Source organism: Ylistrum balloti, unplaced genomic scaffold, assembly GCF_031769215.1.
Source record: "Ylistrum balloti isolate Yb309-2 unplaced genomic scaffold, AGI_CSIRO_Ybal_v1 Utg369832, whole genome shotgun sequence".
Taxonomy (NCBI): Eukaryota; Metazoa; Mollusca; class Bivalvia; order Pectinida; family Pectinidae; genus Ylistrum; species Ylistrum balloti.
Window position 1 is genome coordinate 44449 of NW_026781994.1, and position 130942 is coordinate 175390.

At 34.5% G+C, this 130942-nt stretch overlaps 1 protein-coding gene across 1 annotated transcript; it reads left to right on the forward strand.

Moving 5' to 3' along the window:
* Nucleotides 1-9528: 9528 nt before the first annotated feature.
* LOC132545242 (metabotropic glutamate receptor 8-like) lies at nucleotides 9529-110034 on the forward strand. Its single transcript, XM_060208918.1, has 8 exons — nucleotides 9529-10014; nucleotides 79975-80191; nucleotides 91964-92251; nucleotides 92584-92712; nucleotides 93415-93606; nucleotides 96550-96676; nucleotides 101331-102255; nucleotides 109660-110034. The coding sequence occupies exons 1-8, from the start codon at nucleotides 9529-9531 to the stop codon at nucleotides 110032-110034; spliced, it is 2739 nt and encodes a 912-aa protein (XP_060064901.1).
* Nucleotides 110035-130942: the final 20908 nt, after the last annotated feature.

Consider the following 130942-nt stretch of genomic DNA (forward strand, 5'->3'; position numbering starts at 1 on the left):
TAACCGTGGCATTCAGTCAGATCGAACAAGCTGGTCATGATATGAGCAATTGGGTTTATAATTAAGTCAAAATTTGAAAAAACAGGGGTAACTAGTAATAGGCGAAGTAGGTGAATACCTAGGTTTCGCAAGACTAAAGCCAGTAATTTGAAAGTTATAATTTGTCCTAGGGTTGTACAAAAAGCACAATAGTGAATATTCTTTTTAATGCAACTTTGTAGTCAGATTAAGATGTACAGTAGAACCAAACAATAGATTAAGCTGCATTATACAGCTGTTACGTCCTTCTTTGACTCGTCATTGATGCTAAGGGCCTTAATTCTGAAGCTTAGAAGGTAACAGAGGAAAGTGATCGAAAACATTTCAAAATCTAGATTGCATGGAGAGGTGATGGGGTGGGCTTTCGTAGTGGGAAACATCGGTGACTAAAAGTCCACTAGCAGTGTCTACCATCTGTAAAATTGAAGATTTTACAATACACCCAATCATATTTCATTAGGAAAAGGTTCACAGAATCACATAATCATTACTTGGTAACAAATCCATGGATCCGATTATCTTGCAAATGAAGGTATTCGTTTCAGTGCACCGTTCCAAGAATATCTACGAAAACTATAAACAGCTCCTAGATTAGTTGCTGAAGAAGTCTGTGGTGAGAATCTCAAAATGCTCTCCGAAAAACCATTATGTTTCTTATGTGTTAGAGAGGGAGTTAACAATTAAAGAAAATTCATCACAGAAAGAAATTTCGTAGATGAACCTACCAACAGAAATGCGTACGTGATCTCCTCTCCGTGATTGGTTCACGTAATGGTATTAGCAGGTTCTTCTGAAGTACAGTTATAAAGAATCAGTATACCATCTGATATGTCATAAGAATATGAAATTTTCTTTCTTACACCACTTGCAGATAAATTTCTACCATAGAGTAACACTATGTTAATAACGATATCGTAATTCGAACTCAAATTTGACTAAATTAGTGTAAAATATCAAGAAAGATTTACACGGAGACTATTCCTGCTGTCAGTGGAAAACTTGTACACCTAGATATCTATATTTCTGTCAATGATAACACAACCAGTTTCTTCATCCGTAACCCAATAGTCACTAGGAGCTTAATGCTTTGTCAGAAACCTATTGGAAATTGTGGTATTCTCGAAGCAGTACAGATAGGGACACCATTTCACTGATACTTTCCTCCAAGACCACTAACAGAATACAGATCCATCCTCCCCTATCCTAGATTTCAGCTTGGGGAATATTGTACATTTGCATAGTTCGGCACTTAATGAAAATTGGTCAGCTTTAACATTAGCTGACACTTGCGGTCAATCATTTAAAGTTATTTTATCGAGTTATTGGAGAAATATGCCATTTTCTCACTGGACTTGTTTAATCGCGGACTACAGTTTTGTGCATTCTTAATTCCTACAAATAATCATGTCATCAGCCAACAACAAGATATTGATTTATCGATTCTACAAGTTCAAAGGAACCCATGTCATAATGGTGATGGGCCCGGCATTCATTAAGTAATTATGTAGAAACTTAATAGATCTTATAATGTTGTCCTAACTAAAATGTTCCCAAACACACCCGATATTCCAGGTATCTAAATGCTAATTTCATTGCTATATATGTAAGTGATAACATAATGTTTATAACAAAGACATACCATTCGGTTTTGTTTTATTCTTTTTAATGTTCGAAAACGAGAATAATACAAAATGTAAACTTTTTTTTATTTTCTCATGTGAATCTAATATGAAACAATCGTTCTTTTTCGAAACCATAATTTCAAGGTTGTCCAAAGGAGAAATTTTTCAATTCCTTTTATTATAATTTGGTTAATTTAGAACATTCAAACAGTAGTAACTTAATTTTGTATAAAAGCCGGGCTATTGATTGATATATATATAACATATACATTGGACTAAGCTCCGTGGCTTAGTGACCCCTGACATATTATCTAGGTCTGTGTCGTTCTCAACATATAAAAGACAATATAGATCTAGAGTCCGCGCTAATCCCAGGGACCCATTATCTACAGCTTGCAATATGGCTGAAGTGACAACACGGCTCATCTTCACGCGATCCTTGCCCAGCCTATCAATATTGTTTTAACCACATAATACCCCTTTTCTATACATGTAACAGCTTGCTGGATCAGGCTGGCAAGTATGTTGTGTTTCATTCTTGTAGTCCTTCAGCTAATGTCAAACTTCTCGCAGTTGGGATCCCTAATAAAAAATCAGAAATTAACATCTATCATCAATGAAAAAGGGTATTCGAGAGGTAAGTGGTAAAGCACCGACCTTTCGTCTAGGCTCTTGAGGTTAAGCTTCCGATCGGGTGCCTGGTGGTATAATTGCGTCATGTCAGATTCAATTTAACAATTGTCGGTGGGTTCCCGTTGGCATTCCTGTGTAATGTCCTAATCGACGATAATATTGTGTGGTGGGTACCCGTTGGTACCCCTGTTTTATGTCTTAATTGACGTCGATATTATTTGGTGGATGCCCTTTGGTATCATCGTGTGATGTCAAATTCGATGTTTTGATTTATTTGATGGAAGCCCGGTGGTATCATTGTGTGATGTCTAATTCGATGTTTTGATTTATTTGATGGAAGCCCGGTGGTATCATTGTGTGATGTCTAATTCGATGTTATGATTGTTTTGATGGAAGCCTGGTGGTATCATTGTGCGATGTCAAATTCGATGTTATGATTGTTTTGATGGAAGCCTGGTGGTATCATTGTGTGATGTCTAATTCGATGTTATTATTGTTTTGGTGGAAGCCTGTAGGTACCATCGTGTGAAGTCTAAATCGATGTTATTATTGTTTTGGTTGAAGCCCGGTGGTATCATCGTGTGATGTCTAATTCGATGTTATTATTGTTTTGGTGGGAAGCCCGGTGGTATCATTGTGTGATGTCTAATTCGATGTTATGATTGTTTTGATGGAAGCCTGGTGGTATCATTGTGTGATGTCGTGATGTCAAATTCGATGTTATGATTGTTTTGATGGAAGCCTGGTGGTATCATTGTGTGATGTCTAATTCGATGTTATTATTGATTTGAAGGAAGTCCGGTGGTATCATTGTATGATGTCTAATTCGATGCTATTATTGCTTCAATGCAAGCCTGATGGTATCATTGTGTGATGTCTAATTCGATGTTACTATTGTTTTGGTGGAAGCCCGGTGGTATCATTGTATGATGTCTAATTCGATGTTACTATTGTTTTGGTGGAAGCCCGGTGGTATCATTGTATGATGTCTAATTCGATGTTACTATTGTTTTGGTGGAAGCCCGGTGGTATCATTGTGTGATGTCTAATTCGATGTTTTGATTTATTTGATGGAAGCCCGGTGGTATCATTGTGTGATGTCTAATTCGATTTTATTATTGTTTTGGTTGAAGCCCGGTGGTATCATTGTGTGATATCTAATTCGATGTTATGATTGTTTTGGTGGAAGCCTGTAGGTACCATCGTGTGATGTCTAATTCGATGTTATTATTGTTTTGGTTGAAGCCCGGTGGTATCATTGTGTGATATCTTATTCGATGTTACTATTGTTTTGGTGGAAGCCCGGTGGTATCATTGTGTGATGTCTAATTCGATGTTATGATTGTTTTGATGGAAGCCCGGTGGTATCATTGTATGATGTCTAATTCGATGTTTTTATTGTTTTGGTGGAAGCCCGGTAGTATAATTGTATGATGTCTGATCCGATGTCATTACTTTTTTGATGGAAGCCTGTAGATACCATCGTGTGATGTCTAATTCGATGTTATTATTGTTTTGATGGAAGCCCGGTGGTATCATTGTATGATGTCTAATTCGATGTTTTGATTTATTTGATGGAAGCCCGGTGGTATCATTGTGTGATGTCTAATTCGATGTTACTATTGTTTTGGTGGAAGCCCGGTGGTATCATTGTATGATGTCTAATTCGATGTTAATATTGTTTTGGTGGAAGCCCGGTGGTATCATTGTATGATGTCTAATTCGATGTTACTATTGTTTTGGTGGGAAGCCCGGTGGTATCATTGTGTGATGTCTAATTCGATGTTATGATTGTTTTGATGGAAGCCTGGTGGTATCATTGTGTGATGTCTAATTCGATGTTATGATTGTTTTGATGGAAGCCTGGTGGTATCATTGTGTGATGTCTAATTCGATGTTATTATTGTTTTGGTGGAAGCCCGGTGGTATCATTGTATGATGTCTAATTCGATGTTTTTATTGTTTTGGTGGAAGCCCGGTAGTATAATTGTATGATGTCTGATCCGATGTCATTACTTTTTTGATGGAAGCCTGTAGGTACCATCGTGTGATGTCTAATTCGATGTTATTATTGTTTTGATGGAAGCCCGGTGGTATCATTTGTATGATGTCTAATTCGATGTTTTTATTGTTTTGGTGGAAGCCCGGTGGTATCATTGTGTGAAGTCTAATTCGATGTTACTATTGTTTTGGTGGAAGCCCGGTGGTATCATTGTATGATGTCTAATTCGATGTTACTATTGTTTTGGTGGAAGCCCGGTGGTATCATTGTGTGATGTCTAATTCGATGTTATTGCTGGTTTGATGGAAGCCCGATTGTATGATGTCTAATTCGATGTTACTATTGTTTTGGTGGAAGCCCGTTGGTATCATTGTATGATGTCTAATTCGATGTTACTATTGTTTTGGTGGACGCCCGGTGGTATCATTGTATGATGTCTAATTCGATGTTACTATTGTTTTGATGGAAGCCCGGTGGTATCATTGTATGATGTCTAATTCGATGTTTTTATTGTTTTGGTTGAAGCCCGGTAGTATAATTGTATGATGTCTAATTCAATGTTACTATTGTTTTGGTGGAAGCCCGGTGGTATCATTGTATGATGTCTGATTCGATGTTATTGCTGGTTTGATGGAAGCCCGATTGTATCATTGTGTGATGTCTAATTCGATGTTATTATTTTTTCACTGGAAGCCCGGTGGTATCATTGTATGATGTCTAATTCGATGTTTTTATTGTTTTGTTGGAAGCCCGGTAGTATAATTGTATGATGTCTGATCCGATGTTATTACTTTTTTGATGGAAGCCCGGTGGTAGCATTGTGCAATATCTAAATTGGTTTTATTACTGTTTGTTGAAAGTCCTGCCGTCTTATTCATAACACACTCAGTTTGACGATGTGCCATTAATTTGACTTTACATACATAAAGTAGAGTGGGCGTCGCTGGTTAATCTGAAAACTTCCCCAGAAATATCCGGTCTTATACTAATTTCCTCTTTTTATGGATCTACGTATACATTTTGCCTTTGTCAATTCATGTTTTGCCATTGTCACATACGCTTTGCTTTCTTGTGATATATAATCAACAGTTTCAAATACAACATTACAAAGATATGATGTTGTTTGTTACATGAATTAATTACTTATTGCAAAATAACAAAAATTAAAAAAAGAAAAAAGAAATAAATTTAACATTACAGTTTTCACGATACATATACAGGATCTAACATCCGATTCCACATCAAACGGCATTTTTTATCATAAGGAGCCTTTTGATTGTTTTTTTTTTTCAAAAAAGGAAACGAAATATCTACAGTGTATGTGTAAGACCACTGCTCCCACTTGTAACATCAGGGTGAAATCTACCAGTTTGTAACCTAACATTAAATTTAAGTTCTTACACATTCACTATTGTAAGTCTCAAAGTCTTTGTTGTTATACAAATGGTCCTGCTGTTTTATTATTTTTCAGCCAATGTTTTACAAACTTCATCACTTTAAACAGTGAACGTTTTTATTCGCTTTGACGTCAGTGCTTTCTGCGTTCGAGTAAGAATCGATCGGGCACTCTATCGCCGCGACAGATTAATAACGCTCATTAAGCCTTATTTAGAACCATTAATTGATTTCACTTGCGTTTTCTTGTTAGCATACATTTCAAAGATTAAATAAAGTTGCATTTTCAGAATTATTTATTTATCATTGCTTGGTAACCACTTAAGATAACACTTTAAATTCACCTCGGCTATTGTCGTCTTAAAGCTTGTCATTGCATCAGATTCGAAATGGTTTCAAAAGGTGCTTTTAATTTGTATGTCATTTGTTCAATCTCGGATAAGTAAAATCATGTTATTAGAAGGGTTTTTTGGAGTTTCTTTTAGAGCCACGGGAAATAGAGATGGTCAAATACACTCCCCTATCTAACCTAAACAGTCGTGACTTTTCATTTCTTCAGCATCCGGGAAGCTCTACAATTCATACGCGAGTTAGAGGAAATATTTTTCATAGATTCTGGATACGCTAAAAATAGTTTTGGATTGATTTCCACGAAATGACACGAGCTTCCGATACACGTGCATGCTATTGTATGTGATATTATGTATAAACAATGAACTAGATATCATACAATGCAAAACGTATCAAGGGTAACTAATTTAAGGACAAGCCGTACTTCCCTATCATACACATTCAGAGCAATAACAACTACAGTTGGGACAAACGCATTTGGTGAGCTTTCTCAACAACTCATCCTCTTCAAGAGACAAATAAATACAAAACTGCATTATTCGTAACTTTTTCATCACTATAAATTCATTGAAAAAAACTGAAAGACGTGTTTTATGAATTTAAGAGAGAATTTTTCACCTGAGCGGAAATGAAACAAGCAAAATTTCCATCGTATACAGTGTATGGAGCATACAAATGAAAGAAACTGAACTACTCGTCCCCTAATTTACATTCATGTACAAGATAAGGTCAAAAGATAGTACTTCACCTAATGCTGAATACACTTACATCCAATAAATCCCTTGTTAGCGTAAAGTAATTTAGAACACTAATAAACATGAAATGTGTGTATAGAGGAGCTGGCAGGAATTTTTAGTTGATACAAGATTGTGTAAATCATTCTTGGCGTGGTTCGCTAATTTGATACGAAAAGGATTTAAAATTCTGTTTTACTTCGATATAAAAACAAGTATTCGTAAAAAGATTTAAATTGTTAAATGAAATTTAATTTAAAATGTTGTCACTCTGTGTAAAAGCTGTCTCAATGCATATGACGCCATGAAATTATTTCTCGACTGAAAAAATAGAAAACTTCAATCGGACATCCTGATGATATAAGATGTGTTCATACAATGTAACCAAAGCGATGTTTTGTTTGTTATTACACTGATAACAAGGTAATTACGTGATAGAAATGTATCGTTACAATTATTTTTCAATCGCGAGCATTGTCTATCAAGACAAATAATTTTTTAAGTAAAAACCGATTTTGTATTTGTTACATAAGCTCTCTGATGTATCCTTAGCTTCCCGTCTATTACAAATCACCCTTCGTCTGACAGGAATAGGTTTTCTTTTAGAATATCAACTAGTAACTAAATGATATTTGTTGTATTGATATACTCTGTTTTTTTTCTTTGGTTAGGATTTTTGTTCAACTTAAGTTAGACCAAAGAAACAAGGGAAGAGTGATTTTGAGATATCTCGTTCGTGGATTAATTGCCAAATGGTTGGGTTATGCTATCCAGGTTCTACATACACAATGTATAAGAAATTAATCTGTCTATTTGTATAGTTTCAAACTATTTCATATCATCCGGTTACATGCTTGTGGTTTTTGTCCTATAAATGCATGAATGATTATTGAAGTTCAGATATAATAATCAAATCAGAATTTCGTTGAAGATATGAACATCTATAAATGACATTTGGAAATTCTGATCTATTGGGTAGAAGTTGAAACATTGGACTATGAATTGGCTTTTAAAAAACGTGGGTCGGTATATCCTTGTCTTACTGTGTAAAACAGATGGATAATCTATCGAGGTTTTCTTTTACATAACCAAATAACATCAAGAAAATACCAACATGGCAACATAATCATAATTCAAACTAGTGTTTAATATGAACAAAATAAAGATTTACACGGAGATTCCAGAACAATTATAAGGAGAATAAGACCAGGTGTTCCAACTTTGTGTTTATCAAGTTGTTACTGTGCATAAACAGGTGTCATTATTTGGAGTTTAAAGTCAATATAGATTTAATACGTTGTATTAAGGTTTTATCGAGGTGTATAAACATGACACATCATTTCTATTCTACAATGTATATATAATAGTATGTATATTGATGTTTTATAGTCAGTACGAATCCATTCATGATAAATAGATTCTTAGACATGTAGTATAATACAATTTGTTGTAAATTTACTTATTTTAGCACAATAACAATTTAGCCCAGCATCAATTTTGTTCAAAAGAGCGTCATGATGAATTTGTACATACGCCATGTTTTGCTATGTTAACGACATACAGAAAGTGGAATACATTTAACTTTTAAAAAATGCTAAGAATAGAATCCATCTGATCACATTTACATAAAATTAAAACATAACAAAGCTTCTCTCTATAAGTATGAATAATGTGTTTCCGCATCAGTATCTACGCTCCCCTCCCCCCTCCATCAACAACTTATCATGATAGAGTACGGCTCTTGGAAAATGAAAAAAAAAAAACTTGCATAATTGTATGATGTAGATACCGGATGGTGGAATTTGCCGATGATAAATATCTGATAGTCAGTGTGCTTAAAGTTGTCAAGTGCTCCAGATTGTACACGCCACACCGTTTACGTTAGCTGAAGCAAATTTTCAAACTTAAATGTGCAGTGTAACGCAAGGTTTATACAAATTTGTATCAGGTTTTCTGGGCTCGATTGCATTATCTGTGTACAATAGATGTATAGATAGAATAAGCAACCGAAACCAAAAAAGTTATCACGTGCATACTACGTGTATAAGGTTAAGTAAGGACTCGCAGTAAATAAAGTAGGTTACTGTGTAAACAAAATTGTTAGTTTTAATTACATATAACGTATCTGTGTTTAAAAATTAAAAAAACCCAACAACAACAACATGATACCCTTAGTTGCCATATGTTCCGCTTTTTTTGTTTTATCAAAATGTAACAGACGAAATTGAATACTTCGAACGCGAGACTCTCGCTTATATTCTGTTTTAAATGGAATGGATTTACTGACACTGTGTTTTAAGGTTTAAATGACCGTATGTTTATTCGAGAATGTATGCTTGCTCAGGGTTTCCCAATTACTGATAGTACGCCTCTCGCCAGATTCCAAGTGGTGTAATTTGTAAATCAAAACTCCACCTTGAGATAGGCTATCGTGTGCAGTGATACACACCACACATGCTGATGTGAGTATTCTGTGATCAGGTCCTTCTTTATACCCGGCACCTCAGCGATCGATCCTTCAGCAAACACACTGATCACTTCTCTTCATTATGTACCACACAGGAAAAAACCCACTCGACTATGCGCATGCGCATAACGTAAGTTTACTCGCCTCTTTCCTCGAAACGATATATCGCCAGTCTGTACCTCAGTGGTATGGATGGAACACTAGCCTAAGCGTTGCATAGCATGGGAAAACGTGTCGAAAGCTATATCACAGCTCTCAATACCTATCTCCAACTAAATGTTCACAATGGAAAATGCCAAAATCAACTGTGCTATTGTTTTGTTACTTTGTTTTTCTGTTATTCATCAACACGTGAGTGCTTTAGACAAAGGTAAACTTCAAGTCGACGGGGATATAATTTTCGGAGGACTTTTTCCAATGCATGAGAAAGGTCAACAAGGCAATAGCTGTGGAAAAATTAAAAAAGAAAAGGGTATACAACGTTTAGAAGCTATGTTGTTTGCAGTTGATAAGATTAATAAGGACGATGAGTTGTTACCTGGTTTAAATCTCGGCTTGCACGTACTGGATACCTGTAGCTCGGACACGTACGCGCTCGAGCAGTGCATGGATTTCATCAAGGCTCAATTGACCACCATAGACATTACGGACTACCATTGTGATAATGGAAGTACCCCGAAATATACCCCGGTCAAACCTGTGGCGGGAGTGATAGGTGCGGCTTCAAGTACTGTGTCCATCATGGTCGCTAACATTCTGAGGTTGTTTAAGGTAAGCCTAATTAATTCACCCTATATATTCATCATACCTATCGCTTAAAATCTTAAAAACTTTAAATTTTTTAAAATTTGTAGTTATGTCTCAACATGGGTAAAATTGATGGCTGTTTTAATACGGACCATGCACGAATGTACATGTATATAATGTTTGTAATTAGATGACCTGAAATGTAATATGTTCTCGTGGAGGACAAATGTGTCTTAAAACAAGACACATAGCTATTGTTTCGTGTTATAAGCAAGATATATATGTCTTGGGTATCGTGGAATGCAGACAATTTTAGAATGGAAAAAACACTATCTGGAAATGGAATGGTCGTTAACAAAATTTCTTGTGAAATCAAAATAATTTACAAATACACAAAATTCAGCTCTTTGATAGCGCTTCTGTGCAACAAACAACCTCAAGCGAATGGTAATGGGCATTATCTTAGATTTCGAAAACATTCTGTCTCTAGCAATATTATATTAATGAGGTGCTCATTCTCGGTATCGGTGTTTCTTGCGTAAATCAATTATCTATTTCATGTATAAACTATAACCTACTCCTGTAAATCAATTAACGATTTTGAGTCGCAACCGCTTGCATACGTACCTGCATTCTTAAGCATACATATTTTACTTCACTAAAATATGTATTACATATTTGATGAGAAAATAGTCTTCAGTCATCAGAATTCGTGTTTAAGATATAAATTGTGATGGGCGTAGAAGAAATGCAGTCTTGACCAACTTTTCTAATATTCTGTTGGTCAAAAAGGCTAGTATGTACCATAATCTTTTTGCAACATCAGAAGTAAAATTATATATATGGCCAGTGAATTTCATAATTTAAAACTGATTGATTGGCTATGAATACGACAATAAAACATAATTGTCCCTTGTTGGTTTTGAAAATAACAGGGTGAATATGCACACGTAGATTTGTCTTATGTTAAGGTCGGCAGTGACTTTGAACGCGATTCAATTAGTAAAAACTTTCATACCAAAGGGTTGTGGTGTCTTTTTTTGGGAAATAGTCTCGCATTTTATACAAGAATAACTTACAATTCAAACCGGACTTCAGAGGTCGTTCTGGACGATTGTTTTATCAAATGCATTACTATTCTGAATGTTACTTTGATATCAAAATTATTGGAAACAATTACGGTGTTTCATTTTTACATTACATGATACAATACAAAAACACATATTCCAATACCGGTATCAAATTCAATCAAATTCTCACTTTAATGGGGAAAAACGACACTAGTCTATGCTTCTTTCTCAATTAATTTCGCACTTTCCAAAATTGAATTCAGAAACGACTTTGTCCGTTTTGGAATCTTCCTGAAGTGATTATTTTGCTGAAAGGTTCAAAACTAATTGACAAGACCTAGTCTGTCATTTAATTGCTTACATCCTGAACTGTCAAGGGTTAAGTTTTCGAGTCCGATTTAATGTTCATTTTTAACGCTGATTGGTGTAATTGATAATAGTTTAGAGTTAGAGGTAGTGTGTCTTCAAATATTTTTCATTTCACGAAATTATTCTAAATCTGTGTATAATTATGTATAATTATAATATAATATAATATGATACTTTGATATCTAAAATATGAAGTACATAGCGTTGGAAAGAGAGGAGCGCAACTTGACTACTTTTAAAATATGTTTCTTGTAATCAAACATATTTACAATTCTGTTGTATTGTCTCCGTTGTCGGGATTGATAAGAATGCCCTACGCTGCTTTAAGATAATCCGGTTTTATACGCAACTAATCTAGAAATAAATTATTGTTTCTGCATTGATACTATTGTGTCTTCGAATAAAACATTTATTTCATTTCCTCAATTGTCAAGAATGTCCGATGTTTGAAATCATGTGTGCTTTTCCTGATCCTATGCGGTTTGTTTTGTTTTCAGACTAGGGTTTATAAGAGCTTTGGATTTGGTGTTTTTGACGGACATTTATTCATAGACCATAGAGTCTTTATTTTTACATAAATTATGAAGATTCCTTATCTTAAAAAATATTAAGTGTTTTTCGTCTTTGATATACTGTCTATATAAAGTAAAGTGATACTTGTAGACAGTCTCATCTGACAAACAATATCTTACCATCCATAAATAAGTGAAACAGAATTGATTTTGTCCTTCCATAGTGATCCGTGAAACAATCCATTAAATAAGATCTATATGATACATCCATGAATAAACGATGAAAGAATCATTATTGTATCCATCCATTAATAGTACATAAATATCATTCAACAATTAAAAGTCAATGAAATGATGATTAATCATATTTATATGGTTCAATGGTTAATAAAATTTTATATTTCATCGATGCATGTCAAAGCTAGATCACCACCTGTCATAGAATAGCGAAACCGGATTTAAAGAAATATTTCCTGTTTAATTAAAGTTTTGTTTTATATATATTTAAATAGTTCACACATAAACAATTATAAAAACACCAAAAACCGATGAAACAAACCATATGAAACACCAAGAAAGTTTGTTCTTTATTGACAAAACGCATATTATAAGTTCAGGTTGTTCCAGAATTTCAAAGGATTATATAAATTTCGTTATTTTCCATGCTTGAATGGTGTCGGTGTTCTCTCATGTCAGTAACTGCTAAGGAGGAACGGTGTTCAAAGGTCATTCTTTTTTATCATCCTGAATTCCAATCTGAATTACGACATTTACGTGTGTTGTAATTCAAGAAATCAAAGATAATAATATAGAGTATGTGGTCTCGTTCAGATCCTGTGGGGCAAAGCAATCTATTTTATAGGTGCCGGAGGAATTATATTTAATATGTCTTCAACAGATTTACGACTGTTAAATGATAATTGTAAGTAGAATATAACCAACAGCTATTTGTTATCGTAATGGAATATTGAATTTTGTATTTTGAACAAACTAGAGGCATGTATTATTATTGATTTGTCTTTTCTGAAGATTACGGGAAGAAATATAAATCACATTGATCTTCTCTTAAAATCTGTTCGCTATGAATTAATTTCCTTAATATATGAACGTCCTTTTCCAGCATGGAATGGCTTTTGATGGTACAGCAACCCGTCCGTATTCACTTTTACGGATAATGAGTAAAACGGACGCTACAATATGACGTTTATTGATAGAAAGAAATCAATTTAGGTTCTATATTGTAACATGTAAATATATTGTTGAAAATGGAACAGTTTTTAACCATAGAAATTCTTTGAAGGATTTAGTTGGTTCGTCCTGTACATTTTTCTGTGTCATTTCACGCCCTCAGAACAACATATTATGCCATAATGAAGCTATACAGCAGATCAATTTACACTGTATGTTTCGGAGCGCTGTACATCAAGACGAACACAACAGACAACGGGACAGACCAATGGAGTACTTGTATTCATATGTACATAAACTTGGTGATCCATGCGCCGTAGACTTCTGATTAAGAATCGTTGATCTTAATTTCTTACGATTTCTTGGCAGCTTGTACTCGTGCACTAGTGTCTCATTACAGTACTATAATTAGTTCGGCAGATCTAAACCTTTATTTATACATTATTCATCACAGTCTTCATAGAATTGCCGACTATGGATCTTAGTCATAGTAGCCAATAGCAATATCACAGGTTTATGTATTTCTGAAGAAGAATTCTTTCGTTATATTTACTGAAAAAATAACCATGCTCTTGGGTTAAAGCCATTTTATGAACATAAGTAGATATGATAAAAATACGATTGCTTTGTCCATGACATCGGGAGTCTTTTGAACAATTTTGTACCTCAACACTACAAACAACATCTGATGTGGATGTATCGGAACCGATGCTATACAGCAACATAACCGGTGTACATAGAAATAAAACCCACAAATATATGATCCGGGATTTATGTTTTCATAACATATATGGTTACCAGTGGTCGAAAACCTCAGTATATTGTTATTTGAATTGGATTAGAAGATACGTGTCATGTCTGGTTCGGTAAAAATGGATCTTAAAAATAAACTGAATTGAAAGCTCGCAAATGCCTCAAAGTCGTAGCTTTATTAATAATAAGAACGGTTTAGTGAAACCAACATACATAGAGAGGTCTAAAATTGATGGGTAAAGGTGGAGCCCAGTTGCTTGGGTTTCATAGGCATTTGATATTCCTAATTGTCTATAAATTCCAAGTAATTGTGGGTGGGGCTCTAAACACGATATGATGATGATTTATGAAACCACAGAAAACATTGACTAGAATGTCAATGACGCCTATGGACATGTCAATTGATTGTTCAAACAGACAGACATTTAATTCGTTTTGAAGTATTAGATACTTTCTTGAAGTATATATAGTATATATCACAAAGGATATAAACACTTATACATGTAATCCATTATATGTGTCCTTTGTCTATATTTGCTAACGAGGAAGTTGGCTTGTGTTTCTGGTGTATACCGATAAACTATATAAAAAGCACGGTTTTCCTATTCCACTTAACTGTGTGAAAACCTCTGAATTTCCAGGCAAGCTGGTACCATCTGTGAGAGGTGATACATGGTACATGGAATTCAGTGCACGGATTTCATAACTTAACCGGATTCCAGAATCCAAACAGGATGAAACTTGTATATGTTTCCTTGTTATTCCGGAACCTGACACTTATCGAAACTTAAGGTACAATACATTTATATCTTTCTAATCTGAAATCCGACAGAGATGAAGAGATCTTCTGTAATTAAGGCCCTGGTGGCAAGGTCAGTATTTTACCATTTTGATACCCCGCCCAATATCCGGCTGATGACCTGATATCCGCCCAAAGGCCGAAGGCCAGAGGCATAATATCAGGCTGAGGACCTGATGTCCACCCAAATGCCGAAGGCCAGAGGCATAATATCAGGCTGAGGACCTGATGTCCACCCAAATGCCGAATGCCTGTTTTCGTTAGGTTCCTCCTTCTACATATTTCATTACAACAGATGTTTCTCGTTTCTTTTTCGTCGATGTCTTTAAACATTTTTTTCGATGCATGACATTAACTGACCACAGGATAACTAGTCGTTTCTGCTATCTCAGTTATGCGGGACGTCAAGTTAAAGGCAGTGAAGAGAATAAGGGCACGACACCTGCCAAATAATCCTTGGTCAATCTAAGTAAGTAATGTCATCTTCACAAAAAAAGAACAATGTCTACGACAACAGAGCCCTTAATGCGGTTTTAAAAAGAAAATAGATACCGATATTTAGGTCACCTCTAACGATTTAAAGTTCATTGACATAACATGATAAAGATGCTAATGAATGAAATACAATACATCACTATCAGTGATATCGAATAATGTCTACATGCGGCTTAATCAGAAGTAGTTTAGTGGCAGGTGTGGAAAAATGGTGTTATGGAAATGAAGTGCATCCCTAAGGAAGGAATAAGATCGGAAGGGAGTGGCTTGTAATCGTAAACTGTGGTTTATTGGATAAATATAAGAATGATTTTGTATACTACGGAGCTAGGAGTGGCATTTTCTTACTAACAGAAGATTTAAGGTACGTAAGGGAATTGAGAAGAAAAAACAACAGGATAGTAAATGCATGATTATGTATCCTCGGGACTGAATGAGGTAAAATGGCTAGGTAAGGTTGACAGTCGGAGACGGTCAATATTCTCTAAAACAATTTTAAAATACATCATCTGCCAGTCTAGCAAATCTGCATTCTGACACAAGTCAAGATCTATTCTTCTTCTTAAAATATTGTAATTTTGTTTGTCATAGCATTCCCTTTTTCTCTTTTGGGAACGAGATTTAGCAAGACTCAAATGTTGGGTGTCATCGATGAAGATGTAGACGTTTACTCTCCCGGAACACCTGGTCTTATTCTTCTAATACCTTTTCAGAGTCTCAGTTGTATTTAATTCGAATTTGGACTATGATTCTGTTGTCATGTTTTCTTCGTTGTTTATATATTGTATGTATATCTAAATACTATCTGATTTGATCTGTTATTTCAATTGTTTATATCATATTATGTTTTCAAATCTTAATAAATGTACCAGTGTGTGATTCATTAGCTGATTCTGAAGAAAGAGTTCTGTCTATATTAGATTAAGAAAGTATTGTATTACTTGGTAACTAATGTGTAATAAAATATTAAAGAAATCTTGGAGTTCTAGTTTCATAAATCACAGGAAGATGCATTAGAGGCGCTCCAAGCTTCAACTGGGACGGACATTAAACATTTATTGCTGTATCTTTTTTACCAGTAGTAAATGTTCTCTTGCCATTGCCATGCTTGTCAAACTCACCATGGGACAACCATGCCTACTACATCATCTGAGACGTATCGAAATGCCTACTAAATCATTAGAGACATCCCAAACATGTGAAGACTTGGGCGAGAAACTCATCTATATGTCTAAGGAGAGTCCGCTGTGTGTCAATGTAATATATGTACTGTCAGAGATATGTTGATGTCAAACTTTACCGTTTATCATAAAATTTAGACACATTTTTTTGGAGGAATAGACGGAGAAGATGATTATTTTCCATCGGAGTTTAATCAAATGCATGAACCATGGTTTTTTTGTTTTATTTTGGAAATTTGTTAATGTTCTATGAACAAGAACACTCGGGAATATAGGCATTGGAAGCATGCTTGGACTCAAAGGCATTTATGGTCTGGCCAACAAACCGGACCTGTCCAAATGATTATGGGCTAGACTGAAATTCCTATAACCCATTCGTATCTTTCCTCTGCTCTATGTCCTCCACGTGTGATTTTTGTCTGTGAGAAGATGGAGATACACATTTTACTGCAATTGATCTTAAACACTAAAATCAAACACATGTTATAATATATTGTCAACACAAATTGCACGCAGGTCATCACAAAAGGGACATAGAAAAAATCCAATCCTCCCAGACGGTTTCACGTAGTTTCATAGATGACTAGACGTACATTAAGAATGGGGTGAGACTTTTGAACTCCACCACAAAGGACATTTTTTTCATGATTAAATGAATTTTGAACAGGCGAATGATATTCGAGAAAGGCTTTCATTGTATTATCCGGCTTTCAAAAAAACAAGAAAATAGAATTATAATCCAAATTAGAATTTAATAAAACGATTGTATAAAAAAGAAAGACTTACAAGGAGACTCCTGAAAAAGTACAGGGTGAATAAGACCAGGGGCTCCGGAAGAGTAAGCGTCTTCTGTTTTATCCTCGATATCCGCTATGTAAACCTAGGTCAGTTCATGTAAGTCATGTTAAGTTTTTTATGGCGAAATATAGCTCTTTTAAGGTATCACCATTTTCTTTCTCTTTTTTTATGTATATAAGAACATAGCAGATCATAATTAGATTTAGATCTAATTCTAAATAAACATTTAAACATAATCATAATTCAAACTCGAATTCAATACAACTAAGGTAAAATGTGAATTAAAAAAAGATTCATGAAAAAGTACAAGAAGAATAAAACCATGTGTTCCGGAAGAGTAAGCGTTTATCCTGGTCTCGATAAAAAGGACTTTTTTGCTCCTTGTTCTCATCCACTTTTGTTATAATCATTACCCTCCCATCTGTCTTCGATGTAGAGGGGATGTTATCTTCAATATAGATACGTATATACAAGTTTGGCATTCCTTCAAAGCAATGTATAGATTTCAATGAATATCGAGTAAATATTATATAACACCGAATTCTATCGTAACTTTCACACGTTTCTAGGCTGACGAAAAACTTGGCGAACGAAATTAAGCGTACAGAAAAAAAAAATCTCGGCAATAGATATGAAACAATCTGTAGGAGTAGTGTATCGGTTTGGCTACCGTCTCAGAATTACGATAGTGGTGTATATAATCCAGGCAGCAATAATAAATGTTCTGATATCTACGTGAATAATTTACGTGACAACACTGGAATCCAGTTACTGTTGTGACTTTGGTATTACACAAAATGTCAGTAACACTAGCTACTGACAAAAGATCTCGTTACCATGTGTTGGTCAATCATTTTAGGGCGGACAGCATTTTTTTTTATTATTTATTTTTTGTATTTTATCTTACGAGCTTCTGCAATGTAACACATATCGATATGTAGCCAAGACCGTTTTTATTGCTTTACAGACACAAATAGTATCCACACACTATGTAAATACATTGAAAACTTAAGCCATGTGTATTGTGATATAAACAGGAAAGAACAAATAAATGATGAAATGAAAGAATAAAATATTTAAAAATGATGAATACTATATTTCACTCGAAGGACGTTGACTAAATTGGTGATAAATCGATAACCACAACTACAGCAAGTTCGCAAATACTTCATTCCTGCATGAATATTTGTATACAAGTTCAGTCTATATCCATATACTTTTACATGCACAATTTTCAGAGGAAAAAACCCAAAGAACAACAGGGATTGTCATCAAAAAACAAAAAACAAAAACAAACAAACGAAAAAAAAAAAAAAAAAACCAAATCCCCCCAAAAAACTCCAATAAACAAATCTTAGTTAATCCTGGTTATACACATTGCAGATAAGCATATCTGAACAACCGCCCCCCTCCCCCTCTTTTTTTTTGCCATAGTAACATTTTATTCCACATAAATATGTATATGTTATTTCAAAGATTGATTAATGTTACTGTCGAATTCACCAACTCCTTTTACACGAATAGAACTCATACTTTTCAAGTCAGCTAGGTTTGAAGTAGGAGAAAATTTATCGTTTTGAATTTACTTTCGCTGTACGACCCGGTTTGCTAATCTAAAGCCCATCAGTTGTTCTTTTGCATTCTATGTAACATGGTGTCTAGTTATCGCCTTTTTGATTAAACCGTTTTATTATCATCAAAGAACATGATATCTTACACCTGTCACTGCACGAAATTAGAATTCTAACACTTCAGTAGCTTTCGGTTTCATCTCAGTGCCTCGATTTTTTTCTACAGGTTTATTCGCAGCACACACGCGATTTTATGCATTCCCTATGTAATACAGACAAACTGTCATCACAGTAGGGAATGATACAGGAAAACGACAGGTGCGAATAATATTGGAAATCCTTACCTCTACTACTGACCTGTATTTTGTTTCATAGCATCAAATTTAACAAATTTAATATTGCCCTTTGCATTGATGGAACGGTTCTAGCTTTATCTTACCTCGGTTTGGCGTCATATCACCTTTTCGTCTTTTGTGAATATTCGTCTGTAGAGGGTATTCGTCTTTTCGTTATGTCGATTGATCAAATGTCATATACAATCTACAATGAAATAAAAACCATCTACCATGATATAAAAGACACCACATTCCAATTCAGTTCGATAATCTTTGTCCGTATTACTGTATGTGACCGAAGGGCTTCCATACTTTGATGTCCCGGTCAATTTCCGAGAGATGCTGAATTGAAATTACTTTGGAGTGACCCTTATCTCTATTTACGTTGTGTACCAACTTTCCCAAATACCATTACCTGTGATGGTTTTGTTGTATAACACATATGTAATAGCCTTGCTGGATCTAATGTCCAAACAACTAGAAAACCACTACTTCCACATACTTTACATATAATGTACTGTAGTTACGTGTATTAGAGTGGACGAATCGTCCTTACTGAGCCGTCGTCGATAAAATTCTGTGGTATATACTGTTCGTTCCTTTCAGTGACATTTGTATACATGATTTGTTGCCCATATAGATACAATCGGTGTAGGTGCCATTACACAATATCACACGAGCCATATTCCTGATAAACGCCATCAAACCATTACCACGTCACTCAAGCGAAGAAACGCCGATGCTATCAGAAACGTCATGTAGGATGTTCCAATATCTACAGTGATTAGACCGATGGCCGATAGTAACCTGAGTTATGAGGCTAGCTTTTCGGGGCTAAGTGGGGATATTGTTTTAAGTCTGTTCGTCTGTTTCTGAAAGATCCTGGTCACTTTACAAGATATGACTAACACCTCAATAGACGTCGGTTAATCGATTTACGATACAATTTTCGATTTTTGCCTTTGTAAACCTGAGGTAGACGGTAGCATTTTTTTTTTATCAAACTGGTGTAGCTATACGTTATGCATATGCTTATGGTTGCATGTGTTTAGCCGTATGGAACTTACATAAAGTACAGGTTTGGTTTATAATGCTCAACGTCCTATCAACACCCTGGGTCATTTTGAGGACGATCTCCCGATGTATGCGAGATGAGTGCATGTGTTTCGTGAACCCGGAGGCTGCGAAATGTTCGTGTAAGACTTCTTGTGATAGTGCGGAATTGAAGCCGACTATATAGTGCTACCTCACTGAAGTATACTGCTGAATGTCCATAGCAGGACACACTAATCCGATTCATTATACTGATAACGGATAAACTTGACCGTAATAATGCTGATTATTTAGTAGGGAGAAGTGACTTTTAATAATTACTTAATTTTAACATCACATGAAACGAAAAAACAAAAAAGCAAAAATAGTACTTTTCACAAAGTTGCAATGTATATTGTCGGTGAAATCGTGACACGATTGCAGGAATAACAATATGGGCGCTGATTGGATGGTAAACGAGACATAGCAAAATAGAATAATACCGAATAGAATCAGACAATCGGGGGAAATGTTGGATTGTTACTCCATCCAAAATAAGATTAGATGGTGTAATAGTGTTGTTGTACCTAAACTTATTCTTGCTTGTGAGTTGGTTTTGTATTTTCATGTGTGTATATAGGGATCGAACATCATTTATAACCATTATGGCACTATTGGGGTTCACAAACGGACTTTCAATCCATATATTTTCATTTACATTTTCCAGTCCACTTTATTCTTACATGGATGGTAATTCTCTGAGAGAGCTTTTCCATGTTTAATCTAATTTTTTTTTTTTTAAAATCAGGAAATATTCTACAGGACAACAACCATCAAGTTTGTTGATCGTACAATTGTATCACAATGTCTTTAGGTGAATCACTCTTTTCTTACTCTATAGTAGAAAAAAAAACAACAACAAACAAAAACAAAAAAAAACAAAACCCAGATAAATTGTTTTTATCGATATAAACAGAACAGATGTATAACCGGAAACCAAATCAATTCTAGGCCTAAATTATTATTCAGTGATCACGGAGATCCCAACGGGGTTTGGTTTCCGTTGTTCGTTTAACTATGATTAACAATATACTATACATAACTCATGTAAATAATCAAATAGAAGTTGATTTCCTGGTATAATGACTAATTATGTAAATTGTACGTACTTTTTCAGACCATTTACTGCAGATCGTAGTTGGTACTAAAAATAAACGTCTGGTAATTTTGATAAAGAACAGCTGACTAATAATTAGATGTTCTACACAGCTGAAGTATGGTAGTTTGCAATAACTGTCTCATAGCACGAGATGTGGACACGTGGTCAATTGAATTGAAGTAACGGTCGGCTTGTATCAGTAAAAAGAGGCAAAATCATCCGCGAGAGGACATGAACTTTAATTTTTACGTCATACAAGATGGTCCGTCAACTAAAAAATGCGACAAAAGACTGATACAATGCACATGCACTGACAATGTGTTTTATTTTTAAGAATTTAATAACCAAATATTATAAAGAAACTTTGTTATTACGAAGCAGGAGTACACTATGAAACAGCCATTTAAACACTATTCCCCTGTACTGTGACGTGATCTCAGCGAACTAGTGCATCTTATAGCAACAAAGCTGTTGTGTTTCTTTCCTGAACTTTTTTTTTATGCTGAGGTATAGTTCTTTGTTCCCATGATTAATATAACTAATAGCTTTGATGAAAATTGTAAATTTATAAAACGAGGTATGGATGCCGTATGTATGAATCAATATAAGCTGCGTAGAGCATGCCTTGAGGGGATATCGGATCTATGCCAATTACACATTGATTTGGTAGTAGTTGATTGTGGCCAAACATTAAATCAGCATACTTTGACATTAAAAAAGAAAACAAAATCCACAATGAAAACGTTCATGCAAGACACATTATTACATTATCCGACTATGATATTATCGAGCCATGGTATCAACCGACTATATTATCCATGATATTATCAAGCTGTAATATCGTCCTACGGCATAATATCACAATACATATAAATATATATCACTATGACATTATCCTGTTGTGGTATTATCCATATAAGCACACTTGATGATATTATCCGACTATGATATTATCGAGTCATTATATTATCCTATTTTATTATCCATGTCCACAACCATGATATTATCCATCTGTAATATCGTCCTACGGCATAATATCACAATACACACATATATATATCACTATGACATTATCCTGTTGTGGTATTATCCATATAAGCACACTTGATGATATTATCCGACTATGATATTATCGAGTCATTATATTATCCGATTTTATTATCCATGTCCACAACCATGATATTATCCATCTGTAATATCGTCTTATGGCATAATATTACAATATGTATATATATATATCACTATGACATTATCCTGTTGTGGTATTATCCATATAAACACACTGGATGATATTATTCGGCTGTGACATTATCCATTTGAACATTATGACATTTCCAAAAATATTCAGAAGATAATTCTATATAAGGTACAATAACATGATTTGAGTTTCGGTACAAATATTCTTACGTAATCGTGATATTTAATAAAAGTTCACTCTACAATACAACTATGTAAGTTTTTGATTTCTGAATGCGGTATATATATTAGGTACTCTTAACTCCCCTGACACACGCCAATAGACAGTTATTAGACAATAGTCGTCTTTGTTTCTACTCGTCTAAAATCTGTTTTTGTTTAGGTGACATACCTTGTAGGATTTACCAGATGTATTGTTGTAAACGTTCTTATTGTCATTGAATTTGATTTTGTCGCTTTCTCTTAAAGGATTAGGTATAACAGTAGAAAAGAAAAATACCCGCATAATAAAATGGATGGAGAATGTTATAGGTCGTTATGACATTAGTGGAAAAAAACGAGAAATTTTGCATCAGAAAAACGAAATAATGATAATAACAAAAAACATCTTTAATTACCTGATTATCTTTAATTACCTGATTCACAGTGAGATTAAACGAACGAAGCATATTGAAACTGCGATTCTCTGTACTAATTTTAAGAAATGAGATACAGTTGAAACAAATATTGAATTAAACTGCACCACAAAGCTGTTTCATCCTTGAAGGACTCGTCTTTGATGCTACAAGACATTAATAATTATATATTTTTTATATGAATTTCGAAAATTAGATATACCTGGTAATTTCAAATATATATGTATATTCTGAACCGTGCCACTATTCGAATGAATTAGAATTCAGCATGCAATGTCAAGGTAAACTGTAGCAACTGAAAGTCTACCAGTAGTGTCTATCATCTGTAATTACTTAAAGACTGTGCAACACATACACAGGTAGATTGCAACTTTCTATACGAAGTTGAAATCAGATCCAGGTAAATTAAAAAAGTGAATTAAGCTGCAACAGACAGCTGTTTTGGGCGATAGACAGGGAATTTGTATAACCACAGGTTTAGATTTTTATGCAGACAAGCGAATACCAAATCGTATATTTTTAGAACAATTATGAACCAAAATACTAATTCTGTAATGATCTTCTGTGCTGGTCCGGATGGAAGTGCCTAGGGTAGGAGGAAGCCGGAATACTCGGAGGAGAACCACGTTGTCGGTTGGTGACGCAATATGCATAACACAATATTTTTTTAATTGCGAGTGGGAAATCGGCCCCATTTGCCTACGTTAAAGGCGAGTCACCCAATCAACCTTCCTATAAATATGTTACTTTGATAGAGTACAGAATAAAATCGTTGTGTTTTAACATCATCACAATAGCTACAGAATGCAGATGATGAAGCTGACAGTAAAAACAAGACAATAGTGTATTATAATTCTTAAAAAAGGATGGAATTCTCGTTTGCAGAGATATTTATGGAAAGCCTAAGGTGATTTACTATCGTCCTGTTATTGTATGTAATGAAAAGATAGCTTTCAGCATGAAATTACGTAGGTAGAGTGTTATTATTTTTAAAGAAAACTAAGTATTGAAAAATATCTTATCATTTAATTGACAGAAAATTCTGCAAGACTATAAAATATTTTATTTTCATTCTATTTCCATCTTTCTGTCGTGTGCTGATTTTTTTCTTGATTTTAACCATAATTCGTTCTACAGTATGATTTCCCGATTGAAACAGTTTTGATGACGTCACCATCCCGATGCTCGCATATTCTTTCGCGTATCACACTTCTTGCTGGTTCGTTAAGTGGTAGTGCTACCATTAACATTGTGCCTAACACGATCAATCTTTATCGATAATTTATTTACAATATAAATTCTTGAATTGTTAATATATTGAAGATTGTTGGGACGATTCAATATGGCATGTGTGCTTCTGAATTACTTTAAACAGTATCTAATAACAAGCACGTTTACAAAAAAGACAATTTGTATTTCGTTGCTAAAGATAAGTGTCAAAGATGTTGTGATTGCATTTTCACCTCAACGTAGGTTTGCGTTCATGACGTCATAACACAACCCGCATTGTCACTCAGTGCTAGTACGTGTTTGTGCAGTGATGATAAGAGTCACTTAACATCTTTCTGTTTCAAAACACTGTGAAACTTCCAATCTGTCATCAAAACGTCCCTACAATATATTTCTTTATGTCACATTTAAATACGTTAACTGCCAGAATGTGTTCTTAAGTGAAACCTGTATGGATTTCCTTTTGTTAAAGGACAATGTTTTACAAATTACGGACCAAATGATAAATACAGTCAGAAACACTTATTTTGGATTTAGGTATGCGTGTACATGATTCGTTGCATATTGACTTAACTGATTTTGAATTAATTACTGCTGTTTTAGTAATACTTACAGGAAGAATATTTCGTATTAGTTGCCCCCACCCAACTTTATTGTTCGTTTAGTTTGAAGATTTTAAAAAAGTGCAACACAGTTTTCTCTTTGGATCTTGTGTAGAGGTGTTAAGAAAACAAACTACATGTTTACATGTACATAAATTCCAATTTGAGTAGAAATTTATCCAAGACCGTTTTACTTCATAGTAGCTGGAGTTACTGTACAGTAGCTGTCAGAAATATGTAAACACAGAAAAAACACATTTTCATTAAACCAATAATTCTACCAATATTTGGTAGGTAATGATTAAAAACGTTGCTCTTGTTCAATAAAATTCGTCGTTTAAGACTGCAGTTTCAAACGCACCATATAGTTACTAAACCAATAACGATAGCGCTAGAATGAGGAAGTGGCGATGAAATTGTTCATAAAGATGAAATTTTGGACATTATTACCATTCAGGAAATTTGCTCGGAGATTTTAAGGATTTTTTTTCATTTTTTATGCAAACTGACGATATTGAAAGGTTTCCGAAGTGTCAATAAAGATTAAGATATCTAGAATCTGCCAACATATAAATATCTGATTGGGAAAATGAATAAAAAAGAACGGAACGCAAAAATATAAAACAGTTTCGGAACGACGATAAAAAAGATAATTATTAATCATCACAGTAGTAACTGATTTCTACATAAATTTTCGATCCTAGCACTATCTGTCTCTAATCCAAAGTCTTTACGTGTCCATGTCATGCCACTTTTCTGTAATGCCTTTTGACAGGAGGCGTCATATGGCGATCACCCGATCCACGTAGATTGACATTCCGAGTAAATAAATCTGTGAGAAAATCAGATGTAATTGATCATAACTAATAAATCTCTTAAAAAATACGTAGATAATAGCGAATGATATTGACTGTTTCAGCACGTGTGTGCTAGACACTGTATTGATATGAAACGTTCTTAATTACAGTTTTCATAAAGTCATGTCGCCTGTTTTTAGTCACACTCGGAAGATCGGCCATTGATTTTTACCAAGATAATGACTTATTACAATCTGACAACACGAGACCTTTTACTGGGTCAATTATCCTGATAAAATGAGGTATTTAACTAGGTGAATCAAAAAAATGAAATTAAGGAATGAACAGGGTAACATTTCATTAAAAGAAACCCTAAACTTGGTACAAGAAACGTATGTAACCTTGCGTTCGACACGCACAGCTGATGTTAAATTACAACCAAAATATACTCAAGGTTAGACCACCTTATCAGCTGTTACTTCAGAAGGAAGACATACTATATTTCATTTTACAATGGTGTGGAGACAAACTATACCAACATCCCTACTGCACGACGTATATATTTTGTTGGTCGTTTTGAAAGAGATTGTGGATGTTCCAAGGAAAACGTATGTGGCCGCATCCATACTTCTCGCGTGCAGTCGGGGAATAGAACCTTGCTAGACTACATTCGAGCCTATTTCTCCTACGTAGAATTATCGTTTATGAAACTTAGAATTAAAAAAAAATATCATGTAATATTTATAAGCACGGAGACCACAACGCATTTATGAAAAGGAATCGAACTGCGATCTCCTTCGTATGCCACAGGAGACCTGCTTGTCAGAATCACGAGAACAGTTTAAGCCCCCCGTTACTTGTGAGACGAAACACACGTTAAATGTTACCATGTCACTTCAGATCGGAGCCTCGATTAAATGTATGGGCTTTAGGAATCGGTTAACATAGTGGCTACTTTACTCCTGTCAGGACGAATTTATTGGGCAATCTTATCTGAGCTTCACGCACGGTTTCCCTACCGTCTGATAAACCATTCTCATACGATTACAGAAGCCGGATACCCCGAGGCAGCAGCACCAGACGCCGTATCAGAATTATATTGGACAAATTCGGGCGATTACAAGGACGGACATGTATTTTGGAGTTGAATTTCCATAGTGAAACCTTCGAAGTGGTTGGTCTTATTATGCAGAAGTAGCTTTCCAGTATAATATAAAACCTTTTTTTTCCCGTTTTAATAGTGCCTTATTTGTTTCTATGTGTTGATGTGAATATCCTTTCCTGTCCTAGTATTAGTAAACAGCATATGTAGAAGGACTTTCTTCTGTTCTGAGTTAGGCCGTTTCGCAGGCCGTGGTACAGAAGCGAACTTCTTACCATTATTTTGTAGTGAAGTAAGCTGAAATTTGCGCCTAGTTACGATGCCCTACTGTTCGGCACATGATATACATTAGAACCAAACAGTGAATTAAACTGCATCATACAACTGCTTGTTTCGTCCTTCTAGGATTCGTCAGTGATGCTAAGGGCCTAAAATTTGAAGCCTAACAGGCGACTAAGGAAAACCAAAGTGATCGTCAAAAGTCAAAATAATGAAATCTGTTATTATCTAAACGTAGACTTTCGAACAAGTATATTGCATTGTTTACTGTTAATTCTTGTTTAAGACAAATTTTCGGCACATGCAGCAAAACCAATATCATCATGAAACTAAGAAACTTAGGGGAACTCGACTACAAGAAATGATAAGAATGTTTGTATACTATATATGTATATCATATATACATTTGTACACTGTATCAGTATCAATAATAGGCTTCATTTACCTCTGCACGGCAACGCCACTATATAGACTATCAAGCAAGATGTGATCTAGAACACAGTAAGTTCATGTCTTCCAGTGACGTCGGTATTGAGGGTACTGAAGCGGCGTGTGGGTTCCATTTTACATATTACACTGTCGACAGTGAATGATCTAATTTAGTTTGAATCAAGTTGTAATCGGCATAACATAGCAAAATGAGAAGGGAATGCTGATATAAGCAATGGCATGTCTTGTTATGGCATTTACGGTTGTTATAAATGACATGGATTTTCGTGCGTACATACATGTACCATATTGTGCAGTAACGTAAGCATCGATGGCGGCGGTTAGACTGCGAGGAATACAAGAAAGAAAGTGAAGCAATGTAGAAGATACAGTTTATTTATTGTAAGTAGTTAGGACAACAAATAGACAAGATTTCGGCAATATAGAACTAGACTATTCTTTTATAAAATGTGTATGAACTTCGGACGGAGACTCAGAATCAAAGATTCAGGCTATTCCATTAAGGATTAGTCAATAAAAGTGTAGGCAGCATTGATTTTGGTTGAAAAAAAAGAAAACCTTTTGACATGTTGTTATTTACCAAAATAGGGTAATGCAAAGGGACAATCTGGGCGCTATCCAGGCAAAGGGAATGTGTTCAAGACACACACTTGTATGACAAGTTAAAACATACTACATAACTAGAAACATTTGCATCTGCCCTCAGGAATAACGTTATAAGCTGACGATTTCACGAAACTCTACACTTATTAGATATACGACTTCCTAGAAACAGAAACATCCACGTGAGTCAATATACATCGGAAAACAGTTGATATAATGGTGAAATTTGTCCCCTGTCCACGTAGCCAAAGGCTCCGGGCAAGATTATCGACTGAAACATTACCGCTGTGACATAATCTCACTACCTAAAGCGACGAACTAAGGTACATGTTTTTCATAAATAGTTCCTTAATAAAGCTTGCAAGAAATTGTTTCTTTGCTTGACAAAAATATACCTCGTTATTTAGACGTCTAGTGTTTCTCTGGTAAATTTGAATCCCAAATCGTTGCCACGTATTCCATTAAGGTGAAAAATTGTCGTATTTTTTTTATCATGAATTATTTAATTACAAAGGACATCAACCGGCTTGACCTAGTAAGAGATTTGTCATTTCATAATTCATAACGTTGTCCATTGCATCCATGCGCATGCATATAACATTTACGAATGCCAGCTCTGACGTCACTTTCTTGACATTATTTTTACTAAAATCATTGTTTTTCAAATTTCACCTGCTTTTGACAATGGAAGACACATTGGATTTATTTTTAAAAAACACACACGCACATTTTAAAATCATTTCTATGAATTATTAAAATGCAGATCTGTTTATTTCTGTAATGTGACAGGTTGCAAAATGCGGAAGAGAAAATATTTGTAACACTCACGCTTTACAAATAACAAATCTCAGTTAAGTGCTGCATTTCAATAGATCATAGTGTACACATCTGAAGACTCCAAGTCAATAACCTACATCTATTACAGCTAATTGGATTTTACGTTAATTGTATAATTATGCTAATTATGTTGATTTCCGGAGACATATTGACTTTATGTATGTTTGATGTCTGTAGCACATGCGCTCTTCATACCGAATGGTCGTGAAAAGTCGATACACAATTATCAGTAACAAAAGCATTTAAATAATTGTTCACCTCGGATCTGGTCCTACACTGTTCACATCCACCAGGTGCAAAGAATTGAAATAATTGTTCAAAAAAGTAAACTGTATCGAGATCCTGTCATTTTTCTTTCTATACACAAACTATTGGTACCCGTAAAATTGTAGAGTGTTATTGCATTTGTTAATATACGTAAACATTATACATTCAAAGAAATATTTCTGGTCCATTTGTTACACTCGCCTTTGATTTTGTAACCTTTCTTTCACAAGTATCCACACTTCGTTTGTAGGCATTAGCTCTTCGAGACACGCGTTTTTACATGGAACTGACTGATTCTTTTAATTGCCGATAGAAAAGTTCAAACAAAAATCTACAATATCTCCCGCTTCAAAGACACGTGTCAGAAAGTGGGAAAATCTGAATTCTCCAACAGATTCATGTACTGGTCCTGTAAAAGTTTTTCTTCTGAAAAAAAGGTAGTTCATTTCCAATAGATAAATAGAATACTACTTCTGGATAAGTTTTCTCTTCTCCAATGTTGCAAATTACTTTTATATCTCCTTATTCTTAAAAAAAAAATTTTTGTTTGTTGAGTCTCTTTCCATAATGTCTCTCAAATATGTTTTCTTCTATTGACGTGAATACACAGGAATAAAGATAGAAAAGGCTCGGACTTGTATTGCATTGTACGTGTAAGTATTACGGACAATTCGTTGTAAGACATCCGTGTGGGGGTGTCGGATAACCCTAGCTGGTATTGATCTCGTTGTCTCACTAAATCTGCTTCCCGTTAGAAACGAATATGTCAATACACGCGAGACTTCAGCGAGACCTTTGAGATACATTTCTAACTGATTGGGCCGGTATCTACATCCGCATGCTCCAACTTGATTCGTGCCATGATTAGCGATACCCTATTTTTTTTATAGTTTAAAGCCTTAATTAGGAGAAACCCTAACACGTACTATTGAGAGTTGACTAGATTGGAATGTCATGGCGTTTGCAACAACCAACACTCGATTTAATGATCGTGAAATACAGCAATCGGTATTACATATAGCAAAGACACGTAGTATAGATCTAGATAATTAATATTTCTGATAAAGATGTCCGAAATAATCTCTCTCGTTGTTTAAACAACAAATTACAACTCAAGGAGGATAATGACGTTGAAGTTTACTGGTGTGGATGAAATTTAACTGCGATGCCATCACAAACACTGTTGAGATATTTTAGTGTTGCTTTTTTTAATTCGGGACATCTTAATTGAACAAACCATAAGCTTTTGCACTTCATATTAAACGGTTTAACGTCTCCAAGAAGTCATATTAATTATGGCGGCACTATCTATTTATGAAATTCCAAGCGCATTTATGCTCATAAAAATATCATTATAACCAAGTAGTTGCATATCATTTTATTATCGTAAGAGGGCTGATTGATAAGTTGTGAGCCTTGTATTGAAGAGGTTGGAATTTCACTTAAAAGAGTTTATTCCATTCTTACGGAAGATCTTCCAATGAGAAAGCTCTCAACCTGTTGGGCACCAAGACTTCTGAGAGTTGATCAGAAGCACACCAGGCAGACTTGTCACGTGCTAACATGAACCTTTTAGAGGCAGTATCTGCCTCTAAAAGGTTTCTGCAGAGGTTTGTGACTACAGATGTGTTCATCATTTTACCCAAGAAGCCACACAACAGTCTAAACAATGGAAGTACCCTAGTTTACCACGCCAAAGAAAACAAAGACTATTCCAATAGCTGGAAAGGATATGGGCAATCTGGGATGTTGATATTATTCTGTAGGTAGAATATCTTCAAGAAGGACAAATAATCAATGGCACATATTATACATCACTGTTTAGGCAGTTAAGGGAAAAAAGGTGTGTTGTTCCTCAAGAACAATGTCCCTGTTCACAAGTCTGTCATTGTCATTGCTGCCATTAATGATTGTGGCTTTGAATTGATTGAGCATCCGCCTTATTTGCCTAATCATTCTCAATCAGATTTTCATCTTTTTCCAAAATTGAAAAACGCCATTTCTGGTTCCCATTTTCGGGCAGATGATGACGTTATACATGCAGTGGAGGACTTTCTGAATGGTCAAGAAAAGGACTTCTTTAAAAGTGGCAGCGAGGCCCTTAAACATTGCTGACAAATGTATATAAATACTAAAGAGGATCATGTTGAGAAATAATGCAATATGTCCGCCAAATGTCAAACCCTTTAATGTGAGTCTCATATCATGACCAGCTTAGACATAAAGAGATGTTAAGGTATTTGAATACATACAAACCAGAGACTGCTGCTGGCACTGTAGTTCTCTGAGGAACTTGTGGAACTGACGTATACTAACGCGCCAAACCATATAAAGAGCTGCCTTTGTATATCACGGTGCTCAGGTGGTGTTGACTTAACCCGAAAATAAAATAAGATTGATGTCGCCGTGCATATATGCTAATAGGTGCGTCGTGAGCTCTGATGTAGAGTTATTCAGTTCAGACTGCGAGTCTATCACTGACAATGGCTCATGTCAATTGTAATTAACAACCTTTTCCGTTGAAGTAGATGTAAGAGTATATCGAGGTTCTTGTATCTTTAATATATAAGTTTCCTTGCCAGAGTCGATATGATAGAAGTAGAACTTTCATAAAGGACGTTTTGTTATAAATGTATTGCATTCACTACCGAAGGTCTGTACCGATCACTTTGCAATGTGTGTAAATTGTAATCAGACATTGCTACTAATCATCCCAACCCGACAAACCTTTTTACATGCACGTAACGAAATATGCTAAAGTAACAACAAATTATTAAACTACATGTATATTACATTTTGCTATCTAAAAATATATAGACTTATCAATTTATGGTGAAACGTACAATTTTACATCATCACCAGTGATGACGTAACTTTTGTACTGTAGAACCGACCAATCAGTTCAGAGCAGTGTTTTCAAGTAATTGTATTGAAATTCGTTAATTTCCACGTTCGGGCAGAATTTGATTTAACATATTTTTTTCACGAGTACATTTCGAATTTCCTCTAATTGGGTATTCAAAAACAGTTTTGTAAAAAAAAAAAAAAAAAAAGGTTACTCCATTCAATTTAATACATATTTCACACGCACGACATAAAATATTGATGTTTTCTACTCTTTCTTTGCAGTCGTGAAAATAGATATTATGTCATACTTGTCATATATAAAACACTTAAACCGGAAAAACCATTAAAGCTGTCATCTTTGCAAGCAATTAATTCATAAATAACAGAATAACTCGGAATAAAAGGGAGTGGCGGACGGTTTGAGTTTTATTGCTTTATTGTAAAAACAGATGAGAAATGCTGCCTCTTTATTTGAAATAAAGTCCCCACATAACATGCGTACTCAGTTTCTCCTAATTTGACGGCAGGGGACATTTTTTTTCGTGGTGCGTCCGTTGTAACTACTTTTGACATGCTTTCTATAGTAGCCATTAACTATTGATCACGTGACCACATGTAAATTTAGGAGTGGCGTCACACCTGTCAAGAAACATTCGTAGATACGCCAACTCCTCTGATAGTTTTGGTCTGAACTGTCAAACATACTCCTAAAATGTAATCAAAAGGAACGCAAAGAACGTGCTCTACTAATACGGTTTTCTAAGATCCCTCAATATCTCTGGAGAACTCCACTTTGGTAACTTTAATAACCAACGAGCAGCGACATCTCAATCATTACAAGAAGTCGGCTAAACTACCTCATTTAATTCTTTCCCATGAAACCAAGATGCGAGCTAAATATAAAGATGATAGGCTATACTATAAATGTAAGAAACGGTAATTAAGTTTATGAAGAACATGTAGCAGTGAAGGAACTAGAAGGAATATTTTCTTATTTCCATCATTGCAATGTTTTATGATGTTTTCCTTATACAAGAAAAAAAAAGGTTTGTTTCACCATATATGGGAAATTCATGGTCGGGGCTGCAGTAATATCAAATTGACATATAGATATATACATACATTATCGAATTATTTACAAACATAATTTTTTTAATTCTTAAGTTTTTTATAAGCAAGTTAGCAAGAGAAAGTTGGCTGATAAGGATTTTAATCGATATTGTACGATATGAAGCTGCACGTGTTTGATGCTTATTAGTTTGCCTGCTGCTTCCCATGTTGTACTCCATATTCACGTTTGAAAACGTGATATTACTTACTTGGATTAACCAAGGTTTACATGGCGGGTGTCATCGATGAAGCAGAAGACGCTTACTCTTCCGGAACACTGGTCCGAATTATTCTGACGTTCTATTGACTTTCTAATATCGGTTTTGAGTCGATAAACGTCAAACTCTGGTCCTTTATGAGGTGAGAGAAATAAACGACCGGCTGCTGGGTGTCGGCATTTAAACGATAATTGTGGAAAGATTTCGTTCTTTTTACATGCATATCGCACATGGATCGAAAGGTCTTCTCTTAATACACAATTTATTCAAACAGGACAAGAAAAGAAAAACGAGACAAACACATACATATACCACTGTCTCAATCTATTTGACGCCATACGCCATGCTGAAGAATACATGCATCTGAATTCAGTTTTATGAGAATTCAAGCAAGTATTTGCATATTTGTGAATAGTTATTAGGCAGATATTCTAACAAGTGATAGAAATACGTTTGATGTTGTCTCCATTGGATTCATTTTGTATTACACTGACAGACAGTATATTTGTATGTACAAGAATCACCACCACCCGATTCATCTAAATCGGTGATATTTTGAACATTTTCAAACTCGCATCATCCTTGAAAGTGATCCATATCACAACAGCATTCATCGATCGAGAGCATTCTTCCCCACAAAACCTATGTATGCACGCTTTATTTAGTGTGTGATTTCCTTGTCTCACCCTTGGGGTATTCTTTTTTTTATAATCCGTCGTCTGCGCTTAACCAAACGTTGAACTTACGGTAGATAGCACATGCCCATACATGCCTCATGAAAATGTCGGCTTGACGTTACAGAAGCTTGTTATCATTTCCAGGCAGACTTAATTCCTGAATAACAGAAGAAAAAAGAGCTAAATCATGCTCAGGAATTGCTTGTCTCCATTATATATATATATTTCTAACATGAAAGGTGTTATCATTATTAGTCTTATATTTATGACATTCTAGGATGACAGACATGCAGCATCATATTTCTGAAGAGTAAACAGTTGTAATTGTACAGTTGTATATGTTGTGGGGATTGTATAACTACACTAGGTAATATTGCTCCGTATTTATGATGGTTCGTTATATTGCAATTGCCCCGGCTCTCATTTTGAGTTTGACGTCAGCTGAATATATATTTACATAGCAGGTCTCACCGATAGATAAAACAGGTGACATTTGACAGTTCACACCGTTTGATGTTTATGGGTCTCTGTGTAAGTCTTCACTTTGCTCGTAATCTGCAGTTTTCTGTTTTTAGTTTGAATTACGATTGTCGTTATTGTAGGCCGCCATTTTGCTACCTTGTAAAACAATGTTCACGTGTCCCTGTCTAGATTCTCCAAAATCTTTTGGTCCCCTCGCAATTTACAGCTTACAATTTAACTGATAGAACCGAAAGATAAAGGAGGTCTTCGCTCTGATTGATGATTTTGTAAGCTTTGAGATATGACGCCTTGAGAGCTGTCTTTTTAATATTCTGTTAGTTTATTATCTGTTTGAGATGAAGATTATCCTACCGTATTCGACAACAGGTAATCATGTGACGAAAGGTGCCTTATATAAAATAGAAAAAAATAAGGGATAGGTGGGAAAAAGACGTGGTGTGATAGGCAAACTGTGATATTTGTTTTAAGCAGACAAAACTACAGGGGCTAGGTAATTGTAACTATGTTATGTTGCAGAATTACTGTAGAAGGATGCTTCTCATGACCCATCAATCTATACGTTTGCCAATCAATAGACAATTCAAACTGTTGTCATTGATTGATTTTCTAGAATACTAATTCTCTTCGAAATCAAGTGCCTGCGAAATAGCGATGATTCTTGTTTCAATAAATATCACTTTATAATGCATGAAGATGTGTTAATTAAAAGTGCAATAAAGTTATTGCCGGGGTCAACTGGATATAGAGGAGACCCCAGCAATCCAAACGATTAAAGGTGGCATTTAAAAACAAACCCTTCCATCATCGCCTTTGTAATAGAAACAGAGCACCTGCTATTATCGAATTGGGAGTCTTAATTGATTACGTTAGGCCTTCATAAGACGCAGTTAGACCCAAGCTCCTGTTTACACTCTGTGACCTGTTTGGGTTTTATTACAAACGTGATGTTCTTATCGTCAACAATGTGTACATGTGCTGTTCAACTTCACCAGAATTCTTTCTGACTTTTCTTTTCCTGTTAATATATAAAAAAAAAACGAAGTCCACCTTTAGGGCATTTTCCTATCCCGTCTCTTAATTACTTTAATGTATAATAACTTTCTGGTCCATGTTGGGTAAATTATCTTTTGTTCACAACGTAGAATCGTATTATCTGTTTCAATCAAAAATTAATTACATAAGGTAATACAATCAATGAGCTTGGCGGTACAATTCTATAGACTCAGAGCCCAATAGTCGGGTGATTCAACCCAAACATAGTCATATGTCTAAGTACATTTAGGAAGTCTTTCCAAAGCAAAGATGGGAGAATTTCTCTAAGGAATTAAAAGAGACAACACGTTAACAGTGTGAAAGCAAATTAGGTTGCTGCACACGTTTCATTTGCTGTTTACAAACATCAAGAATGAAACGTGTCAGATCTTGAAATCAGACTTAGCTCTTGATATGGCGACAGGTGATTTATATACAATAATCTAAATATTCAAATCTAGATTCTTTAAACAATGGCAGAAAACATTGATATGATTTTTAATATGTCCACATGTAACATAATACAAGGAAACAATTATTTGGTTAAGCTTTAAGGCTTTATTCAATCATTGTTTAGATAAACAGCTAAGTTCACTTAAGGACAGCTTCCTGACGTAAGCGAGGTATATGCTGGTGTTGTTACGAGACTGCGATATATTCATGTAACCCCTCCTTGTGATAGAGCCGAACTGAAACCGACTTAATAATGCTACTTCAATCAAGCTTTCTGCCGAATGTCTCCCAGTCACATTTTACTGACATCGGGCAAACTGAGACTGAACCCGTAGTCTTCGCGGGGGCGAAAAGAGAGAAATTACGACCCCAAGGTTAGTCGTCTCTGACAACCATACAATCAAGCAACAGGTACAATTCTTATTGACTACGGGGCACAAACTGAAGTAGTTTTAAAATTTTCCTGGAACTTGATACAACACAAAATTTCTGGTTTGTTACCATCCTCGATTCCCTGGAACAATTCATGGAGGTTAAATTGTTAAATTGGCTTTGAAGTTAGGTCTCACTCCTTTCTAATCTTCAAAGTAGCGTGTCTGCCTTTGCTTGGTCATATTTTTTCTTCAGAAACCCGCTCTAGGCCAATCAAATTACATAGCTTTTCGCTCTATTGTCACATCATAGAATGTTGGTTCTATGACAAATTGTGGTCCCCGTCTGTCGATCAGCATTGAATAGAATGCACAAAGAGTGTAGTGCAAGCGGTAGGAGTGTTATGCTACCATGTCAGTGTTGTGGTATTTCGCTGTGATAACACTTTAGAGTGTTTGTCGGTGGTAAAAGTCTATTTGGTGAATGTATGCGAAAATGTTTCATTGTGATTGTATATTGCTTTTCTCCGAGAAATCAATTTTTAGATAACAAAGTAATTAACACCCGTCTTCATTGGAAACCGGCAACATGCTAGTCATGACCTTTGTATAATATTATTTTTCTGTGTTTATCTTTATTTCAAATGATCGGAGTTCGTGATCTTATCTTTACATTTGTGTCCAAGAAAAAAACAGACTTGATGATTTCATTGATCGGGTCATCCATGTGCACAGATCAATTCCTAAACTAAACTCAAATCACATAGGTGAATGAATGACTAATTACAAAGCAGTTTATAGTTATAGCTATTGTCGGATTCCATGTTTGCTTTGGTTTTTCCTGTGTGTTGATAATCCTTCCAATCTGTCAGAAAAAAAATATTGGGAGTTTTTTATCGCGAAACTCGTACACTATTAGAATGGTCATGCACATGTAGATGTCAGTGATTTTGACATCTAGAAAATAATAAATAATAATTTTTAAACTATTAGAGGATAACCTATATCTTATTTTTAGGACTGACCAGGCGCTTACATGAAGTTTGACTTTATCACTGACCCTTATCTGGGAAGACTGTTAAGACGCCCGTCACCTCTAATGCCAAGGAAATTCTACCTGCATAACGTTAAACTTTTTAGAAGTTGAGAGACATATTTATCACGCTCTAGTGTCCATGTCTCAGGTGTAGGTACTAAAAAGTGCCATTCAAGATTGAACAATTTCGAACCACCGCATCTCATCGATGTCTTACATGGTTTACACAGCTGCATTGTTATGTTTTTATCTAAAATCGGAGACGCTGCGTCCTATACTCGAGTCATATTAAACTGTTTTGTTTGCAATGTGTTAAGGTTTTATTGAAGTCAATGACAATGTTGTCAGCTCACAAATTAGCTTTCTTTCCCCGTGAAATGCTTATTGACAGGAAGAAAATTGGAATTTGTGGGCATGATGTTATAACTAGACCTTCACCGGTCAGTCACTGTCTTATAGTTAATTTTTGGTTTCTTTTCATGACGTAAAGACATCTTTAAGTACAAACTTTATTCATTTTAGAATTGCGAAACAAGCTTGAAGCTTATATTAATCACTGGTGTTGGCCCGGATGGAAACGCGCAAGTCTGTTTGTGGTAAGAAACCGGAGTACTCGAGGGTAAAGCCAACGTGGTCGGACAGGTGACCCCAACGTCTTTTCACTTTCGTTCTGGGAATCGAACCCCGGACGAGTACGTGAAAGGCGAGTGTGTTACCTCTGCGCAACCTGACCACCCAAAGACTTTATATTTATCAAGCGAACCGACATACGTGTATCTAGTTGTGTAGCGTCGTTGTGTTTGTAATAACATAGAGAACATTAGTGAGTTGGGACCACCAAGGTCTGATGCAGGAAGTTGTACTTTAATCTTGATAATGTCCAACTCCCTTCAGGATCAAAATACGTCATAAAGCCTTCGTCAAAGCCCTAGGTAGAACGTATAGACTCGACAGCAGATTGTGTTCGTTACAACATCATCCTTTTAAAATTGACGTTCAGACATTAATCCTGTATTGCCTATACTAATCTCTGGTTCATATTAACTGTGGTTGTCTGTAACAGACTTAAGCAGCATATGGTTGGATCAATATAATTGCGCTAACTATATATACTATATATATATAACGTGCGGGGACTTGTTATTTTTTCTGATGTCGATGTTTTAAATAAAAACAATTTCTTTAATGAATATGTCCGAGTCACAAATTAAACACATATCCTCGTTTCTTCCAGTTGCTGCACATTTTCAAAATAAAAAAGATTAGTATACCTTGCATTTATCAAAACCGATCGATCTACACGCATATAAATTGATATCAACGAAGTGAATTAAAAAAAGCTATATACCTGTACGTTTGCAATAGGGATATAATGATAATGTTAGTATTGACAATCTCTAACTAGAGAAGCGGAATCTATAATGGACCGACCAAGATCTGATTGCTGATATCTGACGGACCGATATTCTATTTATGTCCATTTTGACCGAAATCTGATTTATCAATATCAACATTTATGACGTCATATAAGTTTTTAAGAAATTGTCCACTTTTTTAATGGTTTTTCCATTTTCTAAATGTAAAGTGATTCAAGCGAAACGATCACGTAATTTATATGATTGTCATCTAAATAGGATATTGTTTTTAGAATATACAGAAAAATCGATGACGTCATTTTAAGACACTGATATTTCGACTAAGAGTACTAACCGTTGTTTGTACGCATGGCTGCTGCCCATAATGATTATATACTTTGGTCAATCTTTCAATATACATGATCTTTGTTAGTTTCTTTCATACATGATAGTTTTGTCGAAATAAGATAACACGATAACGATTTAATGTGCTTGTGTTTGAACTGACAAATCAACCACGACGAAATCGTACTCAAAATCGATGAAACGTGGGAAACACATGTGTAGAGAAACGATTCAGAGTGAGGCCCATGAACGAGAAACAAGTATATTCAGGGCATATGTGAATATCCGGAAGGGTAACTGCTTTACGTTTTACCAACGCCGTACATTTTTTTGTCTATCGAAGTAAGTTGAAATGCCACGTTTTCAAATAAAAAACCAGGGCTATAACAACGAAATATTCTGTTTATTCGGCAGCTGTTGACATCATGATATCGGGAGAAAACCTTTGTATTTTGAACTAACTGCAACACTTCAATGATTTCAAATAAAAACCTTCGTGGTATTTTTTGGAGTAAAAATGACAAGAAATCATCTTAAAGATGACAACAAATAGGTTGTCCTTTTCCATATTGTTCTATATAATGGATTTGTTATGAATGACTAGTTGCAGCGCCAAACAGATTGGAATATTTGATTAGCAGTTTGCACCTTAAATGGTGACGTAATCATGTAGGAAACATTTATATACATCGAATATAACCTTTGTATAGTACCAGTATTTCTAAACTGAATTAGATTCAATAAATCCGAATGTGGTCCATAAACTTACGGCGTCATCTTGTAAAAATATATACTCAGTTTTATAGATCCATTCTCACTATTCAATCACGTGCCCCCTTTTTTGATTGCTTCCGAACGACATTTGAATGGCAAATTATATTTGCAAAATGTCAAGTCGAAACGGAATCGATAAACTTTACATACGAATCAAATTTTTAAAGTTCTGTGCGGAAGAAATGCTGTATTCGTATATCTGCGATTACGCAGAATTTTGATGGGAACGTACGTGTACATACATAAACATGTAAGTCGTTTTTATGCTTGAGAAGGAAATTTTTTTGCTAGGTATGGACCTCCTTGTCTTAGACTGTACATGTTGGACTGCATTCGAACGAACAATTAATAGCGCTTAACTGCCATTGTAAGAGAAATACCCACGTATTCACTAATACTTGACACTTTGCCATTTCATTTTATGGCTAACACGGCTCAATATGAACAAATTACTTTTTTCGCTTATTTCCCATTTGGTGCATAGGTTAAGTCATGATAATCCAACAGGACACCATGAGAGAATGGAGCCAGTTATAACTTAGATCTTAGTCCGACCTCAGTTTCTACAATTTGTACGATTTGATCCCGCGGCAGAATGATGTGTTCTCTGTTAATGGAAATTATCATTCACCTCATGTGGAAGATGTAGACGATAGCGACTGAAATGGCACACACAATAAAACAAGATGGCTGATCGATGTTTCTCTAATCACGTATGATAGGAGAGACTCGTAAATCGCCGGACACCATCTTACATAGCAGCTACAGGCCAGAAATTAGCGTCGATAATTCACAAATTACTCTGCATCGGGGTGGAATAAATAAAACAGTAAGCTCGAAACATGACAGGAAGATTGTACAACATACGTCCATGACAGGATATTATACAGCATAGGAAAATGACGGGATATTACACAGTTCACGAATATGATAGGATACTGTACAACACACAGCTATGACGGGATATTATACAACACAGCTATGACATGATATTATACAACACACAGTTATGTCAGGATATTATACAACACACAGTTATAACAGGATATTATACAACACACAGTTATGCCAGGATATTATACAACACACAGTTATGACAGGATATTGTACAACACAGATATGTCAGGATATTGTACAACACACAGTTATGTCAGGATATTATACAACACACAGTTATGTCAGGATATTATACAACACACAGTTATGTCAGGATATTATACAACACACAGTTATGTCAGGATATTATACAACACACAGTTATGTCAGGATATTATACAACACACAGTTATGTCAGGATATTGTACAACACACAGATATGTCAGGATATTGTACAACACACAGATATGACAGGATATTATACAACACACAGTTATGTCAGGATATTATACAACACACAGTTATGACAGGATATTATACAACACACAGTCATGACAGGATATTGTACAACACACAGATATGTCAGGATATTATACAACACACAGTTATGTCAGGATATTATACAACACACAGTTATGTCAGGATATTATACAACACACAGTCATGACAGGATATTGTACAACACACAGTCATGACAGGATATTGTACAACACACAGATATGACAGGATATTATACAACACACAGTTATGTCAGGATATTATACAACACACAGTCATGACAGGATATTGTACAACACAGATATGTCAGGATATTATACAACACACAGTTATGTCAGGATATTATACAACACACAGCTATGACAGGATATTATACAACACACAGATATGACAGGATATTATACAACACACAGTTATGACAGGATATTATACAACACACAGTTATGTCAGGATATTATACAACACACAGTTATGTCAGGATATTATACAACACACAGCTATGACAGGATATTGTACAACACACAGTCATGACAGGATATTGTACAACACACAGATATGACAGGATATTATACAACACACAGTTATGACAGGATATTGTACAACACACAATTATGACAGGATATTGTACAACACAGCTATGACAGGATATTGTACAACACAGTTATGACAGGATATTGTACAACACACAGATATGACAGGATATTATACAACACACAGATATGACAGGATATTGTACAACACACAGATATGACAGGATATTGTACAACACACAGTTATGACAGGATATTGTACAACACAGCTATGACAGGATATTGTACAACACAGATATGACAGGATATTGTACAACACACAGATATGACAGGATATTGTACAACACACAGCTATGACAGGATATTGTACAACACACAGATATGACAGGATATTATACAACACACAGTTATGTCAGGATATTATACAACACACAGTCATGACAGGATATTGTACAACACACAGTCATGACAGGATATTGTACAACACACAGATATGACAGGATATTATACAACACACAGTTATGTCAGGATATTATACAACACACAGTCATGACAGGATATTGTACAACACACAGTTATGACAGGATATTGTACAACACAGATATGTCAGGATATTATACAACACACAGTTATGTCAGGATATTATACAACACACAGATATGACAGGATATTATACAACACACAGTTATGACAGGATATTATACAACACACAGTTATGTCAGGATATTATACAACACACAGTTATGTCCGGATATTATACGACACACAGCTATGACAGGATATTGTACAACACACAGTCATGACAGGATATTGTACAACACACAGATATGACAGGATATTATACAACACACAGTTATGACAGGATATTGTACAACACACAATTATGACAGGATATTGTACAACACAGCTATGACAGGATATTGTACAACACAGCTATGACAGGATATTGTACAACACACAGATATGACAGGATATTATACAACACACAGTTATGACTGGATATTGTACAACACACAGATATGACAGGATATTGTACAACACACAGTTATGACAGGATATTGTACAACACAGCTATGACAGGATATTGTACAACACAGGTATGACAGGATATTGTACAACACACAGATATGACAGGATATTGTACAACACACAGCTATGACAGGATATTGTACAACACACAGATATGACAGGATATTATACAACACACAGTTATGACAGGATATTGTACAACACACAGCTATGACAGGATATTGTACAACACACAGATATGACAGGATATTATACAACACACAGCTATGACAGGATATTGTACAACACACAGATATGACAGGATATTATACAACACACAGTTATGACAGGATATTGTACAACACACAGATATGACAGGATATTGTACAACACACAGATATAACAGGATATTGTACAACACACAGATATGACAGGATATTGTACAACACACAGATATAACAGGATATTGTACAACACACAGATATGACAGGATATTGTACAACACACAGATATGACAGGATATTGTACAACACACAGTTATGACAGGATATTGTACAACACAGATATGACAGGATATTGTACAACACAGATATGACAGGATATTATACAACACAGCGACTCAGGATCACATTGCACGACACATGTCCAGGTTATCATATTGTGCAGCACACTGACAGGATATTGTACAACACAGATATGACAGGATATTGTACAACACAGATATGACAGGATATTGTACAACACAGATATGACAGGATATTGTACAACACAGCGACTCAGGATCACATTGCACGACACATGACCAGGTTATCATATTGTGCAGCACACTGACAGGATATTGTACATCAGCCATGTCAGGATATCGTGCGGTACACGACCATGGCTCGATGTTGTATGACCCGCGGCTATGACAGGATATTGTACCACGAACGGCCATGGTAAATGTCAATAAACTGTGTAATACGCGGTTTTTGCAATAACTTGTAACACATACGGCTATGATACATTTCAAAAGATTTGCAATACACGGCTTTGTCAATTTTACAATATACAGTTATTTGATCATCGAATGATGAAAACGTAAACATTTTTAAAATAAAACATCTAAAACACCGACAAATATGTGAAGTATTCCATAGTTTATACAAACAAACGCCTTGAACCATTTATGAATTCATTTCAAGTCTCTTCACAGAAAATATGTTAATTATCGTGTAATAGAAAATTTACTATCCATTTAACAGTCCATTAGCTGCTAAAGTTAAGTCCACTCCCTGATAAGGCAGCATAGTGTAAATTTAAACTAAATGACATGCTTATACAGTATTCATCGAAGTGGCCACGTTCCGTTTCTGCGAGCATCAGCTTTCGCTCGTCCGTAGTCGATACATACGATTGAAAACACAATTTGTGTTGTCTAAGTTAGATCTATTTCTTGAGTATTATGAATTTTTAATTTTCGGTTATTGATGAATTAGCTTTTATCCTTTGTTTTTAAATAATACAACACAGTTACATAAACTCGTTTTAAGACTTTTCAATTTTTTCAGACTTTGACACGAATTGCTTCTTATAAACATCTCATAGGTTAGATTTCTTCTGCGAAGATATAGAAAAGTTATAAACGTCACAGAAATGACAAATGTATACACCATGATTATTATGTTTGTTTCTTATGTCAGATGTACATTCAGACCTTACCATTAGCGAGTCTGCCGCCGAACCATTCTAGGTGCTGCTAATACAGGCGTAGAAACAATTGCTATGACTGGGATCGAGAGCCTGAGATTGTTAGACAGATCTGAGTGTAATAAATCCGATATAGGTTGGTTAACATCCGAGTCGGTCAGCACCGAAATGCCTCAGGTTGTCGATTTTGGAGAACAATATATTATTAACACTGGACATATAAACCCATCAGACGCCACCCATCTTCGTTACGGGTCTCTAGTGGGCGATCTTGTCGGGCTTGGAGCAACTTCTGGACAGAAAAAATTGTCCGGATCAGTCGTGATCATCGCCTGTGTTATCCATCACTATAACGAAAATCAAGACATAGTTCTTAGAAGTTAAGCTCTGTTAACGCACACAACATCGTCTCTGATTCAGGTCACGTTACAACGCTATTTGGCTATGGTGGAAGTAGATCCTTAGAACTACAATAAATAAGAAAATACCACCAAGTTATCGAAATCGTGATCTAAGCAAAAAATCGATTAAACGAGGGTTAAACATTGCAAAAGATATATTTACCTTGCGGTCATTGAAAAATTGCAATAAGATAGTCTGGATGTTCCGGTAGGGTATTGTCTAATTTTGGACAATTCAATTAAGTGATGTGTCGTTCTCCTCTATGAACAAGGTTACCAACAACTAACCTACTAGGCATACAGTAGATGGAGAGTAATATCGGTTTCATTCACCCGCAAAGTAAATCATAGTTAAGTTATGTTATATTCCCAAATGAGAAAAACAGAACCAACGCGTAAACGAACAAATATCAAATTCGTCTAGCTTGATATCGCACCAAAAATATAGAATATTTTTCTGGCGACTTTGAAATCTCGACATTATTTATTTTAAAATTATCACTTACTTAGAAATTTTAGGTATTGAATTACAGGGCCAGTGCCCCTCTCTTTCGAGGCTTTTACATCTATTTCGATTACATTGGATTTTTCTAAGCCGCCTCCTAGGCTTCAGAATTTAGGACCTAAACATCACTGACGAGTCCTAGAATGACTAACCAGCTGTATGCTGCAGTTTGAATCATTGTTTGGCTTTATTGAATCTAACTCTAAATTTTTTATGTAAAGGTGCTGTTCACTTGTGTGTCCTTTTGTACAATCATGTCGACGTCTTACACGAAAGTCATCGTACTTGGTACAGACTCATGAATTTCAAACCAACTGCGACATGTTAACAACACAGTTTGGGAATAGGAGATGTTGCAGTTCATAAATGGAAAATTCACAATAGAGAATTTGAAAAAATCTTGTTTATGCTGAGTATGCACGTATGATATACAAATTTTATCTGCAATACCAATAATGAGAATGATGTATTTCTGTCAGAATGGCACAGGAAAATAGGTAATTAGTAAACAGATTTATTACTACATAGCAAGGAAACATTTTGTTGACATCAAAAACTCTATAATCATTCATAGAATTTTTCTCAGTGATGTTTTATAGATTCGCTGGAGAAAAATCAATGTTTACGGTAACATTTTAGTTATTAGAATTAGAATTAATTTGTGTTTGAATGCTCCTCCCCCGATTAGCTGTTTTGTTTTTGTGTAAATAGGTCGAAGAGCAAGGAGTGGGAGGGATGTGTGTTTGTTGAAGGACCGACGTGTCCTGAACAACCTATTAAGTCTGGAATAAATGATTGACATGGTACAAACAAAAAACACACATAGAGGCTAAAACAAAATATCAGCACGGCATGTTCGCGTGTTTCCATTTCTGTCTAGTGTACCCATTAAATACTGTTATGATATACCGTTTAAGAAGGAAAAAATCACTTAGTCTTAAGAAGGCAAGTAAGTCCAAATATTTCGACGCTTTTAATTATGTCTAAAACGGGGTTGATTTTTTCCCCTAAGTTTAACTAATTTGCACCGAAATAGATTGATGTGGAAAAGGAGGTCATGAATATTCATACTGTCGATAATGTTTCAAACGAGAATATTATCTCCAAGCTGCTCTCTGATGAATTGCATTAATTTGCCATTCAAAAACTGATTTGTTTCATGTCATTGGGTATTTTAGTCGATAGTGGTGCCGTTAAAACTGCCTAATATATGAACATTACCAAACACAATGTATTTCCATTAACCCACTGTGATCTGAATATCATGAAATTCTCGTTCTTATTTCTCACGATTTCGAAAAGAAATTTTTCATGACTTCAAATTTCTCGTAATAGCATTGTGTCTGTGTAACGTTAATGCATTCGGACTCTTTCTAATCAATAGTCTGCTAACGTGAAATTGTTATCGTTTGGATTTAAAATATACTTTCAGCAGAAACAATATTGTGTAGTTATCAAAATTCTGTTCAGAGCCACGTGTTGCAATTTCAGACGACTTTTACGGGCCGACTGATGAATAAATGGGAATTGGTTTGTAGCAACACAGTCGTAAAGTTATGCTTGAAATGTAAAAGAACTTGCTCAGTGTCATACAAATGATAAATTATGTCTCGCTTGATTATCCTTGAAAAGTTTTACTCTTTTATTATTGATACATGTAAAATAAATGAGCATTCCAACATATTAGCAAAACTGCGATTATAACTCAAACCGATGGCCGAGGATGACATATGGAAACAGATGATGTTCTAAACAGAAAGTACCTTTAAGAATAAGACCAGCCTTCTGGAAGGATCGGAGTCTTCTTTTTCATCGACTAGATGCACTAGATTTGAATCAGTGGAAGAAATATAAACGATACAATTATCTCGAAAAACCGATTTAATAACAAAGAAATTCCCAAGGCGAGAATTACATTGAACTGTATACTGTAATATAATATTTGTTATTACATAATTTAGAACATGTAGTACTAATAAAAAAATACTTGTCTTGTCAGCTCAAGTTATTTACGAAAACGTTTTCGCGATATACCTTGTTTCCATTTGAGAACGTGACATTACTTGCTTGGATTGACCAAGATTTATATAGCGGATGTCTTCAATGAAGCAGAAGACGCTTACTCTTCCGGAACATACGGTTTTATTCTCCCTGTACTTTTTCAGGCGTCTCTTAGTAACTCTTACTTTTTTGTATTTCCTAGTTTTATAGAATTTGATTTTGAATTATGATTGTGTAGATATATTGGTGTTTTATTGTTGTTATTGTATAAAAGACACACAAGAAGTTACCATGTTTCCATACAATTCAAAAATCAAATAATGAATTAAAGTGCACCATTCAAGTGTTTTGCCCGTCTTTCTAGAACTCAGTGGTGCAAACCGTGAAGCCTAGGAGGCGACTGGGGAAGATATTGAGGCTTTAATGAAACAAAATTACGTCTTATTTTTTCATTCATTTACTTGTCCACATGAACATGTACCTTGTTGTGTCTTATCAGCGTTACGGTATCGTTCGTGAAGACGCTGATCTAATCTTTTCTACACAGTCTACACTTCTGTTCAAGGAGTACGTACATTAATCATAAATTATCATTGTTGTGTAAGAGACATTCGTGGCCGTATCCATTGGAGACATTGTAGATAGCATAAACAACACATTTCAAACCAAATACCATGTTTATATATACAATTTTGTATCTCCTTCTCTTCATTATGGCTTATATTTTGTTATCAGTATAATTTACCAAGTAACCAAGTCAGTTTGGTAATTGAATTAATCAGTAAATGAAATCCAATTCAACTGAGGCAAGTACAATGTATTTGGATATTTGAAATGATGATTGAAATCATGAAGTCATGAAGAGCGAATGGAAGTTTTGATTCATCTAAGTTTCAAGTTTTACACAAAAAATGAAACCATTCGATATATTTCAAAAAAAAAAAAAAAAAAAAAATTTAGCGTCGAATGCGTCCTTGAAGTGCCTCGGTTTTTGCGCATCACATCACAGGGCAATGCAATTGTGAAAATGGGTTTTTGTTGAAAGGCTATCACGTAGAATTGTGGGATTGGAACTTAAACAATATACAATATATATAGGATCCCTGTTACTTTCGATATATTTTACCGACTGACAAGGAACGACTGACGTACACTGATATAATGCCCGATCCGATAGATCGCCTTGAAAACGTTCCCCTATCAGCAACATCCAGAATATCGACTAACAAGATTTCAAGGAGCGAATTTCCCAACACTTGGCGAAAATTTGTACAAATTACTACACTTTACCCATTATGTTTACATATCAATGTATATATATATATATATATATACATTTTGCATATTTTACAGTTCGTAAATCTACCACCAAGCCTAATAATTGTCAACAGAAAGGATATATTTGTAAGTCTGTTTATAGAAATATTGGCAGCACTTGGTCTTAGTCCTATAACAATAATTTCATTTGCCTTTCTTGCCGATTTAGCCGGGCGCTCAGTGTCTCAATAAGGAGTAGTTATCTGTTTTCGACTTGGCATCCTTATTTAGATAATTGACTTATTTAGCCTGTGATTTCCACCACCTTACATTTCAATATGCTTGTTAAGGCCGTGTGTAATGTATTTCTCCTCAGGGCTGCCACCATATAATTTGTTGAACGTACGTCGTTGATGCATCATTGCGGTAGTATGATCTCGTTACCTGAAACATCTTGGCAATGATTGAACGACCACTATATTGAGTTCAGTACCGCAGCATGTAACACATGTCACTTCGACAAAATATACAAGACAACCTACCTTCAGATTTCCTTTTCGTCAAGAAACTGATAGTGCTTTTAGCGGTGTAGGATGGTTCCGATCTTGATTAATTAGATGGATGGTATGTCTATATTGTATCTTGGTCAACACACACGAGGGGTTTGAAATAAAAACGTCCTGTCGTTATTGTATTGAATTTAATACATTTGTTTCCGAGTGCACAAATTTCATCTAGGTGTTTTTGCAGCACTCCGACACTAAAAGTTCCAAGGTTGGACAGAGCGCGAGTCAAATATTTCAAAGAAGTCATGAAACAGCTTACATATTAGATCCTTTTTTTATCTCGTTAACTATCTTTGCGATTTTATTCCAACATCACTTTAAACAAAACAGGATCTCGTGAACAGAAACCCCTTAAGATAGCACGTAGATTCTTGATTGATAAAGTTGTAGAAGACAAAACACACTGAATTCATTTCCAATCCCAACCAAAAACAAAGTTAAACTACTGCAAACAGTGTATCTTCATCATAAAAAACCACGAAAATACCAACATGTCAACATAATCAAAAGAAAAAATTGCACAGAGACTCATGAAAAAGCGCAATGAGAATACGACCAGGCATTCCGAAAGAGTAAGCGTCTTTTGCTTCATCGACGGCGCTCGCCATTTAAGGCGTGGTTAATCCTAGTTTAAAACAAAACTCCCTCTATCTATTATATAGGTATAATAATGAATTTCTGAGTGGCACTGCAAGAGTAACTATCCCATTATATTTAAATTGATAATGTGTTTTGTCATCTCCGTAATAAACAGATTCGCAGACATGACTATAGGTCTGCCTGCGTCTTGCTTATATTTCCGTTGGTCAGCATATCCAGAATAGATCTATATCTAACTGGTTTTACTAATCACGCCTCTTTCGGCATTAGTGATTGACAATATTGACTGCGTTATTTGAGAAGGCGAGCATATGGTCACCTTTTGAATCAGTCTTCGTGTTGCCTTTATCATAATACACCGTCTTCATTAGTTATAAAAGGAAATAAACATCAATTGTTGCTTGTTTGGCGTTCATCAGGACATATTATCAGAAATCATTTGTGGAAATTCTTCATGTTGATAATTACGCATATTCAATACAATTTTATTTTTGCCTCATGTTTGCATCACCTGTGTATCTGATCTAAAAATGTGAAATGTGTTTTACAACATGAGTGATTTTTCAGAACAATTATAAAGCTAAAACTGTCTGTAAAAATATGACAGACCTTTTTTTCCACATACGCTATTTACGCCAGTGGTGCCGTGATAACAAGAGGATAAATTATCTGTTGGGATATTGTTCTTCTAGTCTGTTCTAACCAATCACAGGAAAAACGAAAAAAGAGACATATGCCAGAAATCTGTTTAAATTGAATCAAGATTGTTTTGCTGCAGTAAGCACAGACGCTTTAATTTTTTTAAAGGATATTGTGAATAAAGCGAAGGTTTTTTATCTAAATATCAAAGCCGTTATTTTCTCAGTGGGTGTCTGTCTCATGTCCTGTCGAGAGCATTTGTCTAATTTTAGTTATTTCTGTACGGATATGTCAAGGAATACCCGCGTGAATTATCATGCTATTTGTTTCGGTTTTGGAATATTTCAATAGGAAAAACGAAGGAATATGACAATTTTTACTTTGAATATGGATGAAAGAGAAAAACAAGTATTCAGATATTTAGATATTTGTATTTTTTTAAATCTAAACTTGTTTCCAGAAGCATCCGGTACAATTTTTTTTGAAACTGCCTTAAAAAATAAATAAATTCCGTGCATTCGGTATCAAAATACGTATATGGATATCATTCAAGAACGACAAAAGAATATTTTAAATTGTTCAACTCTATCGTTACTAATGATGTAAAACCCACAAATCGCGACAAGAATGTGTTGAAAACCACGTCTTAATCATGAAACCTTGTCTGAACGCTATTTATGAAATAAAACCTTTCGCACTGAGGCTCAGAAGGGGTAAAAAGAAATCAATAAACCTACATACAACGAGAAGCTAACTTTGTATCGGAAATCACTAAAAGTTCTTTTGTACGTTCAGAGAGGGCCTCATACAGGGGAACTAGGTAATTATGGAATAGTGCATTGCCGGAGTGTGCAATGAGGATACAGATTTATACTAACGTCAAAAAGACGGGTTTCTATACAGAAAAGCTTTTTTTTTATCATTTCAATTCGCCAATTTCGAAAATTGCAAATGCATATTTCTTATTAATGAAATTCTACGAAATGTTTAGAAATATGTGTCTAAGAAGTCGGCTTTGTAGACGATCAGTTGACAAACTTCGGTATAGACAACTTTCTAATCAATAGTTCACATTTCTCTCTTACGTAATCGTGCGCCGTATAAATGATAAACCTTCGCGATGCGCATAGAGTTGATTAAATTGATATCATATTTTTGAAAAATTGAAATGTGTCTATCAACTCCATATCTTTGCAGGAGTTTGGCGACAATGTTATCAGATAAAGCATATTATATGTATTCATATCCATGTTTTATGTGAACAATTCGTAGCCTATTCAAGAATTCTTGTTTTTCTATTCCCTGACTTATCGATAAAACATGTACACACGTATTTGCTAAATGAAATAACTAAAAGGAATATTGCTTTTGGGCGAATACGTTTTTTTGGCTTAAGCGTTTTTCTCTTTATGGAAGGGGGGAGTGTTGGGGGTTAATGATAAAAATGATGTCCGTATTTTGGAGAGATCTGCCATAGTAGATGGAGACAAGGGCACTATCTCGTGATGTGAAAGCACTATATAGGACCATAATTTTATAAATGAATGAATAGAACAATATGTAAAACTTGTTTCCTCAAAAAATACCTTATTTCATAATGACATGATCTTACTGTTTGTTAACAGTTGTACATAACCGAAATTACTCTTTAAATGGAAATAAGACTCACTTGGCTTCACTTAGATATGCTGGACCAATTGCAAATATCTGATATAACGACTCGGGCTTTGGTCATAAATGTGCACTTAACATGTGTATTGTAGATGGCGATATAAATAAAGACCGTGCATGCGTTGGGCACGTGTAAACGTGTGATTTAAGGGGGTGTATAAAGGTAAACACCATCTTGCATCGCTGATGCTTGTCCACAGTCAAAGTCCAAGGTCATCGATCGTTCGAGAAAGTCACCAGTCGATTCGTTATCGTTACTACTGAGGCTTAATTAAGGAACAGATATTGATCAAACTTAATGCAAAGACGCATACAATACCACTGGCGAGTTGCTCAAGGCCACGTTTATTGTTATCAAAAATCAACTCATGTTGTTATCAATTTGCAGTTTTTATTATGGAAGATTTGTTTTCATCAATCGATTATCATCACAACTGTTTCGTGAAAACAATGGCAAAATACCTAAATGTTTACGTAAAACGGAGACAGAAAATTATTTCTACAGTCAAACACGTTTCATTGTTCATTGGTGTCCAGATATTTTCGTTTTTCCATCGCATATTTTGACCAACAGTTTAAATAATCTACCAAATTGTGATGAAAAATGCATCATTTTTTTTATTTTATAGCGCTCTGAGTTTGATTTCTTTTATGTATACTTGTCATGAAAAATTCTCTCTACAGAAAGTGACATTGCTTTAAGAAGATTTCATTTTACAATATTTTTTTCTAAAATGACAAGATATCTCAATACGCGCAAAATATGGTCACTGTTTAGTTGCAGTTCAACAGAATTGAAATTGTTCACTTAATAAAATTAAAATTGTAGAGAGGTCAGAAAATACATCTCATAAGAATTCATTATTACATACAAGTTTTGTGACGAGTTTCTGTAAGCTTAAGGAAGATCGATAAAATTTCAGGGAATTTAAAATCGTTATTCAATCCATTATATCAAGCTACATGAATAAACAGAATCAAACCATACTGAATTTTAGATCAATGTAATTTTATTAAAACTACCATTGGATCAAATGTCTGTACGACTTGGAATGGAATTAATCAATAGATGCTAGCGTACATATAGTTATTTAGATTAATAAAACCTATAATTTTCGCTAAAAGTGCATTAAGTCATCATGAAAGAATGCATGAAACAAAAGTTCGCATGAACTGTGGTTTGGGAAAAAAACTCTATGGAATAATCGCCATTATATATTTTTTTTCATTTTCATTTGATGAGTCGAAAGGATCTATCGTCGATTGATTTCTCAGCTTGTACATAAAGGAAATCTAGCGCAATGTTATTGACCGACAGGATCAAGACAAATCAGATTTAGAAAGGCACTGAGGCGCGCGCGAGCGCGCGTGAGGACATTATCATTACGAGATGACGATCACATGTATCAATGTCAGGCAAACAAGATTTTTAAACAATCTCGGTTGATTTCTGGACGTTTATTAGCCTTGTCCTTGCTGAGCTGATTAGTACGGTGCCGATCACCGAAGAGATATTTATGCACGTCGTCCCATATATGTGCATATTCATTCTACATGCGTGATTGATTGATCTTGAAATCTAGTGAATATTTCTAATATATTTACATAAATGTTTTTTGAGTTGTATTTCTGGGAGGATGAAGTTTGGATTGATATTAATATTATAATGATATAGCTAACTAAGTGGTATATAATCATTTATCACGATTCGTGTAACATGCATAACAACATAATATCATATCTCCGCATCTTGATCTTGTTAATTATCGCTGAAAAATATTTACATTTTTGCATTGAAACAAATAACTATTTTGTTCAATGGATGGAGGAATGTCAAATATCAACACTCTCTTTTCTAATTCACCTTTCCGTCACCTCCTTGCTTTTTAAATAGATCCCGTCGCCGCCGGAGTTCTAAAAATATCAACGCCATGTTTACTTTCAGAGGAAAAGTTCTTGACATTCAGATAGATCGACCTCCGACAGAGGGTAGAGATCTTTGCCATGTTGTCTTATTTATGTCGTTTTTGTTTGTCATAATGATACTTGAAGGACTTTCAACTTTCTGCCAAAATTGTGAGAAGTTTTATGAAATAATGCTGTTTTTTTAAGCACTTCCTGTTTATTTCAATTCTACCAATACCCAGGTTTTCGTTCTAAAAAAATCATTTGCCTTTAGAAAATGTCTTCCTTTCGAAAGTTGTTCCACACTTGTATTGGTTATGACATCGATTAAGACATTGTTAATAATTATTTTCAGAAGATAAAATATGATATGGTTATTTAAAAATAAATATAGAAAGCTACACATTCATCGACAAAATATCTCTCGGAATACCTATAAGAATTTATCGTAACTGTTTAAAAATACATCCAAAGTCAGCAATCGTTCGATTGACATTGAATCTCTGGATTAAAATGTATTTTACAGACATGGATTTCAAATATACATTTAAGTGTAAATCACGTCACATTTCATATTGTGTGAATAGTACCACAGTCGGATTGTTTTACATTTAGTGTAGATGCAGTCTTCAAGATTTTAAAGAACCTAACGATAGGTTTCAGGGGCAGTCATCGTGTATTTATCTTTACAACGACCCGTGTGATTCATTTTACAATAATAACGACAATATCTTTTTATATCGCAAACTCTTGTTTGACAAGACAAAAAGCTCACAATGAGCGCATACGCTTGCATTAGGGAAGACATCAGCATATCTGAATGATGTGCAAAAATGTACAGAGAACACGTTGTGTGCTTCCCGTTGCTTCATTTGTTTAGTATCAAAATACATCTACATGCATATTCAATTATGCTATCATTACTGTCAAACAAATACATATATTCTAACCACGCATAAAACGATTCGTTCTGGAAGGAATTATAAAGCTTTACTAGATCCGATTTGTTATTTAGTTATGAATGCTTTCTCATGCCAAGTTGTCTTCTTTTGTCAAAACATCTATTTTTCATCGCGACATTGACTCATAAGAAAAGAAAATAACATCGAGCATCCCTAAAATAAGTCATGTGATTTACAACATTAATTTATTACCAGAGTGATTGACAGCATTTACATAATTAACAGCTATAAAAATCATTAGTCGCTTGATTTGGAAATCCTAAAGGAACTCAGCAATCAAATGGTTTAAGCCGACCAACGCCTGAATACTTCCATACAGCCTTATAAAAATGTAAATATTGTACGATCGATTCCAGATTACTGAACCACACTCCTATGTTAAAAAGGTATTGGATGCCACACGTGGCTCTGGATAAGATTGTATTTCCGTCTTCCAGCTTTGCCCATTGTTTACATGAATGAATATGAGAATATGAGTTTTTATATTCTATATTTTTATATGGATAAGAATTGCTATTTGTTGGCTATTTAGCAGTCCTTTTTCGTGTTGTTCCAAGACGTGGAAAGAGATATGTAAAATGAATATTCAACTAAGTAAAAAATAAAAGTTGTTTCACGGCTTTTCTCACACAAAACATATATAAAAGACTAATTATTCTATACTTCAAAAAGATGAAACTCAAGGATTTATCTTATTCTTGGAATATTTCATTTTGAAAGTGAAATGAAATCCTATTACCAATCGGATCACTTTGTAACTATGTGTCTCTTGTGTAGTCCGTTTTAGCCATGTTCCATTATTAAACATGCATTATATGGGTATCCTGATACATCACAACCGTGTCCCTGTCATCAGCTGTAATTAATCAATCAAAAAACGCGCCTCCGACTGCAATCTGATTCCATTGTCGGCCACGTTTATTATTGTTTTACTCCTCTACCTCGTCCTGGTGTAAACCTATTTCCATATTTGGTATTTTGTTTTTATTTCAACATATCTTTATGAATCTGTTGGCAGTTATTACGCTACAGGACTTGAATAACATGAAATGACACTACAGACTTTTATCGTAACATAACGTACAGTGAAGTGTGGAGAGACCCAGAGCTCATTTAGCGGTGTTATGTATGTTCAAATGATGAGAAGTGTCAGTTATTATATATCATAATCACGACAGCACATGACGATCCGTGGTTTCAGTTTCTCTAGAAACACGAACCATTATTGGCAGGGATCGAACCAAACACCTCAGCTTTTCCTATGACAGAGTTATCGGGCTTTTCATCGAACTCGACGATAGATTTAAGGGTATCATATCCCTTAAGATAGACAGTCAGCTTGATACCACTACATGATAAACCGAATCGACTGATGTGAGGTTCTTATACAGGGTTTAGATTAGTTAAATATAGATTTGTTTTGACATGGTTCCCATATCTCTTAAATTTCGTTTTTTGCTTGCACTTGAAAACTCCTTGTGTCTCTTTGATCAATCACTTGTTGTCACAGGTAGGGTTATTTTTTAAAGGCTTTCTTTGTTCGAATTCCGTTAAGTCATTACAGATTCGTAAATTGAACAGTTCAAACAAAAGCCAACGCACTATAGAATTCCATTTTCAATCAAAATTAAACAGTTGTATAATCGCCATTGGAATATCGAAAGAAGATTTACATCATCATAAAACACTGGTGCTATTAATCGAGGTATGAGAAAAGATTGAAAGCAAATAAACCAGTAGTTGTAATTGCAAAGCTAATTTTTGTTGTACAAATTGTATTTTTAACTGGAGTTCGTCATTTTAGTATTGGTTGAAATTTACGGCATCGTTTATTTTGATTTCTGTCTTCTCGGGACTTTTCTGCATCAGAAATTTCATGCACATAAATAGTGTTAATGCAACTGGATCAATGCTAGTGAACAAGGGAAGCATTCTCGTCTCTCCCGACTAATGACGGACCCATCAAGGGGACAAACTCCTAAGTCATTTGTCATCACTCCAGGAGCCAAACTCTGATGTGCAGGTTATTTGACCCAGCGCCTTTGGCATTTCTAGGCTAAGGAATCTGTAATTAAAAACTTTAAACCTGCCCATTCATCAACCCCAGATTAATGAATGCTATGGGTTCCTTCGAACCTACCATCGATTTTTGTTCCCTTGCTACCATAGTAAAACCTTAACACAAGTTATTTATTCCAGTATTGGCTCCAAGTAACGATGGTATAAATTCATGAACAACTATCTCTTTCGCTGGAGATCCATTTGTATATCTGAACGTGTTTAAGATAACCAGGATGTTTGGTGGAACCTATTTAAATGGTGCGAGCAGAAAATCGTTATCAGTAACGGCAGACTGATATATCGACCTCGCACTTCATTCGTCTCTTGGAAGGAGATTCGGGAAGAAAACAGAAGTTGTCTAACAATTTTTTCCATAACCTTAGTGCACAAAGCAAATGGCTAATTCAAAATATGATTTCCGCGACATGGTGAATTAGTCACTTCACCAGGTCAAAGTGTGCTGTCTTTGTAGATAAATCTTAAGATTATGAGACAAACAGTTATTATTAGGTCTGAAAAAACACTAATAGCTGGAATTGTTACGGCTTACAGCCTTCGATATTAGAAAAATATTCGATATTATAGAGAAAAAGAAAACTTATTTCACCAGACATATGAAATGTAATGCACTGAAAGATGAAAGATTACATGCATAAAATTGGTTCATGCGCACTTAGTTTGCTAAACGCTGCAGATAACGTTTGAAAGTGGCATTAGTAAACATTGTTTTTAAATATCAAATAATATATTAATTTTCCCAAACTAATTGAAGAAAGTCCTGTACATCCTTTATGCCAAGCTTCGTTTGTATCACCGATGATTTCTATCAAACCTATTTCTTTGTGAAAAAAATGACACAATGAGAAAACACCAGCCAGTGTCGTCAATTCAACCTCAAACGCTTACTCTTTCTGTACATATTCTTTCGACTTTCGAAGGCTTTCCGACAAAACATATATGCAGGGTCTTCTACGAGTTTTCATTTTTGAGAGCTTGGCGAGAGCATTGAAAATACCGAGACAAGTGTTATGTAAATCAAATTTTAAATTGAAAGCAAGTTTAAGATCGCTTTTACCGCATAACTAAGGAAAGTTACATTTTGGCGGGTTTTCATGTCAACATGTGATGTAATTCATGAATTATCTTGAGATAAACTAAATTAATTCTGTAAGGTTTTAGACATGAAGTATAGTGAAAGCCAATAAATCGTATAAGTACGTTGTAAATGCACTTTGGCTACTCAATTTGGAAACAGAATCAGTATGAGAAAAATGTAAGTACACATGTCTATGGTAAAATCATTGTAAAATAGTTCATGTTCTTCGGATAATTACCTTAGTTCCAACATAACATGAAAATATTCGGGTTGACTTTTTTGGTTCCATAACAATTTCCCAAACCGAACTTTAATTAAAATGATCCAATCAACTTAATTAGAAGACAGTTGATAGCATAATTGAACAATTCCCACGAGCTCAACTAATCATTGGTTAACTTTCCTGTAGTATTTCGTTCTAAAACTAAATAGGCGTGCTGACTAATAAGTTTTTTGTTACGGCAGGTACATTTCTGTTATATTCGCATACGTCACAATACTCATGAGCAAATAGGTAAAACAAACGAACTGTATTGTTTATCAAACATGCTTCAGCAACAGACCGTAGAAAGAATCCGTTTCCATGGTAACACTAGATTAATTTGTTACATAAAGCTTGGCGTAAAGTTGTTGCTTGTGTGGTCATTTTGCTGTTATGAAATGTTTCAAAGAATTGAAAGCAGTAAAAAACAGGAGTACGAAATATCCTTATGTTTAAAGATTTATGTAGAAATAAGGTAATATTAAAGGAAATTGTATAAAGTTTCATTCAGTAGCTTTCGTTGTGTTAGTCATTGAAATACCATAATGTGCTATTCACCTCAATGACGTTTGTACAATCCACTGATTAATACAGAAATAAATTTTCTTGTTCTTGTTGTCTAGAAGGGAATTACCTTGGCAAGCTTAAAAATCTGAATACTTAGATAACAAATCACCTCTCTCGTCAGCAGTCGACTAAATTCTATAACGACAATCAAGATATATTTACTACAACATAATACTCATTAAACCTTAATTTCAATGAATGTATGACAAGATATGAACGATAATGATTCACACGGAGACTCCTGTGACTACCAGTTATTCTAACGATTATAAAACACTCCGACTCCCTATACTGTAAGGATATAGAATACTTCCGAAGATATCCTTATGATCACTGTGACGAATTTCTCAGTAATCTCCGATCATGTGTGATGGGTTTGTCTGTTAGTTGCTATCATCATCACGCTCATCATAGTTATGTGGAAAGTTATCTCTGCTGGTTTCGCTGTATGAAATATTCCAGGTAAGCGGCTGGCGTCCCGAAGTCATCAATATGCATGAATTTTGAATTTGATGGACTAAACAAGATATTTGCGTGCAGTTTTGATAAGTTATTCGATGAATTCAGCAACCTATAAAAACAAAAACAACTGGTGAAGAGAACAGCGCGGTTTATTCTCACGCGTACAGGTAAACTGATATTATGTTTCTGTCAAACTCGGAAAAGATATTGGGAATCTGGTCTTTATCATTTCATCGTCTTTTTATTTCTGGTCTGATTTGACTATTTTCATAACATAAGATTGTGTAATGTTCAAAACCAAATATATAATGTTCCGGCGGTCACATTTTTGAGAAAAAAATATCGAGGGCGTTCTTTCAAATTGGAATGGGGTATGAGAGTGTACAGAAAATCAGGTGTTCTTAAAGAAAAAAAAATGCTTCGGATTGGTCAAAAGGCCTTTGGAGTTCTTTAGAATCCACAAACCATTTATTCCACTTCTTGAGTAAACAGGATCTCAATAAGGCCGTCAATCTGATTTGACAGTACTAATTATGGTAGTGAGTATCATTGAATTTAAACTGCGGCATGTCAACAGTATAATAATTTGAAGAAGCAAGATCTAATTAAACGGTGGATAGCTGCCGGATAATGTCAATAGGTACACATGTTCAACTTAATTAAAAGACATTATTTTAATTATAGTGAGTGCATAACTAGGTGTAAGGTTTAAAAATTATGTTGTCAACATTGGAGTTATCAGGAATGACAATTCAAATTACGCATTCGTGCATCATATACCAGAAGAATAATAACCAACAATGGCGTTTATCGGAGTTTCTTCCTTGTGTCATTACAGTAAATACTTATATAACTTAATACTGCAAAGGTATTCACGAGAAATAGGAGTTTTTGTTTAGAATCGTTCCTATTTGATATCAATATAAGAGCGGTGTTTTTCTCATTCCATTGATAACCCGTCATTTCCTCTCTTTACAATTTGTAACGCACACAGTAACATTGTCACCACAAGGAAGGTGTAAGAAGTGAGACTGCTGTCTCCATTGCATGGTCGGAAATGCCGAGTTAACCGTGGACTTTTTTCATTCGGTCTCTCTCGACATTTCCTCACTTTTCGACTAAAAGACGAGCGTCTAGCCATATGAGGAAAGGTATGGGTTCTGTCCTAAAACCATGATATACCAATTCTTAAAATCGTATGTCGTAGTACCTACTTGTCAATCCGTATTGCAGGAGATGAACAAGGTCCGTCTAAAGCATTGTCATTTCATTTGTATATTGCGACCGGTTGGTATGTGGTACTTTTGTGTCTAGGTCATGCCAATTCAGTGTGATAGCACTGTATCAGTGTACCGCAGATCATTTAAATGATCCTGGCTGTAGCGAGGATTTAAAACAAATAACAAATTAAAAATATTGGCTGTCTGAGCTTTGCTAAAACCCTCCATACAGTTTGCACTTGTAAGTTGAGAAAGCTGTTATATCTCGACCAGTGACATAAATTATTCCAGAGGACCAGTCTCACACACTTTGGTGATCAAAGTAAATTTACTCTTTACTCCGCGTATCTCTTCAATTCAAAGTTAAATTATTCACGCTAGAATGTTATGATTTTAAAAAAAGATCTACTGAAAGCGCTCCGGAATCAATATATTGATTATATGGCTTCTAAAGTCCATGAGATATCGCGCCAACATTTCGTGATATATTGAGACTTTTTTTCTAGATTCTGTGTTGAATCGGACGAGCATTTAAACACTGTGTATGCCTACAAGTTCATGTGACACGAATAGATATCACATATCCACAGAATGCAGACAGACACGATCCTGGTCATTTGATATTTTGAATGCAAATCTGACATGCTGACGTCCACAGATATACAGAAAATATGAATAAAAATCGATACACGTGTTTATGCTTTATTTGACTACATTTTAGATTCATTAATTAGAAAAAAAATATATAAACCGAAATTGAATTTACCGTTTGGAAATTAAAGCACTTGTGCAAGAGAGGAAGTTGTGAACCATGCTGTTATCACTAAGCTAATACGAATAGCAATCGTATCGATTTTAAAAAAAGGTCACCACATTTTGAATATGATTAAAGTGTTTACAATGACGACTTCGACCGCTTGGCAAGGACGAGTTTTGGGTTTGGTAAACTTGCAGGTATATGTTTTGGCTTCCTCTGTTTTACCTGATATTTATAGAATTGGTGTATCACGACAAATATTTAAACAGCTGAAATCTTTCCATTACAACACTTGTCAACAGCAGCAAAAGACTGTTACCGATAAAAAAAGAATATCTGCACCCCGCATGATAACCCCGATCTTAATTACTGGTGTTTTCAAATTGTCTCCTGTAGGTAGCTGTATGCCGTGCTCGGCATATGATAGATCTTGCTGCGTTGCCTTCCATAACACATCCTTACTCACATTTATCAGAGTTGGTAACTTTACGTAACAGCTCTTGGTTTACACTACTGTTTCTTTATGTCCGAACTACTGACATTACGCAACACTAAGCCATTGATTAGTCAGATTTATGCTAGACAAGCCATCCGCCTTTCTCCCAATAAATATTTATGGTAGACTGAAGGTCAACTTACTGTCGGAGATCAGATAAGACTTTTCCAACACATATAGTTTATACAAAGTCTTTAGTGTCATCCGGAAATGCTTAGTGAATGTGATCCCTAACATAGTGATACACAGTCCCTTTTATTATTCGAAACAGATTTAGTGTGACTTGTAGATACCGGGTTATTTTATTGTTACAACTTCTAAAAAGCCAGGGTCCTTCACTGCTCCTTCACGACGGCTCTGCATATGTAGAGTAAAACAATATCTGTCATCTGACGCTACGCTGCCTTGTAAGAGATGTTGCAAAAGGTGACCTTGATCAAAAGTAATATAGTGAAACCTTACCAGAAAGTCAACTTTAAAGATTGAACATAAGTAGTCGTGGAGGACTGACTAGCGAATACAACCAAGCACGCTCCCCTTACAGACACTTTTGTCCACAGTCATTAAAAATGATTAGTAATACAACATACATACACAGCAATTGCTACTGCTGGGAAGCCAGTTTGGCAATTAGATAACGAAACTGATTTGACACTTGGCAGATGTATAACCACCAGGTTTTACGACAGATCAGTGATCTGACAAGCGAGGTGAAATTCAATGCAAAATTAGTTTTTGGTACTTTTTAAAAAGGCTTTTATAGCTGGATGTTTTTTCTCGATAGTGAAGCCTCCGATGTAGCAACATACAGCTGATCATTGGGACTAAAATAAAATGGTCTTATTAGCGAAGAGGTTGAAATTTTGATGTATTTTCTAAGCAGCGTTTCTATGTTGATGCAAAAAGAAATATTTATTTGTTTACGCATTAAGACAATTTAATAATAAGTCATCAGGTACTGTTAAGTTTAACCTTGCGACTATTCCATGTAGCATTTTAGCAACCTCTAAAAATGTCCCTGTCTGTCAGATTTCGCCTGTTACTTGATATTGATCCTGAACTTATCTTTTCAAACTATAGGATCAAAATGACCGGTTGTCAATTTTCGTGGATAGTATGTTTCTCGGAACAGCGCCAAAATTGAAAGCGTTTAGTAAGCTAAGAGTCATTTAAATTTTCCATGCGAAACTTACCAGCAATGTGCAAACGCAATAAATGAGAAAATCTTCCATAAAACTAAGTAAACAATAATTAAAATTACTCTAACACTGTAGCAACCGAACTGAAGATATATTAAGGCTTTTCGCACCAACCAGAAATGCATTTAATTCTGGTAATAATCTGGTAATAATAATGATCACCGGTATTGATGTAGAGTCAAGAGATGCGATAATGCTAGTATGTAAAAACATGTATAAGAACACAAATAATCTCCAGCAATTTTAAATGTGTTTACGCTAATTTCTCGATATTTGGTTAACCTGGCATGAACATTGATTCAATAGATGTCTATGTTGATAGAATAGCGTCTTTATGACATTACTTATAAAACCCATTTTATTGAAAGCATTTTTTTAAAAAGATGTCTGCGTGATTTATTAGATTGGGCATTTTAAAAGCATCGCATTAACTGAATAAGAATTAGAAATGCTAGATGTGTTTACTTTTCCGTTGAAAGTCTTGAACAACCGTAGTACATGTAATTGTTAGAATTTTATTATTAAGAATAAAATGACAACATCATAAATTTGTTTCATCATTGCAACTGCATATGCACTGTCAGGCGCTTAATATTGGTCCTTTATGAGAGATAATGTTTTATGCGTGGAATTTATCCTTTTGGAAATGTGATCCAAAATGAATGTCATTGGTATTTATTTGAACGGTCTTGGTTGATATGTATTGTCATGTAACTATTGCGGAAAACATTGTTAAACGGATCTTTTTGACAAAAGGTAATATAATGTACACGTACACGAACTTAAAAAATACATTTCCCACATATGCATTTCTATTTTACTACTATATAATTATACTATTAAAAAATTACTACTACACTATATTAAAGATGTATTCTTAATTGTTACCATGACACTACCTCTGACGCTAGCCCAAATATGGCGGCTTTCTGTCCTGGTGAGGCTGATGATGGACCTCGACATTGAATAAATTAATGATAACTGTGAAATGGAGATGACGATTGAGAGATATTCCGACTTTTCTCCGCTTCAAGAGACTTTATCGGTAATATTACAATGTAGATAGATATAATAACTGTTACAATAGGTTATGTCCTTAATTCAGGAATCAACTTGAATTGTAATACTTGTGTTACAATCTAATTAGATATATCACATGGTGTTGTCCCCCAACCTTTACTGGATAACTTATACACAATGATACATAAATCCTAATCTCAATTTGAAAGAAACCTGCTGATAACTTTATATGAGACTTCCTTCACTCATTGAAGCCTCTCCACGATTTCCGTTGTTTAATCGATCTAGTTCAGTGAACAAATATCCATGCCATGAGATAGACATGACGATTTTCGGGTACGTGCAGTAGGAATCAATACAAACAAAAATTAAGATAGATAATCCACGAAAAGAATAAAGATTTATTTATTTAACGGGTTTTACATCCTCTAATATGGCCTTTCAGCAGACGAGTAAAACACGCAAAGAAACAAATGACTCGGCTTATATCCTGACCTGAATCTATCGACAACTTGTCTTGAAAGTGGGCGGAGCTTTTACATCATCAATATTTGCAAGGAGAAGATTGTTGACAAAAACATGTCCCAAACAAAAATGTGCAGATCAAAGTTTTTGTTGAATTTCGTTGATATTGTAATAATTATATCAATTTCAGTCTCTGGGTATTTTAGAATGGACATAGTATGTTTTATTGTATGTTCGTCTAGTGTTAAAACCAAAATTCATGATCTAATTTTCACTATGTGTATAAAGCAGCCATACTATCCAGTTATTGACCTTGTGTCTATTGATATTTAATATATATTAAAAGCAACCCAAATACTGCAGGTTAACAACATAGTAAGTATAGTTTAAAATTTGTAAAAACGAAAGTAACACCTAAACAAACATACAAAAATTGATATAGAAAGAATGCGGAATAAGACTGGGTGATCTATGAGTTTAAGCGTGTTCTGCTTCATCGACGAAAATGTAAATCTTTGCTAACTAAATAATGTCAGATTCCCAAATATGTGCAAGGATAAATATAAAAAAAAACCAATGGAAATAACTATTGGAATTGAAATTTTCTCACTTTATATCGCACAAATGAGTTTTTTCCCAAAATAACTCATAATGGCTACCATGAAATTTCCACACAGTCATCAACATGCATCTCTCGAATCCATGCCCGTGTGTTGTAACTTTATTTGACAACTTTATTAGAAAAAATATGGAATTGCATATAGCACTATAAATCATGATTAATGGATTATTGTTTCTGAAATATATTTATAAAGACTGTTACCCGCATTCTCTTCAATATTCAATAGAGAAAAAGAAAAGAAGCAAACAAGCAGAAAAAACCTGAATGATTTTCCTGGAGAATGGAAAAATAAGAATAAATATTCAATTGTTCCTTGAATTGGATTTTATTTGAACAGAGAAAAACTTCATAACTTTTAAGACTGCGGTTGATAGATGGAGCTTATTATCGACTTGCGGGAAGACAAAAACTGTAATTTGATATGCAACATGGTCATATCTTAGACTCTGGTGATTCTCGAATTATGCAATAAAGATGAAATAAAAAATGATAAATGTTCTTACTTTAGGTGTATACTCATTATATCTGTAAATGAAAAAGAGATTTATTTGAAGATGGAAAGCACATAAATTCCTGAATATTCTCCACTCCGAATTTATGTGACTGTGTTTGTCTGGGCTTCCTTCCGGTTTTCTTATTTATTGTCACGTTTTATTTCTTTTTGTCCAAAGTTCTATCTAGAAACTAATAAATGAATCAACAAAAGCAATTAGTACATGATAAATGTTATTACTGTTTCAGAAGTTTCTTATTCAAATAGGTCAAATTGTCTCCAAGAAATAGATAATTAAATACACATATAAAATAGATACAGACATTAACCAGTTACTCAAAATCGACGAAATGGTGACAAATCATAAACGTATATACACAGAGACCATTGTGAAAATACTAGAGAAACAAGACCAGACGTTGCGGAAGGGTACAGATTCACTTGCGTAATGGACGACTTCCGCCTGTAAACATTGGTCATTCCAAATAAGTAGTTATCACGTTCCAAAATTCGAAAATGATAACCAAGTTTATAACCTAAGGGTACTAAGGAGTATTAAACATCCTTGGATATCGTCAACCTGAATTTTCGAAACTCTCTTGTTGGGCATTGTGAGTTATTGTATCGGCTATGGCCGTCCTTCATTGAAATAGTGATAAAAGAATATCAAAAACCATTTTCAACCAATTGTAGGCGAATTAACATTAGTATGTTTAGGGATTTTCATCGACAAACATTGCATCATATATTTTATAACCAAATTAGTCAATATGTATGTACAAATAGAACTTCTTTTTTGCTCGTCATTACCGCCACCCACACACCCCTTTTCCACTTTCTTTCTGTAATCATGACTAATTATATGAGAAGATATAAACTGGAGCGTTACTCAAGTCTGTCATTAATTTCTTAACTAACCATATGTCTTGTGCTGGCACAAAATAACGATTATCAGGACATTATAGAAAGGTCACCTGGTCTCTGAGTCTGGCTATCGCATGAAATCTGATGGAGGGTTTCCTCGAACGAAGGTCAGGGTTCTTAAACTCAATCATATGTCACGTGACTCCATCATCAGCTTTAGGTACGTGCCTTGTTAATCAATGACCAAGTTTTTCACTCGTTTGTCATTCCAAGACACCATTGCGGAGGAAATGGTCTCATCACACTGCATCCTGTCCTCTTTTGGTAAACAAGGAGAGGAATGGTCTTCAACGTTGAAATGACATTGTACTGTTAAACATAATCTCGTGTCATAGCTATCCATTACACTTCTGGATTTACCAAATATTGCTATCATTTCAGCTGCACTTTCCTATTATGTAAATTTTGTATAAAATAAACACAACTGGCCAATCACTGTTGGCATATAATTACGAACAAATCGATCATCATTCAGGATTAAATTAGTAATGACGTCAGACTAGCCACCGCAGTCTATATAGCTAATTAGTAACTAAATTACGTTGCAGGGGTCATATTTTTTTTTTAGTTTAAATACATTGTCAATAACATTTTTAAAATAGATAACTTTGGTTGGTGAACTTATACGACGACGTTCTTCTATTCTGTACAAAAGATCTGATCGAATTCTACAGGTATTCACTGTAAAAAGATGTAGTTGTTTTCAATGAAAAAATATATGAATCCCGAGCGACGAGAGAGTACATTTTTTTTTCATCGAAATACTGGTGATAACATCTATATTCAGGAAATTTATTGGTTGTTAAGGAAAAATAATTTCAGTAGTTCTCAGGAATTGACATATGTTATGAAATTTAAATGGTGGCATAAACCCTTAACATAAAGCTACTTCAATGTACCAGTTAAACTAGCAAGCGTTAAAATTCAATAGATGGATGGCACAACAGTATGCTTTATGGAATGAAAAAGTTTATTGGACAAAATAGCTGTTAACCGAGGAAACTACGGCCTTATAATCATATAAATGATTCCTGGTCATCTGATCACATGTTTTATAGACCTTTCTAATTACCTAATTAGGATTTTCTAGTTTAAATTGTCTTCAACCAGTCAATGGGTAAGCAGATGATAGGTTAGTATAGGATCGTGAACAACACTTTCATTTTGCAAATTAACTTTATGACGATGTCGAATCCACGGGGTCGGTAAATCAACTTACTGCTGATTTGATCGAATTGTCAGAAGCTAATATACCAACCAAGGTCCGTATTTGATTACATTTTCTATAACGCCGTGCACAATAAGAAGTTGTGTCTCCAACTTGACCCTCGGCGTTTATAGGAGACGGGGATCTTTTAAATGGCAGCATATTGGATACTTCCTATTTTTTTCACTGTTCAAACTTCTAGTATTAACTATGTGACCATGCAAATAGCAAACTGTGATGGCTAAGTGTGGTTCCAACCTACACAAATAATGGCAGTCGTCCTAAGCAAAATATCAAAGCTGAAAGAATGATTTATTTTGTTTTGTTTACAAATGATGGCCGAAGTTGTGGAAATCGAGTGTTCAGTTACCATGCTATATACTTATGTTGTCTCCATACGAAGGAATCGCTTCTTTACTCCGCCATTTAGCAAAGACCTTCAAATATAGAATGTCGCTATTGGGACTCATTCCTTCCGAAAATTGGACTGCTTGCAGCCAAAAGAAACGTCCTTAGACGAGATCAATACCGGTCAATCTCGCCACAGGAAGTACCTCATAGATTTTAGCCGACAGTCATAATTTATAGCAGCCACGTTTTCTTTCAACAGATCTTGTGAACACATAAATACAGGCGACGAATTACCGTTTCTATTCAAGCAACTGAATGAACATTTTTCCGACATATTCAGATGGAGACGTGGCAGTCAAGCATTGCAATAAGAAGATGGAGTTTGATTGTTGTCCTGAGTGATCTAGACTATCGGAAGTATTTATCTTTCTGACCCGAATCGTTCAAATATTTTGTCTGGAAATATCATAAGCAATATATTACCAGATTTCATCCGTAAAATGTAGACATTTGATACCAATAAACATTATTCATAATTAACTTCCTTTGTTTTTAACTGATATGATGACAGATTATCAGTTTTTTTTCTGGACTGAATGATGCACTGTCTCAAAATCAATAAATATATATCAACATGTCAACATAATCATAATCCCAACACAAATTCAATAAAAAGTAAGGGAAAATGTTCAAAAGAAGGATTTGCATGGAGACTCTTGAAAAAGTACAAGAATAAAAAATCAGTTGTGCCGACAGTGTAAACATCTGCTTTAACGACGACACCCGCCATATGAATTTAAGAAATAGGAACAAGGTATACAACAATAAGCAACAGGCAAACTAACGAACATCAAACAGGAACAGCTTCATATCGCAATAGAATATTTCTCAATGAGATCACTATCACATTATACAGTATTTGGAAGTTGTGTATTTCTTTCCTGTGTTTTTGTAGTTGGTTGCGGAGGTTTCTGTATTGGTTTCCGTAGTTTGCTATCTAAATTATATGAAGTGGGTGAATATTGATTATCATGTGATCCAGCATTTTGAGAGAGTGACATTTATTGTATTAAATAGTCAGTACTTACTCTTTTACAACACTTTCTCTGATTCTCTTTGTACATTTGTAAAAGTTTGCCTATAACGTTCCTAATATGGCCTAATTTTCGTAGATAAAGTGTTAAATTTTACATTCGTATCGAATTTCTTTGTAATGTTTTCTTCTTTGAATAAGTTTACCTGATATGCTTGGTTTATTCAAACTGAAACAAAATCGTTCATCTAGGTTTCATTTTGTCTGTCTGATTCTCAGGTTGCCATGGATACGGACTTACGAAAATCTGGTTTGGATACGATCGCGATAAACTGTTTAAAAAAAGTGCATTGTGGTAATGGAAGCGACTTTTGATGGGTGATGGACCTGTTCTCCTCAGTCATTGTGTGTTTAGTGGTCTCTTCTTTGTTTCAATAGAGACTTTGTTTAAATAATCAATTTTGAAGATTTGATCAACAATGCTTCTGTCACTTTGCCTGCGAGCTGTAATTGACAAAAACGTTGATGAGGAATTGAAATGAAATTAAATATACGGTTGTTGTTATCGATGTTTGGTTTCAGACATTTTGGCCGTTAGTACATTACATCCAGTACAAGTGTTTATAGACACAGTGCCCTACCGCTTTGTTAGGCTTAAAATCTTTCGAGGAAATATCTTTATTATCAAATTTCAGGGGACCTGCAGGTGTTCTGCTACCATTATAAATTAACTATATGCAACTGAATACGCTTTTAATGACATTTTTCATCATCGATGTCCTTAAGGTTCTGATGAGTGCAGACAAAATCCAAGCTAAGACATCTGAATAAAGGTATACTGATCCCATTTACCATATCCCTTTGTTCTCTGAACAATGTACAGATTCTCCATGTTCGTCGTATCAGCAGCTTGTAAACTTGACACATGCCATAAATTCATTCTGTCGACTGTGTTACTAATTCTACATTTGACACTTACCACGGAATACCGTGCGTTAAGTGTGTTACTTTAATCAACACCTCGCCAATAGTCCCTCCCTTTGCTGTCTGTATCACTGGGTTCTGTAATTAGAAAATAACAGATTCACTCTGTCTAGAGCACCTCTAATACCTACGATTGACACATACAAAAATGTACCACAAAATCCCTCTGTCGACTATGTCACTACCACTACACATGACAAATACAACAAATTCTCTCTGTCGAGCGTACCACTAACTCTGCAATTTAAAAATACCACGTTCCCTCCTTCGAGAACACCACGAACATCTACATTGGCAAATACCATATAATAGCAACTTGTATTTCACAAACCCCATGCTTAACTCTTACCACAGATTCTCTCTGTCGAGTGTACCACAAAATCTACACTTAACATATACCACATAACCCTCTGTCGATTACCACTTATTCTACACTTGATGCTGTGCACATCACATATTCCATTTGCCGACTGAATCACAAACACTATACTTAAAAAAATACCAGATTTCCTCTATCGGATGTACCACTTTTCTCTACTCTTGACACATATCATAGAATCCCTTTGTCGACTCTATCTTTACAAAAACAAAAACATACCACAATTCCCCATATCGACTGTACCATATATACATTTATATTTAACATACCCGTGTATACCGCTAACATCTACACTTGACACGTACCACAGGTTCTCCATATTAGAAGTATTACTAACCTTTAACTGAAGAAATAATCGAGTACCTCTGTCGAATGTACCATGAACATCTACACTTTACCAATATCGCATATGATCTTTGAAAACTGTTTTACGAGATCTGTTATCAGAAAATACCAGATTCCCTCTGGCGAGTGTACCACTAACAAATACACTTTATACATACCACAAATTCCTTCTGTCGACTTCGTCACCAATATCGATACTGGACGCCCATCAAAGATTCCCTCTTTCAACTGTATTTCTATTTTTAGAAATGCACCACACCCTGTTATGCCTTAATAACGGACTTCTTTACTGATACTTATCATACATTCGTTTTTTCTGACCGCCCCCATTTGAAGCTAACAACGCAACACAATTATAGTCTTTTTCACAGCAATCACATAAAACGAAAGACGCATTTTTTATCGATAAGGAAAACACATCCAGTACAACACGCATTTAGGAAATAAATCTTTATAATGAATAGCTAGTCTTCTTCAGACTTTTGTAATGTTGGCTAAGATTCCTTCCAGTTTCCGTGTATGTAACTTTCTCACCAATTCTATAACTTTGAATATCACCAATTTTTTATTTGACATTAACGCAATTAAGAGTTTGATATGTAAGTTGTAGTTGCGTGCATATTTTACATGAGTTTGTTGCTAAATACTGAGACATTGGATTTTATGTTTGGTCAAAACTACATATTTAATTGAATTAAACTGATTTTTTTAATAAAAAAAATATCTCAAGGAAGGTGACTAATTTAGGTACTAGGTAATGTAGAGATGGTCAGTTCAAGTAAACCTGAAACGAAAAATGATAAAAATCATATATGCAATAATATGGAAATTATTGGTACCAGGATAGCAGAATGTGTTCCTTTTTTTAATGTTTTTTGGGTTTGTTAATTGTTAGTGTTTGTTATTGTTTTTTAGCATTCTGTTTTGGTGTTTTATCTATATGCCATGATCCATAGTTTACCTGAAATCAAGTAGAGACCGGAATTATATACAACGTTGTCATTATGAGAGGATAGCTGTTCTTTTGTCTGTCGTGTTAATGGTCAATCAGACGAACCGGCGTTCTTCATACGAGTACAATTTGTAGATATATCCGGTCGGATGCGTCATCGATTCGTCAAAGAAAAGCCATTCTAGTATTTAGCACGGACGAAATTGCTGGTTTCATTTTTCCGGATAACGTAATTAAAGGCGTGCGAGGATTCAATGAATGCTGGTCCCAGCGTCCCCAGTATGTTTGTCGTTCACAAATCAGCCACGTTATGGTTTGAAATGCATTAAATCTGCTCGCTTAGCTTCGACTCGTCACGAATTTTGCATGGAATTGACATAGGCTAATTTAGATTCCAAACCCGATATTCATTAGCTCATATGTTAAAATTCATTATCAATGCACTCTTCACTTTTGTGTTGATAAATAAAATATCGCTGACAAGCAGCCCTGGTATTGTTTATGATAATTCACATCTTTTTCCATGTTTTATTTATCTATTTTCTTCTTTTATTTTGTTTTTTTTTTTGTTCTCAATCTCAAGTTCTATACCTGTAACACTTAAATATTTAATGAACAGAAACTAACGGAACTTGAAAATACATAAGGAAGAACATGTCGACACCAATATGGAATCAGGACATTGATTATTTCTTCCTCCTTCAAATATTTGATGAAGTCTCGAAGATACACGAAATTTCCATAGGTCACCCAGAGCAGATTTTGTTTTAAGTTTTCGGAAGGAAAATGAATTTTACATGAATTTTTTGAGTGACATTGAGATACGGACGAGACGGATCAGGTATTTTCATCACCATATACCTTATATCCAAGGCATCTAAACGATAAAGATGATGTCCAGCTATCGGTCACTGTCACACAGTTATAGCTATTGCTATAATATCGCGTCCGGTTTATAATATTAATATCTGTCACTTAAAATAGACGAATGTAAGTCCTAATGCCTATACTTGTTATCTCAAGTTGTAAACATATACAGGTGTCCGCCATGGCGATCCATTATGGACGATGTTATCAATCACATTTATTTATCATCCTATATATCATCATTTGCCCATGGCCTATGTTATGCATATGTAGGCAAAAAGTCCCAAAATGAAATTGTGACGTTATCAGGATGTCCATTTAAGTGAACAATTTAAACAAATTGTGAATGTTTTAAGACATTTTACCAAGGTTTTATAGATACTCGTTTATGACGCATTTTATTTTCCTCAATCCCCGTCTGGATACCGTAATAAAGGCCGACATGAAATGGTATTTTAGTGATGCAAGATAGAGTTGATACAAAATTGCATATTTAGTTTTATGTATATCTGTAATATTAAATAAACATAAAATGTGTATCTGATTTTTTTGTCCGAAAATTTGGAAATTATTTAAATTCAAACAAACGCATCCATTGTCTGTTTCTAATATATTATATTAATGGTATTTGAAAAGCAGTTCTGAAATACATACGAAAAGAAATGAAATGGGTTTTTCCGTTATTTACCAACTCAAATCATCAGAATTCTTAACAAAGTCATTAATGTATAAATACCTGCATTTGCATAGCAACAAGTTGTATAAAGGACAAAATTATTTCTCACTTGAAAATCTTTATCTTACCACAGAGGAGTTTCTAAAACAGATTTCCGCTTACTTTGTCTCAAATGAGTAGAATTATTTATTTTGAAGACATCCTTTCACATGTGGCAATTACTCTTTGAATCATTACTATCTTTCTTAGCACCTACAGGCAAATCAAAACCATTTCCACTCTCACGATTACTGAAGTACAAAGCCTAGTTTAAGTGATTCTATAAGTCACTATATCAATTATTTCCATTCAGCAAACTTTATCATTTTGAATAACATCCATTCTGCTACATCTTTTTTTTAAAAATCTATGATGTTTGCCATTCGAGAAGAAATCATATGAAATTGAGTTTAAGTTAATTTGATACAGTGATAAATAGATAATTGTGCTGAGAAATTAACAGATTTTACTGTATTCATGCTAAGATAAACACAACCTATTCCATATATTAATAAGGGTTCTTAGTTTGACAATCTGCTTCATTGTAGAGTTCTCACTTAAAATAATAGAAACAAAAATCTGTTTGAACGTATGTGGCCAACACAACTAAAAAGATGATGAATTGTAAAAAAATTGTTACAAAATATAACATAATATTTTCCGTATGAAATTATGTATTAAAGTCTTGAAACATAGTTTCTATTTTCCATTAGAATATCAGTAAAATATTTTCCAAGCATCACCAACAATTGTTAAAACAAAACAAAAATCATAAATTAATTATTGATCCTGTATCGTTGTTGGTAGTCCTGAATTCTAGTCCTGATATCATTTAAACTTTCGTCACCAGCAAAGTGACTGTTTGAGTGGTGAAACTAATTGATACCCACAATGCACCTCGACCAACTGATGTTCAATTAACTTTCTCAGATAAAACCATGAACAATCATTACTTGTCTGTCAGCACAGGAACTCTCTGAAAGTAGAAGATAAAGTTCCCTTTTCTTTTCTTGTCAAGCGTTTCTGTTTTTATTTCTTTAGTTCGTTTAGTGCGTTAGGCAAATGCCTTCTAAACCATTTCTGCCTACGTAAGGGTTTTTTCTTGTTTTTTTCTATACTGAGACAAAAAGTCGGTGAGTTCATTTTTAGACCATTATTTCTTGGGAACTGACGGCCTGTCCATATTAATATATGTTCGTTTCTCTCCTGTTGTTTCTGAAATCATGTACTTTTCGCTAAACTATTGATCTTTAACTTGCGTAAAACAAGTCTGTGTGATCTTATGGAACATATTGCGGACTTTTGACATCGAAACTTGTTTAGTTCAAATGCACCGAGTTCACCAAGAAGGTTCGTTCTTTGCTTTTATTGTGGGAATTAGTTGCAATATGTTTTACATTATCGTGGTGTGTGTTACCACTTGATCGTTATATTAATGTTACTTATACTTTGGCATTTTCACAATAGAAAATTAAAAAAAATGCAGCCCTGAAATGGAGCGTGCCTGAAACATATTGGACAAATTTCAAAATTCTAATTACTACCAAATTTCTTTTCTTAATCATTTAACTCCTTTCTTCCATTGAATCCAGAATCACATAAAATTTTAGCAATGGACTGTCTTTAGTTTTAAGTTTGTTGTTACAAACATCGAAGTTCGTATCATTTGACTTTCGAGTAAAATGTTAAGGTCGCTATATTCATGTTTATGGTTCTGCACGGTGTGGATGAAGAGGTTTGGGGTTGAGTTTGTTTACGACATATGCATTAAATTAAGGGCTAAAACGTAAACTTCTCCAGAGGGAGGTTTGAAAACAAGGTCTTAAAGTGTCATTTTAACATGTTTCGGTACACAAGAGGTCAGTGTTGCTTTAATGAACATTTACACATTCAACAATCATCTTGCTGAAAATTGCCTGCCGCCTAACATTGTTAGAGAGTCTCTGTGGTATTCGTGTGTTCTTTTATTAACGTTAATTGGTACTGAAAGTTCAGCATTGTTTTACATGTACCGTACATTGCCTATCATACAATATATCGCCATCACAAAATATTCTGACATTTCACATTAAGTTTTAAGCTCAGGTCCAGTTGAACTTTGAAGGAGAAAACATTTGAATTTTACAACTACAATTGAACAATTTCAGTCAATACAGCATTTTTTATGAATAAAAACTAAGAAGTAGAAACCCGCCGTTAGCTTGAATTTCATTTTTGCATAAAACTATCAATACTAAAGTTCTTCCTATATTTATGAATCTTTCAAATATATTGCATTCAATTGGCATCTTTGACCATCTTTGGCTCATTGGTTGCTTGGTCTATCGCAGCGTCAACACCCATGGACATTGTGGTTGACATTGAGTCTCCTTGTAGTACAGTAGCTTATGACTACCTCACCATGCAACATACAGAAGACTCTTCGCATGTTTTCCAGAGCATTTTGAGGAGAAATGTCACAGCTTCGACAACACCGACCTCTACCTTTTCTCAGTATTCTGAAGTTTAAAATTCACCACGAGAAGGAAGCTTCGAACCACACACTTGCGTGCGATCTTCACAGAGGCTGCGTATGTCCACGCTCTACTGAGTCATCGTGTCAATATGAAATGTTGAACTAAAAGCAATCGTATTTTATAAAATCTATCAGTTTGCAGATGAATATAGAAAAAAACGCCGGTTTAGTATACTGGATTTTTGGATTTGCAAAACATGGTTAGTATTGGCGCGGTAGTGTATTAGTTAATGAAACCATGGTTTATTTTCCTTTGAATGTGGACGACCTGGTATATTTGGCCGTTTTGTGAAGACACGATACTACTGATGGTCTTATATATGGCGGTATGTGTTAATGTTACTTCGTCCTGATGTTTTGCAACTGATAAAGTTTATTCTTTGTCGACTCCCTTCAATATTTTCTCACTTTTTGTTGAGTCTATACTCTAGGCGTTTGCTTTTTTTCTTTCCTTGATCTAATATCTATTCATGGGCTGGATTTCTGTTTCAATTTTTTTCATTGGACCCCTATTTCACCTGCATTAAATTACAGTTAGCTTTAAATAATGTATTCAAACCAACACATAGAGGATTAGTGTGACCTTAATTGGATTTTTCTTAAATTCTCCCAACAGCAAAACAAAGAAAAATATGTAGCACTCTCGAAACAATGTTAACGACATTTTACTAGAATAATTTGTTATTGCTAATGAAGGTTCTTTGTTAGAGCCTAATCCTTTTTTTTTTTTTTTTTTTTTTTTTTTTTTTTTTTTTTTTTTTTTTTGTTTTGTTTATAAAAAAAAAATTTTTTTGTTTATAAAAAGATATTTTTTTATAAACAGATTTGTTCGGTTTTTTCCTGCTTTTTCCTTCAAATCACTACAATATCATCAAATAAGTGGAAGAGTAACGGTAATTTCTGCAAATTGTGTACGTCGGATTAAAATAATGTGATTTATAGTATTTTCCCGGTGTTCTTGGTACTTATTATTACACTAAAATGTACACATTATCAGCATCTAATAAAGACCAGCTATTTAGAAGGTCCGTCTTTCATGAAATTAAATACCACAATGTCAACAAACTTTCTCACTCTCTTTCATACATTAACGATACGTAGTTTGACATTTAGATACGTACCTAGACATGTCCTTAATTTGTTTTATGTCGTTACTGTAAACCTGACATGTCAACATAATTTTAATTCAAACACAAACTCTTTGTCAATTCAAGTTAGCAATGTCATATTCCCAAGGTAAACGAGTGCAAAACAAGCAGACTTACTAACTAGCAAGGAAATGAAATTTTCAAACTTCCCCATAATCTTTGTCAATCTATATTTGGAAATCCTGTGTTTTTGTGTTTGTGTCAGTTGTTGATATACTGTATGACAATCACGATGTCGGGAACAAGACCTTAACAAAATACACTCCAGTATATTACACAATCACACATTTGTGCCGCATTAACCTCCTCCCCCTCCTCCCCCACCCTAAAAAAGTCTTAAGTTTAAAGGTAATGGGATCATTTGCATAACCACTTGGTGTTCTCCGATTTCATCCAATAGTAAGACCCATCGGACGCTTCCATTTGGCTAGATTGTTGATATAAAGTGATTACGAAGGTAGGAATTCTAGCCCACTTCCGGTCAATTTTTCCCGTTTACTAAACATGGGGCAAATGTTATCTTTCTCAGTGCCTCCCAATCAGCGAGAATCCATGATAAATAATATGTTTATTGAATCAACTTACATAAACAACAAAAACATCGATTAAATTCAAATTTTAATTTCCTGTTCAGATAGAATAAACGGTGGTACAAAAAACGAAAAAGGTCCAGAAGTCATATGAATTCAGGGTTTGTGACAAGGTTAGATTGTATCATCATTGAAAGCCTGCACCCGGGAATACGACAAGAGATGGAGTGGAGAAATATTTACCATAGCTTAGAAGGTAGAAGGAGGCTTGCCGTTATACAAAGTCTAAAGATTACAATGACGACGAGATCAAAGGGATATTTTATCAATCCGAACTCCAGAAAGTGGACGTTAGGGAAAAAGATATGCGGAAAATCGAAGAAATATTGAAGACAAGAGGAAAAGGATTTAACAAAGAGTATTACGTCAAATAGCTCCATTGGCCAAAGCAATTAAATTCACGGATATGCGCATCCGATGTAACCGATTTGTACAAGTGTTAATAAATTTTCTAAGCTGGGACGTCTCTCAAGTAGTTTTGATTGTTTATTTCGGTGTATATTCAAGAGTAGATTTTACTTGTATGGATGGGTGTGGAATGGCTCTCAGATCCCAGTTCACTTTGATAAGTACTGCATAAGTTTATCTCGTTTGCTTAAATCATAATTGTATAAGAGGTGGAAATTATATTACATGCCGTGAAGATTACATATTGCACCATAATTACCCACTTTGTGATGAACTTTTTTTTCTCGGAGGCAACGCTCCAGCTTTCCTTGGTTGCCATCGATTAAAAAGCTAATATAAAATAGACGAATTCCTAAGAGATTAATTGCTCATTCTTACAGTATCATTCGTTGCAGTCGTCAATAAGTTTCATTTTATTTTCTCTGAATTTAGAAGGGATTTTCATGTATCGTTAAGTGTTGACTATCTTTTCTCTCTTGTTTCTGTCCTTAATACCAGGTAATGCAGGTCTTATAGGGAACTTAAACCTTTTTGGAATACAAATTGGTATTCTTTATCGTTGTTGTTGACTCATATTTTGGTATCATTATCTTTTGAAATGTGTATATAAGATTAAAAAACCAATATTCTTAACATTACGAATGCTGCTATGCAATTCATATCAACACATGGTGTTTACTTTCTCAAAAAATTCTCGCATTCTGATATTTTTTGATGGAAATCTTAATTGGCAATTTTAGAACGCCATTTGCAAATTTCTTTGAGCGTTCTATGAAATGATTATGTTGATTGGTTTGGCCTTGACGACAACAGATTAATCACGCCCTCGGTTCCGTTGCCGATATTAATGTTTAAGTTGATTACGAAATGACCAAATTTGGTGCTGCCACTCATTTGGAAAATTACAACAGGATTGAGGAGCTTAAACAAGATTTCCTTTTTTTCGAATTTGAAACCGAGATAAAAGGGAGTCATTCACCTGAAATACCTTTGTGGTTTTCTTGAGTTTAATTCTCTGATAAGAATTAAAAGAACACCCTGACGATATCAAATCCGCTGAGCGATGTTATTTCGTGTTCGCTTTAGCATAAAAAAAATAATATATAAAAAATCATTGACAATTGCAAATAATATTTTCAAATCACAAGGATTTCTTTACAAGATGCGGAAACTTACCAGAATTAATTTGACTTTCATAATAATTCTGTACTTTTATGTCACTAGAAATACATTACAAACGTTTAAGGAGTAGTTTATCATATATAGATGTATATATACACCATGTATATAATCACGTCAGTTTTCGAGTAATGCATGGCGAAATTTAGTTTGGTAAATAATATTGAAATCGTACACATAAATGGAAACCATTATAAATTATCAGATTGAGTATCAATTAAAACTTTTTAATTTTGAATCCGCTGTTAGTTATGGTTTGATATTTTTACCTTCTAGTTGTATAGAGAAAATAGGGAATCATAGATATTTCTTTGTGTTTCACAAGGACACTTAGGAGAAAGAAGTAAACAAAAATATGCTAGACCGGAACAGTCGATGACAGGTGTCGTTGGGAAGTGTTACCTTGTCTGTTACCATGTCCAAACTTACTCAAATGATTACCTTGAGTTAACAGTTTTCATACTCATACCCCTGATACTCTAGGTTCAAACAGATCGCATTTCTTTTGATAATCTAATCATTTAAGTATTTTGCTTTCACATTAAGAAGCCTATTTACATTGTAATCGTATACTATATATTTTTTTCTTTATTTCAGATTCCTCAGATCAGTTACGCCTCCACCAGTGTCGATTTGAGCGACAAGTCCAGATTTGAATATTTTTCCAGAGTTGTGCCGCCAGATTCTTTCCAAGCCCAGGCTATGGTTGATATCGCCAAGTCATTCGGTTGGACATATGTCAGTACTCTGGCCGACGAGGGAAACTATGGGGCAAAAGGCATTGGGGCCTTTGCTGAGATTTCAAAGCATCACGGTATAGTAATCTTGCTACTTTTATCACGTTTATATATAACAAAACAATCTTGCACTATCATTAATATGCATGCCAAAAACAAACACGCAAACGATTAAAACAAAAGATTATTTTATTGCAAAATGTTTTAAAACCACCGAGGCACTGCAGTTTGTGTATAAGCGGAACCTAATATAAACTGACAATTACTGTTCTCATATGTTCAAAACTGGAAGCGAGTCACATGCATTATTCGCACGTGCGGTTGACATGCTTATAATTTCAATTCTATTCAATCGGAAATAACAGATGATGATACACATGATTGTTTGATTGCGTGCAAAGGTAATATGTGTATGTAAAACGTACATTTTTATGCTCATGGGAGTGCCATGCTTTTGAATGTTTCGTGACTGGTATTGTATTTTACTGATGACCCTGTATTCCTTTGGGAAATCAAACAACATAAACTTTGTGTAGCTTCCATGCTTAAAAATCATAAAAAAAATCAAAATATCGATTACGGAAACGAAAGGAAATGTTTTGGAACATATATACTCTATAACCACGTGCGCGCGTGTATTTCACGACATTAGCATGTTTGGTCGGATTCAATTAACACTACATTGAAATAAAGCAGACGTCTTGCTTTTATTAGCTAGATATCTTCAACGAACAGGATTTAAACTAACTTAACCTTTGTTTACAAATTAAATTTAACTAGGTCCTTACTTAACCGGTTTAACAAGTGTCACACAAAGATAATATAATGAACAGTCTTAACAGTTAGGTAAAATCGCAGCGAAATTATTATAATTATATAACATTGTTATCAAGATTTATTACCTTTGTTTTAATTGGCTTTATTATGAATTACTTTTAACAACTTTTGCCAAATATTTTACAATAGGGTATAATAAGTCACCATTCATTCAGTATCAAAATATACCTAAGAATTTTGAAACTTTAAATACACTAGGGATAGAGTATAAACACTGTTTAAATACCAGAAAACGTAATTAATTGTTTAGACATTTATGAAAACAACACGAAGAAAAACTTATTACACAGATAATACGTTGACGACAATTCTGCCTTCTGGGCAATAGCGATGTTCAATAAACTTTGTTCCCATAACAAACAATTACTTATTTTTATCTATATGGTATAAATAAAACAGATAAACCCTAATTGAACATTGCAAAATAAATCTCTATCGTCACCAACTTGTTTAATCTAGCACAGTCAGACTGTCGATTGATTAGGCGCGCTCTTCTTTAGACAATGGTGTTTTTAGCGTGGCTGCAGACTAAGTTTGATGGTGAACCACGGACACCACATGAACCACGTACTTATGACAAATTACGCAATATCACCACTATCTAATCGAAGTGCTGAGTTCTGGGTCTTCTTGACACAGTTTTACTGGAGTAATTTCTGTTATACTGCTCCCTTTGATTACTCCAATCATGAACAAGGCATTTGCTAAGTCGAAGGTTTTCAGAAAGTTAATTAATGTTAGACCACTGTTAAAAAAACCCTGTAATGTACATGGAAAATATTAAGGAGGTACCGTTCGGTATGAAATCTACCGTTCTTAATATATTGTAAAAGACTTTGTTGAAGCGGCTAGGGGCTCATTTGCAATCAAGCAGACATTATAACAATGTGTAATCTGCCGCACAGGATGCTCTCTTGAGATGGTCCTCTTACGTCAACGTGTCTATGATTGCACCACCACCCCCTTGTATAACAAGTGTAGGACGGTACTTGTCATAATTCATCTGTCTGCTGCAATCCATTTGACGTCATAACCCTAGTCCATAACAAATATTTTTCAAACATTTTTTTTACTTTTTGGGGGTAACCTATGATAGTAGAGTGTTGAGAAAACATCTACCATTTATGGTGACAAAATCTTAGACTTCTGGGTCCCTCAAGGATCATTTCGAGGACCGCAAAAAAGTTTCTATAGTCAAAACCGATTGGAGCGATTTATTTTATGAGTAACGCCCGTCAATGTCATCGGCTCACAGATGGCACACAAATCAACATTGTTATCAGACCACAAAACAATTGGGACAAATTATCAACAAGTTCCAAAGACCACCAAACGGACATTAGTAACAGGGTGAATTCGTATATGCTCAAGCTTAATCAGGAATAGACACACCTTATCGTCTATTCCCCAAATACCAGTAAGTGTCTACAGATTAGGTCCCAGGCTTTTCAGTGAGTCCCAGCTGTGAAAAAATCGGAAGCACACTATGATAGTTTATGGAACATTTTGAGGCAGATAAACGCAATCGAAAGATCCATTTATAACCGGGAACTTTAGATGTATTTGGCAGTTTATTACTCCAAATGCATGCAAGACTTGTATTCCATTGTTTGGATAACAACATTGCTCCGTGATATACCTTAAATGCTAATTTGCCTGCAGTACAGTACTTCAGAGAGAGAGAGAGAGAGAGAGAGAGAGAGAGAGAGAGACAGAGACAGAGACAGAGACAGAGACAGAGAGAGACAGAGAGAGAGAGATACAAAGACAGAGACAGAGAGACGCCAGCCAGTCAGGGAGAAAGAGGGAGAAAGCGAAAGAGTGAGAGAGAAAGACAGAGAGACAGAGAGACTTGTCAACCTTTATCAGCCCTCACGATGACTGCTATCCGAGATAGAAGCTTTGTCATATGTTGACGCTTCGACTTATGGTAAACGATGTTTCTGAAAGGTAACTACCGCTGTATGGAACAGCTAAGAATCTCTTGTAAGTGGATGCTGAACATTAGCTAGGTTACAAAAGGATGCGTTTAAACTCATCTGTTTCCTTTTATATCTCAATTTTCATACTGATGTCCCTTGACAGGATCAAAGACACATGCTAATTGAGTAGAGTAGTTGTTACATTTTATTGGTATTCATTTCATGTGTGTAACACTAAGATTATTATTTTTTAAGACATAAACAATAATGCATATTAGAGTAATTCTGCAAACGTGACAGTGCTTTATATAAATGTTGTTCAGCATATCATTTTCTATCGTTTCCATTACATCGCTGATGTATAAATTCTGTTCATTGGAATATTTGAGACTTAAAATAAGCTCTTGAAATCCTTTCAGACATCGAAAGAACTTTATCACAATACGATTTATAGCTTCACTAGCTACAACACATTTGTGCGCACGTTTTGCGGTTCTATGGCTCAAATATGCAATTTTTTCGTGGTTGAAATGACTCATAGACGAATGTTGGATCATGTCAATTTATTTTCAAAATAAATAAGGGTGCAATTAAGTATATTTCCTAATTAAGTTCTAAAACTACAGGTTGGATACATGTAGATCTATCAGCTACAGAATGAACAGTCATGTGCACTCGTAATCTAAAGTGTTTTGTTTACGAAGTGCTACACGTGACCAGTCTTAGTGTACGGGCACTCATTATATATACATTTCATATGTAGACATTAAAAAGACGTCTCTTTTTGTCTCGGCATTGAATCATTTAGAACTTCAAACCGTCTGAAAGGGAATCTTAATTTCATTATTTCTGTGTTTCTCCAATTCTTCTTTCGTTTACATACTGAGGTAAATTGTAAGTGTTCTGTTACACGGGATACCTAGCCGGTCACGTGTATGCCCATATACGGGTAATTTTTGTTGTCCGACACTCATCACTCGCCACTCTCTAAGGTACGAAACTATACGATTGAAAGACAAATTAATGCATGGTGTGGTGTAATTTTTAAACTTGTAGAACTTAAAACTACCTTTATAACCATCGATCAATTTTAACACGACTGTGGTCGCTATTTAGTCATAACTACACGATATTTCCGTTTAATTTTCAATCCGTAATATTAGCCAACCATTGTTTTCCAAACCGCTCAAAATGTAGTTATCCTTTCACACAGTTGTGCGCTAGACACTATATAGAGCATGTGTTCGGACGATGTACGCACTATGTATGTATACGATGAACGCGCGAATTTTTTGTTGCCCTGTGTATTACCATGACTATGAATATATGTATATATATATAACATGAAAAATGTGAAAAGCCAAAATTTCTCGTTAATTATATCCGATTTGACATTTACATATCTAAACACAAGATAATTCTCTGTTTCAATATGTAAATCAATCGATACTAGCTGTTTACATTATCACAGAGTGTCATCTAAAATTGTTTATCTTCAGTTTACGATAGTTTAGGGCATGTACCATGGGAATGTTTCATGTTCACAGATAGACGAGGAAAAGTGCATGTGAGTGCTGGCTCTCGGCTATCATTACTGTTCTATCGAATGATCTATGTTCAGTTGAACAATATCAATTATTTATGTTTAGAGATGCAATTGTTAGGGTTATAAATATGAAGGCTTGGTAGGGTTGATAATGACGACAGAATAAAAGAAACACAATTAGATATCTTAATGTAATATAGATTCTAAATTAGATCTTGTGTGGAAAATATTGAATAAAACGTCCTACACATAGCTTTTTCGCCATTCCATGACTCCTCAGTGATGATGTAGGCCTATATTGTCAAAACTTAAGAGGCGAATAATGAAAAGCTATTTTTTTTCGAAACCAAAGTAAAAAAAAAAAAAAAAAAAAAATTGGATTCGCTCATTATTTTCGAAAATATAGTACATGACTTTGTTTATATTCTAAACCCTGCCACTATTCAAATTAACGATAATTTGTTTGGAAGATAGGTTAAATTATTTGAAACTGTACAAAATATCTACATGTGGATAGCACCATTCAACACAAATTTTGAGTTAGATCAAATGAAACAAGATTAAGAGCTAATAACCTTATACAGATGATTGGTCCTTCTAAGACTCGTAATTAAAGTTAAAAGTCAAAGATTAGAAACTTAAGAGGCGACAAAGGAAAGTCGAACAAAAATCTAGATAAGGAGATGCATAAACTCCGTAGCTCAATAAACTCAGCAATTATGATATGTATCTGGACATTTCAAATGAACGTCATGTGCATTTGTATTTTCTGAACCGTGTCACCATTCAAATGAGATAAAACGTGGTATGCAGGTTACGACAAACCTCGGGGGAATAAGTAGGGAGGGGCATATAATTGCTTCATACAACTGATAAGTCCTTGTTGGACTCGTCAGTGATGACAAGTATCGGAGTATTGAAATTTAGGGAGTGATTGAAGCAAACCAAAATGAATCGAAAGAAATTTCAGAAGTTTGATGGAAAGTTACACCTACCTATAATTCAGTTCGTAAATTTCAAAAGCTAATCCTTTCAAAAAAAGACAGGTACATGTATATATTATGAACCGCGCCATTATTCATGTCATTGAAATGCGCCATACAAGTTAAGGAAGCTATTTGAAACTGACACTGAATCACACTGACGTAGACACACTACTTTATTATCAGTTGTATGAACTGTCTTTTTTTGACATTTATGGCCGTTGTAAATGAGTCCTAAAGACTGTTATCTGTGAGTTAATGCATTTCAACAGACGAGTGATATGTTCGCTTTTTAAACGTTTGGAAATTCACTTTTACATGAATTATAAATGGCTCGGATTCTCCTTGACGAAGACGAATTATGTCATTATGAACGGTTTAACTTTGAACTGTCTCTCATTCATTTTCGATTTTAATGACGAAACTATCAAACGAAACTGCAATTACCAGCTGGTAGTGCGATGTCAAGGTGTGTTTACCTCAGTGATCTGCCATTACAATAACAATTAACCAATTTGCATTTCCTGCACAGTGTGTCTGTCTTATGCAGATTCTAGCCCGGTTAACTCTAAAATATGATGTTAATTGCGAGCACAAGAATCCAGCAAAGGGAACATTAAAAATGACGTCAAAACGGATTTGTAATTCTTTGTTGACTCCTTCCTGGTTATTGTATACAATTCCGTGCAAATTGTTTTGTCTTTAATGTGAATTACATATGTCAGAAATATTAAAGACATCTTAAATTCAAACTTATCCTGAATAATGTCGGTTTATTGATAAAGACAATTCTATTGTATATATAACTGTAACTTTGTTTTGTTTGAACACTAAGAAATCTAATCAAAACAATCTCTAGCATATATGGTTTTATCATCGAAGAATTTTTTTTGGGTGGAGTGGGGGAGGAGGGGGGGAGGGGGGCTGTGGGGGGGGGAATCTTTTAATCAAACAAGTTCTCGAGGCAACGGTTTTGTACTCTTAGATATTGTCATATACATACCTTATTTGCTCTAATAAAGGTATGACGACTCTCAGAACTACTTCAGTAAGGTCTTAAGCTCGAGGAAACTGAACAGCTTTCTTGATTTTGATAAAAGTACAAGTTACTGATTTCAACTCTATTACAATGCAATTAGGGAATACTTTACATTTAAAAGGTTCCAGCATTCAACAAAAAATATAATTGTTTTCGTTGGAACAGTCAAGACATCCAAATGTGTATCTTCTACTCTTTGAAAATGTTCAATTCAGATATTGTCCAACTGTGTACAATTGATCTCCAATTATCCCATTCCCATGTTGTTGAACCACTGGCGTTGACGTCATCATGGTAGTTGTACTACTCTGATAATACTGTTAACGAGGCTGTGGCTCTAGGCCTGCAATCAACGCCCTCTGTCGAAGTAAATGAGCTAGGCATACGTTTGCTGAAGGAAGATACATACCAAACGAATTTACACATATACGCGATCTTGCCTCAAACGACAGATTCTTATTTTTTCGGATCTTTTTCTCTGTTATGATGCCATTTTGATAGAAAAAGATTGCAGGAAGCTTTTATCATAACAAAACACTTGAACAAAAGTAACAAACATTTCGTGACTTGCCCTTAACAAATTTGTGTGTATACCAGAATCTTTACATCAGGTAAAATAGTCAGGTGTATAATGCATAATCTATAGAATATAACGATACAGAGAGGTCCTTTAAGGGGAAGCAGCTCTGATCAGATTTGTAACGTTGTCGATACAAAATTGCATGGTCCCTATAATGATGTATTAAACGCAAGTATCACATCGTCCTTGAAACTTGAAACAACAAACATGTACCCGAAACACATTTCGATTTTATTGATATGAAATATGGAAACTACAGTTGCAGCTATCTAATGACAAAAAAGTATGGTTATGACTTCATAATACTGCAAAGCAATGCCTGACACCATAGAAAGCATACCTGGTTTATAGGTATATCAAATATTTATTAACAATACGCCGGATCCGCTGATATTTGTTTATGTTAAGGCATATCACTGTAGCGCGAGCTGCAGGTTTTTATTGAGTTGCGTATACCACATAAGGGCTGTTGTTGGCTTCGTATATCTAAATTTCAGAAAAGATAGCTAGCACGCTACATTGTGATGCTTCACATGATTCAAATCTGTGGTTATCACTTATCGAATCGTATAGAATAGAACAAATACCAGTGCCCTAATCTATCTGTAGATAACAAAGGTTTATCTACGTTTTTATCGATCGGCGAGCGAACCGAAACAAGTAGTTAGAAATTAGTGTGAACGAGAGCCGGATAGCGACCCTACCGGGACAACGTTACTGTTAGCTTTGTGCTTTAGCATCAAGTTCTACTGCAATTTACATGTACAACTGAATGCCTAGTGTTAACAGCTTCCCTGTACAATACTGTCGTAGGATACCTTCATATGGTGTGGCGAAAGCAATATTACAATTCTAGTGATCAAAGACACATTTATGAGAAAAATATGTTATTATTAGTAATTAACACTCTGAATAATTGCTATCAGCAAATATGGTGCGTTTGTGTCGATGAATGTAACGAATATTTGACGTTGTTAAAAATAGGTTCTTTGATCATCAACTTTTTCACTCGTGATTGCTCGCCAGGAGTCATTATAGAACACGGCAGAAAACATCATTCAGAGACACAATTGTTTATTACAAGACTATTTTCACCAATCGCAACATATAACACGTATTTGTGAAATCGTCCTTGAAAGATTCTTGCCCATACAACATAATATATATAGCTGTAAATCAGTGGAAATGTTTGTTCAGTTTCCGTGTTTCAAATTAACAGGAATTTTGCACTGACACCTACATTTATATCAATTTACGGCAAAATTGTATCCGTATCGTCATCCAAAATGAATAAAATAAATGATTCAGGGAAGATTCGAGGGTTTAAATTATTTGATTCAGATATGTGAGGGTAGGAAAATGACTATGGATGTTGTAATGGTGAAGGTCGATCTGTTGTGATTTTTTTAAAATATAGTAACGAGATGATAACCTACGTGGAAACAATACCATATATGTTAAGACAAAATGGCACATACTGGTAAATATTTCTGAATACGAAGAAATTACGATTGTTCTGGAAATGTAAGCTTCCTCTTGGTCATCGACTACAAACACCTGATAAATGAAGCCATGCTAAGTAATGCATTATCAGAACAAAAACCAGGTGCAACATAAGCAATATTGCAGTAGACTCGATGTTGATTGGATTAAAATATCTTTAACTATATTGATGGTATTTTTCAAATCATATAATCATCATCAAAGATACATTTTCATAATAATATTATGATTTTTGACTGAAGGTTTTTTTTAAAGAGTGTATAAAAGACACACAAGTCAATAGCATCATTTCATGCAACATTTAGATAAGATTTATTAGAGCCAAACAATCAAATAAATGCATCACACAGCTGTTTTGTCCTTTTGTCCTCATCAGTGATGTTAAGTACCTAAATGTTAACACTATGATACGATTTCGGAAATTCTCAAGAAATGCCAAAATCTAAAAGTGGGGTGGGGAGGAGGGTTGGAGGTGCGTGGAGGTGGGGAGGGGGGGAGTTGAGGTGCAATTAACTATCCTGCAGATTTGAATAGTTAGCCTCTGACTTTAACAATGTTCAACAGAATAAATGTATTTCGTATCACGTGGAACCAATTATTGCAGTACCCATTACCCATTCAGACTATCCGATTTCCATATATACCGACTAGGCGACAGCGTTACATAATAAATGTACCGACAAATACACGCAACATATGCGCCCGTCCACCGTAATGCTCTCAGAGGTGTCCAAGGACCAGTAAGACCTTTCCCGAACAGCCAAACCAATTTATTTATTCAATAAATACGCTAACACGGCCATATACTGCTGTCAAAAGGATAGGATGTACATGCATTACGCCAATCAAAAAGACGAATCCCTTCATCACTTATAGATTTTGAAAAATGCCAAGTCCCGGTCGGCCATGTGCTCTGGAGGTTTTAACGGCAATTGAAACCTGGTGAATGTTAGAAGTCAAGTTGATTGCCCTCGCCAGGGGTAACTTTTGACAAACCCGTAGCAATAATATGACATCTGTTACTTTTTTTTTTTGAAAACAAATATAGTAACGGTGGGTAAAGGGATATGTTTTCACGTTAAATGAATTGCATGTTTGTATTTGAGTGAAATTTGAAAATAAGCCTGGAGCATAACTGAAAAAAGCAAGGTTTTTTTTATAATTTACATGAGCATTGAAAAGCCGCTGAGAAATCACTGCTCTGGAGCACCATAAAGTCATACGTATGTGAAATCATGAGAGAAAAGTAATGCTATTATCAAAACAGTAAACATTACACGCAAGGTACTACGTCATTATTCTTTGAGTATATTTGTACCCAGAAATTTATTTCTAGTGAAGCTAAAATGACGTCACATTACTCAGCATAATTCTGTGGCGTCAAATGACCAACGTTCTGCACAATCTTATGTCGTCAATGAGGCAATGTTACCATGCATATGTCTATAAAAACAGATATCGTAGACGATATTGACTTTGTGTCACATACCCCCTATCATGTCACTGACAATGTTACAATATACTCCTGATTCGTGATTTAGATTTGTCGATAATGCATCTTCTGATACAGAAAACCAGCGCCACCGAGGTCAATCCATGTACAAGTAAATTTATCAGTTATGCCTACATGATAAAAAAAACAAGCTTTTGTGTATATATATATATTTTTAAAGAAATTCATCTCTAATGCAAATACTTAGGTTTCGTTTTCCTGAAAAAAAGCGAAAAATACCTACATAATAAAAAAAAAGGTGAAATCTAAACTCAAAATCGATTCCTTACTGTCACAGAAGTAATTTACAGTAAATATATAAACTGGAAAATACAGATAAAGCAAATTTTTCATGCAATAGGAATGTTTTACATATTTTGATGTACTATACACAATACCCTACGTTTAAATATTTTGAATGATGTTACTGCATAACCGTTAATTTTCGCACATATAAATCGCCTTTTGGCGGTACAGTAACGTGATCGCGAAAATTAAATCCATGACATAATACATGAGTTTATCAGATATCGCTTACCACCAGACTGTGAATTTTTGATTTGTTAAAAAAAAAATTCTCGCCAAAAATATGACTCGTTAAGATAACTAGTTGTTGCTTATTAGAACCAGACAGATAGCAGTCATTCATGTATGAAATTATTTTATTAAAGCACGAAATTTGAAGTTACAGTGTGTGCACGATGGTCTATGGTATATATGTTGATGTTTGATATCATTTCGTAATATCAGATGTAATATGGGCGTATATATGAATTCGATTATGTATTTAACTCATTAATACTAACAAGTGATGCAAAACAGTTGAGCCGAAGGATTTTTTTTCAGAAATGTTTTTTTTCACCCTTGGTTATTGGTTCCCTATATCGGTAAAGCGGTTGACCATTTCTGTGACGTTTACATTGCAGTATTCAATAGTGGCAATATACTGAAGGTTAACAACAAATTTCAATTTTGCACTTCACGCCAGGATATTTCTCTGTAGCATTGTAACATTACCTTCGAACACAGACCATAGGCTTGGGAAATACACATGATGTCGATAGCACTATATCGTACGCCGAGAATGCAATAATAAAACGCATGGAACATGCAATTTGCCACAATCAATACCATGCGAACAACTGTACTTAAACGGCACTGCCCTATGGTGTCCATATTCGCATTTAACGAGTAGAACTTTCAGAATATGGGACAGTCTAAGAAAATACAAGCAATGTTATGATTAAGCTACGATTTTCTAAATGTCAAATACCTGACTTATTTGTTTAATCATAGAAGAATGAGAGAAATAGCCAATTACTTCTTCCAGCTGTCAATTTCATGTCTATCATTAAGATATTGCAGACGGTGAATCTGATTATGGAAATAACGGTACGTTCCATTGGTGACTTCCGTCTGTCTGCCGTAGACCGGATTGTTACGTGCTTGCATAATCATGTAATCCGTATTGAAATAATTTACCACGGGGAAAGGATATAGTCTTCTATTTTCATCAGATGGGTATGGTTATCATACAAGGCTATATCGGGATGGTAAAAACGCGAAATGGCTGTAGAGTCGGGGCAATTATTTCAATGTTGGCACTGAAACAGGTATCACATAAAATAAAAGTGAAATAAAACCTTTGGGGGTAATGAAACTGGAAAATTCTCCGGAACATTTGATATAGGGTGCATGAATTGATCTGTAATATGACTTCATGTTGAAACATTCTACAGAAGCTCCAATGTTTATCACGCGGGAACGATATATAGACATGTTCAAAATAGTTTATCTTTCTAACATTTAAATCGACAAAGAGGACCTTCTGACAAGTTTTCAGACGTTATTTCGTCAGCTGATGATACTTAAAGGTATTCCATGAAACCAGATATTCTTGCCCTGAAGAATGTATACTTATTCATTGTGATTTTTCTGTCTTTGTAGATATTTGTATTGCCCAGCGACTGTCTATTTCGCGTGATTCCACAGACGAAGATTTTGATACTACTGTCATGAAGCTAATTGGTAATGACCGAGCGAAAGCCGTAGTAATGTTCGTCAACGAAGACAATTCCAAGCGTCTTCTCCAGGCGTTGATGCGCTCAAACCGATCCGATACACTATGGTTCCTTGCAAGCGATAGCTGGGGCGCTAAGGTACATCCGGTGTTCGGACAGGAAGTAGCTGCAGTCGATGCGGTTACTATCCTTCCGAAGCGACACGTTATTGAAGGTAAATATGCCGAAAGCTCATTGAATTCCCAAGAGTAATTTATCATTAATATACACGATATGTAACAGTAGCAGATTTTGCTACATTAAGATCATGATTAGGTTAAGTAAAACTATAGTAAAAATTACATCTTTCTCACATTCTGAACAAAACAGTTGATATAAAATAAGTTGGTCGTTCTGAACAAAATTATTAGTTTGTGTAAACTACATTGGTCGTTCTGAACAAAACTTGTTAGTTTATATAAAATACGTTGGTATTTCTGATACATTGGAATTTCGCCAATAGATTATAGGAATTTATTAATAACATTATGGTTTATTATCTTGTAGAATTTGATGACTATTTCTTGAACCTTTCCCCCAAACACAATAAAAAAAATCCTTGGTTTGCTGAATACTGGGAAACAATTTTCAACTGTAGCATCAGCCGAGATTCCAAGACGAGGAAACGCTGTTCTGGTACGCACAACCTTTATTTCATCGAATATACTTTTAAAATAACCTTTGTTAGTATTGTAAAACTAAATCAGTTAATGCATAGTTGAACAAATAAAAGTAGTTTCAGTTTCAAATACCATGGCATAGACCACGATTAGACTTTTCTCTATAAATTATTCGTTTTCAATCCAATTCAATATAAGACATGCTTAAATGTCAAGGTCAAATTTAAAACGATCTTCCAGGGTTTTTAAAGTTTTCATGAAAACTGGAGAATAATTATTTTCCTCCAATTTGTTTTTTAACAAAATAGTGAATTTGAGCAAATTCAATATCTTATGTTCCCAACAATGCTACAAAGTAAAAGAAGGACAACAACTCTCAGCTGTTTGATAATTTTATCTTTTAATGGGAGATGCTAGATTTATATTGAAAATGGAAAGAAGATAATTACTTGTGTATCTCTTTGAAACCTTTTGAATATTACCTGAAGAAATTAAACTAAAATGTATTAAAATATATCATATAATGTCATCTTATTTATCTGAGACGTCAAAACCTCATATGTATTGTTTGATGACTTTGTAATTAGGGATTAGCTTAAAAAGGAATATTTGTCAGAAGCGATATCTTGAATTACTTATATTAGCTGCATTTTGTTTTCCAAGATAACGCTGTATGAATACGCACAAAAGTAGCTACAGGTGATTTGCATTTTCGCAGGCAAAGAAAACCTCCGAAGCCTAAGTGTTGGTTACGAGCAGGAGGGACTTGTACAATTTGTCATAGACTCTGTATACGCATTGGCATATGCGCTACATGAGCTACTGGCAGATAAATGTAAAGGACAATACAAACATTGTAACTTATCAGGAAAGGAAATTCTTGCCTACATCAGGAATGTTACTTTTCAAGGTAAGTAATAAGCCAAAGAACTTACCGTAGAACATGTTACTTTCACAGGTGAGATACATGAACAAGCCGAAGATATGCTGGTTTACATCAGGGAGTTTACCTGATCGGTTATAATGAAGGATTATTATAAAATTTATTAATACTACTTTTCCATGGGAGACAAAGAAATTCTTGCCGACATCAAGAATGACAATGATGAGTTCATAAGTAGGGAAGTTATCACCGATATTTGTCACTTTCCCAGGTAAATAAGAAGGCAGGGAACTTCTCGTCTGTAATTGGAATGCTACTTCAAGTATATTCTTGCCTACTTTTCTATGTGAATTACAAGGCAGGGGAATTCTCTCCTGTATCCTGAATGTTACTTTCCCATATGAATTACAAAGCAGGGAACTTATCACCTATATCAAGAATGTTGCTTTCCATGTGAGTTACAAGAGAGAGAGAGAAATTCGCTCCTGTATCAGGAATAAGTGCTTCTTCGTGTGAGTTGCAAAGCAGAAATTCTTGCTGATGTCAGGAATATTGCTTTCCCATATTGAGCAATAAGGATCACATTCTCTGCTGTATCAGACACGTAACGTTCATATCGAAGTCCTACATATAATATCCCTTATCCTGTGTAGGGCGATATTTATTTGTCCGTAAATCCGTGCTTTCAAAACTAGTTAATTGCAATACAATGATCTGTTTTCGATAGTCGTCATAACATGAATTTATATCTGTTGACTCGGGATGTCTCTCAAGTACTTCATTTCCTTTTCATGAGTATTTGTCCTCTTGGCGTAGTCTGTCGTTGATAGTTCATATACAAATCCACTCCGTCTTAGACAGGTGGTGTGGAATGCGTCATTGATTTCTATATCTTTACTGCTGTAATGATATATACCCTTGACAGCAAAATGGGAAAGAATATTGTCATTTGTTCTCTATAAATAGTTACTATCATTACTGTTGTTGTAAGAAAAGAATAATACTGATAATATGGTTAATACTTTTTTCTATATACCATTACCTATTTCAACAGTTTTAGTATCTTGGCTTTGTGTTCAGCGTTTCTGTAGGTGGAATGGCAACGCCATTGCTTTTCTATATCACATCAAATGGGAAAATTGTCCACGTAGGTCAGGTCCGATTCATTTACATTAAAAAGCTTATTTTTTTAGCAATATCTGCTTTATTTAGGAAAATAAACGGATATTGAGCATATACACCATTACTATTGACAGTTAAATTGTGAATGTACGTTTTCAGAAAAAGTTCTTACTACACGTACACGTGTAGTGAAGAATTAATTAGTTTATATTTCGTCATGATTCATTCAGTGTTGCCTTTTTTAAAGACAAAACAATTTAAGCAGTGGTCAGTTAAGATACGAACTATCTTAATATTCCGTGCTGATGTTGATTCACTGTTGTATGAATCAAAAATAGGATTTTGTCAAAGAATGATAGTGGGAGCACATTTAAAATATATAACAGGGATTGTATGATATTATTTGAACTATATGTCACCGTATAATGCCTACTGAAACCGTCTGTGTCGGCGGTACATTAAAGCTGTTCTATCATCACGTGCTCCTGTTTTGTAACTCTAATTAAATATCTTACCTGTCCAATTGATTTATACTCACGTTATGTCGTGACTGGTAATGATCCGTTTTTTATTATTATGTTTACGGAAACTCGGCTGGCTTCTATAATTAGCCAGTTATAGTGATAGGGCATTTGTTAAATGATTTTATTGATTATTATTCTGGTTAATTGGAATCATTACGAAATTTGATTTCGGAATATTCACTGAGAAAAAATCACTTATGATGGAAGAATAAGGCATAAAAAAGTCAAGCTTTCACGACATGTGTTGAAAACGGACTAATATTTGTGGTCATGTTTTTTCGCAGATTGCACTTTTCCATATATAAATATAGATATATTATACGAATTATGGTCTATTTGACCAACTCCAAAATAACATTGTAAATATATATATATATATATAATGTGTATTTAACAGGTGATATTTGTCAAAACACATTTATTGTAACTACTACTACATTTATGATATTTTTATCATAAATTTTCTTACATATTCAATGAAACAATTCCTTGTTTAGAGAGTGGCCGACATGTGCCGGTAGACTACTTCCCTCGGAGTGTGACATGCAATTGTTTCGTTGCGGTCACATATACACTCAGTGTCTACAGTTAAAAACATACCTAGATTTATATAAAACATTTTTAATTTTTTGATCATCATCTTTAATACAATTTAGGACATTTATGTCCTTTATAAAAGGCCTTTGGCGTTCATCGTCCGAAGGGATTATTGAGACACTTAAATTAAGACTACCGCTCTCGATTTAAGTTTTATGTATCTGATGTAATTTATATAATATTTGCGTCTTGATAAAGGGGCAAATTGCCTCGAAAATTTGACACTTCGCTTGACCGTACTGTCGTTATTACGTCATTGATCATATATCGATTCCAATTATACGCATCCAACGCACATTTGTTTATAAGGATCCAGAATCAATATTGGACCATACCGTCGATATAACATACAGCATTATATATATATATATATATATATATATATATATATAATTATTACAGTGGATAAATAATCAGGTTACAATTACATAATAAGACTTGCTTGTAGGATATGACATTGTACAAGTATCAATAGGAAGACAATAATGATTTCTTATGTATCATTTATGTATCGTCGGCTATTAATATCATATTTTATATATTATTATAATAATAAATATAACATTGTTATTCTGATTGGAAACATAAATCTGTATAAGTATGTACTTAACAAATCTTTAACGTCATAGGATATTGAACAATGTATATATATTATTGACAAAGTGTAATTGATACATGTTGAATTACATTAATGATTACTGATTAAAAACATTCTTCTATGAAAAAGGCATAAGCGGAGACACTGTTCGTTTTAACGAGAAGGGAGACGGTCTTGGGAAGTATGACATTTATCAATACCAAGCCCGGGACGACGGACGCTTCGAGTATGTTTTGATTGGAGATTGGACAGACAGGTATGTAAACATGTTACAGGTAATGAGTAGCATTTAAAACACCAACGATTCATTAGCAAACGTTCTCATTGATTCCGGAGATAAAACTTTTCTGTGAAGGAAGTCTTTAAATGATCGAAGACAAGTTGAGTAGAATATGGACTTAAAGGAGACGATCAGACTTGCAGGTCCACGTTGTTAGATAAGCAATCGTAGAACTGATACCCCACCAAAACGAATGGAAAAGCCATGTAGGTCGATACATACTTCACACCAGTGCCTGCTGTAAATTGACCCTATCTCAAAACTCTTCGCCGTCAAATGTCACTGTTATTGTCCTTCTATTGCTCTAAACGTACTTGGAAAGTCCTAGAAGGAGAAAACAACTGCTTGCAATTATATTTTTACTAATTGTATATGTGATTAAGTCACAAAATGGGTATATATCTCTTTTAAAAGAACTAGAATTGCAATTATGGACGATAGCGGAAGACACCCCACTATCCGTCCAACGGCGGCTTTCTTGAAAGTAAGACATGAGCAAAGGTTAGGTGCACTAATAGGCAGAATACTGATCACGTATGCTTAGTGGGGTGACTTAATGATAACTAAGAAATGGGACAATAACAATTAGCAACAATGGAACCACCTGACATACTAACGAGCATCAAATGCATCTAACTTTATATTCAATGAGCGCATGTTGACGACAGCAAAAGTGATATTAATACAGATATGCGTGTGCCTTTCTAATTATTTATTACATATACTCTTGATGAACTAACACAATTTAACCCTGTAGACACCAAGTGTGATATACGTTCATTGATGGAACGACAACAAGGCTTTGGCAAGTGTTTGCTCTCAAAGATGAACTCCTTAAACTATTTTTAATCATTAAATGATTTACGTTGAGTTGCATATGTACTGCAACTAAAATCCAATACGGTTTGCTATGTTTTGACAGACATTTCAACACAGGACTATGCATTGCCTTGTAATACATAAATTGGAATTGGGAAATGTTTACAAAATAATCAGTGCAGACGATACAGACCTATTTGTTTGACATCATCCTTACGTCCCTTAGTGTATACCTCTTTAACGATTGTTTCTAAATTAAACTATTACATGATATTGAGCATGTGTTGTCTGTCTGCCAGGAGCTATTTTTTTATTCTGTCTAATGTTTGTTTCTCGAGACTGGTGTATAAACATGTGTATGTACAGAGTCAATTTATAGTTAATAACTAGACTGTCAGAAGGGCCGGATTATATAGGTATACTTGTTTATTTATTTCCTGTTAATCAGACCTACCAACAACCTCATTATAAGGAAGAAATCAATTTGCTGTTTTTTCTATACTAAATTGTTTTTAGCCTTTTTCATTAGGATAACCTTACAGGAATATGTAGTTTGTAGCATGAATTGAGTAGGCAAACCACCTTTGGGTATTGGCCGTTAATCAACTGTGGCCATTCTATTGTTAATCTGGCGGTCAGGTTTTTTTTTTCATATTCTCAGATAAGAGTCAGTCGCAAATATCATTCAAGCTATAATTATCACATGTTGTTCGTTATTAAAAAGTATCGTTGGTTTGGATCAATCATATCGACGTTACCCTATCCCTAACCCTTGCCAATTAACATGTGTCTAATAATTAGTCAATTCTATAATGCAATCCATAAAGTGGTTCATTTCAGTTACAACGTCATGGAAGACATTCCTATTTTTTAAAAAACACAGATTTTTGGGAATGTCTGCACAGAACCTTGTTATGTTTTTTTCTGACAATTAATTCTAAACACTTACCGCTCTTGAGTTTCCTGTCATTTTGTTTTGTTCCATACTATACATAGACAGTAAATTTATTTTTGCGTAAAATCATGTGTTTTATATATACATACAAAATGGCGTACAAGACATACATTGGACGATCACTTTGAGTAGGTTTTGGAAAGCCGATATTTGTGTTCCACTTGCTTTACATAGAATTTTTGGAGAAAGAAACAAGAACAACACATCCCCTCACCCTCTTATATAATAAAACAAACAAAATAACAAAACAATAACAATAAACAAGAGACAGAAATAAAAAACGACGCAAAATAGAATAAGAAAAAAACACACACACAAAGGTGTCAATTAACCCAAAATGCACCATTGGTATCTATCTTACCTACATACAACACATTCATGAGACAATGTCACAAATGAAAATTATCATACTATGTATCACATTTCTCATTCCAATGAAGTAAGATGCAATTTACAGACATAGATATTAAGACAATAAACTTTCAGAGGTATTCAATAATAAAAGCTGCCAATGTCCATTTCTTTGGCTTTTGTGTGAGCAGATTGTATGATAGAAGTTTACAGAAGACTTCCACTCACTCCCACAAAGACTGTAAATAGCTTGCGTCATCTTGGATATAAATTCCACGATGTTAGTCAATCATATTTGAGGACAAATTTGGTCGACGGACATTCAATATTCTTCAACAAACAAAATCTTCTTGCTTACTAGAGAGATGAAAGCCAAGCGCAAGCTGTAACATTTGATAGCTAGCAGCACTTCAGGTTGTCAGTTGTTCCTCCAACAACAGTCTGATAAGTCGCTACCAATTTCACCCAAACAAAACAGATTTCAAAGAAATCAGCTGCACTTTTGAAATATTGAAATCGTTTACAAGGAAAAAAGTTGCCCACTCAAAAATAGCGAAAGAAAATGTAAAAAAAATATATGTCTAAAGCTGACCAAACTTTACACTGAAAACGTCTGATTAATATACAGAATGAGTATTGGTCAACGGCGCGATCAGTCCGGCCATCGACGTGGACAATCTTGGCCACGCAAAACACAATAGTTTCTTTCATACGTACTTCTCACCGATTCTGAATATCTGACAAATTTAGATCGGCAGAGATGAGCAGCTGTCATACTTTGTTTACCAAGTGATGTAGCGATACCGGAAGAATTGTCAAGTCTGCCCTCACACAGACCAGAATGAAAACATCCACGATTTGTTCGCGAACCATGACAGTAAAGATCTCGCCATGACGAACCCAATTCTTATCCATTTGCATATATTTGAATGATTACAAAATCCGGAGAGAAAACGTATGAAGCTTCCTATGGAAAAGAAAGAAATTTCGTTGGAAGTTGTATAAGGAAACTGTCGTGATTATATTAGGGAATCCTTTAGTAAGATCCTAGAACTAAATTGCAATTAACAGCATACCTAAATCAGATCATATCATATTATGCTGAAATGAATATTGCACATATCTGGTAATTGACATATCCATGAATGAAGGTATAACAGATATTTTTTCAGGTTTTGGTTTACTATAAAGAGTAATCTCAGTTACTTAATTACTGGTGAATTTTATAACGTTCCTGAATATTTTTATTACAGAAATTTCTAAATTACCTCACTTTACCTCTTTAAAACGCCAAATCAATAGCCCATTCTGCACAATCCATGGTGTTTGACATTGCAAGAAGAGGTTCTAGCAAAAGTAAATTATATTTGCATTTGCTAACGTGCAAATGGGACAAAATGAATAACTAAATGACGAAAGGATGGTTAGAAATGATACATTTTCTTTTTGTTTTGGTTTTAATTGGATCTGTTGGTGATGCTCTTTGGCATAACGGATGGTTTACATTGTCCATATTCGGGAACGTCATACTACGTGCTTCAATAGATCAAGATGAAGCAAAAGACGCCTATCCTTCCGGTACACCTGGGTTTTTGCTCTATAAATTTAAACATTGTAGTCCTCTATCATCACACTCTCATTTATTTTTTCTGATTCCTTTGCTGAAGTTTCTTTGAAAGGAGCAATTAATTTTTGTCCTTTCTGCTATCCATTAAACATTCGTATTGGTATATGACGCTACTAGAAGCAAAACATGTGACATGAGAATCGACACAAAACCATGTTCACATAGCTCCTTTATGTGCTTCTGGGAAAATGAGGGCGAGGCATTTTAATTGTTTTAAAGACCCATATACATAGCTGTAAATACCCACTGTTAAACTAGATCAAGAACATCTTACGACTTGTCATGGTGTGTTTTAAGATATGTTTAAAATCAACTTTTTATAAAGTATTGTCGATGGAATAATGCTTACAAGACAACGTAATAGGTGACTGTTATGATCGAACAAGATGATATGGGATCTGACACTGGAAGACTTGCCCGTGTCAGTTAATTTATTTGTGTTGTTATTTATTATCTACTGGTATCAATCGGTCAATATGTATATAATACTTAAGTGATTTTTTAAAAAAAGAAATAACCGTTATACATTACCAACTCAAATCAAATACTTTATTTTCTCATTATAATAACTATTCAATACAATTCATGCTATACATTTGTTGATAGTTCGTTAATCTAATTTAGCTGTCCTTCTTTTACGTGAAACAAAAGATTAATTATTCCATATTTTGCTTGAAATCCATCCAAAGTAATACATTACAACTACTGTAACGTTGTAAAAATCCCACGATTTTTATTATTATTTTTTTTTTGCTGTTATGGTTATTTGATAAAACTAATTGGCATACAGTTGACCTTGTATTGGCCTAGCTCATATTATTACTTGATGAGTTAGCAGCTTTCAGTATGTTGTTGTTTAATTTCTTTCTTTTTTTTAGTCTTAAACTCAATACTAGTCTGATCAAGTGGAGCAAGGAAACAGGTGAACTTCCGAAATCCGTTTGCAGTGATCCGTGTCCATTTGGCTCCACTAAACTTGAAAAGGGTGAGAGCTGCTGCTGGGCATGCATTCAATGTGCGGACAACGAATATCTTGAAGATGAATTCACATGTACGGAATGTCCGGAAGGATTTCACCCGAATGTGAATAAAACCACGTGCGTTCGACTTCCGGTATTACATCTCGAATGGGACAGCTTGTGGGTGATTCTTCCCATTGTGTTTTCGAGTTTTGGAATCGTGTGTACTATCCTAGTGGTTGCTGTGTTTATTCGTTACAACTCTACACCAGTTATCATGGCGTCAGGTCGGGAGCTATGCTATGTTCTTTTAATTGGGATTTCCATGGCTTATGGAACCTCCTTGATCATGCTGATCCGACCTTCCATAGTTCTTTGTACATTACGGAGACTTGGATTAGGAGTGTCGCTGTGTCTTATATACGCTGCCATGTTGACGAAAACTAACAGGATATATAGAATTTTTAACAACGGTATCAAAGCAATGGTCAAACGACCATCATATACAAGCCCTAGATCACAGATTTTTATATGTATGAGTATGGTGTCTGTACAGATTGTAGGAGGACTGACGTGGCTCGGCTTTGAAAAACCAGCGACTACGTATGATTTTCAACAAAGTACTTTCTTAGTTCTCAAGTGCAGAGCCAGCCAAATCGCCATCATCGTATCATTGATGTACAATATACTTTTAATCATCATTTGTACCGTGTACGGGATAAAAACACGCAAGATTCCGCAAAATTATAATGAAGCTAAATGTATAGCATTTACCATGTACAGCACTTGCATCGTCTGGCTTGCCTTCATTCCAATCTACTTTGGGGCGAGTAGTGACTTCAAGGTAAGCATGTCTCTTATTTCATTGGCATAATAAGGCATATATTTTTGTAGTAGCTTTGACACTGTAGCTCTATGTGGAACTGCGATCTCAAAAATGAGAAGAAAAAAGGATTTTTTTTTACCTCTTTAGGTCTTTTTGGAAACATTTATTGGTAACACAATTTAAATGTCTAAATAACGCGAGATATGTTAATAACAGCATGTATTCGTATTAATTCGAATTTGTCATACACAGTACTTAGAATTTGAAATACACTTAGATCTTATGTTAATCTTTATTTGTCTGAATAACACCTCTTTTTTTTTTTTTTTTCTTCATCGATTTTCGATGTTATCACCGCAGGGACAAATAAAAATATTATAGTTTACTTTTTTCTTTCAAATTCTGTTTTCTTTTTCAAAAGGATCTTTTTTGAAACAGAAAACAGATCAAATACGTCCTAATATTTACGAGAAAATATTTACTACTCTTTGTGTGGTAAACTTCAATTTTAGGTATAAAATATAGTCATGTTACTTAGATTTGAAATAAATTTTTCCTGTTCCGACAATGCAGCTATAAAAACTAGTCAGATTTTCGCTTATTTGTATTCTGTGTATCAAATGTATCAATTTAATTCCAAACAAGACACATCTATATCGCCAAAGTACCGATAAATGATACTTTATATGATTAAACCTACATTTGAACATAAAATTTGATAACTTCTTTGACATTGATTGAAGATCGTATTTAAGGTGGGAGATTTTTCCCGTATTTTCTTTAAAATGTTCATGTTTGTACAGTATAAAAGCTGAAGGCTAGGAAAAAGCAATTTGTTTTGGATAGTAATGAGAGCGCTGTCACTTCGTTGTACTGATATATATATGCTTATCGGCACGTTAACGATAAAACTTTTTTGCAGGACATATGCTCTTCGCCTTTATTTTTGTATACATATATATTTGTTCTAACGATGAATCGTTTTCTGATGTATTACATATCTATCAAATTGTCACTTAGAGCGGCAAAATGTGTCAAAACATGTTTTCGTTTAAATGTCAGATGCCAAAATCATGCAATGCTTAATCTCTTTGAGGTTGATCTGTGAACTCCCTACATTCGTGCCTGTATAGAGACCGAATGTGGGTAGTGATAGGAAATCTTCGTCGTTGCGATATTTAACTTCAGGAAATGATTGATCATCTAAATCCTCAGACCACTAAACTCATTTATCAAAAATTCATTTTTATTTCACATGTTCGTAGCAATATGAAATTTTAAATCTGAACAGCCTACGAACTTTATAATGGGTTAATATGAGCTCATTGATTAATGTGAGTTTTAGAATATGTTTAGAGTAAAAAGCCTTCAAATGCGACGCATAACCAAACAGCCCAATGATCAACTCTTTGCATCAACGATAAAACCGTTTAAGAAAGCCCTCGGGAATACCGTTGTGTAGATTGACATTTTGGTTGCTCTGAATTACTTCTATGTTTTATTTCCCTATTTAGCACAATGAATCCCTAACATTTTGTTTCGTCTCGTGTTATTTTTGCAAAAACCAATACATTATATAAACGTAAGAATAACCGTGACACGAGAATCCTCAGCACGCGGAACAACACCATAGGTATTTAAAAATATATAGTTCTTAACATTATGTCGCGTTTGCACAATTTGTATCGGTTAATTGTTATCTCGGGTGATTAACGATATCTTTTGAAGCGTACGTTTTAACAGACTAATGAAATCAAATTTCCTTTTAAACAAATATTTTTGATAATTATAGTACATGATTAATATCAATATTTTGATAGCCTCCGAAAATTGCATTTCAAGAAGCCGCTTTGATCACTTCTGAAATGGCTAATGGATTGTATGACAATATGTTTATTTTCTTTTGTAAATCAGATAAATGTCATCTGAAATTGATTAAAATGACATCTAAGTTATCTAGTAGTGTAATTTAAACAACGAGAGAGATTTGTCAATCATTCGTTAACTAAACCAGCATTTCATAATGTTCTATATAAATTGAGTTTATGCAATAGTTCACAAGTATTGAAGTGAGAACTCTTATTGGAACGTTAATCACCAATTTACACCATGTCATTGTTTTGCCTCTTTTCAGCAAATATCTTCTAAAATGATTTGGTAAAGACGAATTTGTTGGAAATAGAAAACGAGAAATGATAAAAATTAATCAAATTGATTGATAAAACAATATTTTATCTAGCATTACTACGCTCTACAGCTATCTTGTCCGCATAAAGATATCATCCGTTCAATGACTATTTCCAAATTAAAAAAATAATATAAACAAATACTTCCTTCCAAATACCAGTAAATATATTTAAATAGATTTACAAGTGATTTGATTGAGTGTGAGTTAATAAGACCGCTTGCCTATAGGTGACTGAAAGATGAGAATTTCTCCGAGAGAATGTGTTCTCCTAACAAAGGTTGCAGATCGCTGTTCATCCCAGAGGTTCAATCCCTCATCCTGTAACCCGTTTAATGTGCGTTAATCCACTTAAAGTCCAACACATTGCTGGCACCTGACACTTTAATTTCGTCACATTTTAATTACTTCCCTTGTCACCAATTATATACGGATTTTAAATGCGAAAAGATTCCACATGACGTTACGTAACCACAATGTTTTAGACTTATTTTCTGCAAGAAAACGAGACAACGTGCAACATTTGTATGGAAACGGGCATTCTCCTCCGTATTGAATTTGTTTTATTTCCTAGATTACGGCACAAAATGGCTTCCAAAGACGTTGATATATGCATTTAAGTGTAGGTGATTCATTTTCTACACGAACTCTCGGCTGTTTATGTCTGGATGCTGGAATTTGTGTTACTAATCCTGCAAAAGAGAAAAACGAAATTCAAGCCTGGATGTTTATTTAAAACAGACAGTGTCGAATTTGTGTACCCATAATTGCAGCTTCTATTAATACTTTGAATTTCAAATCCAGTCTCCATTTAAATAAATTTGCATATATGTGATAATCTTTAAAAGTGAAATTACAGTGTATAGAACAAAATCTTGAAACAACCGTTCAACAATCACAAAGATAGCCGAAATATTGTAATGGAATCCAATTATGTGGATAACAAGTCGTTGTTGCATATGGTATTTATTTCACCTGAATTAGTTATTTTTCAAAAGTCACAAAAACATTAGCTTTTGAAACATTAAAAAATAACAAGAGCGAGCGGAAGAAATATACTATGCACAACAACCATGAGATTGTGCGACAAGTTTCTATCACTCTTAAAAAAGCTATTCCGCAATAACCTCTTTGTACCAAGATATGTTCTGTTAAGGTGTTATGGCATGTAACCTGTAGTAAAATGCTGTTAATTTGTAGGAATAGCAAGTCATATCAAGTTATCAACGGGTTTATTGTCTTCGAGGCAATAAATTCATAGAAATGTATTTCAAAGTTAAATGATTACAAAAAATAAAGGTGTGCTAGTATTGCCCTATTTGATATCAAGAAGAGCTTAAAGAGCGAATCAGGTCAAAGTTCAACCTGTCAGTCAGCAAAACGCATTTAGTCAATTCAATGCTTATAGAATTTTCAATAATCAGTTGATACCACAAGAGTTCAATAACAATCGTATATTGTGATAGAAACAATTTTCTTGAAAAAGAAAAGAAATCTTCACCTGGTTACATTTTATGAATCAATCATTTTATACAACAATGTTGTCAGAAGCCCCTACAATTGTTTAACTCTTCAAACATTTTTCTTGTCCTCGTATTTGCTTTTTGTACAGCTATAGGAATTTTCATTTCGATACTTTTTTTTTTTTGGTGAGGGGTGGGGAGGGAGGACGGGGGGCTTTTTATCACATATGATATTAACCAATCACAGAAATTATATCTATTTACATCAGTCACAGTTTTAACAGTAAGTATTTGTTCATTCTTCATGGTAAGTTTGCGGATACTATATTAATATTTGACTTCAAACAGTAGAACGTCAATATGTTGTCAAAATCAAGCGCAATGTGGACTAAACAATGAAGGAAGAAGGAAAGAGATGAGAGATTTACATAGATACTCTTAGACCAATTCAAGGAGATTACATCAGGTGTTCTACAACAGTAAGCTTGTTCTGCTTCACAGACTGGAAATCTAATGTAATTGTAAGTCGACGTAGTGACACAATCTTAACTTCTATTGATCACGTAACCTTTTATAATGATATGAAAGGATACTGTTACTATCATGGGGAAATTTTGTATGAAAATAATAATAATGTTGTAAAGATTCGGTTTATAGAAAGACGTAATTTTTTATCATAGGTACCATAGATATGACAAAAGCCTCTGGGATTCGGGATTTTCCAAATCGATATGCTACTTATTGATTTGCCACATAGATTGATTTTTGTCGTTATTCAAAGAACGCCTACAAATTTGGTAAATGTAAATCACTCTCACGTGTGAGATATAGAGATTATTAATATTGATGAACAGATCATTACTTCAGTTTCACAAAGAAAGAAAGCAGTATTAGCAGAATTTATATTAAATAGCAATTTTCCTGCATCATTGATCAAATATTTATAAATCTCTGTGAAGATTAATAAATTATCATAAAAAAAATTGTATGTAACACCACTTTTAATTAGTTTTCTAAAAGCATAATGACCTATCCTATTATAGAATTATGAAATTTGAAGGTAAAATCTTTATTGATCCTCCAGATACTGTATGCCAAGTGGTCAAAATACATCTATTATTTTCATATTGTGTTTATAATATAAAAATTATGATATAAATCCATAGTGTGTATTCCAATTAGGTTTAGTGTCTGAACAGGATGTATTGCTTCTTATTTACAAAACTGAGGTGTCTTGTCTTTGTAAATATAAAATATGCTGTGAAAGCGTCATATCTTTACATAGAAGTCAAATAGTGTTGTATATAGCGTCAAACAGTGTTGACTGTTTAACTAGAGAATGACATCATAAGTTCATACAGAAATACTGAAGGAAGTGTATGGTCTTCCGCAAAATCCCTTTTTTTCACTTTCTTGGATTGACCAAGTTTAGATGGCGGGTGTCGTCGATGATACAGGCGATGCTTACCCCTTTGGAACACCTGGTATTTTTCCTTTTGTACCTGTCAGATGTACCGGCATAAATTATTTTATTCATATTTAAAATTGGAATGAAAAATCCGTTGACCTGCCAGTGTATCATATTTGCGTGATTGTGTCGACGGTCTAGCATCGTTTGTCAATATCTCGTGAAGTGATTATATTGTGCTGACGTTTGCTATTTCCACTCAGGTAATTTGAAGTCTATATCACCTCCTGCTAACCACTGAGCAGTCTCTGATCTCTTTTTTGTTGCCTTTATTTAATGTCCTGCCAACATCTTGATACATTTTAAAAGCTTTGATCTCCCCATGATGTTAAAATGTCTTTCTTACCAACCTTCTCATCCCAAAGTACAATGAAATCCTATAATATGATATTAGACAATGACTAAGAATGTTATGATACTAATTTGGAATAACAAGATACCTGGTCGTAAATTTGAAATCTTTTAGTTAAAAAAGGATACGCCATTTCCTTATATGCTGTTGTTTGTTAATGTCAGCGATGAGGCTTTTTACATAGGATTATGTTTTTCTTTCTGAATACCTCTGATAAGAACGGTAATAAACGAGGTATATTGATCCGCGAGTAGACATTTCTGCTTGAGTAGCCACCATGTAAAATCGACACAAGATAATTAGCACGTATATTCATGGAATCTCGGAATACTGTTAGGTTCTGTCAGAGGTCTATCAATATTAACAAATAGCAACTTAATTTCCAATATTGGCAATGTTTCCAGATATTAGAATTAAACCAATGGCTTAATCACAAGCAGAGCGAACATTCCGATTGCGTGTTATGGAAAAGATGAATCCAAGTCTCTCATGCTTAAAAGCAGAATATCCCATATACATTAACTAGTATCGATATGTTTCAATCATCTAATGATGTCTTTATTTAGTATAGTGTATAAGCGTAGCAAATATATTATATCTATTTTAAGACATTAGCAACAAAAGCTAAAAAAATATCTAACTAATTTGTGTAAGATAATATCTGTTGATTTATCTCGTGTTGTTAAGAATATATCAGAGTGAAAATTAATCCTGTGATTTAGACCATCTCAGGATTGGATAAAATGGCCTTTCTGACAAGGTGATCTTGATAGTAACAACTGATTTGTTAATCTCACCGCAGATAACAAGCAAATAGTTGGGTGTTGTGATATTAAACACACCTTTGTAACATCTGAAGTACATATATGCTTGCGCTTTAGTTGGTCATTGATCTGCAAACTGAGGTGAAACTCGTGTTTGCTTATAAATCAAACTGATCTTAATTAATATATATATCTTGGTAATGCGGTATGTATGGAAATTCGTACACTAAAATTACATACCAAGGAAGTATTGAATATATTTTATCTGTTGTCAATGTCTGTTCTTTGTCTTTATCATTTTGTATATTTAAAACGAAATATTGCTAGGCGAGGGAAATTCTTTATGATACGCAGGAACACCTTTCAATACAAAATACAATGAATTTAGGACAACAAAACTGCAACATCCCTTGTCAAGTAATGCTGTAGGTTCGGACTCACAGATTCTCATTCATTTGATAACAAGAGCTCTTAAATTTATTGGAAACAACATGCTCTTTTTGTAATTGAAGATAAAATTATACTGGATAATTAAATCTTCATTGTAAGATATAAAAGAGGTATCTGTTTCCATCATGATCAAAGGGTTTGATTTCAAGATAGTTGTTATTAATGAGAAAACGTCGATACAAACGGAGTAACAACAGTACAACATAGGCATACATCAGTATGTGTCATTATACACGGCGTACTGATCTCCCAAATATTTCAACCCTCCATTAGAGGCTTTAAGCCTTTAAGACATTAAGGCAAACCTCGCTAAAATCGCTGGATATCTTTGTAGTGGTTGTCTCAGTTTTAAGACACCCCCTAACTGTATAATTTCGAATAGTCCTAAGCACCATTTCACCTGATTTTTACCTCACAACTGACAACATTTGGCTGTCATAAACATATCTTGTGTGAATTATACTGAATACATCCGGCAATTATCTTTGTTTAAACAAGTAACTGCAGGTGACGTCAATGTGTGCATACCACCATAAGGCTACATAATGAACTGTAATCATATTTTCAAACTGGGTCCTAAGAGGTGATTGTTGTTTGTGTAATGATAATATATAACATATTAAATCCATTTCTATAAAGATGTGTTTGTTCCGCCTCCAAAGAGGCCATTACTGCTATGTCTTACATTATTTTTTTTCACACGTTTTATATAGAATAAAATACGTTTATTTTTGTTTCAGATTGAAGTTACCTCCCTTTGTATGTGTGTGAGCATTAGTGCCACGGTCGCGCTGGTGTGTTTGTTTGCACCAAAAATGTACATAGTGCTACTTCAGCCACATAAAAATGTCCGTAAGGGGGCGTCCTGTGCCAGCAACAAACCTTCACTGTCTTCACGCCCCTGTTATGACCGCCAAAATTCATTCGGAAGCTTTCCACTACCACTTCCGAATGGAGGAATGTTTACCAACCCAGTTCCGGTGGCTCCTCCAAACACCCAAATGACGCAGACAACTTTTAATGACGTATTCAACGATAGCTTCGACGACTTATCATGTGATGAAATTACAGCGATGAACAACAATGAAGAACAACAAATGGAAGCGGATATATAAAGGAAATGCTAACATTTTACAACAATGTCAATCACGTGCTTTTTGGCTGTTGTCAAATCTCTTTGTGGTGTTCATTTCAAATTTGTTTCATTTATTTTATATCATTGAGTGTGTATCGCTCAAATATTGAACTCTCAACTTAGGTTTAGAATAGAGGAAAAAATGAAGAAACGTATCTCATGTTTTTTTATGATGAGTTGCTACTTTCCACGGATGTATCTTAATAAAATAATGGTTATCACTGTATTACAAGATTTTATCTCGTTTCCTAGAATATTTTTTTAACATTCAAAATGGTTACAATGACGTTTTGTGATATATTGATATTTCGTGAACATAGTTTTAAAAGGCTGAGCAAACCTATGTTAACGTTATCGTCTCCTGTTATTACTTAATGGCATTGTAACCATGGTAGTGTATATGTAATCTAGATTATGTTTCCAAGGAAAATTGATTTATCTTAATATTTACATTTTTCTACCTGCATCATGACATCTAAGGACACGGAAAACATAAGTGATTCACAAACTACTTTGTGTATGATTTTACATGATAATAGTGCTACTTTGCGTGTTATTAAATTGTGTATTTCGATTAGATTTGATTGTTGCTAATCTTAATGATATTTCTGATTCTGTCAACGAATGCGCTGTTGTTGTATTATAGCAATGGTTTCATACAGTGAAGAGAGACGAAAGCTGCTGCCCCTTAAAATGTCTGTGTCTATTAATAATTTAAACATTACAACTTCTAAACTGTTGTCGAGAGAAACAAGTGTATGTGTTTACGAAATCAGGACGACAAGTTGTAATGGTTGTAAGAATATATGAGTTATTTATATAATCAACATATCGAGTGTTAAATCCATTCATTAAAAACCTGTTTTATTAATTGTTTACAAGTGTCACCTGTATGAATGGAATCTTACAAAATGAATGAACGTTGCTTCACGTAACGTAACGAATTGGACTTCTATAACAAACTAGTTTTATTATACTTTGTGGAGTTGCCCTTGGTGTTGATGGCAATGTTAATTCTTTTATTATGACGTCATTACACGGATACTCGGACAAGTGTGAATTTACGATGACGTCATTACACGGATACTCGGACAAGTGTGAATTTAGTATGACGTCATAATACGGATATTCGGATAAATATGAATCTATTATGACGTCACTATACGGATACTCGTGCAAGTATGGATTTATTATGACGTCATTATACGGATACTCGGACAAGTGAGAAACCATATACCGGTGACATGTATGGCACATTATCACGCTTTTGCCATTCTAAAATATCAAATCAGCTCCATTAAACAGATATTGTCTTAAACAGAATACGGAGGACTCCATTCTGATGTATCAACATGGTATATTTTAAAAGTATTGATTTCATTGTGAAATCACAAAAATCTTTGAATGTCATCTTATTACTAAAATTGTACTTTTGCTTTAAGCCATGACAATTACAGACACGTGTAGGTAATATATATGTATCTCTTTCTACACTGACAAGCTGCTTTCTTTACTTTTGTATAAACGTTTCACCTACCGAGGTTAAGACTTCGGACAACAACTAGCCACGTAAACTAAAGCGTTAATGATTGTGTTACATAGCCATATTATGTCAACCTCCACACATATCCCCTTATAATAAAATTGAATGTTTTGAATATATGATTTTTTTTAAATGCTGTATGATTACTCTTTCATTTCTTTAAATTCCACTTTTACCAATGTTTGAGCCAAGGATGTATATAAATTATACCCAAACAATGCATGTTTATGGTGATTACAGTAATCGAGGTATTACAAAATGCTCCCGATTGTTAAAATGCGACCGAACACCATAAAATTGACCCTTACTGTATTATATTGCAGCTTGATGATAATAAATTCAGTGTTGTGATATATAATTAATGTAATATATCATGTATAATATATTATAATATGACTTATGTACATTATGACGTCAAATATTTTCATTAATTGGCCTAATTGTTGAATTAACTCGCCATGTTTTTTAATCCGCACTCTGTACATATTTATTTCAAATATAAATGCTGTATGTAATCTTTAATATGCCATTATATGTTACTATATCATAAACCTATTATCGGGATAGAAATCGAATGTCAATTCATTACATTGTTTGATAATACAGGTCAGTCTTACTACTTTTGTATCTGTAGATTCCACGATTAACACACAGTTGTAGTATTTCTGAAACTTATGTTCATCAAACATGTATTTACTTCATGAAATTTGAAATTTAGAACGCGAAACGAAAATACCGTTAAAAAGAAAATAATACAGTTTATGGTATATAATGTTTTTGACAACGCCATTCAGTTTTTTTAGTATCTTATTATGGTACACCTATGGAATCCTGTAGTATATAACTTACGTTAATTTATTAGACTGACGAGTTGATTCCATCACTTACCCGAACATGTTACATTGATTCCCCTGACATCGCCACAGAGCTAAAAACATTGAAGCAAAGCCTCTATCACCTATAGTCATAAAAGCTCGGATAGATTCTTGCTTTGGTGCAAACTTTTATATGACCGTGATGACTTGGTTAAAAATCCAAACTTTGATATGACTCTGATAATCTGGGTTAAAACCAGACTTAAATATCACCGTAATAAACTGGGTAAAATCTAAACTTTGATAATGACCCTGATAATCAGGATTAAAACTCAAACTTTTAAATGAATGCCTAAGTATCGTATCATTATCATACACTAGAGATTCATATATTGATTTAAATTGATATACAAAAATTATCCATTCCAGAAATTATAAACAAGGGCCTAATGTGTTTTAATTGTTAGTACATGTATGCATCTATTCCGAAACAATTTAGACCTAATTGTCTGAAAATCTGTTTTATTTGTGCATTCTATATCTGACATGTCCTATATCCTTCATGTACTGATATATCGTTACCCTTCATAGCCTCAATGTAGCCAAATATTGACACCTTTTTTCATTATATAACCATTATCGACGTCGCATCCCTAAAAAAACAGAAATCCTGAAAACAAGACACATTATGTACATTTTAGTCCTCTGTCGATATATTGTGTTATGACGTAATTGCTGCTCTTCAGTTTCTGTTTCAGATATAAGTTATAGTTATCGTTTCATGTTATCGCTAATGCATTATCGATTTTTTCGCTATCGATTTCTTTATAGTGATATGTGCGATATCAAGTTCGATATGTTTAAATATCACCCGTAGTCTCACAATTATTTAGTTACAACATGTGTACGCCCCAGGAAATCACTCGTACAGCGATCGTGTTAGAAACATATATAAAGTCAATATATCAAAGTTTTGTTTCAGTTTGATAAAAAGCTGTTTTCATAAATGTTTGCTTGTATATCTATCTTACGTGATAAACAGAATCTAACATTCCTTTACATTTCAAATGAGATTTATGAAACTCTTCACTTCTTTTAATTCTTATCCTCCAAAACTCACTTCACAAATCTCTTATACATGAAACTGATGTGAGCTCGTTTATAAAACCTATTGATATTCTGGAACATCTGTCAGCTCGACATCCGTGGGTCAATTAACTGATTTTTTAGATACATATATCAATATTCAACTAAACTTATTCCATCGTTAATAATGCAAGTTAAATTGGAACTTGTTAAGATAGTGTCCAATTAGTGTACCATTATTAGATATAGGTCATTGAAAGTGTCACACATTTAACGAGCGGTCAATCATCTTGTTTTCATAGTCAAGTTAAAAAGATATAAAGATTATTCCAGTAAACGAAAATTCCGGTTACAAGGAAAACAGGACATTGATGGATAAACACTTTGTTAAAGTAAAACGACTGTTAAAGTGTTTTTGGAAAAGTAATCAGAACGCACAAATTAAAACCATCCGTGTAACCTATTACAATATACGTGTATTGTCTTTCTTAAACCAGAACCTTTTGTCTTAAAGCTGTAAGGGTCAGAGGTCAGTGTAGCCGATAATTCAGCAAATGAATCGTCCATTTAGAGAAAAAACATAGTATCATGATAACATAGAGTTAGAAGTTTTCTCATGTAGATTCCATTGATGTCGTGCATAGTAGCACACATATATTCTTTTGAAAATAAAATAATTTTGTAAATTGTTGAAATCCAAAGCTGAATTCAAATTGCATCATATTTCACAAATTAGATTATCTTACATTGTTCTCCCATGAGATTCATCCGTCTCATCCTCAATGAATGTATTAAGATGTAGCGTTCCATGAAAAGGTATTAATTTGTACTTGTTTTAGAACTTTTGACGCAATGTCTCGTCAAACATTATTTGCTCGGATTATGCTTGTAGAACTAAACAAAGGAAACAAGGACCGTCATGTACTAATAGTATTACACCTCATAACGGAATTTGTTATAAGGAAGATACAGGTATATATAGAGATTCAATTAATGTAACATATTGTAGAGAGAAGTAGTCACTTTAAAATCAAAGAATGTTTATCTTATACTTATGTTGCGTTGATTTTATATTTGGTGAAATTATTCACTGTTAAGACATTATTTAACAGCTGTATCATGTCAAACACAGCAGTCATATTTTCGTTTATTTACGTTTGTAATATATTCTTTAGTCATAAAAATAGAATAATTTCACGGTTATATTCACTGATTATTTTAACTTCGAATATGAAATAAAAATGGGGACCCGAAACTGATATCGATTTGTAAGCTTTATGCAATAATTGCATATTATTCCATAGAAACACTCTTCCAATATTGCTTCAAAATACTTACTTATAGACACTTTGACGTCGAATTCGTGCCTTGTCATACCAGGTTCGGTGCACTTGACTTGATTTTCATGACAAAAACACCTTTTGTTATCACGATATTTTTGAGATTTTGTTTCATTTTGTGAGATTGTTTCTGTCGTGGTAAATATGCCTATCTTCCTGTTCTGGTTTTGAAGCAACTTAGTGAACTCTTGTGAATCCTCTTAATGAAACCGATTTCCGGTTTAGTTGCTGGTACCGTTACGGTGACATTACGGACTAAGTGCAGGAGACGCTCCCTCGTTCATTAGATAGATATAAGAAGTTTTTTTTTGGCCTTAAATGGCGTTAGTTCACGATAATAAAACCTTCATCTTCTCTACACTGCCTATCTGTCATATACGTGTAGAGTTTAAAATGTCATTTGGCATGTGTACTTTAAAACCATAACGTCTGATAACAATGCAAACACGTATAAGACAATGTTTAAGCCGCATAAATAACAACGGTTTCGCTGGCTATTGCTGAAATTATGTCTAATGCAAGTTAAAAGCTTCAATGTTTTAGTACCATAACCTTAAAATCATGACAAATCTTGTTTTTTTATACTTTCACAATCCTTCTACACTTCTGTGTAGTTGGAAATATAGTTTTCCCCTTCATAGCATAAAATCTGTAAAATATACTTCATGTACAATTTACTTAAGGACAGAATTTAAGCACGAAGCTTGAACAAACCCACGTCTTGTCGTTGTATTTGATGTTTTGATGCAGGATCCTATTTTGACAGTGAGATCTGGTCATGAAATTACTCTGATCTTCCGAAGCTTAAAAAACGAAGGCATTGTTAAACTGTCTCAATAGTGACAACGTTTTGTCCTTGCATGGGAACCTCACAAAAACCTTTAAAGAATGACAATAGTCAGCTCTCACTTATAAGAAATAACCAACTGAGCGGTCAAGATTACTGCTTGTATTTACAGACGCGAAACGCTTGTTGTTTTAGGCTAAATATTCTGTATTTGAAGTGGGAAACCAAATATCTGACAATAGAAACACGATATTCTGAAAACACAGTAGATAACAAATCCGACCTCCGTCTTCTTGCTTATCTGAAAGCGGAATAGGTACAGATTATGATTTTACCTAATTTGCATCAGGAGAAAAATGATGAAATAAATTTTCTCTTATATAAAAGAATGTATAAAATCCTGAAAACTGACCAGCCTGGACATAGATTACCAGAGAAAACAACTTTTGATATAAGACGGTGATGGTGGCAAATACGTAACGCACCATAAATATCAGTTCAGAAGTAGCCTATGTTTGTTTTCCTGTATGTGTTATCAATTTCACATACAAACACAAAAAAAGTAAAAATTCAGATTGTTATTTTGTATTTCATACGGTGACAGAGATTTCAAGAAACACATATAAATCAAAGGAATTGAACTAGATGAAACTACTACCTTTCGATAATTTTACATTACAAGAAGATGATGAATTTGTAATTCAAATCAATTAAACCTCCTATACATTTCCTTACCTTTTCCGATATATATTTCATTACGGGACAAATTCCATTTAGACGAATAAAAGTTTAAGAAAAACACTATGATCAAAAACATTTGCCATCTTCAGTAAAATAATACCCTGAAAATGTGTTTTATCTAATATAACGACTTTCAGTTCAAATTCATATTTATTTTCTTCACCCCCCCCCCCCCCCAATCCCCCACCCCCACTCGTCCCCCTCCCCCCAAATTTACCTCTGAAGAGTTCTTGAAAACATTACTCTTCTTAATGACAATAACCTTGGTTCAATATGGCATGTGATACGTCCATCGTGTCAAGAAATTTAAAATGATTCTATAATATTTCAATGTAAGAAATCTGTTGTCCTCGACAGTATGACGTCATGCTATTACGTCATAATTGCTGTCATTGAGTTAATGTCGGCTGATGTATTTAATTGCTTAAAGCGATTAGATATTATTGTTTGAAAATAACGTAAAAAAAATGGATTAACAACTTCTCTCCGAAACAGTTGTTGATGGAAGAATATGTCTTTTTATCAATAAACAATGTGCACTCTTATTGTCAGAGTGTATATGTTTTAGCAAGATGCTATATATGTTGTGATTATTGTAATAGTTACATATTTTCAATCATTTTAATGCTTAGAAAAATCTAAAATTTCTCATCATTCATTAAAGCGAAGGAACACTTTGTTTCGGTCTAATCTGCTTCCATTTGTGTCATATGATTTTAATCTGCATGTGTGCGTGATGAAGTTCTAAAAAACGTATCGATATGAATGTATTTGAGATATGATATTAGTATATCTTTATGAATCTTTTAAAAACCATTTACAGCAGTTCTTTGCTTGCACCTCTGTTGAAAACAAATATTCCATGCATGCTATTCATTTTACATTCCAAGCCTACACGTCACGGGGAAATTGATCAATGAAGATTGTCAATGCACTGACCCTAATCCAATTCCCATCATCACATTTAAATCTTCCAATTACCATCTGCCTGTGTTATTTTACCGGAAACTCATTAGTCCGGACAACAATTTCAAGAAACAATCATTTAACAGGAATGGTATGTGTTAATATGTCTCGAGATTACAGATTCCTGTGTTGATATTAATGTTTACAAAACCACTAAAGAAATATTCCACTGTGTTTACCTATTTGTCTATGTGTATATTATGTGTAAATTGAAGTAAATAAAACATTACAAAAATAAATACGTTTCAATGTATCATGTTTATAATAGTGTGGACGAATAATATGATGGTATGACAAATTGATCTTTTCACTTTCTTTTTCACGGACTGTGGTTTACGCATACATGTTACAAATAAAGTGACCATTGTATCCCCAGAATATTTACAATTTGAGAAACAACTTGATTATACAAACATGAATTTAAAATGTTACTTCGACATTCATATCACATTATTTACATACAAACGTTATTTTATAAGGAAACACATTATATAACTTCCCTGTAGCATAATGTTTTAGAATCCACTTATAATCGAGTTGTGTCATTGACTGTTATCGGTAATGTTACAAATAGATTAAATTTGGGGCTTGGTATCTTTATAATTAATCACAGTACGGACACACTGAACTACAAAACAACATCCAGTAAGATTTGATACTGTCATGTATTAGCTTAAACTTTCAAATGAGAATAAAAATCAACTTCAGATGCACAGATTTTATTTTTAGGTATTGATCGGCTATATGAACCTCGCGGTTATGCTAAAATTCTTCACGATAAGAATGACAAGAGAGCATTGAAATGTAAACAAAGTCGATCACAAAGGCTGTAGCACCACAGTAATCACCGTATCAACATCATTTTTCTGTTCATGTTTTAATGATACTCAGAAATCAGGAAGTCTGTACAAAGACACTCAAGTGAATAGAAACTTTTAATGATTTTGAGTTTGATACAGTAAAACCAAAATGAATTAAACTACATCATACAACTGTTTCGTCCTTCTAGGACTCGTCAGGGGTGTTACATCATACAGCTGTTTTGTCCTTCTAGGACTCGTCAGGAATGTTACATCATACAGCTGTTTCGTCCTTCTAGGACTCGTCAGGGATGTCACATAATACAGCTGTTTCGTCCTTCTAGGACTCGTCAGTGATGCTACATCATACATCTGTTTTGTCCATCTACATCAAACAGCTGTTTCGTCCTTCTAGGATTCGTCAGTGATGCTACATCATACAGCTGTTTCGTCCTTCTAGGACTCGTCAGTGATATTACATCATACAGCTGTTTTGTCCTTCTAGGACTCGTCAGGAATGTTACATCATACAGCTGTTTCGTCCTTCTAGGACTCGTCAGGGATGTCACATAATACAGCTGTTTCGTCCTTCTAGGACTCGTCAGTGATGCTACATCACACATCTGTTTTGTCCATCTACATCAAACAGCTGTTTCGTCCTTCTAGAACTCGTCAGTGATGTTACACAATACAGCTGTTTCGTCCTTCTAGGATTCGTCAGTGATGCTACATTATACAGCTGTCTCGTCCTTCTAGGACTCGTCAGTGATATTACATCATACATCTGTTTTGTCCATCTACATCAAACAACTGTTCCGTCCTTCTAGAACTCGTCAGTGATGTTACACAATACAGCTGTTTCCTCTTTCTAGGACTCGTCAGTGATGTTACACAATACAGCTGTTTCGTCCTTCTAGGACTCGTCAGTGATGTTACACAATACAGCTGTTTCCTCTTTCTAGGACTCGTCAGTGATGATAAGAGCCTAATTCCCTTTAAACCTAGGAGGACACAAATTATGGATGCTAAAAGATTCACATTACATGAAACTATAGTGACTATTACTCATACAATATAATCCACTGATACTTGTTATCACCGAAATAAAAGTTGTTGTACCTAAAAGGCCTACTCGAGCCGTATAGAAGTGATACAGCGACTATATTTAAAATCCAAACATGTGTATATGACTAATTCATTATTCGAAATCCTACGTATATTTCTGGTTAATAATCGATGAGAGTAACCACACATTACGCTTTATCTAGTGAACGACTACATAATGACACGTACAAATAGTATTAACTCCTAACTGGAAAGATACCTCTCCATTTTATAAATTTCTTACAGAATACTAATATAACTGTGACCTAATGGGTGTTGCTGCTCTCAAGGTCTAGTATAAACTCTTAAAACAATATAAACGTCTCCGTGTAAACATGTAAATGTCAAATGACTTGGTGCAACCAAGAGACAGTGAGAGAGAGGGGGGAGGAGGTGGAAGAGAGATAGATAGAGAGAGAGAGGGAGGAGGTGGAAGAGAGAAGGGGGAAGGTTGAGAGAGAGAGAGAGAGAGAGAGAGAGAGAGAGAGAGAGAGAGAGAGAGAGAGAGAGAGAGAGAGAGAGAGAGAGAGAGAGAGAGAGAGAGAGAGAGAGAGAGAGGGGGGGGGGAGGGGTGTTGAAAGAGAGAGAGTTATTTTGGAATCTGTAACTTACCTATATCAATTAATATGTTTCGTTACGTTTTAATATCATTTGACAATCAGACTAGCCAGTGCTACACGAATGAATCTCTAAAATAATGGAATGAACATAGGTCTCCTTCACATAAAACAAAGTTGATTAACGAATGTTTTCTGGATAATTGACTCCAGTGTTACAAATATGAATCTTTCCATCTTGTCAATGTCATTAAAATATCCACACATTTTATTTGCGTTAGATACACAATCCATGAAATCAGGATACACATTTTCTACATCGGCATTACATAATTTACATGATCTGCTGTTAACAGGAATCACTGGTCGAGTCTGCCTGCCTCTATTTGTTTTAATTTCAGGACGCAAGAAGCCTACTCTGAAATTGTATAGAATTTTTCGCTTACATTTAACGTGAACACATTTACCATAATCATTGGTCGGGATTGCCAACCTTTACTTGTTTCAGTTTCGGGAGTCAAGGAGCCAAATCTGAACCTAAATAGAGTTTTTTTCACTTACATTTACCATAATGGCTGGCGGCTACCTCAAACTGAAAAGTTCTTTAAGTGCGTAGTTTGATATCATTTATATTATCAGCATAACCCCACAGAGACATTTGCCACTTACCAGTATCTTCCGTAATCAAAATCTTTTAAATTGGTTTTATACCTTTATAAGGTATTTACTCAATCATTTGATATTTTATCTGAAATTTGGCTCATAACAAGCGAGTCCCCAGAGCTTTCTAATGTTATATGGCCACCTATGAAGTGACTGCAGTATTCTATAATAATTCTTTATAACCGAAATTAAGTCAAGTTGTCGATAGATTCGGGTCATAATTTAGGTCGAGACGTTCAAAAAAGCTTGAAATGTTTCTCTGAGTGGATTATTTGCCTAAACTGTTTATATTGATTTCTAGCGTACGTACATGAAATTTGTAATGTCTGTCTTTAAATGGTCAAGGTATTTTTCACCACATAAGACCGATAGAACAACGGACATCGTATAGAGGCATTGACTAAAGATTATGACTAAAGACTCTCCTGAAGTTGTTTGTGCGTTTTTTCCAAAAGGAGATCGGGGTTTACGAATTATTTTCTATATCATTATTCAGTAAACGTAGGAGACAATACTGTGTGACATGATTTGATTTATGATGTTATAACTGAAGTTTGGATTGAGAATATCACCTACTATAACGATTACAGAGTATCGTCTACAGTTCTTGACATTCTGACATTACCAAAGACTTTAAACGGAGAACAGTCAATCGGACCATGCCACAAAGACCAACGTCTTCACACTCTCCACTTCACATCTCGAGGACTCAGTTTAAGCGTGTCAGAATCCGTGAATATTTCTGGGATCAGATCATGAAAATCCTCCAATAAAAAGATGCGTTGCATAATAATTATTTTAGAATATAAATTATATAGGTTTCCGTGTTATATTTAGAGGATTTATGGTAAATGAAGAGAAACGTTACTGATAACTGGATATAAAGCATGCTGTCTTTCGTTTTATGCGGATTAAAAACAATCAAATTCTAACTACCCTTGATTACAGACAGTACTATAAAGCTTGTAATATATCTGATGCTGTGGGTTATTTTTGTCGGGTTTAAAGAAAGTTAATAAAGCATTTCTACTGAAAACAATGTAAACATCAGTATCAATGTTTATAAATACGTAACAAAAAACAAAAATCACACAAAATCTTTAGAACAGAAACAGCTTGGCTCCTCGCCAAGGGACTTGGTACCAGCTGCGGTTGCGTCTCAAAGAATTTGATTCCAAATTCAATTTCAGACGATGCCGGTTTGACATATGTAGTCTGGCCGGGGTTTCCCTCCTTATACATTTAACACAATATGGTTAGCGTCTGTCTACATGCGATTCCTTGGGACCCCATCCAACTCACTTACATGCAGACAAAGCTTGTTTCAGGAGAGTGCGCAATTCTTAGATGTACATACAAGTAATATGATAACCTAGTAGCTTTGGCAATACGTATGTTGATAATAGATATCCGTAACTTCTACTTCAGCATCAATTTGTTAAAGATGTTTCAAAGTTGCAAATATTCTGCCAAAGGAAAAAGTTGAAAAGATTCATTTTCGTAAAGACTATGAATGAAACAAAGGTTTACACTATAAATCAGTCTACAATTTATAAAAAGTTAAATAAATATTTATACTTTGAATAAAACTCAGGTTTGAATTAGACTAAAGCTTATAAAGTGTGTTGATAAATATTTATACTATACTGAGAGTCCTCTTCTGACTTAAACTGCGGTTTATACTTTGAATTATACTGAGGCTTATAAATGAATTTGTTGTAATATAACGAATAAGACGAAGGCTGAGTACATAATGTATATGAAACAGACAAAGATTTATTATATGAAGACGACTAAGGTTGATAATATGAATTAGACTAAGGGTTATCCAAAGAATTAGATTAAGTTTATATAATGCATTAGACGAAGTTTGAAACTATGAAACAGACAGACTAAGTTTATACTGTGAAGTAGACTAAGGTTTATACTGTGAAGTAGACTAAGGTTTATACTGTGAAGCAGACTAAGGTTTAAACTGTGAAGTAGACTATGGTTTATACTGTGAAATAGACTAAGGTTAATACTGTGAAGTAGACTAAGGTTTATACTGTGAAGTAGACTAAGGTTTATACTGTAAAGCAGACTAAGGTTTATACTGTGAAGTAGACTAAGGTTTATACTGTGAAGTAGACTAAGGTTTATACTGTGAAGTAGACTAAGGTTTATACTGTGAAGTAGACTAAGGTTTATACTGTGAAGTAGACTAAGGTTTATACTGTGAAGAAGACTAAGGTTTATACTCTAAAGCAGACTAAGGTTTATACTGTGAAGTAGACTAAGGCTTATACTGTGAAGTAGATTGTAGTTTAAACTGTGAAGTAGACTAAAATTTATAACGTTATAAGACGAAATTTTATACTATGAAATAGATAAGAGCTTATATCAAAATTTACAACAACGACAACACAGAGTTAAATCATCATCATCGGGTTTCCCAGCACCCAAAGCTAAAACCGGAATTTCCGCTGAAAAGTCGACAAAATGATTGAGATGTTTTGTGTTTAGAGAGCTATCAGATTGAACGGAGGAGAAGTACAAAATGTACCACTGTAGTCATCGTCGGTTAGCTTAATAATATCACCTGCTTAACAATGAAAAATATGTTATTTCCTGGTCGCACAGTGCATAATAAAAACAATAACTTCTAAGTTCAATATTCTAGGTTTCGAGCGTTTTCTAAATACTTTAGAAATTCATATTTTAGTGTGATTGAAATTCCCTAGTTCCTCTTTTTAATAACACTTTCCAATGGAAATGAAATTGATTAAATCAACTGGTTATGGAAATCCCACGGTTTAGTCTGCTATTGCTTATCATCTCGTAAAAATCCGTGGATTGAATTTATTCAAGAAATTAGAGAGAAAAAAAATAAGATAGCATGAAAATTGTGATTCAATCATGACCAATAAACGGAAAAAACTGATTTATGAATAATAAAATTTATTAATGATGCATGTTACTTAACGCTAGTGACTTCGCAAAGAAAAACAATGCAACGACCAAATAGTGAATTCGCTGCAAAGCATCACTTTCCTTCAACGACATATCAAAATCACGTGAAATCTCGCTTCGTCTCGTTCTTCTTCCCCTCGCCTGTGCTGTGTTTGTCATGTTACATCCATTCATTTCTCTAGACACCTTTTGTAATACCAGTAGATTACACAAATGACACACTGGTGATTATCGCCTTTCAATTCAATTTACAGCGTAGTCAAAAAACGAAAATAAACTTGAAATATAGCTGTTTCTCACTGCCTACACATTGAAGCATCGGAGACGACTGAAAAAAAAAATTCTGTATCGACAGAACCTCTATGCATTCATATGACGTCACATTGAAAATGACGGAATCCATTAAATATAGTTATATCCCAGTCCTAACTGCAGCTTAAATTAAAGCATTTTGTATCGATACGTCCTGTTTGGCACATCATCAGATTGATGTAATTACCACAAACAGTCTTCTCTGAGTGATTTGTTTACTTCAAACGGAAACACCTAAATAAAATTTGTCGGCGTGTTTTGAAGCAAGAGATAAATGGCCATTAGAATGTGTGAATCCGATTTCTGTGATCTTGGAAACGTCAATGGTTAACCTGCGTTATATATAAATACTGCCCCCCCCTATCCTCTCTCTTCCAAATTTTATCATAACATTATCATTTCAATTAATAATATATAATAAGGATTTACATACGATCAACATATCCATGTTAATTTAGCAGTCGTTCGCTCTAAAACAAATATCAGCCCATAAATCTCTTTTTAAAGACGTTTGTCCTTACTGATGAATTCGCCTTTGCTCTAGAGCAGCACAGCCACTTCAAACTTCCTGTAACCACAGCCTGGAAAGACCTATGCGCCTTTAACGAGAAGCATTAAAGGATGATGATGATGTACTATTTCTTTTACTTCAGTTTTATGCAGATGTCGTTCTACTGGGGGTTATTTAATGTCGGAGGGTGACATTTTGAGTCAGTTTGACGACTGTTTTATAGCTTTCGTAGTACCATGATTCGTGAAAGTATTTCTTTTCTGCTACATCCTTCGTTTGAGAGATGCAATAAACAGACCAAGCCGAGAGATTAAAGGAAGGCGGCGCGTGTGCTTTGATTCGTTTTCCACCTTACTGAAGTCAAATCAAAGTTCCCCAACTATAAGTATGGTATGTGTTATTTCTTTCAAATGTCCAAAATTACTCTAAAAGCCAAGCGAAAGCGAGAATACTCTCTCAATGCAGGTTTTAATTGTTAATGATTGATGGTGATACTTTTTAAAAAATACTTAGAAGAGAAGACATTGATCACAGTTTATCAGATATGTTATATAAAAAATTCAACTTGACAGAAATCTGGTCATAATTCAAGGCAAAATCGTTTGAATGAATGTATGTATGTAAAGACATTGCCGATATTGTTACAAAAAACAACATACATATCTTAAGAGCAAAGCAATGAAAAGGACTCAGCTCAGTTAGCGTATATAAAGGGAAATAACTCTAGCGAGACAATGCAAGTCTTCATAACGTAACTGAAGATGTTTACAAACAATTTTAAATTCCTTATATGACGTATATCAGTGATAATATTGTAAACGGTATAAAATTATTGATTTATTAATCATTATTCACTGTAAACGTACAATGTTTGCTGGACTCAAAAATAACTTATGGAGATGTTCATTTCCCTCTTCCTCTCGAACCAATACGACCTTATTGGCTTTCAAACAGATCAGGAAAATAAGAACAAATGCTCATGACATTTCTTGGTCCTTCCATGTAAGTTCCAGCTAAATCTCCTTATGACTAGACCTTCGAAGAGCAATGCTGATTAAGTACTGCTATACGTGATACATTGTCTGATTTTTATATAAACTTATATTTAATCATTCTCAATTTCTATCAGAGTTTTTGTTTTTCACACTCTTGTATATAGAATGCTACAAACTGCATGTGTGTTTAAGGAGGGACAACCATGGATAAATACATGCATCGAAAATGATTGAAAATATAACACCATGAAAGGCACCTATTAATTATTACCAGCCTTTCAATAACAACAACGTGGTTATCTGAGATTTTTTAAACATGTTTATTGAAAACAAATGATAAAACAATGACAAGAGTTTAAAAAAATAGATTGGCTTTTACTTAATTACGATTTGTGAACTTTAGTACTTTTTATGTTTTTGGTTCAAACGATCTTGAAATTCCTTCATAGAATGAAACAATTGAAATCTTAAGCCATTTTCATCATGGTAATTAGCATTAACCATCGTTTATATATATATATGTGTGTTTGTGTGTGTGTGTGTGTGTGTGTGTGTGTGTGTGTGTGTGTGTGTGTGTGTGTCTGTTAGGGTGTGTGTGTGTGTGTGTGTGTGTGTGTGTGTGTGTGTGTGTGTGTGTGTGTGTGTGTGTGTGTGTGTGTGTGTGTGTGTGTGTGTGTGTGTGTGTGTGTGTGTGTGTGTGCATGTCTGATACAAATGGTCAGAGTGTGTGTTATTACTTAAGCATATTCTACAAGGTTTCTTACAGTATGAATGTGTAGTACAGAAATATTTATAATTTGCAACATGAAATTTTATCTTAATGACAGATCAGATATAAGGATATTGATTTGATAAGAGAGTACTGGCCTTTCGACAGGCAAAGTGATTTGGGACTAAACTGGAAAGTGTGATCTGTAATATTAAAACGGGCAACATAAAAAGTGTATATACCGGGTAAAACACAAGGAATAACGTAGGGCAAGTTATAATAGAAACATATTCAAACATTTAAAATGAACCCCCTCCTTCCGGTTGCAACAAAATTCCGAAGTGGGACATCAAATCTCTACTGTGTATGCTAATTGCATGCACGCTTTGTGAAACACTGATACCTTCCTTGTGCAATAGTTAAGGACAATGTTTAAGTTTTTAAAATGAAGGTTAATGGTCACAGTCAAGGTCACATGGTCCAAAATGGTACCAGTGGGAAGATCCTGTCACAACGAACACTATTGCCAAATATGAACACTCCACTTCTTATAATTCAATAGTTATGACCAATGTTAAAAATTTTAAATGTAAATCAAAGTTTTTAAAAAAAATGATAAAAAAACAACTATGTGTACTATATGTAAATATGCCTACACGTAAATCACATTATTCATTCTATGAGTGAAATACGTTATTTGTATATATTTACAATGCTTCATAACATGGCATTCCTACTGTATATCCTTTACCAAATTCTGTTCTGTCTTATCAGCTCTGTGAACGTTGTATGCATATTACAAATTACGTAAACAAACTAAGGTAACCTTTCCATATTGTCCAGATGAAAACTAATCATGATTGAAAACTATTGAAATGATTGAAAACTATTAAAAGGAAGGAGCAAACTAAATCTGAGGAAGTATCTTTTTCTGTGAACGGGTGGTAAACCACTGGAATTCATTTCCTAATGCCATTCTATCGTCACCAACAATCAAAACTTTCGAATCCCGATTGGATAAACATTGGAGGCAAACTGAATGTGTTTATAATCATGAACTAGACAGTAACACACTGATCCATTTTCGGGATACTAATTCTTTTTAAATATGATCTTGATATATAGTATTAATACACTTGCGCCATTATTATCATAATTATTATTTTTAACTGGCCTTGGGATATAGCGTGTGTTGAATTTGCCTTTAAAATGTTCACATTTATTTCCCTTTAAATCTCAACTGAAAACAGATCAATGTCAGAGTATTCCAGAAGAATATAAAATTTGCAATCATGTTACTATAAATATTAATGATTTTGCCTGATTCCTGGTACTTACGCTATTTACAAATTAATTTTAACACTTTCGTATCGTCTCAAAACGACATTACTTTTTCTTTTCGATGCCGATTTTCCCCTTTTTTCCTGGCCTCTACTTCGACGTTCGTCACAAAACCATCTCTTTGTTCCCTCCTTCACGTCTGTCGTTTCTCAACATCCACCTCCTCCATCCCCTCCCCCTCCGCATCCTCCCCCTCCTCCACCTCCACAACCTCCTCCGTCTCCTCCACCACCTCCTCCGAACCCACCTCCACTACCTCCAAACCCACTTCCTCCACCCCCGTCTCCTCCAAACCCACCTCCACTACCTCCAAATCCACCTCCACTACCTCCAAATCCATCTCCTCCGCTCCCAAATCCATCTCCTCCAACCCCAAATCCATTTCCGCCCCCTCCATTTCCACCATACGACGCCACTCCAAGTCCCCCACTGTTCGTTACGCCTGGAGTGTAAGGAACCGATGTGCTTGTAAAACCAGCTGTAGGTGTAAATCCTTGGTTTGTATAGTTCTGAAAACCTGGCTGGCTTATAAATCCCGACTGGACAGTATCTGAAAGGGAGAGAAAAGTAATTCAGATGCTAGTATGCAGGAGTCCTTAAAGTTTGCACCAAACGCTGTATATATGTTTTTCTGATATCGAAAAAAGCAATAATAGGGAATACCGATAACTGATATTGTCGTTGAAGAAAATAGTGAAAAACACCCCCCTTTTTTTACCGTAAATGTCAAATGAATTGTTGGTGAAACATAAAAGTCTGGAGTGTGAAGCTAGAAAGGCGCCTGATGGAAGGTATTTGAAGGTTAAAATGTTTTAAACTAAAATCCCAGATATAATGGATATTTCCTTCAGTAAAAACAATTTAATGATCAGACTGTGTTTGTGATTGAAATGTTTCGAAAACAGTCGTTTTTAACGGTTATCGCCTTGTAGCCGCTAATAGCTTTAAAGAATACGAAGATATAATCGGTGTGTACCTTACTGATCCAAAATCAAGATCGTCAAACAGTTGATAAAGTTCTTTTGAGTCGACATAACCATTCTCTGGTAAAGAGTATATATAGATAGATAAAGTTACACTTTACGTAGATAAAACTGCGGTATTACCATTGAAGACAATAGAAATGTTGCTTTTCCTTTCGTCGAATCTAAAGCAAATACAGTTGTGTGATAATTCTAGACGCAGTTTACGTGTTAACGGAATCAGTAAAAGCAAGTTGAAATAACAGCTTCAACTGCCTGCATTTCTCATTAAAATACAATTTGTCTCCATTGACCATAATCAATTAAATTAGCCCCTGTCATGAAATTGTTTTACAAGGTGACGAAAGTTTTAGAAAGTGAACAGAAATTGTCATTTTAAATACAAGAAAATAAAATAAAAGAAAGGTTTTTTTGAAACTGTAGCGTTTTTTCTTTACATGCGTCAATTGGATTATGTTGATATGTGTCATTGAAAATATACACTGCACGTGACAACACATGTATTTGTTTCCAAGGACGACACTTTTATTTGATATTGATCCCCTCTCGGTCTTCAACCTCAAAAGAATTTCAGTTGGAGATATTAAAATAAGACAAATACATAGCCTTAACGATTTTCTGTGGACATTTATGAAGATTTATTAAATTTTACGGGAGATATTCTAACTTTATATATTCAAATTACTATCAATGCTAATGAGTTCTTTTTTATTCCATTGCTAAGTTAAGGTGTCAAAACATCAAACTATAGATGAATGCAAATATTGAACGAAAGCTACCCTCTTTGTTTTGTCTTCAATTTAACAATTCTAGAGAATGCTTCACTCATACGACAATAGATCAGTGGCTTTCCTCCGGGAACCCAGGCTTTCCTCTACCACCCAAATCTGGATAGTCTTATAATACCATGGCTGTTGGTAGGACAAAGGCAAAACCACACATAACTCCGGCAGTTAGAGAAGGCTCAAAGACTGGCCTCTTGTGTTATATCTAAACTTCGCTCACACAGAATGTGAGAATGTAAAGCAGTTTTCTTCCGATCAACTAATTAAAAACATTTTTAATAAGATATATTTACGATCTAACTGAGGGTGTCTTTAACCGTCATCTACCACATTTTGTTGGTAGAAATAATGACTACATATTTCCTTTGTTTAGTCTATGTTACACCATAATATTAAGTACAGTTAAAGCTCATTTCCTCGTATTGAACTTAAAGAGCAATACTCTGTACAGGAAACTCAGACACCCGTAACATCCGACCCGCCTGATAATGGATATTATATATTGCATGTATTTTTATCAGAATCGATTTATTTTTTACAAAGGACATTCTTTACACACTCTTAATACTTTGGAAGTTGAATTTGATTTAGAACCTGTCTTATTAGGAAAAGTACCTTTCAATGATGAATGTTATAACGAACAGGTCGTCATAATACGGGTAATATTTTTGAATGGCAGATATGTTAGAATATTGGTTGCGATAGTTTGTGTTTTAAACAGATTTACTCGCATAACAGCATTTCCATGATCAAGGCCATGCAAACTCGTTTAAGAAGTAAAGATAATTCACATCTTCTGCAAGTTGCAAATAGAAAACCGAAAACAGCAAACAAGGCAATATAAACTATAGACTATTTTTATATTCAAGCTTTGTACACGTTTGTGTGTAAGTTAGCATGCTTATTGTACATTCAAAATCACGACCAACAGAGACTAGTCCAAAACATGCTGAACAAATATATCATTACAATAAATCTATTTCTTGGACCAGAGCCCGAACTTAACATGCCAAATACTTCCGATATATCAGTTCTTGACGGTTCGCTGTTTTTCAGGGCATTTTATCCTACAGAAGTTCACAAGCTCAATCCGTAAGTGATACACGATTTATCTATGTAATATATATATATAGTTAATGACGATACGCAAGTGATAATATCAAAAAAATTGTTAAAAACCACACAAGAAAAAGTTAAGTGAGCATTTTGCATAACAGCTAAGCTGTGAAAACTTTATACAAAATGTTAACTTAACTTTTTCTTGTTTGTGTTTTTTTAACAATTTTCTTTATATATATCAGTAAGAAATGTGTTTTTTAGGTAAGTTATTTGTATAGTTTGAATTTCCTATGATATTCCATGGTATAATATAAAGAAAAAACCTATTCTGTTATATGATATTCAAAGTGTCAGATTTTCAAATAATTATAAGATTTTTGTTTAAAATCGAAATTCATTTGATTTTTCGTTCTTGAGATATGAATTATCTATCGTAATTCTGGACTGGGTTTTGGGGTAGGATTTTTCTAGATGGTATTAATAGAACCACAGTAGAATTTGGTATTAAGACCTGGCCGCATCAGCGTTTTACGAATTCAACAGTCTTAAATTACACTGTATTCTAATATACTGCTTTTTCGGCCACTAAAATGCTAAAAGGTCGTAAATGGATATAAAGCACGGTAAATAAAATAAATATATATTGCTGACGACCCGATAATTCGTTTTATGTCATACTGCTGTCATGTACATGCAGAACCCATGCACTTCATCATGCCCTTACCTCCACATAAGTCACACCACCTGGAGTTAATTTACCCAAAAAGGTTTGATTTGGAACGTATATCTGACTGACATAAATGTTTTAATGGTTCTTAATGCATAGATTGACATTAAAT

Excerpts from the sequence above, each read along its gene's own strand:
- LOC132545242 (XM_060208918.1), top strand. The coding sequence starts at position 9,529 with ATGGAAAATGCCAAAATCAACTGTGCTATTGTTTTGTTACTTTGTTTT. Across the intron at positions 10,015-79,974 it reads ACATTCTGAGGTTGTTTAAG|ATTCCTCAGATCAGTTACGC; the intron begins GTAAGCCTAATT and ends TCTTTATTTCAG. Across the intron at positions 92,713-93,414 it reads GACGAGGAAACGCTGTTCTG|GCAAAGAAAACCTCCGAAGC; the intron begins GTACGCACAACC and ends GCATTTTCGCAG.